The following is a 142,471-nucleotide window of genomic DNA, read 5'->3' on the forward strand; positions in this document are numbered from 1 at the left end:
ACGGTGCCTGTGATAGCTGTCCTGGCAGCACAGGAGTTCCTGCCAGTCCCGTGCACAAAGTCAAACATTCTGTGACCCTCTATCAATATAAATATGGAGCATGTGATTATACACACACAAAAAGCTGGCACGGCATTTATTAATCACGGGACTTCAGCTTGTCAAATAGTAATTACAAGGCAATAACACACCTTGTTTTAATAAATGGCTCACTAAGATTTCTCCCACAGTAAACCAGTGAAAAAGGACAATTATTCAGAGGTAGAGGCGGTATTTCGTGTTTCTGGTTGGTAGCTTTGAAATGAACTCGCTGTCTAGAACTCTTAAATCAAGTACTCCCATTTTTTCTGCACATTTCACAAGTTCGGCCCTTTCCAGTAAAGCGTCTTTTCAGCTGCGTGACTGCCTTTTGTTAAGGCAAGAATGAACAGATGACAACTGCAGCACAGAGAAGACATGCCCGAAACGGTTGTACAAAGCAAACCCAATTCTAAGGCTTCTGCCAGGAGAGAGTACTTAGAAATGTGAAGTGGGAAGGCTTTTTGTGCAACGTGAGGGGCCAGTCCGGGAAAGTCAGGACAGAGTCAGGCAAGCTGTCGTTTGGGAGAGTGTTTATCTAAAGCCATCGCAGAGGGTGACACTTCAGTTTCCACACTCAGGCTGATGCTCCTCCGCCTCCCAAGGGTGCCCAGCCTCGGCAGGCACTGAACATGCAGATCTGCAGGGCAGCCCCGCTCCCAGGAGCTGCAGGAGGAAGTTCAAAGGCAACTCTTAATTACTGAACATTAAGAAAATCGAAGGTGTGTTTTAGTATCCTTTCAACCTGGAGCTGCCACTGCCTGACGAAGAATGGGATTGCTGTGCTTGCAGTTCCTTTTACTAAGGCACCTTTGCAGAAGATGCAAAAATAAAAGTAGGCTGAAGGAAGAGAAAGCAGAAGGCCAAGAGACAGGCAACTGAACAGAGCAGATTGATTTCACAGATACATTTTTGCTGTCTGCATTATGTGTGGAAATGTGTATTTCAAGTGCCGAAGTAACAGACTCGATTGTAATCAAACAGCACTGCTGAGGTGTCAGGAGCACAGATGCTGCCTATCGAAAATATTTAAAACAGAAAGTAAAACTTTGAAAAATGTGCAGTGGGGAGCACTCTGCGATGTTTCTAACCCAACGCAACTTCTCTCTGCTTTTCACTGCTCACTCTGGTGCAGGAGGTTAGGCGAGTCACCCCAGCTACGGCTCAGATAAACCTTGATGAAAAGCAAAGGCCAGCAGCAAACTGGCCGGGGCGGCCCGGAGACACGCGGTGCCTATTGTGCGCTAAGACATGGGCCAGGGGGAAGGGCTGCTCCCCACGTTTTGGGAAACTTCAGCCAATGGATTCCTCCCCTGGGTGTTACGGGAGGGCTTGGCCAGCATGTGAGAAAGGGAGGGGAGAGTTTGAAAACAACCCAGCAGGCTCTAAGGAAGGAAGGCGGCTAGAAAGTGACCCGCTCGCCTCCGCGCAAACATTTTGCTCCAGGTGACCGGCGGCGTTAGGGGTGGAAGCGCGGGAGGGCCCCGGTAGCTGCCGGCGGGTGCCCGCTTGGTGCGGGCGGGTGGCACAGCGGAGCTCCCGGCGCAGGTAACCCCGCGACGCGAGAGCCGGGGACGGGGGGTGAGCCGCGCAGACCCACGGGCTGCCTCCAGCTGCAAACTGGCTGAAACGGTCGAAAGAAGTGTTTGGTTTTGTGGTTTTTAGTGGGTTTTTTTGTTCTGTTTTGTTTTGCTTGGCTTTGTTTTTCTACGGGAAGAGGAATTCTGCTCTTTTGTTTTTTATGGGGATTTTGGTGGTATGTTTGCTATTAATAAGGCTGGGGGAGGGAGGCCGGGAAGGAGCATGCAGGTCTGTACAGCTCCGAGATTAGCATATGATCAGCTGGCTTTTAAACACTGCAGGCGGTTTTGAGGTTAGAAAGGCAAAAAAAAAAAAAAGTGATATGTTTTAGCAGACCAGTTGATACAATGGAAAAATACAAATAATCTTTCATGTGCATCAGCCCTTTTTTCAGGTCACAGTGTTTTAGAAAGCAGTACGTGCAGCCAAACCTAGACGAGATTTTCAGTGATTGATAACTAATGTCTCAGTCAGAAGACAGAAAAAAAACACACCATGTTTTTGTCTGGAGGTGTGCTGGATGGTTCAGAGGTTCTCATCTTACTTTTGATTACTGACCCAGCTTTTGGGCCTCTTGGAAGTGACCCAGCCCTACATTTTATTAGAAAATCCTCTAGCAGTTTTCCACGGTGCTTTAAAATGTGGCACTGGCATGATGTACTGATGTGGTATGCTGGGGCATCTTCTCTTACGCAGGCTCTGGTTACCATTTCGGTTCCTCTGCCACCTCTTTCCTCTTCACTGAAGAATCTCTTTAAAGCCCTGTCTTGCAGGGGAAGCTGACTTCCAGGATTAATGTTAAGAGCTAGAATTTCGTTTCCAGATCTCAGTGATGACACTGTAGTGGTTTGCTTGGTATGTGCCAGTCAGTGGAGGTGCAAAGAGCAAACTAGAAATGAATTTTTGATTGATGGAGAATCAACCTCTTTTGAGGCTGCCTCTAGGTTGCCCTTGAAAAAAGTCTTGTGTGAGTGGGCTGAACTGTCCTGACGTGAAAATATCTGCAACTGGGTGTCTTCATGAACAATATTTTCTTTCTGTCACTACTTTTATCATTAAAAATACAGCAGTTGTGCTGCACATTCTTTTAGCAGATCACTGTTGTTTTAATTCTCAAACCTAGTTTTGGTGATTCATGCAGAGCTGGGCCAGTAACTGAATTCAGAGGCTCTTACACAAGGAAAGTTTGGCTCTTATTTCAGCCAAAAGTACACAGATTTGGAGTAGAATGATACTGGAGAAATATGTAAAAATACATAAAATCAAGTAATGATCTAATAACTGAGGAGGATTCTCTTGCTGGCAGATGAAAAATCCTGTAATGCAAAAGTACTACAGCAGAAGAGATCTTTATTTGCTTCCCTCATAGCACTGGACTGGTATTGCTTGGGCTCTCTGGAGTGACAAAGTACAGAGAGAAAACAAAGGGTTAGCTGGGTTTTTAGGAGGGACTGTGATGTGTAGGGAGGCAAAAGACATAACAACAAGACTGGCATCTCAAGTTAGGTGTCAGGAACAGGATAAATGAACAGGATATGAACAGGATAAATGTAAACTAAGGGAGAAAGTTTGAAAGGTGGATATGCATGGCTTAGCAGTCAGTCCTAAACCTGCACAGTGTTAAGATATTTCAGTAGTGGAGAAAGTGACTGAAGTGCCTTTTACGCATCAGATTGCCTGAACAGTAGGAATCCCGTCTGTCAACTCAGAAGCAGTTGTGATTCCCCAGTTCCCCTGCCTACAGCCCTGTCCTCTAACATCCAATGCTGACGAGATGGTACAGGGGTCTTGTGTAAAGAGAGAGCAAAAGGTCTGAAATCCCTGTTAGCTGAGAGCAACTCAAAGAATGGGTAACCTCATATTGCTTCAGAAAAAAGTGTAGATAATTGGAGGAGAACAGGATGTGGAAGAGGAGCCAGGCAAAGCTGTCAAGGTTCTGAGGGCCAGTGCATGTAGGGCTCTGGTGTCCCTGGGCTGCCTGTGCCGTTGAGGCTGCAAACACTCGTGCATCCCTGCGCGTGGTCTCTGGGTGCAGCCGTGCTGCCACAGCCCCGGGACTGGCGTTTCAGATCTCACCTAAACCCTGTCAAAGGCATCACCCGACACCAATATCTGCCTAAACGTGAGCAAGTCGGGAGATGACACCCTGGTGCACGTTTGCGAGCGGACTGCAGTATGGGAGATGGGAGTTGGTTGGTGTGCCAGAGCCCCGAAGAACGGCTCCTCCTGCACCCACCGACAGCTCCACTGTAACCGCCGGGACACACATCCCAAGGGCCCGGCTCGGGCCTGCAGGACAGGGCCGGAGCAGGAGGCAGCCAAGGCGCTGCCGGGCACGGAGGAGTTTCCCCGACCCCCGCACGCACCGCAGCATTCCCGTGAGAGCGGTGCGGTGTCTGTCCACAGCCTGAGGGCCGCGGGCCGTGAGGGGACGGCGTGGCGCGCGGCGGCTGTGGCACACCAACCGCCCGACCCCTGCCCACCCATCAACCGAATGGCTCCTTCCCGCTTCCCCCCGCCGACGCCCCCACGATGGTTTCGCCCCTCCCCCCCGTGTTCCTGAGGGCCGAGCACCCTCCTGTCCCCGCCCACCGGCACTGCCGCCTGCCGATTGGCTGCGGCGGCGGGCGGGAGCCAGCCAATCCGCGGCGCCGGCAGCGCCCGTGTCGCTGGGGGGAAGAAAACACAACCCAGCGGGCGGGGGCGCGCGCGGCTGGTCACGTGCACGCGCGCCGTCGGTAACGGTCCCGCGGGCGGCGCCGTTCGGTTCGGCCCGACTCGGCTCGGCCTGGCCTGGCCTGGCCTCCTCCCCGCGGGCGCGACGGAGCGCGGAGGGGCGGTTGGCGCCGTGAGGAGCCGCTCCCCTGACTGACCGCCGGCCCGCCCCGCTCGCGCTGCGCTGCCGTGTCCCGCCCCCGCGTCGCCGCCTCCGACGGTGGGAGCGTTGCTGAGGGAACGTTCCGTGAGGTGCGGGTGCTCCTCGGCCGCTGGCAGGCCTGTGCCGCCGTGCGGGCCGGGGGCGGCAGGGCCTCGCGCCGGCCGGGCTCCCGCCGGCTTTCAGCCCTCTGTCACACCTTTTCTTAAGGGCCGGAGTCGTTCCGCCGTTGATTCCTTCCAGCGGTGCGGGGTTCGTAGGGGTAGCTACGTCTTACCTGGATGTTCTTGCGTGTGGCTGCATGACAGCAGCTGGTGTTTGCAGGTCTCCAAAGCCTTTGGTGGTGGGGAGCGTTTGCTCCAAGTTAGGGAGAAAAGTCATGTAAGCTGTGTGTTAATCTCCTCAGGGATGTTTTGCATAGACATAAGGTCTTGATAAGTTTTTGGAAGCTTGCTTCGGTTATGTCTGTTTTTCCTAAACATTAATTTTCTGCTATTTACTTGCTGGGGTAGAATTGCCCATTTAGATAAAGCACATGTAGTGATGGTGAGTCCATAGAGCTATTTTATTGGTGATTTTCAGTGACTTGGGAAATATCCTCATGTGCTAAACTCCTTTAAAAGTGCTATTTGTATGACTAATTATCCCTGAGATCTCTCATAGCATTCTTTTCTTGCAGATGCTTAAATTTACTTTTATTCATTTAGTTATTGTATTAGCTCTTCTGACATTAAATTTTGGAGTTATTCTGATGTTTTTCAATGTAGGTTTTCAAGTTTATTTTTGTAGTTGATCGGTAGTGCTTTGTGGCACAACTCTGCAAAATACTCAGTGATTTATTTTTTGATGCAGTGATAACTACCACCATCCTGAAGCTCCAGTAGACCTATTAACCTGAATTAATGAGAGAGTATGTTTTCTAATCAGTATGACAAGCAGCAAACCAGGATGCTCTGTCTCAAAATGACAGCATACGAAAGTTGTTTTGTTATTTATATGTTGCCACAGGTGGAGAATTTAACCTGTGGTTCTATGTGGAAAATGTTATTTCTCTACTTGAAATTTAGGACTTGGTTATAAATGAAAGTCACGCTTGTTCTTTAATACAGGCTTTGTTGTTTGTCTTCTTTTTCAAAGAGGTGGACAACTAATGGAACATTCTACTAGGAAGAATAAAACTGTTCTTACAAGGTAGTTTGCTCAGAGTAGACTGAGATCCATACAATAAAAAGGTCTCTCAACTAACAGTGACCTCGAATGCTTGACAACTCCTGAATGATTGCTTGAGAGGTAACTGAGGGGGGGAAAAAAAACCCAGTTATCTGAAAAAATGGTGTGGGGCAGGGAGGACTTACTACAGAAAGCTGTTAATTGTTTGGGTCGACATTAGGAAAATGCAAGATCATGACAGCTTGGTACTGTGCCCTAAACCAGAGTTTCTTTATTGTCAACGGTCTTTGATGAATCATTTGCAGTTATTCTGTGGTAGGCATGTGGTTATGAGGGGAAAAGAAGGGAAGAGAAGAAAAGGGGAAGGGAGTGCTGGTGTTGGTGTCACAATCTTGCCACTCAACGGTAAGCTCTCCTCAGGACTGCAAAGGATGGGAAAGGGGGAAAAGAGCCACTGACTTGTTGCAGGGCAGACACAAATACCATTAATATTAACAAGACTAAGGAAGTGATTTGTGAAAATCCTGCAGGTGAAGAAGTGTATGGGAGATTCTGGAGCAGCTTAGGTATTTTTTCATGCACAAAGTAAAGGTTGATGATGGCAGCTCTTTCACAGTGAGGTGAGGTGGTTTGTAGAGTAGCAGCTGCTAGAATGAGGGAGAAAGAGAGTAACAGAAAAAGAGAAGTGTTCAACTTTATCCTCTGTTTTAAAACAGTGGTTGCAAGGAGTGTTTGAAGGGTGCAGATGTGAAAGCTTGGCAGCTGTATGTACATACACAGGAAAACACGCAGACTATGTGCTAGAGGAGAGGAATAAAAAATAGCTTGTCTTCTCAGGACTGTTCTGAGCTCGATAAATTGGTCCCATTTTATCAGTCTGGTTCACCTGAAGAACATGCCTCTTGTGGATGCAATTACAGTATTGATATTGTATACTAATATAGATAACCACTTTGCAGAATAGAACAGCCTAAGTTGGTAGAGGTGTCTTTTATCAGCTAAAAAAAGCTGCATATAAAGTGCTTTTACTCCCTAAAATAACGGCTTTTGTGCTGGTGTGTTCTTTATAAGCAGCACAACTGCCAGCTGATGAGACATCAAGGCTTAGATAGACGTGTTTGAGGGTGGTGCCGTCTCCTGTTACACCATTTACCTTCCCAGGAACTTTCCAGTGGTTACTGATAGTTAATTATAACTTAACACTCCCTATTTTTGCATTGTGTTTTGTGAGTGAAGCTTTTGCAGCTTTTTACTTCTTTAAGATTTGTCCTAGTGCTTTGCATCTTCTAAGCTTCTCTGTTTCTGTTTAGGCCTTGGAGAGAAAACGTTAAGACTTTACATTTCACAGTTCTCTTAAGCAACTATGGAAATAGAAAAGGAGCACATTTATATTATCCCTACAGGTAAGCAATATATTCCCTATTATTTTTTTTGCTGAAAGTTGCTTAGCTGACTTGGAGTGTTCTCTGTAGAAAAAAGAATTGTATCAACTGTTGGTTTTTAACAGCACTGGTTTAAAAAAAATCTCCATTGAAAATTTAGAGACTAGTTCTTTCAGTTATGTATCATTATATGCTTCAAGATTTGTTGAAATTACAGTTAACATCAACTTACACAATAATAGTGACTCTGAACTTCTTACCATCTGCCTTCAAGTAGTGCTGGTGTGAAGAAAAGAATAAGCTCAAAAGTAAAATGTAAATTTGAGAGGTACAAATTCTGCTTTTCTGTAGCTGTTTAGCTTAAAAATAGAGGAAACAAATGATGAAAGGCTTGGCTGCAATTGGGCTGGCATGGGAAAAATTTACTGAATATGTGTTAGAGATTGCCCTAAAATGGACTGTTTGTCCAAATCACAAATGTAGTTTCTGATGCTTAGTCAAGTTAAAACAGTTTCATGCTGTTTTCTGTGTATTCCAAAGGTTGTGATGATCTGCACTGACCTTTTTATACCAAAGAGTTTTTGAAGAGTTTAAATGTTTTTGAAAAAAAATCATGCTGGTATGTGATGTGGCCTCTTATTTTAAACCAGAGGTAGTTGAATGTTCAAGATACGTTGATTCTCAGCATTTTAGACTTCCATTCAGATAATAGGTGGGAAACTGCTAGATACCCAAATTCACCTAATTTGATCAAATGAAACTTGTGTGTAGGTAAGTACTTGTTCAATGCTTTGTTAATTAAGGTAGCACCATAAAAGCAAAGATTTTAAGTGTGCCTGCTAGGCTTAATAGCAGGGTAATAAGATAGATTTGGATAACTTTTTAATACATAGTGAGGTCTTAAGCAATAACAGTGTTCTGTAAACTTTATATATTTATATGTATACGTTATGTAAAAATGAGAAGCTGAAAGGAAGATCTGCATGCTTTGCATGTACATTTTCTAAAATGATATTGTTTTAGGAAAAGGATGAAAACTAGTATATCTCTTTACCTATTTTTTTTCAGCCTAATTGGGTAACTAATAGCGGAGGGGCAGTTGGTAATAGTATTAATGGAGGAAGAGGTTGCAGCTGGAAGTCATAGTGTTACATAAAAAAAAAAGTTCAGTAATGCAGTGAGAAATATTAAGTCTTATGACTTGTCTGTTTCCTGTAGAGGATTTCCTTTAGTCTTGAACCTGAGATCAGGATTGTGTGAGGAGGTTGGGCTGTAGCCTCCCCTTTTATCCTTAGTCGTCAGAGTCAGGACTGAGTTGTCTTAACTTTGGCCATTTTCTTTGGAAACTGAGGAATAAGTAAGTGGTCATTGAAAAGCGTCTTTCCTGGACAGTTAGATTTCAAGTCTGAACTGGAGAAATTTATGGGAGAGTGGACATGAAGAGGAACATAAGTTAATTTGCCTGAGATGAGCTGGTTGTGCTGATGGGGTCTCCCTGGGGAATGAGAGGAAGGAAACCAGTTCTGTTTGGGTTTGCTTCTTTCCCCTTTTGCTAGCTTTATGCAAATCTCTCATTGTTTTATTAAAATGTTAGACAAACTGAGCAATCTTGTTGTGGGGAATCATTTCCTGGACATGATGCATGCTTTTCTTTCTTAGCTTGCTGCAAGCATAAAAGGAATGCTTTTGTGGGAGTAATGAGTGGAAAGATGCAGCTTAGACAGGAATGGCCACATTATGTTTCAGCTGTAGCATTCACATCTGTGAACACCAGTATAGGAATGTTATTTCTTTGATCATGGAGGTAGTTGCATCAGACTCTTAATTTTGTAGTGTAGTATCCTCTTTGATATGGGTAAATACTTTGAGGTTGGAAAGGTTTTAATGTTGCTCTTTTCTTTCAAGACAATTTTTCATGAGCCTGTTTTAAATTGAAAAAATATAGTTCTGAGAACTATTGCTAACTCAGTGTTGCTAATTAGAATGTATTGGAAACAAACACACATTTATATACTGTTGCTATTCTGTGTTTGTGGCAGTGAACTCTTCTACAAAGCAGGCTTGGCACAGCTGGAAAAACACTTTCTTCTGTGTGCCTCATCCTTGCCCTTCTCAGGGCTGGTAGGTTGTACCCTTGAGACTGTACTGCATCCTCAAGATGTGTAACAGAGCTCAGGCTGTTCCCTTTGTGTCTGTGTTTTCCAATTTGCAAGGGCACCTGGGGTACTAAATGGAAAGTAAATAGGTCCCCAGGTGATTTTTGGTTTTTTATCTTGATGGGTTAAGAAGGGGAAGAACTTAGGAAAACTTTTACTGGTAATGCTCTTAGTAAGACCCTACAGGTGGGGGACATCCTAACTTTGTGAAAGAAAAGGCTTTAGATCCAAATTTTAGATGTGCATTATCTACCTGAGAGAGTGAAATTATTACACTTTTCAGTGCTCCAAGGTGTTTACAGATCCTAAAGTTGTGAGTTTTCTTGTTGAGTATGAAGCGAAGCTAGTTGCCTATTATATGGGATTGTGCCAGGTAATAAACTGTGGCCATTTAGAAACAGTCTTGACAGAAGCTACAGTGAGAAGCAATCCATAGAGAAGAGAGTTGACATTGTTTCAAAAGACATTGTTTATTCTGTGAGTCTTTGTTACCAGACTCCACAAGCTTTGTGTTAAATACCACTTTTTTTCACCCCCCATAACTTCAAAAGGTAAAACTAGTGATGTTTTTATATTCTTGCAAGTCTAAATGATTGCTTTTCCAGCTGGTGAGCTGCATTTGAAATTCTTTGAATGAGGGGAATGTTGGTTGATGATTTAGGAAATTAGTGTCACTTTGGTGACGTGTTTGTTAAAATTGGTGAGTTCTTACGGAATGTTCTGTACTGGCAGTTTTGTTTGTCTCTATCAAGAGATGAGTGGGCGGAGTGAGAACTAGGCACTTAGATCTTACATGCTGAGAAGTTCTGATAGTTTTTGTTTAACAAGGGTGGGGTTTTCTGTGGTTTACCTGTTTATAAATGGTATATTCTTTGCTTTCCAGCTCTTGTCATATGCTCTGTTTAGATTGTGGATAGTTTGCAGAGGGGAACAAGGAGCTCCTTATTTACTGTGATGTATAGTCAGATTTTAAAAACATCATTTGCCTTAACGTTGAAGAGTTCTATTTAATGTAATCCTTTGTAAATGTTTTTGTATTCTAACACAAAACTGTTAAAAACCATAACAAATGTTTTTTGCTCTGTCTCTGTTTTAAGAACTTGAGAATCTAAGTGATGCTCCATTTTCTGGTGATGAAGAAAATGGTGGGTCTGACGAAAGAAAGACTGAAATCAATGGAAATTCTATTCCTGCAACCTCAATTACCGAAGCCAAAATAAATGCTAAAGCAAAGAGACGGCTGAGAAAAAATTCTTCTAGAGATTCTGGGAGAGGAGACTCTGTTAGTGACAATGGAGAGATACTGAAGACTGGAGTTGTACCAACGAGCCCAAAGGGGAAACTCCTGGACAGGCGATCCCGGTCTGGGAAGGGAAGAGGTCTACCAAAGAAAGGTTGGTGTAGCTTAATGAGAGTTGCATGATAAAGATCTTGTCCAAAACTTTTTACTTTGTTTTTTGTTGGTTTGTTTTTTTTCCACTGAGAATCATTTTCATAAACCAGACTCCATGCAGGCGTTTGGTTCTTCATGTTAGTAGGTGGCAGTAGGAGCTAACGGTAGGTGGCATTCTTACCAGAAAATGTTACATATAAGTACCTTTTCTCAGCAAATTTTAATACACAAATTGATACAGAACCTTCAAGTGTTGGTGGTTCACAGGACTATTATTAATGCAAACTTAAAGCATGGTTATATTTGAAAGTACAGTTTTGACCTTCAGTAATTCTTATGCAGTTTCGTACTGCTTCTAGTATCTTATTGGAAAGTGGTGAAAAAACTGGTTGCTGAAGTAGGAACTCAGCATACAAACACACCCTTTTCAGCACGTACAGGTGGCTACAGGCAGTGATATGCTGCTCTTAAGTGAAATAATGCTGAGCTGAACTCGGAAGTATTCTGTGTAAACTGATCATCCTTGCTTAATGTCCCATATTTTGCCAGGTGGAGCAGGTGGTAAAGGAGTTTGGGGGACACCAGGTCAAGTATATGATGTGGAAGAAGTAGATATTAAAGATCCTAATTATGATGATGACCAGGTAGGCAAATAACTTTTTTTGCAGTGTTAGTTTTTATTTCCCTTATTGATATCAGTTGCTGTGATGCTTATATTAGTGGAAGTTTGACCTTGTGAGTTATGTGAATGTCAGCCTGGCTATACTGCACGCTCATTTTTATGTTCGAGTTACTGGTTAGGTGAAGACAGCTAGTGTAGAATTGTCACAGTGTAATACTTGGGTCTTACGCCAAAAGCCCTCTCTGTGTGTCTGTCTAGGCAGCACTCTTTTCTCAGGTGTGTTCTTCACTGCTGGTTCCCATGGAGGTGAATGTGACAGTGCTGCTCTACGTTGCAAACAGGCACCACAGTAAAAATGCAACACAGACTTTTCTCAAGGCAGTTTAATAGGGGACAACATCCTTTATGTTTTATCATCTCTGTATTCCCAACCCTCCTGATGTCTTGTATCTGTGTGGTATAAAGACTTCAAACTAGTTCAAAGTTGCTAGCCTGGATATTTTTTTGTTTGTTTGTTTATTTATTTATTTGTAATATGTTGTGGAAGATTGTACCTTACAGCTGTATGGGGGAGAAGTAATGCACCTTGGGCCACGGGTGCTCTATAACACTAAGTCATTGAGGAAACACTGCTTACGAACACAGATTACTGAGTGTCTGGGAACAAAACTATTGTGAGACTGTAAGAAAATTCTGTAGCACGTAAGCAGAGTGATGGTGGTGTCTTTTGAGAGGAGGCTGCTGTAGCCATAGCTGCTGAGAGGATGGTATGTGGGAATATCAAAACCTTTCAGTATCATTTTTTTTTCCCTGCAATTCAACAGTTTACATTAACGGGGATAGCTATTAAAAATGAAGCTAATGAGTGCATAAAAGAAAGCTTAATGAAGAATTAATTTTCTGTATAACTTCTGTATGCTTAGCTTTTCTAAGGTTGTAAATGAAGATTGTAAGTGAGATGGAAGGATAGGCTTTTGGATTTCTGCTGTACTTCTTGATCATGGAAAGAGTTTCCAATAAGCATTAGTTGAAAAACTTACTTGTTCAGGTTTCTGTAGTCTGTAGTATTGCTCTGAATGTTACTTCTGCAGTCTGTGAGGTATAGGGCTAGGTTATACAGGAGGCAGTTGCTGTGTTATTCTTTTTTTCCTGTAAGGGAATGTCTTTACTCACAAATATTCTGAAAATGCCTTTTCTCTGATCTGTACATGTTGTCACTTGTCTGATTGTGCAGTCACTAAAGAGGAGGGGAAAGCAAGCAGGCTTGCTGCCAAGGTCTGGAGCCTGGAGTGCCACTTGCAGGGAAAGGTTTGGAAGCTTAATCTTGTGCTGTGGCACAGCAAGCTGCTGGGCTGGGACAGTGGCTTCTGTCACTCTCCCTTTAGTACAGAGGCAGTTGATCTTGGTTACTTGAGTAGTGTCAGTAGAATCCTAGCAGCAGAGTTGGGAGTGTATTTAACAGTAAATACAGCCTTTTGGTGGAATTCAGCTAACAGTATATTCAAAATAGAAGCACTGTGACATTTAGCCAGCATTGTCCACATTTCAACGGCAGAGACATAATCTGATGTTTTCTGGCAGAATATCGAGTACCAGGACTAAAGCATTAAGGATTTAGAAGATGTATTTCGATGCTGTTAACACTGCGTAAGATGTAAGAAGATACAGTACTGTTCATAAAATGGTATTTGCTTTTGTTGTGTTTTACAATAGGAGAACTGTGTCTACGAAACAGTAGTTTTACCTCTGGATGAAAGAGCATTTGAAAAAACTCTAACACCAATCATACAGGAGTATTTTGAACATGGAGATACTAACGAAGTTTCGGTATGTCACCGTGTCTTTACTACTTCATGAGGCAAGCCTGTAGCATACAAGGGAATCCATCTACTAACCATGAATGAGTGTGTAGAGATGTTGGCAAGAAATGTGCAATAAGAATACTTAAGCAGATATATTCATTACATCAGCAGAAGCCTATATGTAAATATATAAACACAAGCATATAACTGTTTATATATTAGTAATAGATTTATACCATGCAAATGAATATATATATATTTTACAAAATAAGCTGTTTTATATTTCAAATCTTATTTAGGAGATGCTGAAGGGTTTAAACCTTGGTGAAATGAAATACAGTGTGCCAGTGCTGGCAGTTTCCTTGGCGTTGGAGGGAAAGGCTAGTCACAGGGAAATGACATCTAAGCTTATCTCCGACCTTTGCGGGACAGTCGTGAGCAAAACTGACGTGGAGAAGTCCTTTGATAGGCTGCTTAAAGAACTACCTGACTTGGTGTTGGATTCTCCCAGGGCACCACAGGTATATTTTTCAAATCTTATGCTAGTAGTCAAAAGCTTTTTCTCTTAAGTTGTGGCTAAAATTGATCAAGTAAACTGAAATAGATTACTTTGAAACACACCTGTGGGGTTGTCTTGTTTCCTGTGATCCCCTCCCAGTTTCCCAGGCTGTGTTTTACTTTGAGATGGCTCATTTAAATAAAATCTGAAACCCAAGCACATTATAATTGGCTACTTAGAAGTACTTTGAAATTCAGCATTTAATTAAAATTGCTTATGTTTTGTTGCAGTTGGTGGGCCAGTTTATTGCTCGAGCTGTTGGAGATGGGATTCTAAGCAGTACCTACATAGATGGCTACAAAGGCACTGTGGATTGTGTCCAAGCTCGGTAACTTTCTTGTTTTCTCTACATAGCTAAGTTCTCTACTCTAAATGCCAGAGATGATGGTCAGGAATGTAGGACTTGAGGATAAATTGTATGATTCTCTGTAACTTCTTATTTTTTAGTTTAAAATGATGAAACCCACAGAGTCTGCAACAACAAAAATGCAGAATGACACAGAGGAGAAGTGCCTCAAAAAAGTATTAATCCATTGGAGTTTAGTTGTCAGGTTTGTTGTCCAGCTTATGTTTGAGGGTGAAAAATAAAAACAAAACCTGAGCTGAAACAAGAAGTGATTACAGAAGGTTTTGTCTTTAGAAAAAGCTTTAATGTGATTAGTGAGTAAATATAGCATCAGGGCAGATGCTGTAAATATGCTTTGAAATACACAAGGGATTAACTGTTTTGCCTTCTGAAGGTTTGAAGCTTGTGCAGTTCTTTCCCAGACTTTCTCTGTAGTGCTTTATTCATCAAGAAGTAGAATTGTTTTCCCTGGGAGAGTGGGTGAACAGTCTCTGACAAAGAGGGACACTTTAATAACTAGCCATATTTTGTTACTGTTCCTGCCTAAGTGTGTTTCAGGCAGTATGGAGGTGCTGAAGTCTTGAGGCTTCTAAAAGCATTTGTAACCATTCTAGTTGGGTACCCTTTAGAAGGAAGGGAAATGCTTAGCTGCCGAGCTGAGGGTTGTGAAAATTGTCTGTCAGTTATGTAAATGTCTCCTGTGGTTTGAAGGATCGTAGCCTGCATACTGCACGTTTGGGATACTCTACTGCCTTTGCTGTTTCTTGGCCAGCCTCTTCTGCTTGTTATATCCTGGTACAGTTATTGTTACTGGCTAGCCCCTAGCGTGAGGCTTGGGCAAACTGTTGTTTCTTTAGCTGGATAGTGCTTAATTGGATCTGAAGTGTCTTTTTTCATCATATGTCCTTTTTCATTCTTTTCACGGTGAACTGGGAAGCTTTCCTAGGTCATAGCATGTTTTAACTATGTATTTGCCTCCTGAAGTGCTGTTTTGGCTTAAATTCTCGAGGTTTCATGATTCTTTAGACCCAAACAGAAAATAACATTTCAGTAGAAAAGTTGTTCTTCCTTGTGGAAGCAACACAAGCCTGTCATTTGAGACAGACATGCCAAGCTCCATTCTTGGAGGAACCAGAATACAATCAGTCTCTGCATAGAAAATAGTAAAGCTCTCATTAGGATGTTTCAAGTTCTTCTACATTGACAACTTGTGTCTACCACCAGCACAGAAGGGTTACTTGACCTTACCATGGTACAGTCAAAAGAGAATGTTGGGGAGGTCGCTTGTGGGTTTCTTGATCCAGGTGCCCCCATGGAGCTGCTAACCCTGACCTCTTCCTGGGGGTCTGGTCACCTTGTCCAAAGAGGAGTGGCAGTGGAGGAAGTTACACATGACTTGCTGTAATAACTTTTTAAACACCAACTTTGCTTCCTAGAGCTGCACTGGACCGAGCTACTGTGTTGCTGAGTATGACAAAGGGTGGAAAGCGAATAGACAACGTGTGGGGGTCCGGAGGTGGCCAGCAGTCTGTGAAACACCTTGTGAAAGAGGTAACTGACTACTACAAAACTCTTCTCTCTAGAGTTTACTGTTTGTCTAAGCTTATCTTGTTCAGTGTGGAGCAGAGAGATACAGATATCCTGGAGCAAAGTGATGAATTGAGTGTGAAATGGATTTATACAGAGTAGTTTTTAAAAAGCAATGCAGATCACTTTGGTGTTTTTTTAGTATTTGTCACTGGGGGGGACATGCTGGTACATATTCTGTATTGCAAGCATACATTTAGTTTTGCTTTAAGCAAAATTTGGAACACTTAGCTTTTTAAGAGCTTACAGTATTAATTGGTGAAGTAATTAAAAAACCAAGATGAGACTGGCTAAAATTGGTAAATTATTATTTTTTGCTCTGACTGATTAAAAGCACAGTAATAATTCAAATAAAGAGAGGAAGAAAGAGGAACAATTAGAGATCAGGGCTATGAAGTAGGGAGCTTTAAAGGAAAAGGTCATCTTGTGAGTGTAACAGATGTTAGGAGGAGTTCAGGGGAGAAGATAAACTTAATCATACCCACGTTAGCCTTTTACGGTGCTACACATCTTATGAAGCAATGGATTTGGTGCACATGTCCGTGTTAACACTGCAGACAGGTAGTGGGATTACACTGTGTTTCAGGTTGCTGATAATGTCTCAATTTGATTACATGTATAAAAACACCAGCAGCACATTTGAGGAACTAACTTGCTGCTGAGTTGGTGGCAGATTATCAAACAGTTGACAGCTTTTGAATTGTGTATCTAATTAGTGTTGGGCCTTTTGTTTGTTTTAAAATTCAATAGATCGATATGTTGCTGAAGGAGTATTTGCTTTCTGGAGATGTACTGGAAGCTGAACGTTGCCTTCAGGAACTGGAAGTACCCCATTTTCACCATGAACTTGTATATGAAGTAAGGAGAAATCAGAGTCCCCTTAGTTGTGGGTAATACCAATAGGTTGGGTTTGGTTTTGGTGTGGGCATGCATGATACAACTGGAATCTGAAGGTCAGGTTGTGAGTTATGATGTTAGTTGACTAGCTAAGTTGTTTTGGGTAAAGGTAGTGGTTTGTGTACTTGTTTCTGTGCACGTTCTGCAACAGGTAAGGTGCTGCACATTCTGGGATTATCCAGAGTTAATTTTTTGTTTCTTGGGTTGAATTCAGATTATTACAGATTCCTGAAAGAGAAGAGCTTGGTTTGTTTCCTGCTGAGGGATAGCAGCAAACCACTATGCTTTGTTTTGGTGTTTGTTTCCTTTCAGTTTCAGACATCTGGCTATTTTAATGGGTGTTACTTGTTTTAGCTAAGTGTCCTAGAGCTTCCCTTTTAGGGTGGAATTGTTCCATCTAGCACATTTGTGAGAGCTCTGAGATTTTAGAACGAGGCTACATCAGAGAAGGGTTGTCTTTGCTGTATCTGGGACTGTATTTGTATCCTCTTCTCTGCCAAACGGGGAAATGGTTGTTTACCAATAAAGCTGAACACCTACCATCTGCAAAATTATCTTTTCAGTAAATAGGCTCTTGAGAATTCCTTCATGATAGAAAACCAGAATCCTTTTAGTTTATGGAAGTTGTGGACATCTGTGTAATTTAAACTTGAGTTCTTCTAAAATTACAGATATAAAAAAATCATAGATGCAAAATTAATTTCACAAAATTGCCATCTGTACTGCAGCAACCATATGGACATAGCCACATAGTCCTACACACCTGGAATCTGAAACTCAGGTTGTGAGTTCTGATGTTAATAATTAAAGAATAATTTTCCAAGACAGAGAGGCAGTGCTTTTTACTCTGCCTGGTCTTTTCTTTTCATACCTTTTATCTTTAACCTAATAACTTTTCATCAGTTTTTCTTTTCAAATGGTAACAGTATACTGAAACGTTGAGTGCATGTTAGCATGTACCTCATGCTTGTGCAACATGTATTTGAACTACTTGTATGGTTTGTTTTAGGCTATTGTGATGGTTTTGGAGTCAACTGGAGAAAAGACCTTTAAAATGATACTGGATTTGTTGAAATCTCTTTGGAAGTCTTCTGTCATTACTGTGGACCAAATGAAAAGAGTAAGTGTATTTAGAGAATCTGGGGTAAGGTCTTCAAATCTGTGCAGCTTTTAAGTACTATTTATAGTGTATTGCTGACTGCTACTCTTTTTTTCAATTCTCCATGGTGGTTCTGTATCCTATAATCTGTCACTGATGTGTGCACAACACTGGGCACCTACTGGCAGGAGTACAAATGAATGCTGAGCAGTAGCTCTCTGCAGAACTGTGAGGTACAGAGTATTTCAGTCTTCAGCAATTTCCAATTGCTTTTACAAAAATAAGTGATTAAAACAAATAATTTAAAATGGTGCAATACAGCTTCATTGTTCTTGGATTATTTTTTATTCTAGCCAGTAGTTCTTCATAATTGAAGTAGTACCCTAAGAACCTACTTAATTACAAATGTCAGTTAAAACAGTATATATGCTGGAATCATCCATGGCATTGCTTCTAGGTATGAATATAGGACAGCTTTTCTGTCCCAGGGCAAGCTAGGTACCACAGTCAGATTTGTGATAAAAGTTAACCAGCCACATTGCTGGTGGGAAGTGACAAAGTCACCTCTGTCTGCCACCAGTGTTTCCCTTATTGCAAAAACCAGTGCAGTGGAGATTAGTGACCACAGTTTGTTCATTTACATGGAGGAATTCTTGTGCTCCTACCCATGCAATAGCAGCCAACCTGACATGCATTTTCTGTGCTGTCTGGATTTCTGGATTATAAAGAAGCTTAAGAATTCAGCTGGTGTTTTTATGTAGGTAGGTGATTGTGTAATACCATGGTATGGCTGGTATTGTACCTTGGTTCTCTACTAACTACCACCTGCTCTGCTTTGGGTTTGCTGAAACTGTCCCTAGTGTACATGGAGCTACGTGGAAAAATAAATCTGAGTGCAAAAGGGCATTTTAGAAGCTTGTAGTATAATCATAGACTGACCAGATGTTAATTTGGATTCTTACATTGCAGGGCTATGAACGAGTGTACTCTGAAATCCCAGACATTAACCTGGATGTGCCACGTTCCTATTCTGTGCTGGAGCGGTTTGTAGAGGAATGCTTTCAGGCAGGAATCATCTCCAAGCCACTGAGAGATCTCTGCCCTTCAAGGTATTTGCTTTGTTGCAGATAAGAACAGCATCTGTCCCCACTGTAGCTAACAGGACATGGGATCTTATGACCCAAGTATTACAGATTGGAACTGACAGCTATGGAGGATGGAGAAACAGGGTTGGACTGGTAAAAAGTTTATTAAGATGCTGCAGTGATGTCAAACCTGTTCTGGGGAGGCTGAGAGAAATACTTGAGGAGAGTAAAGCCTGCGGTGAGTGGCGGGCAGCACAGCAAGCCTACGTGCTGCCCTGAGGGTGAGACTTGCCTCTGTCTGTCCTGCTGGATTGATGGATGGAGATTGCTGCTGTGCTGAGGGGAGAGTCAGCTGTGTCAGCCACACATGCAGGTCACAGCAGGGAGAAAAGGAACCTGGAAAAAAAATCCTTTAAGAAGGGTCTGAACACACCAAATGCTATGAACAGATAATAAAGATGAGACAACCACTTCTAATGTTTATGTCAGAAGGAGCTGAACACTTATGTGGAATAAGCTCTGCACAGCCAGTCCCTTCATATGTCTTGTGCTTTGTATGGTGCTTTTGGGTTCATTATTTTTTACTGATTCATAGCATAAATAATACCATTGGAACTGTAGCTGATCGCTGTTGTGTTCTCTCCTTACTGGCCACAATGCAATTGATGTGGTTCATTTCCTATGAGGAGTACATGTAAACTTAAAAATAGGATGTTAAAACTATGGTTTGCAATGGTATGCATCAGGAACACTACTTATAGGACAGATCTTTTCCTGTTTGGGTGTTTGGTTAGGCTGCCTAAGCCATCCTGAAAGCTTGTGACAAATTCAGAAATATTAGTGTCTTTATCAAAATCAGTTTTCATTTGTGGACTTCAGACTTAAAATAGTGTGTATCTTGGCATCGGTAGTTTTGCAGGTGTGTGGGGTGTGGGAGGAGTGAAGGTTATCCCTGCAACAAAAGCTTGATTATACTTCAGTTAACACTAGCATGTTGAGAGGCATTTTTGGCTTAAGTACTTCAGCTTTGGGTAGAAAACCACCATTCCTAGGTTTTCAAACTAGGAGTCTTTTGCAAGTGTGAGTGTTAAAATGTGAGCAAAGTAAGGAAGCACATGACAACACATTTTGAAAATCTTCTTTTGAATAAACCTAGCTGTAAGATTCAGAGGGATTTTAAGTGATTTATCATTGATGGTCAGCTAAGCTTGCTGCCCTTACACATCTTCGTGTGACTCCCAAGACTGAGAGAAGATTCTTGGTGACAGATAAGAAAACAAACAAACAAATGGTGCTGCTTTGGTATTACTGAAAAGATACTTTCTACTTTGTTACAGGGGCAGAAAGCGTTTTGTGAGTGAAGGAGATGGAGGCCGTCTTAAACTGGAAAGCTACTGAATGTGAGAACCAGCTCCTGAAGCCTTAAAGTCTAAAGGGAAAAGAGATCTCTCTATATACAGCCACACGTGCTTTTTGGGTGTGTGGATGCATATATGTATACACATATACCAAAATTTTAAAGAGTTGCTTAGCACAGTTCATATTTTTTTAAAAGCACATGTTTTGGGTACAAATTGTTTTGTTTTTTAAAAATAGTTTTATAAGTTTCAGAACGAAAACTTGTTTTGTTGGGCATGTAGTAGAACAACTGGCCACTCTGCTGCAGTGGTGCCTTCAAATAAGCTATCTTTGAGTGCCATGTGTTTGTGACCTAATCATTCCACCTTTGCATCAATGTCTGACTGCTGCTCGCTCTTTCAAGGACAGTGTTGCTGTCACAGTCACTGGTTTATGCAGAGCTTTATAGAAGGGTCAAGTTCAGCTGCTGTGATCCCATTTCCATTGCTGCTGAAGATATACTGTGCTTCGGGAGGAAAAATAGCTCACTTTCTTTTAAAGAGCCCAAGAAAATGGAGTTGGGTCATAAGATTAATCAGTTCCAGGGGAGAACACAGGTTGGTTTTAGTCCCCCCTGTACCAAACTTGTCTTTTTTTCTATGTAACTGGAAAAGTTCTGGTCAAATATATTAAAAATATTTTTTGTGAAGCTCTCTTCTCTTTTGTTTTTTTAAAGAACAACTTAAACTGTGTTCAGTTCAGCTCTACACCTGCTGGGGCTTGTGTATTACAGGCTGCACAAGAGCAGCGACTAAGCTGCTCATAAGTATTTAGCCAAGGTGGTTACGAGAATGATGTGTATGTAGAAGTGCCTGGGCTGCTACAGAGGCTGCTTCGACCCATCCAGGGAAGCCTTTCCCAGTAGCACAGAGGAGCCCTTCCTGCTACCTCCAGTTTTGTGGCTTGTTTCAAGATTTGAGGTGTTGAGAGGCTGGGTCTAGCCGTGACGGGAGCCCGCTCTGTGTGTCTCCACCCCCAGCGCCCCGGCAGCCGGCCGGGCTGGGTCACCCGGCCCTCCTCAGCCCCAGCGCAGCGCCTAGGGGGCTGCTGCCTGTCGGGACCTTGCACGCCTGAAGCCGCATTCAGAACGTCGCCCCAAAGCGACAAGTGGAACTTGCACAGAACAAGGCCGGGAACGCAGCCTCCCGCCTCCCCGCTCCAGCGGCCCCTCCCGCGCTCGCGGCCAGCCTTTAAGGCGCGGGCCCCGTCCCACAGCGGGTACCTGTGGTCGCGGGTGCGGCCGCCGCAAGGGCCGGGGCCGGCATTAGGGCCGGGACGGCGGTGCCCCCTCGGGCGGCCGCGCCGCCTCCAGCGCCGCCCGCTGCAGCTTTTCCAGCTTCTCCAGAGACACGGACTTGAGCGGCAGGATCTTGGGCTTGCACAGCACCATAGTGGGAGCGTCTTCCACCGCTAGTTGCCCTGCCAAGGGAGAGAAGCGCCGTGCGTGAGCGCCGGAGCCGGGCCGCACGGGCGGCCGGGCCGCTCCCGCCGCCGGTACCTTGTTTGGGCAGCACCTCCCGGAGCGCGGCCTTCCCCTCCGGCATGGCGGCTCCGCGCTGAAGGGAAAACTACAGCTCCCAGGCTGCACACGCAGCGCTCGGGCTGGCTCCGGCGCCCCGGGGCCCGCCGGGAACAGTAGGCCTGGGGGCGGAGACCGGCCTCGGCGACTGCCGCGGCGCCTGCTGGGAACGGCAGCCGGCGGGGCGCACCGGGAACTGTAGTCACCGCGCGCCCGGGGCGGGAGCGGCTGCCCCGGAGCCGGGATGGGCTCCCCGCCGGCCGCCGCGCCCTGGCTCGCACCGGGGGTTGTTCCCGGCTGCTCCCTGCATCGCGCTGCGGCTCCTCGGCGGGGCGGCGCCGCCGGACCTGCGCGGGCCTGCCCGGCCCCGCCGCCTGCCGTCCCGCCCGCCGGGCCTCTGCCCGGCCCCGCCGCCTGCCGTCCCGCCCGCCGCGCCTCTGCCCATCCTCGCCCCCAAACCCGGCATTCGTTTTGTTTGGTTTTTAAATAGCCCTCCCAGCAGACACCGTCCGGCAGACGGGCCTGGCCAGGGCGTCCGCGTTCCGGCTTTCATTTTCAGGCTGCGCCGCGGGACTGGCGATGTGAGTCACGCTCCTGTTTAACATGTTAAACGGTAGTAAAAGACGGTGTCTTTCTAAGCGCTGAGGGCTTAAACGTCGTCAAACTTGATCGGCCGGTGCGCCCGAGATCCTTCCGTACGCCAGCAGCCTGGCGGGTTGCAGGATCTCTGCACGTAGCAGCTCTTCTCTCGGCAGTGCTAACTACTGCAGGGTCGGCTCACCCGCCCGCCCCTCTGTGCGACACCTCAGCACCACCCCCGTTCCGGGCTGTCATTGTAGATGTCACTAATGAGCTTGTCTGCGTGCCCTGCGCTCGTTTTCCGCCGTGGCCTTTGCTTGTGGATTGGCGGTTAAAGCCCATCGTCCAGCTCACCTGGCCGCGGCAGGCGGGGACAGCTCCTTTAATTGCTCTGACCTTGGAGCTGGCCTCTGACTCCTGCACAGGGACTGGCAGTGAGTGAATAAAATAAAAGGGAAGATGTTTTTTGCTCATCATTCTTTTCCATTCTGCCTTGATGTAGCTGGCTGTGTGTGTCCCTCTGCTAGCTCAAGTGCAGGCTGGGCCCCTCAACTACAGGATCCAGCACATGGGTGTGCTGCGAGACCTGGAGCAGAACTTCCAGTAAATGACACCTCTCTGGTAGTTATTTAAAGCCTCTGTCTGCATTGTTTCAGAACTATTTCCTTTTTCCTCTAAGGCAACCTAGAGTAAGAAACTGACGGTCCCTCAGGTAGCTCGTCTCCATCTCACTTGAAGCATCGCCTGCTTGTTGGGTTGGAAGCCAGCAGAGAACCTGTGAGAAGGTGAGAGTGAGTCTCTTGCTTCCTGCCTTTTGTGGAGTCAGCCAAAGATAACATTTCTGGTTTGGTCTGGGGCAGGACAGAAGTGGATCTGTTTTGTTGTGATTCACATCTTCCAGTTTCAGGTCAAGTGACTGGCATTGAGGAGGCTATAAAATGGCCTAGCTTGCTTGGCCTATCCTTCTCTACCCTTTGAAGTGCACAGAACCATTCCTGCTGATTTCAGTGGGAAAAGCTCTTTTGTCTGGTGTGCCAGTCTGTGTGCCAACTAGTATTTTGGACTGATTGGGAGGGAAAGGACTAGGGTCTGATTTGTGAAGGCTATGACTGTTTGTAGACCACGGCATTTTAAACAGTGTATGCAATTTGCAGATTGGTACTTGAGTAGTTGTTTGTTTGTTTGTTTGTTTTTAAAAACTGATCCAGCATCTTGGCTCTGGCTAAAAAAATGAATGTAAAAGCCAGTTGTGACTGAAAATGTTGCACTGTGAAACCAACAGTTATTCCTGTGGTAATAAATATGGCCTGCAGAGCAACAGAAGATGAACTGAAAGCAAAACACTGAAATCAAATTGCAGGCTAAGTTTTTTAACAGTGTCCTTTGCCATGTCAATGGCCACCTGGAGATCAGCATTATGTGAAGACTGGCATTTCTAGCAACCAGAGATCATCTCAGTCATGTAGGGAATCACTTTCCAAAGGCAGTTTTCCTGCCAACGGGGTTTGTTTGCTTGGTGATAAGAAACAATGGTCAACGCAGTTTGTTACTTGAGCGTTTTAGTGACTGAGAAGTGGAATCTGGCATCGTGTGCTAAATCCATTTTCTCAGCTAGTCAAATGCCAACTTGGCAGCCTGTCTAGAAAGCTGATAGCTCTGGGACAGGCGTGATTGTGGAGGTTGTTTTCAACAGTCTCTAGTAAGTCTGCTTTTAAGACACCTCTTTCCATTGGGGAAAAAAACAGTTACCACCTTCAGGAGTGGAAGGACCAGATGAGAGAGAGCAGAGAGGCATGGACATTGTCTGCAGCTTAATATTGTATTTTTCAAAGTGCTATAAAAACAGGGATGGGTTGAGCTTTGAGTAAGGCTAGTATTTACTCACTGGAGTGGTGTTAGCCATAGTTGAGAGGAAAGTGTGGTGTAGAAGACTTAATTCCCTTTGTTGGAAGAGGAACAAGAGAAGATGTGACTCTCAATTACAAATGAGGGACCCAATGTTTTCTTTTACTAAAGAAAGCTTAGTTATACTGTGGTTTTTTGCCATTTTCTATCTCTGAGGTCGACTTGTGCTTGAACATAGACTCCTTTCTCTCACAGGCCTTCCTAGTTGCCAGAAATAGCTAGAAAGCTGAAATACTTTGCCCGAGCCCTTCAGTGTGGGAAAAGCACAGCGTGCTTGTAGTGGGGACCATGCCAAGTCAGTGCATTGTCTCAGTGACACCTCCTGTGGCTGGAGAGGTCAGAAAAGACCATCCTTGTGCACAGCATTACGATGCCCAGGTATCAAGTTATATCCTCATGGGGTGCAGCTTCCTCAAGTGCTGAGACTTGACCTTCAGGTAAAACCCAATGTTGTTTCCCAAAGCTTGAGAGTGGCACCCGTGGAGAAGACAACGCGCCTGCTCTTCCTTGCATATCCCTGTTTTACTGATGTGACAAACAAGTTATTCTTGTATGCTGCAGAAAGCCTCACAACCACAAAACCAGCAATAATTTTATAAATGATAAGCTTGTTTTCCTCTTCCCAGATACTCTGAGTGCAGCTGACAGCAGAGATGTTCATTGCTGGAATCCAGAGAGTTTCATAAGTGGCAGCCGCTTGCTGAAAGCCCCGCAGATACAAAACAACACTTACTTAAAGTCTTGAGAAACATCTCCTACTAAGTAGAAGAAAAAAGCATTTAGGTGAAGCAATATTGCCAGTCTCATTTGTTTACAAGGTGTGTTTTCTTGTCTTTATACATTTTAAATGCTTTTTATTTTCATGCTGCTTTTTAAGCCTTTCAAGTTCATGTTTTCCATTTTTTTCCATCTGACAAGAAAGTCTGGAATCAAGTCCTTACCTTAAAAACAAAAATCTGATTCGAGTCCTGTACAATCATGTAGCTCCAGATGTGGAGTGTTTAAAAATAAAGCCCCTTTCATGAGAATTACCCATCTTGAAAGTGATTTTCTGTTCTGAGTTTAAGTAAATAACTTTGTTGACAGTTTAAGAAGCTTTTGACAACACCTCAATTGTGTTTGCTTTTCAGGCAGATCTCTCTCTCTTTTCTTCTTCTTCTTTTCTAAAAATCTAGAACTTATTTCACCTCTCTGTGTGCTGACAAGGTCAGAAATGGAGCACACCGGGATGGCTGTGCTGTGTGGTGAGTTACTCCTACTGATGCTTTCCAAAATAATCGTGCAGATTTCATGCAGTTGGCCCCATAGGCTGCAGAGTGGTACCATGGGCTACAGAGCCCATCCTCGATGCATTCAGGAGGAGGAAAGTGGTTTGGATTTACTGGGTGGGGGTAAGGCAGAGAACAGAAAGCCTGGTGTGACTCCCTGAGGGAATCACAAATGCCTTCAGGGCCTGAAGCTTGGTGTTTAACCCAGTCCTTGTGTTTGGAAGGGAGTTGACAGATGGGTGATTTCTTTTAATTGAGCTTTCTGAATATACTTATTTCAAATCTGTTGTTGCTTGATGCAGTGGTATCATTAAGCTGTATGCACAAGGCAAGAAGGAAACATCCTTCAGTGTGAAGATTTGTCTTTCACTATTACATTGTAAAATGACTGGAAATGTATTATCTGAGGGACACAGAAACAGCTCCATCACAAGCCGTGCTTCCTGCTCTATGTCTAACTGTAGTGTCTGGTAAGTGCAGAGACTTATTGCTACATACAAGTCCCATTCTGGACTCTCAAGCCAGGTGCTCTAAACTGGCATTTCTAGGAGGTTACTGCTCTACTTGTGTGGTTTGAATCACTTAAGTTTTTGGCCTTGTGCCTTCAAGTGCCAGCAGAGGCATGCTGTAATTGCCCGTAAATGCACCGTCTGTCATATTAGTGTTTAATTATTCCAGTTTCTCACCACCATGCACTGCTCAGTGTCTCTCTTGCTATCTTTATTTAATTGAGTGGAAAAAAATCTAAGACTTGCTCTTCATTTACGTCACTTTGTATTTACCCAGCATGGCTGGATCCTTCTATGAAGTCCCAGCCTTTGTATGCAGAAGTCAGTCTTCTCTGTAGAAAAAATAACATCTATGTCTAAAGCATATGTTAGAAAGAGAAGCAATATTTTAACACATATGGTAAAGTCAGACCATAAATCTCTTAACACAGTCAAATGATTGTATTATTCTCCCTTGAAACACTGCTCCTCCCCCTGAGAAACAAGAGGGAGAAAGAAAACTCTTGAATAACTAAGCCCTTGTCCTCACAATGCAGGACTATTCTTAGCCCAATGCTCTGTGTCGCCTCTTTCTTTTCTGTCTGCTAACTCTCTCTTTTCTTGTATGTCAAACATCAGCCTCTTCAAGACTTGTCTTTCCCCAACCCATCCCTGTTCATCTGTTTCAGAGTATTACCAGGATGTCAGCCCTTTCCCCGAGACCAGCTTGTGATGACCAGTTCCACTACCTACTTGTTACCCTTTCAAACATCTCTTCACTTCCTCCCAGCCCTGCAACCAACCCCTTATTAACATGTGTTGAAAAAAAATCATCTTTCAGAGCTCTCTCCAATGCTCTTCTTGTCTGTATGGCCTATAAAAAAACTTGGCAGCGTGCTGACTGCTTTTCTTTCCTCATGCTCTCTGTGTCTGTGATGAATGTGTGTCATTTTTATGGTCTTACATTTAGCTTTCAGTCTCTGGATCAGAACAATCTTTTTGTACAGCACCCTGCACACAAGATCAAGATCAAGGCTGCTGTACACTACCACATAATACTAAATACTAGGTTGCTCGCACCCATTCTGCTCTAGTTTTCATGGCTCTGGGCAGAAGGAGTTCCATGATGTCCTTTTGGAAGATCATTCTGCACCAAATGATGCAGTTTTCAGGGCTGGGTTTCTATTTCAGAAATCCTCAACTGAAATTTTCCTTTAGAGGTGTACTCCCTGTAATGCCTGGCTCCCAGACAAAGCCAGCATCATTGTTAGGATTGTTCTTTTCACTTCCCATAACAATCATAGTTATTCATTTCATATTATTTTCTTATTTGTTTTATTTTTCATTCACCTCTTTCCTGTAGGAAGGAGCAATTTATATAATGATTTCACCATGGAATTGACTTTAGGCTTTACTGCTATTTGTCACCATTCAGGAAATCCATCCTTGGCTCCCAGAGAACACTCAATCCCTGCTGACAGACTGGCAAAGGGAGAGAAGATAGATAGCAGAGCTGCAGTGATTAAGGCCAATGGGCAAATATTTAATTCCAACTCAATTTTCCCTTCTCAAAGTAATTTTAAAGATTTTTTTTTTCTCTTTGTGAGAACGAGAATGAAGGTTGGTTGTTTGGTTTGGTTTGGTTTGTTTTCATAGGAACTCTTCTATTCAGCTGATCTTCATCTTCTTCTATGTTTCAGACAGTGAATCTTGCAGCAGTGACAAGATGTAATCCTGAGTAAAACTACTTCTGCCTGTGGCCTTGGTTAACCTGCTGGCAATGATACTTGCCTGGGCATGGGGCAGCTGGCTTTTTCACACAGCTCAGCATGGATGTGCTGCCACTCCCAGTCACTTTTAGGACACAGTTAAGTTGTTTACAGTAATCTTAACAAACCCGGTAATAAAATTGTTCTGTCTTCCTAGGGCCACCACTCCCAGAGACCTTTCCTCTTTCTTGGCTGCTAAGGCAGTCTCCTTCCTTCAGCTTCACACCTTTATCAGCCAAAACTGGTAACAGCACAGAACCGGTTGTCTTTGGACTTGCTGAGGCACAGGTTACACTGTTACCTTGTTGTGGCTGTTGAGGCCTGGAAGACAGGACAATAAGGAAGTGGGAGCCTGCTTTCTCTTTTATATAGAACAGAGACAGGGTATGCCCTTGTATGAAGTTCAGCAGAGAAAAAGCTCAGGCTTCACGTACGTACTGTGTCATACCAGTCAGCCTGGTACTAATCTTCACAGACCTTTGAAGGCATGAAACAACATGCAGTGTAAATGAAATCTAAGTCACACAGTCCCAGTTTATTGGTGCCAGCGAGTTTTAGAAGGCTGGCATGAGAGCCAAGTGAAACAGGTACAGTGATAGGAGATGCATTGTACCACCTGCAGGCATATGGAGAGGAGACACAGTGCTCATGCAGCATTGCAGTCCAACAGCAGCGTGTGGCACGGAAAAAGCTGGTGAACCAGGCTTGAATGCACTTTCCTGGGAAGGAAGTGGCTTTTCCCTTGGAAAGCTCAACTCCCTAGGGGTCTGCATGAGGTCAATGGAAAAAGTGATTTCTTCAGAATATGACTCAGAGAGACTAAGTACAGACTTATCTTCCTTAAGCTCTGGAGATTTAAAACAGCTTTTCTGAGTACCCATCCCCTCTTGCCCCTTAGCTATGGGAGTTATGCTACTCCTGGACACCGTTAGTCCTTGGCGGGCACATTGCCTACTGAAATTCAGGTGCTGCTGACCCAAGCTGAGAGCAGCTTGTCCACCGCAGCACAGAATGTCCTGTTGAATCCTGCTTTGTCCTTTTGAGTTACCCTGGGATGTCAGAAACGAATTTGCGGGTACCAGAAGAAAGAAATGAAGTCAAGGTTGGTTTCTTTAGGGTTGGCCTGACTGGAGCTGGAATAATCAGCATCTGTTTCAGTTTAACTGAGTTTTCATTCCAGCCTTGCTCTCTTCTCAAAGTACAGACAACTGAAGCCTTTAATTTGCTCTGTCTTTCACTGCAGAGAAAAGTAGGAGTTTCTAACAGCTGATACTATCCTGTCTAGGATATCTTCACAAAAAATACAGTTTATTGTCAGTTGTGAATGAAAAACTTCTTGCTTCTTTCTGTTGTTTGTAGTGTTGACTTTGAAAGAGAAATTGTTAGAACAGGTTTTCCTCTGCGTTTGTATAACTGAAGATTTGCTTGCTTGATAGCCTGCTGGATTTGCAGTTTTCCCTCACTAAATAAACTGAAGAACTGCTGGCCCTGGGGCAGTTAGGACACAGTGTATACTTGGAAAAGTTTGTGTGCATGCAAGTAAATGAGATAAAATTGTTTTATGTATTGGCATTCTGGATGTGGCGTTTCAGCATCGATATGTCCTGTCTTTCCACCTGGAAGAGCTCCTGGAAGACCTAGGAAGTCTGTTTAAAAAAATTGCTGACAGCCTGACAAATGTAGATAGGTGGCTAAGGAGTTGAAAGTTGAAACTGTCAGGACCAGAAGTGTTTTTTACATAGTGTTTTACAACCGTAAGATAGGTGACTGAATCAAACTGTGTCCTTTTCTCATATAGCTGCTTTGTAGAATCAGCTGGAGGAAAAAGCAAAAATGATTTGTTGTCACTGAATTAAGCAGCCCCGACTGAGCACATACCAGGAACAGACGGTAAAAATAGCAACATCTTATTGTACTGTAGTCCTTCAACAAAGAACCACATTCTGAGGTTCCCCTTCTGTGCATCCTTCTCTGTGTTGCAACAGCACCTCGCATCAAGCAGAAGCTTTTGCTCTGGTGAGACAGTCCCTGTGTTCAGTCTTGTCAGCTGCTCTGTTGGAGTTTGAGCTTCTGGACGTGGAGCAGAGCTCTGAATGTCCGTGCACATCCTCCAGCTACAGTTTCTGTGCTTAGCACCCTTCCTCTCTCCTCCCTTCAACTCCTGAGTTGTGCCAACTATTCCATCTTTCCCAGTTTTTGTGTACTCATAATAAAGGCAGTGGAGCCAAGGTGACATTCAAGGGGAAGCTAGAAAGGCAATGTCAAAGGCATGCACTATTTTTGTGATTGGTATGGTACTCCCAAAATGAAATGGGGTTTGTTGTGCCATCAGCCTTCAAAGTGTGCATCTCTCCTCCAAAACAACTAAACCCATTGCAACCCTTGGCTAGGAGACTGAAGCAAAACTTCTGGTAAACCAATGGTTCAAGAGAAGGAATAGGCTAGAGCAGGAAGGTCTGGATAGATTGAGGTGTAGGTGAGAGGAAGGTAAAACCTAGGAGTGGGAATTTTGAGGTTTGAGTTTTGGTAGAGGAAGATTGAGATTCACAAAGAATGTGAATCTGGGAAGTAGAGGAGTTTTATGCTAAGACTGGCTGGTGAGGAACTGGCAGCAGACAGCAGAATGTTTGTAAGTACAAGGACACAAGAAGGAAGAGAAAGGAAAGTCCAGGGGATAGGCAGTGAGATGAGAAACCATACAAGAGCTAGTACTTGGCAAGGGGAAACAAAGTTGGATGCCCTGCTGGAGGTTAAGAAAGGAGAGACAGCCTGTGGAAGGAACAGGCAATCAAAGTATGATAGTGGAGGTCAGGCACAGGCAGGGGGGCAGGGAATGGAGCAAAAGGGAGAGGTTGGCAGGCAGCCCCACACCGGGTACGTAGGTGGAAAGGGGCACAGGGGCTGTGCTTGCTGGGACATCCTGACTTCCAGAGCTTCCCCAAGGCTAGCCTTTGCATTGGCTCATGGCAAAGAATCTGCCCCTTGTGCTGTCTGCCCCAGCCCGTCGTACACAAGCGACTGGAATCGCGTGTCCTTGGGCGAGGCGGCGGCAGCTGCCTGCCTGCTGGAGAACAGGCTTTCTTGTCATTAGATGACAAAACATGACCAAGAGAGAAAGGGTCAATTCATTAGTCTGGCAGCCACTAAATTAAGAAAAAGCAAGTGAGGCTTATTATATCAGAGGTATCTGAATTCAGTCAAAGATGATTCTGAAGTTGCTAGACTGATCTTGTGGTCAGCTTAAGCAAGCTTAACTAATTAATTGCTTTCTTTTAGTTCATTGTGTAAGAGCTAGCTCGCAGTAAATCACATGGCTTTGTAGAAACATGCTCAAAACAACTGTGTAAATACCAAATAGCCTTAGGAATTGTCTTACAAATCCACTGAATAATCCAGATTCCAATAGTCCTCCTCTCCACTGCTGACGGAGGATAGCAGTCTGCTGTTGCTATCTGTTTCTCTGAGTAAGAGAGAGAAGTCTGTGTTGGATAAAGGTACCAGCATGGCTCTGACCCATGGAGGAGCTGTGATTCTGTATGCTCTTGCATCCTCTTCAGAACATGCTGCTGTTGTCCTCCTCAGGACCACAGGAAATGCTGCACGTGTTAAAGAAGCATTATGAAGGTTGCACAGCTGAGTGTTTAAAAGTTAGGTAATGTCTAAATGAAATTGCCAGTGACACCTTAATTCAGAACCTGTACACATGGGGGTTTTGAAATACTCATTAATTACAGTTCCCCTCCTGTTCTTTTCAGTACGAACAGCAGTAATTCAAGATCCTTGCAGAGTTCTGTGGATTCTCTGGAGCAATGGAGGCCGAGAAACCTCAGACTTACTATCTGTAGCTCTGTCTTGAGGAGAGATGCAGGTACTCAGTTGCAACACCACAAGGTTCAAAATATGGGCCTATCTGCACAGCCTCCTGAGCCTGAGAGACTCGTAACTAATACTTCTGAGGCTCATGACTCTTTTACCCCCCTTCTACACTGGGCCAGGTCTGTGATGATGAAGATTTGGGGGCAAACAGTACCGATGGAGGCTGGGGGTAGGTTGGAGCTGAACTCTCCAGCACCCAGTAGGAGGGTATAAAAATAACTACTCCATTTGTACACATTAAAACCAAATCTTGTGTGGATGAATTCTGCCTTGGCAAAAATGTCTGTTAGTTCTGATTGTTGGCACAAGTATTACTGTACTATCAGTCTAATCTCATGTGACATATTTAAGGAATTGCAGCAGAAGGGAGGAGATACCAGTGTAAATTTCTTGGCTGAGTCCTTGTCAGTGACAATTGTCCTGCTCTGCTTTATATCAGCTTTTAATGTTTTGTCACAAAAAGAGCAAACCTTTTTTTTTTGGAGTATGTAGTAACATTATTTAGATTTCTAGTCATATTTTTGAAAGCAAAGTGAATAAAAGCAGAAGTAAAATCTCTGACTGAACCAGAGCAAGGACATGTAGCATCCTTTTGTACACATAGCTTCAATGCTAAAGCAGCTGAGCAGGGGCACTTTGCATGCAAAGAGCTTGAGAAATGTATAGTACATGGTCAACAAAACATTCAGGTCTTCCCTATGCTTGGTGAATACTTGCTATGGTAGGAGAAATACTGTCGCTAGGGGGTTACACCTGATTTCTGCCCTGTGACCCGTTTTGCTGAAAAGCCAATTCTGCTTTTAATGCTGTCCAGCATTTATTAGTAAAAAAAGCATGTAAGCACATTGAAGTGCCTGGTTTCCCAAGGAATCACACAAAGGAAACTAGCAGAACCCAGACAATCAATGTGAAGGGCCTTGCTTCGCTGAAACTAGCCTTGATGGTTGACAGAAGTTGTACAAAACCAATGGAAATAGCAGACACTTTCTATCTGATGTAGGAAACTGCTCCTAGATTTGCTTATGGTTTTGATTCTGCTGAGGCAGCTGCTGTTCCTTTCAAACATGAGCCAGTGGGACCAGTCTAGACCAGCAAGTACTGAGATGAATTAGTAGACTCCCGCTAGCTTTAATATGTTTTAGAAACTAGAACGTTGAGTTACTGCCTCAGTGCAAAATCCATCTAGGCTTGAAAGGAGAACTAATTGCAAGCACCTGAGAATTTAGCATTAAAAAGCTAAACCTTTCTCAGCAAAGTACCAAAAGATCTGTTATAATAAGTCGTCAAAGAACTTGCTTTGAAATCCCACCCAAAACCAAAAGACGACTGATTGCAGATGCTCTGTCACACTGGAGTGTATCTATCTATGGTGGCTACCTTCTGAATGGCTACTGCCATTTCTTTCGGCTCCTATGTATTCTTTGCAAGGGCAAGTTGGTTGCACTTAGCGTGTGCTATCTCCTACAGAGCAAACAGTCAGCATGTAGGTGTGAGCTTATGATAGGTACTGACTGGGGATCATCCTGATGTTGTAGCAAAAGGAAACACGGGAACGTGGCAGTCCCCTGGTCCATCTCTTTCGCGATGTCTCAGTAGCTAAAGGTGACCTGCAGCGAGAGCGGGAGGCAGCCGCGCGATGCAGCACCGAGGTGAGCGACTTCTTACGGCCTCGCGTGAGAACTGCTGATCCTGTCCCTCCCGGGGGAAAAGCCCTAATTCGTAAATTAATCCTAATGGGAGGAAAACAGTTCCTGCTTCTTGGAATACTTCAGCGAGCAGCAGTCCGTAACCACGGGGCTCTGGGCTGTCCTCACTCAGGGAAATCCCGACAGAAGTTTCTCGCCGGTGTCGCGACGGAAGGTTTCGCCAGGATGTGCCACAGAGGCTCCGGCGCTGGGCCCGTGACCCATTCAGGCTGGCGGTGAGGAGGGGCGGCCCGGGCCGCGGCCAGGTCCCGCGGGGCTCGCGGGACCCCGGCACATGCGGGATGGCCTCTCCAGAGCGCGTCCGGCCGCCGGAGCCCGGCGTGCAGCTCGCGGGACCCCGGCACAGGCGGGGTGGCCTCTCCAGAGCGCGTCCGGCCGCCGGAGCCCGGCGTGCAGCCCCGCTCCCCTCCACGCCGCCTCGCCGTCGCCAGGGGCAACCGGGCCGCTTCCGCCCGCCGCCAAGATGGCGACGGCGCCGTAACCTGGAAGCAGTCGGTGTCCCCGCGCCTCAGCGGGCCCGCCCCCGTGGTGCCGCGGGAGGTCTGTGGGCGGGGAGTCCCGTGACGGCTCGGTGCGCAGAGACGGTGGCCGGCAGGGGCGGGCGAAGAGGGGAGGGGGCCGAGCGCGCCGCGGGAGGATGGCGGAGCCGCACGGTACGGGGCGGCGGGGAGAGGGGCCGCGGCGGGCCGGGCGCGGGGGGCGGCGGCGGGGTTCGCCGGCGCCGGTAGCGTCGGGGCGCGCCGAGGCGGCGGCTGACAGCGGGCGGGGTGGGCCTGGCGGCGGCCGGGGGCGGCGGCGGGGGCGGCGGGAGGCCGCGGGCACAAAGGCGGGGAGGGCCTGGGCGGCAGGTAACTGCGCGGGGGGCGGGCGGTGGGGCAGCCCCGGCGGGCTCCGCGCACCGGCACCCGGCGAGCGTACGTGTGTGCGTCTGTGTGTATGTGAGCGAGCGAGGGTGTCCCGGCGGGGTGCAGCCCCGCCCGGCGGCCGCGGGGCCCGGGGCAGGTGGGGCGGGCCGGGCTGGGGGGCCGCCCGCTGCGTGCGGCGGGGCGGGGGCGGCCGCTCGCTCCGCTGGGCTGGGCGGTGGGGCTGTCCCGCTCCGCCGTGCCGGCGGGCGATGGCATCGGCCGGCCACCGCCACAACAACAACAACAGAAAAGAAAGGAGGAAGCTCCGTTTTACAGCCTCACCTCTCCTCCACCTCCCGATACGGAGCACAGGCAAAGAGAAATTTAAGAGTCTTGGCGTGTGTGTAGTGGCACTGACGCTCAGGGTAATGATTACCGGCGCTCAGGGTAATGATTACATCTGCTGCTGTGGCTGTGAGTGCTGTCCCCCACCCTCGCATAGGCGTGAGGCTCTTTTCCTGTTTCACCCCGTGTATTTGTTGTAGCAGTTCGGTTGGAGCTAGAGAGGCAGAATCTCGTTTCAAAAGTCGTCTCCTTCCTGTCTGGCCAGGTGATTTTCGCGGTATTTAAAACAGAGGGATGTCACAGAGAAAGCGATGTGACAGCTTCTCTCATGTGTCTGTGGCTGGAGAAGGTGTTTTCACCAAGTTATACCTACCTTTCCCTAGGAAACAGTTGAAAAGCTGTAGTAATCTTAATTAAGAAGAACGGCCATGTCTGTTGACTAAATCTGCAACTGGGTGTGAGCTACACAGAAATTCAGCAGCACGGAAGTTTGGCAAAACTGTGTGGCTGCCTGGCTTGACCAGCTGATAAAGGAGCAGGTATGGACATTGAGTAAAAAGTCACAATGTGTGAGGAAACAGTTGCAAAGTAGTGAAATAGTACTGGCAATTTTTAGCTCATGTATTTGAGCTGGGACTATGGAAGCATAGGTTTTGTTAGGTTCTGCACATGTGCAGACACTTTTGAGGCAGAATATTCATGATCGAGGAGTTGTAATTGTGTATATTGTCATTGCTGCATTACTTGGTTAGGATTTTCTTCTTTTACCAAATAGAAATTTTAGAGTTTTAGTAATTACCTTCAAGGTCTTAATTTTCTACTGTTTCTTGTTTGTGTGTTTGACTGTACTTATTGTGTCTTTTTGCCTTCAAAACTGTGGGTTTTTTTAATCGCTAGTCATTATTGGATGCTTCTATTTATAAAATCAAGGGCTTAAAGTAGGTGGTGGTCAAAATAAGTCACCCTTATTTACAGCCATATTTCAGGCATATGTTGTGTGGTGATCTTGATATAATTCTAGTCTTGTTTGGGGAAAGATTTACTGTATCCTATGAATTTGTTATTACACTGTTGCACATACATTTTAATTTTAGTAACTCTTTTATCCTCTTAATTCCTGTTGAATGATTGGGGTCTGACTATTCTAGCCTTCTGTGTAATTATTCTTTACTCTGGCTGTGTAAAATGGGAGAATTATTTTACTAGTTTGAAGCTGGACTCCTTTTAATTTAGGCTAATGTTTGTCAGCCGTCAGGATTTATGTACATGTGGCAAGGCATAACATGTACATCGGACAAAACTAATTTTATATGTAATCTTGTAATACAGAAAGGTGATTCCAGACAAAGCTCTCCTTGTGTCCACAGCCATCCTTTGAGGAATACCGAGGAATCCTCAAAGAAGATGCTGTCATCTGCCTCATCCCTCTGTTCTGCTCTTTCTAGAAACGTTAAACAATCCCCAGCGTTTTTCTTGGTGGTGATGGCAAGGTCGACAAACAGTGCTGATGGCAAATAGCTGCTGTTCCCTGTCTAGCTTTTCCTTTCCAGTGACATATCTGTAAGGCAGGAGGTGCTGGGAGGGGCGTTCCTTTGTTATGTTGACGCTTAAATCTCACTGACTGGTATATTCTCCTCCAGGAATTTTGTGCAATTGAAGGGATTCCTTCAGAGGACCAGCGATTTCTCCAGCTGTCTTCTGCACTCTTAGCCTATGCGCAGAAATTAATTGCTCAGAAGATCGCTGTGTGTGTGCCTTTTAGGAAACCCTTGGATTGATTGTTACTTGGCTGTGGCTTTCTAGAAAAGAATGTTTCTGCTGAAGCGGGGTGTGTGTGGCGGTCCTGGCGTGCCGCCATGTGAGCTGCCGCTGGCCTGAGTATGGCACCCATGAAATAGGTGGATGTGTGTGTTTGCATGTGTGCTTGGTGTTCATGCATATTAATTGAATTAAGGCTGTCAAAGTGTCTTCTGCTTGTTGCGAATAAGAAGGGTCACATTTTGTGATTCCCCTGTTGACAAGGCTGAGGAAGCCCTGAAAAGAACTGAGCTCTTTTTTTGGGAAGGTTTGGTTTTAAGATCTCTCAGATGTTTCCAAAATACTGTTGTGGGGAATCTGGGTGGGTGCTAAAAAAGGAGCAGTTTGTCTCTAGCAGCAGGTTCTCTTTCATGTCTGAAGAAAGATGAAAACTTGTGCACATGAAGGGAAGTTAGCCCCTGGGATGGCTCACCCCACCATGCCCCCCATGCCCACCCTGCCCCTGCCCTCCACAGTGGGTGGATTTCAGCTGGCTCCCTGCTTTGCTGGGACACGGGAAAGCTCCCAGCCTGCAGCCGGTAACGCGGCCCCTTGCCCAGCCTCGCTGGTCTTTCCCACCCAAAATACTTCGAGGCTCGTTGCTTTCTATTTTGTTTGTTTGTTTTTGTGCGGCGGCTTTGTGGATGCACTTCTAACTGAAGTGAGGCTTGCTTTCCTCTCTGTTATTGTCATACCTTGTGTTTATTTTTACTGCGTGCAACTGCATCTCGGAGAAGATATTTCTGTCTTGCTCGTTCTGGTGGGTTTATGCGTGTGTGAGAGGGCTGGGGAGGACACCGTAGTGAAGGTGAAGCAGCCAGTTGTAGCTAGGTTGTACAGATAAGAGAATTCTTGTTTATGTTAAAATTGTACCGACTGACATAGTCTAGTCTGTTTGATACAGTAGTCTTGCTATGTTACAAAATGTACCAGGATAAAATGTAACAGGTTGTATAATAAGCAGGTAATGTTTGCGGTATTAGCCATTGACCTTAATTTGCTTGTTTTTTACTGCGTTGTGAAACACACATAAGGTACTATTAAATCTGGGCATTCTCTGACACCAAATTGCGTTCAATAAAGGCATTTGCAAAATAGTGAAACAATGATCTCTGGATAAAAAGAGAATTTAAACTACTAAGAATTTTTCCACCGTTAACCTCTAGGTTACAGAAATTATGCAGTGTTTAGAATTGCTTAAAAAAAAGTAGTTTTATACCACGTAGTTAATTTCAGACTGTTTTTAGATCATTGCAGTTTAAGAAGTACTTTGTATTTCTCTACAAGAGATACATGAGGGAACAGAGCCTGTCATATAATTGTGACCATGCTGAATAGCCTGAGAATATGTTAAGGAACTATGAATCAGTGTGGGTAAATCCTAGGATTCATGGTCAAAGAACTTCTTAAAACAATCTCGCGTGCCTTTATACTTGGTTGGGTTAGTGTTGTTTAACTGTTGTGTACATGTCAAAAAAGGGAAGATTTGAATGTATTTTCGTTTCTCCACAAGAGTGCCATCAGCATGCTCAGAATGCATGTACATTAGGTCCTAATTTGCATGCCTGCCACCCTTTTTGTTATAAAAAGTGATAATATTTTTTTTTTCTCAGAAAGACATGTAGCTGTTTTTAAATGATTCTTTCTTAGTGAAGTTGAAAGTTTGTTGCCTGTCTGTCAGCAGTGTGGGGTTTCCCAGAGAGGAGCAGAGCCATGCCCCAGCCCAGTGGGCCACACGGAGAAACACGCTACTAGTGCTTGCAGCGAGTTCTTACCTTTGCTAATCCTCTGTGTGCTTTTGTGTCTTAAAGTACTTGATCTTCTATGGATGAGCAAGATGCATGGAGAGATCTAGCAGACAGTATTTCCATGGAGCCCTGTTGATTCCGTAGATAGTGTATCCCATTCCCGCAGACCTGCCTACCCTGTGGTTGGAGGCTTTTTGTTATGCATCCATCCTAATTGTTCCTTCTGTTGGCATTGTACATAGACTGAAGGGGCTGTGCACCAATGCAAATGGCTTTTCTAGTACCTTACGCATTTGCATTATAATGGCTGCATAAATATTGCAGCACATCTCGGTTCACTCCTTCCCTGCTTTGACTGCTAGGCTTTGAAATAGATTCTTGCTGTAGCACAGATCTTGTTCGTGATTGGTATTGCTTTGGAAAGGGGTTCTGAAGCGCATCTTTATAAAATAGTGAAGCCTGTTTGCGATGAAGTGCATTTTTAACTTACCCATGTTCTAGTCTCCCACTCCTTTCAGCCCACAGGTTGATACAGGTGCTCAGAGTGAAAAAAAAAATTAAAACTTGAGCAGTTTTCCCCCAACTATTTCTAAACTCACTATATTTGGGGTTGCAAAACGTGTTTGCTTGAGATTTGGTTATGCATTTATTTCCAGAAATCCTTCAGATGTCTGTGGGAATATTTTTTGCATAGGAATGAGAAATATTGTGCCCTCATTGTTTTGGTGCCGAAACATTTGGTGACTTGCAACTAACTTTACCAGAGGCACCCTGAATTTCCTTCCAAAGTGTCGATACAGTGATGTGACTGAAAGCAAACACTCTTTTCGGGAACTAGTGGCAGGTTGCCATCACCTATCTGTCAGAAGTTTGCTTTACAAAGTTGATAAACAGAACAAGAATGACTATCACTTACTTGACTTAGAGATTAGAGGATGTATAGAGGCTTAAAAAAATTATCATAGAATGCCATCTGTTAAAGGTTTGAATTACTTTCTCTAGTTCCAGCTTTGTTATTAACGTATGTTGTCAAATTTTTTGTGGGGTAACGTATTAAGCTATTAATTTATATTTTTTGGCTCTTTGGTTGTAATCCTAGGGTTTGCTCTGCCTTACATGGCTTAGTTTGTGAAAATTGCAGCAAGCAAGGACTGTTTAAATCAAATGTTCCTTTTTACATATATATATATATATATATATATCTGATGCTAGTAGCTTGTCACTCTTTCACTTGCTTGCACATGCTAAAGCAGTAGTAGTTGTTCAGGTTAAGGATATGATGACACAGTTTTTGGAACTAAAGTTGTGAACACAGTTTTCTGAAGCAGTAAGTGATAGATAGCAAGAAACCATACATTTACTTAGAACTTTTATATGACGATTGATAATCTACTTCTTATATCAAGCATTCTGCATAGTGCTGCAAACACATACATATGACAATAATAGAGTATTTTTAACCCTGACAAAAGTGGTGTTGTGACTACTAGAAGTTTAGAATAATTATAGTGATGGGGATGAAAATATAAGGAAAATACTCTGGAAACACTGACACCTGAGAATCTGAAGCTGTAGTATATATGTCACGTGTACTTGGATTTTAATTTTCTGTTAGATATTACAGATAATGTTAGTTTAGTACCTCAAAAATTGTGACAAAACCACTTAGGATTTGCTGTTGTATTTAGAACTGGTTTTGATGTTTCCATCCTAATAAGAATTAGTATTAAATGATAAGGTGGAAGAGGTGTTTCATGACAGTTTGAATGATCAGAATGATCCATTGGTTTGGCATGTTGTGCTGACTGGGGAAAAAAACCTGAACATATTTATTTCTTTTATGAAGAAATACCTGACTAGCAGCCAAAAATCCCAAGGCCCGATATTTACTTGCAGCCCAGTAAATGGCTTTTCCTTTTCTTTTCTCTTGCTTGTGTCCGAGTCATATAAATCTTGGCAAGTAGTGGATTTTGCTCCCTCTTCAGTGTGAGGCTTCTCTCCTGTGACTGGCAGTAGTGGTAACCTGTGTAACTGAAGCATGTTAGTTGTGTAGTCTGCTGTATAATAAGATTTATCGTTGTATTTTTTTTTGATCCTGAAAGTTAGCTTATAATCTGTTTTATAATACACATAGTTAATCATGGTTAGTGATAATTGTCTTAGGAGAAAATACTCATGTTGTCACCATACTTAAAGCAAAAAACCAACTTCTTTTTTTTTCTATGTTAACTGTGGTGTAGATTTTTTTTAACAAAAGAAAGCAATTCTGTATGTCACTTAAAGCTTGTATAGCACAGCAATGAAGATCCTAGTAAGTTTGTCGATAATTGGCTAAAGCTATACATACAGTGCAACTGCAGGTGCTGAACAAAATGCTTACTGCTGTGGAAGGGCTCAGGTTCTTGGCTTTAGTCTTGTTTTTCCGTCATGTTATACCTAATCCAGTGAAATATGGGAGTTTATGCCATCTTCAGTAAAAAAAGTAAGATTCCTATAAACTGTCTCAGTGCCTGCTCCCAAGCTTAACACAAAAAGCCCAAATCAACCCTCATTTGTCTAGGGCAAGGAAATAATCGAGTCATTGTTATTCTCTTCATTAGATGAACTATTGCATTTCTGAAATTGTGATGGTAGATTTTTGTGTTTTTTATATTGCTCTTACCCCTCCTCCTCGAGTCAGCCACTGCAGAAAAGCAGAACTGTGCGTTTCTTTTCATTCTCAGGGATGACCGTGCAAAGAGGAGTCTTCAGATTGCCGTAAATGCCAAGTCTTGTTGAGAAGCATTTAGTTATCGAGTGCCTTAATACGTAAACAGAAGTCCACAACAGTCAAAAATAAATCTTTATAAAAAGAAATAGTACAAAAAACCAAGTTACCTGCTAAACAGGGAAGTGAGGGACTAGGAGACAATTCATCTGTGGGGTCCTACAAAGTGCTGATCATAGCCGAATATGAAGGACTTGCCATGAAAACTCAATTTTGCTGTTGCTTCTGACATAGCAATTAGAGTATGTGACTTTTAAAAATGTTTCTTGTGGAGAAATTATTATGTAATTAAAGTGTTTAAAGCCAAGAAAAATCCTATAAAATATGCATCATTTGGAATGATTTGCACAATTTTCTTATTGAAGGGATGGATGGGTTAAATTAAAAATCAGTTCAAATGTTTTTTTACATACTAAATCTGTGACAATGACTTTGCTAATAGATTTTAAAAATCTTAATGATTCTTACACAGTACTTGCAAAACCTAAGATATTTCTTATTGAAGAAAATTTTATAATACTGACAATTAAGTGAGCTATATTGAGTTAAAGATTCTAGATGATCCCTTTTCATGAAAAGGGAAATGTCTGTTACTAAATAATGTGAATTGAAATACCTGGGAACTTGGCTTTGTGCAGCAAATTTTGTTCTGTTAGAGTTCTTCTAAGTCTTTCAGATTCTTAGACAGGGTGCAGATGACGGCAGATTTCAGGTTATCATATTTGTCTTTCATGGTAGGGCACATATTTGCTTTTTGGAACATTCAAACAATCGTTTGGCAGCTTTTTTGATAGCATATTGTGTGTGGCAGGCCTAGTTAGGAAGGAAACAGAAGTTTAAATGTTATAGCCATGAGTTGTAATTCACATAATAAATACAACAACCTGGAGGGTTTTTTTTGTTTGTTTGTTTGTTTTCCATGACTTCATCCCTAAATTTACTTTCTGTGGTTTAGGTCATCGTTAAGCAGGTTTTTACCGTCATCATTTCTCTTCTCTCTTCCCTGTAAGAAGTCTTCAGATAAATGTTTCTAGTTATTTTTTGCATTTAAACTGTATCTTGTCTTGTCTTTTAAAACTTTCTCTTTGCAGTCCAGCTCTCTCAAGAAGCCCTAAGTCATACCCAAGCAGATATCGAGGCTTCAGTTACACGGTCTCACTGTAGTATCATGTTTTCTTCTTCTTCTAAACTGGGATGCTGTTTATTGAACCAATTAGCTGTTGGATGCAAGCCAGAACTTTCTCCTGAAATCAGAATTAATGAATAAACAAATTACACTGGAAAGATTTCTGTTCTCAACAGGCAGTGACAGTTAATGTGTGAGAAGGGCACAGTTCGTATCCTGCAACATCCGTGCCCGTGTGTGTCTGTCTCTGCTCAGATCTGCCGAAATCAGTGGGGTAAACTTTCCAGGATGGATCACACGTTCATATCATGTATTTGATGGTGTGTCTGTCTTGGAATGTTTTTGAAACCATTCCAACTCTTCTGTAGCCAGCAGATGGGATGCATACGCCTTCATTAACAGGCAGTTAACTCCGCTGGTATGACTGAATTTTCATCATACTCTGGGTCTCGACTTGGCTCTTTCTGTGTTCCAGCTCCTACTGTTTGTTCTGCTCTCTCTAAGAAGAAATCAGCACTAGCATTACATGCTCCTGCCCTCCTGTGGTAACAAAAACCTAAATGTTTTCCTCAAAATCAGGTTGTGTGAAAATAAAAGAGAAAGGGAGGAGAATGAGAAACTAGTTTTTCTCTTCTGGAGCAACTATGTGTATCTCTTAGATACACAGAGAGCTTCAGAAGTACTAAGAAAGTCATAGTAATTTCAAAACTTGCTGTTGCAGTGTCAAAAAGACCTTGTAGCTTTTTATAGCTTTGAATTAACCTTCTGATCTTTTTACATGAGATACACTATCCCTTTTGCATTAAAGAAAGGAAGGCGCAGAAATTGCAGGAAAGGTTTTGAACAGCAGCAATGGGATTGCTCTGCCTTCCCTGATGAGAGTTGGTGGGATCTGAAACCCAGTTCCAGTACGTGCCTTGGAGAGCCTGCCCAGCCAGGTGATCCACAGCAAGCTCACTACAAGTAAGCAGAGGTGGATCCCAACCCCAAACTTCTCACTCCTTCCAGACAAGCGAAAGGCAAAGCAAGGCCTGTCTTGCTGTGAAGTTTTTGTTGGTAACGAAAGCCAGGGAGAGTAGTGTGTTATATCTTTGAACATGAGGTATGATAACAAATTGTCATGTTGCCTGAAAGGATGCTGAAATAGCTGTAGTCTGCATGTGACTTCACATTTCTTTAATTATACTCTGTATTAATAATGCCAAAATAAAGTAGCTCTCATCTTAATTTCAGAGCTAATGGTGTATATAAACTATGGGCATACAACTTCAGTCTCTTTAGGCAAATATTTATGCGTTAGTCTCAACATGTAAAGTCTTGAAATGAGAAATCTGTGTTTGTCACAGCTTTCGCTCCTGTGATTTCCAGTGTCTGCTGAAACTGAGAGTTTTTTCTCACTTAAACCTGCTTTTATGCTAGCAGAGAGACTTTCACAGTTTCCACACCGTTGCTTCTTTGGACCATCTTGTTGGCTGTCATTCAAAAATATTTAATATAAACCGATCAGTTGTATACCATGGTAGTCTAGAAGTATGCTTTAGAGCTGCTTCTACTGGTTTTTCCCATTGATTTTTACTTTTACAATGTGATTTTTTGTCCCTGTTAATCTTTGAAGCAAAAATGCATCACTCTCAGTTCCAACAAAAAGAAAAGCTCCAGAGTAAGTTTCTATAATCTTTGCTGTAAATTTCTTATTTTATGACACAGAAACCAGTTAGTGTAAGGCAAAAGGTCATATGGAGCATGAAGGCTACTCATTGCTGCTGCTTGTCTGTGTTCCCCTATCTCAGATTAATGCGAGGTACACTGTGTCCATTTATCTCAACCAAAGGTGTCTGTGCACACCAGAACTTTCTGCAAAGAACTAGTGTACTTTGACCACTGAGTTATTCTGTTTGCAAGTCTATATGGAGACGTAAAGTTTTCAAGTAGAGGTGAGGGAGTGCCAATTTTGAAATATCGCTGATTACTTTCTAATGCTTTTTCTAAATAGAAATTAATAGTTATTTCAACTTTTCTCATGCATTTTTTCCATGACAAAGTAGTGACTTGTTTGTTGTGTTTAGAGATAAGCAAAGGATGATAAGCTACAGAGTTCTACGTGGGTTGTGTGTGGCTGTAAAAGCTCATGGACTGAATTTCAAGTGGAGTGCAGAGTGTAAAATGCTCAGACCCTTTTCTCTCTATCAAGAGTAAGCGTGATTTTTTCATCTCTAAGCAACTTTCTCAAGCAGAGGAGGGTGAGATGGGCAACAGCCTTGGATATTTATTTTAATTATGATTTTTATATGAAGTTAGTGTTGTATAACCTGGTTTATGAACTGAGATACTAAGGAACTACTTAATTTTTCATTGGTGAGGTTGTACTTTGATGGATCTTCCACACGTACTGCAGCTGTGTGTATATTCATACAGTACAAATAGGTGCTGCTTTCCAGGTACCAAAAGTAAATGGGCATAACTCAATTAATGCTGGAAATGTTTTCACCCACTTTTAAGGTGGCTGCTCTATTTTACTGTTAGGGATTGATTTGGTTTCTGATTTTCCTAACTGCCAAAACTCTTTAATTCCCAGGTAGTGAGCACTTAGGTCTGATTGTATGGGCCTTTTTCTTCATCTAATGTGACCATGAGCACTTCATAGCTGAGTGTACTGTTTGGTTTTGATTATTATTAATATGCAGCTTTTAGCACTGCCTAGTGCTTGCAGCCTAATATAAATAAAATATACTATCTTGAAAAGCAATGACATAGTTAAATGAGTTTTCCTGATATGAAAGCTTAAACATGTGACTAATTAGCCAGTGCAAAGAATTATTTTAAATCAAGCCTCTGAGGTCCACTTTACAGTAAAAGCTGTTCTGATATGCAGATACTGTTGTAATCGTGCCATTAGAACTGAGATAGATACAAAAATACGTGTCTTTATACATAAAAAAGCTGGGGGCAAGGAATTACTTTGCACTGTTTGTGAAATTCATGAAATTGTATCGGTTGTTGGAGTAACATGGCTTTTGTTAAAATCTTTTAAAACCTGAAACAATATCTAGAATAATAAATAAGAAATTGAGCAGCCCTGGAGGGAAATTTTAGCTGGAACAGGTGGCATTGTTTTTCAGCTCAATTTTGATTTGGTGTTTTATATATCTTTTATTTTTCATTTATTTTAAGTAAGATGTCAAGATTTAAGTATGGTTATTGTAGTGGATTTGCTTTCTAGAAATACTTGATTTGGTTGGTTGGTCCTGTGTCCCCCCACCCCGGCCATGTTTAGGGAAGTTATATTCTTTTGGCTCAATGTATCTCTTTAAGCTAAACAGTATTCTGCCTATTCTGTGTTTGAAAAAGTATATAAAGGAAAAATCCAAGAAATGCTGGGTTTGTGTTGGGACATAACTGTTGCGACTACTTCTTGTTAAAGTGATTTTGTTGATTTTCTTAAGAAGATAATTTATTTGCTAGGTTCCTAACAGTTAAATGTGAATGAAAGCACAGATTTTAACAGTTAAAAAACCCCACACATAATGGTATGTTTTTTGCAGTAGTCTCAAATGCTGATATTTTCCTTGAGACACCTATGGTGAACAGCTGGTCTTTCTACTGTAGTTTATGTAGTAGAAAGATTCAGCAGTCCTCTCTTGGCTTCATGCTTGCTTTTTCAGTGTAAGGACATGTGCAAGTATTTTAATCTTGTCATAAAAGATAAAAGCAGTGTCACTTACCTGAAAGAGTGAAATCTCTCTAAATCTAAAGTTTTACTTTAGAGTTATTTTCTACTTCAGCACTACATTAATAATGGTTTGGTTAAAAAATAATCTGTTTTCACTGATGATTGAGTTGCTGGGGTTTTTATTTGCTTGGTAGGGTTTTTTTTGAGAGTTGTTCCCTAGATCTGTGCCTGTGTTTGGAAAGTGTTTATTGGTATGTGAATACAGATCTCCAAACCAGTGATCAAATGAAATTTATATTTATTTCTGATATCGGGGGTTAAACCAAATAGGTGCAGCCTGTAGGGTTCTTGCTTTGCCTTAACGAGTCTGTAACAGTATATGGGATTTGTAGTAGTATTTAAATTGGTTGCTGATAGTTGATAACCCAATCCCAAAAATTCAGAGAAAGAGCAAACTCTAATTAACTAATGCTTTTTGTTTTCATGGATGTTAGGTTTTCTTTTTGTTGATTTAATGTAGTGTGGAGAGTGAAATGGTCATTTCTTCCTTGCTTTTTCTAGTCTCTGCTAGACATTGAAAATGCTGCATTTGTGGTGCCATGTGCAGATATCTGAAGCCTGATTTATGTCCACGTGAACTCTGTAAGAATTGTTCTTAGAGAACCCAAAACCTTTTAAGCTTATTTTAAAAACTGATAGCTTTTAAGTTTCAATTCTGATGAAGTAATTTTTATGGTTATCTTGCTCTCATTCACATAGAAAAATGTCATCTACTAAGTGCTGCGTGTTAATTCTGTTGCATTATAGAGATTTGTGTTTCTACTTAATGTTCAAGATTTTGTACCACTATTACCAGTTTCATATATTGTGTATGCAAGCAGAAATATTATGTTGGAGCATGCAGGGCAACATAGCTTGCTAGCAGTCCAGAATTACCTGGCAAGACAATGGTTTACTTGCTTTTTCTGAAGGAGGAGTGGAAGGGCTATTTGGACAACAAATATTTTGAGCAATGAACTTTTTCTTAGATAACATTTTGGAGCCTCATCTAAGCATACCAGTACCATGGCCAAAGGATGGAGGAGATAGGAGTCTGCTAGAAAATTGCCTACAGAATTATGGTGTGATTGTAAATATGAGAGATGAAGTAGATTCACAAAAAGATCCCTTGGATATATCACATTCTTCTGGGGAGAGATGAAGAGCTCTTGAATTAAAATGATAGTTTATTAGTAAGTGCTGGAAGGAGGAAAGAAATGGTGCTGCATAAGATCAACTATACTGAATGCATATTCAGCAATGAGCCTGACTATGGCAGAGGTTGTCTGGCCTGGGTTTAGTGGCAATGTTATTTGCTCTGTAAAATGAGCTAGAGATTGATTGTGAGAGAAGTGAGCAGTGAAATAGTATCAGTTGCACAGATCTGACATGAAGAATTTAGAAGTTAGAGGACCGTGCACAGTGTGTCAAACAGAAGCCGTGATTAAAACCTCTGTTTCAGACATGTTTCAAATTTAGCCTTATCAAGCAAGAATCAGTGAAAATTAAAATGTCCTTGTTTGCTTCATATCTGAATTTGATCTCCATAGGATGCTGATTTAATATAAAGAAATTAAATATGTATTTTCATTAAAAAATAAATTGAAACATGTATTTTTTATAGCATTTAATTATACTTTAATACTAAGCCAATACTGACAATTGTCAGATCAGTTATGTTTTTCAGTGTCTAAGAATTACAGAAGCTTTAGGGTTGGTAGGAATTTGTGTGATACAAAGATGTGATATCCAGCTCTTCACATTGCAAATTCTTCTCCACCTTCTGTTTGATAAATTAATGTCAGAGAATGGAAAAGGGGAGGAAGGAGGAATTGTGGGGGAGAGAAGCTACCCCCGTTTGCACAACCGTATGTCCAAGAATCACAGGAGCTGGAGGCTGGTAGGGAAGAGAAGGTTTCATCATACACATGCTAATCCTTCAGTGGTGCATAGGAAAAAAAGACTTGATGTACTTTCTGTTTGTTCCCTTGTGGCAAAGGGAGGGAGGCAGAAGGACTTGGGACAGAATGGGGGAGTACAGCGTTGGCATGTTGTGCCTTGCTGCAAAGGGAGCGTATGCTGAGAAGCTGGCATTGGCCGTGCCTTGTTGGAGGGGACCCACCAGTCCAGATCCTACTTCCCATGTCTTCTCTACTTTTGTTGTCCTGCTTGTATGTCTACTACAGCTCTTCAGTAGATACTCCTATATGTTGTCATAGTTCATGGCAGTCTGGGTACAGTGTGTACCCAGTACTTCTCTCTCACTTCAGATAAATGCTGGTGGTCGTCATCTCTCTTTTACCTGTAGTTGTGTTTGTTCTCTCTTTCTGATCCTGTCTGTTTTCCTTGGAAGTGCCACTCTATTTTTTTTCTTTCTTTCCAACTATTTTGAGTATGATTAGGTAAAAAAGGAATAAATAGGTAGCAAGTAATTGTTAAAATTAATTGGTCAACCTCCTTGTTAAACTAATTTTTATTCATTTCTTTTTAGAGGCTTGGGAACCTCTCCAGTGTTTCAGTTTCTCCTTTTTCCTTCTGTTCTGGAGCTCTTTTGTCTCTTCCTCAGATACTCTCCTTGTATCCGCATACTGTTTGTATATAAATATAGTACCCTGATTTTGAACATATTGTTCTGGAGCATATTGTCATACTAAAATTTGTTCAGTACTCCTAGTCAATTTATGAGTCTGTATACCTTTTCTGTCTGCCTTTCAGAAAGTATCAGACATACGTAGATTATACTTGTTTTGGAAAGGACTTTCTCTTTTAATCTGGATTACTTCAACCTGTTTTACTTGGTGTGAATGTCACTTAAGCAGTTGGAATACCCATCTCCTGCCCTACTTGTCAAAGCAATAATCTAGGCTCCATCACTTTGGTGAGCTGTGCAGCTGAGGCTGAGTGTGGTACAGAGCTGTGCTACAAGGAGCTGAGAGCAGTCCTCACCTGTGCAGTTGAGAGAGGAGAGATGTGAGCAGTCCCAATTCAGCGAGTAATCTGTTCTCAGCTCTCACACCCTATAGCAATCCTCTGGTCCATTGATTTTGATACGTACAGATTTCACAAGGTGGAAATATCTGGAGACCAGTGGGTCAAGTGAAGCACTATGTCATGCCCACGCTAATCTAAAGGTTGCATTTGTCATAGTAATTTGTTTTATAACTTTCATATGTTCATAAATGGATCAGATGATTCTGTTCTGAGTTACTTAGACATTTATAAATGACCTCTTTTGTATAAAACAAAGGGTAATAAGGTGCAAGAATGTCATTAATTATAATTAGGCATATAATACATTTTTTGTTTAGTTTGCCATGATAGTGGTATGAACTTTCCTGTAGCTCTGAGCTAGCCTGATTCTTCATTATTTTTTCAGATTTTTAATTGTCTTAATTTATTGCGGAATCGCAGAATCGTAGGAATTGCAAGGGACCTCTAGAGATCATCCAGTCCAACATCCTTGCTAAAGCAGGTTCACCTCGATCAGGTCACACAGAAACATGTCCAGGCAGATCTTGAAAGCCTCTGGAGATGGAGAGCTCCCAACTTCCCTGAAAGTGGAGAGGCAAAAGGCTTATTATTGCATCATAATTGCACCCTGTTGTTTAATTCAATTTGTGTGTCTAAATTTTTTCTATTACTTTTTTCACATAAACGTTGCTGCTACTTTCTGCTCTTGCAGTACATAAGCCTTTCAAGTGTGCTAAAGAGTACATAATCCAGTTGATTTTTGGCAAGCAGAAATAATGTTTTTCACAAATTCTAGTAAAAATGTCATTGAAGACCTTTTGTTTTTTTAGGGGGTAAAAAAAAAGGATGCCTCATCTGAACAGATTTTGAAGAATCTGCTTGGAAGAGATCATAGTGGTTTTCTTTTTTCTTTTTTTTTTCTTTTGAAGGCAAACATCTTGTTCCTGTGAAGATACTCAATTTGTCATGCATTTTCCAGAATTGTTAGTGTATGTGAAATAATCTTTTAATCAGGCTCCTAGTGATGAGCATAATACTGTTTGTTGCCTTTTGGAGTCTTTTGAGTGTCAGGCTAGGGTGTGGATAAGGGTCCTCAACAGCAGGAGTGAGCATGAAGAGTATTCATGGCTAATCTGGACTTTACATGGTTCTTCATAGAAGGTGAAGGTGAACAGATCTTGCTGTCTATTCTGTGTTTGTTTCTTTTTTATCTTCTGTCTTGGGAAAGAAATCTCTGGGATCGTCACTGGAGTTTGTAAGAATGTGGATGAATTTGCAAGATATTCAAATGTTGTAATTGTTTTTTTTTTTTTTTGTAATGATAATGCATTGGGGAAAGCAACCCCAAATATGTAAAATCTAAATAAAAGTGCTCTAAGAAGTTATGAAAGTTTGCAATACAAGGCAGTCAAAATTAGACAAAAATTAGGTGTGAATGAGATGACTTCTAGTGCTTTGGGTGACCATGCTTGTCAGAATGTGTTTAATACCTCATCAGTTACCTCATGCTTTTGCTGTCTTTAAGATCCATTCTCCATGCAGTGTGTAGGAGCAAGGAGTGGTGTTTTGTTGACTGATTACTGTCTCAGTATTTTTGTATCAGTGATACTCTCTTATGTGGAGTTTCTTACCAGCTGCTTCTTGACTGCCATCCATGCCTGCCAGCCTCCTGTCCCTATTCTTGTTCCAGCTTCTGCCTGTTTGTCCTTCCCTGTATTCTAGGCAGAAGCTTTACCCGTCTGTGTGGCTGCTGAGACTCCATGGAAGATGAGGAGGACAGTAGGAGGGTGTCTCAGCCAGATAGGAAAGGCCTGTTCAGCCACTGTGTGTTCAACTTGCTCTGTAGGAATGCCATATCAAAAGAAAGTGGTGTGTAGGAGTCTAGGAGGTGAAACAGGCTCAGAGTTTATTAAATACTCAGCTCTTTGTAGCCAGAGGAATTCCTCACAGTTTTCTTATTAGAGGTTTCAGAGTGGCCAGGAGTGAACGTGTGGTGAAATTCACTGTGGCACCAGACATTTTAATAGATTTCAAGTCTCTAATCTAAAACAAAACTGCCATAGTTGTTAGGAAGTTGGTGTTAAGATTACCTTTGACATGAACAAAGCAAAGTGCTTTTACAAGCTCTGTCTTATAAAGACAGAACCATATAAATTATCATACCTTTTCCTTCTGTTCCTATATCCCTTCAAGGCCCTTCTCCTCAACCCCAAAACAGCCCCTTGGGCTGGCAGGCAGCTGCAGGTAAATGTCAGTTTTGAGGAGAGAAGTCTTAAACGTCAACGTGGCTGAAGAAGCTTTTGCCACAGAGCATTGGCTGCATGTAGCTGTGTACAATGCTACCTGAGTCACTTATAATATGCATCTACTTGCTTAAAGAGTATCTCACTGCTTTATGTCATTGTGTTTAATTCTGCTTCGCTCATGGGGGAAAGCAGTCAAAAGGTTTGAAAAAGGCTTAGGAGCAATTTCATTCTTCATCACTTTATCAGGGTGTGTAAGCCAACATGTCTGTGGTGCCATTGATTTATAAAGTACTCCAAGGTCTTTCTAAGCTGCTTCAGCTTCTCCAGCCATGGTTGAGCATCATTTCAGGCAGCAGTGCAGGACAGTGGTCTTTCCACTGGAATTGGGAAGCTGTTTGACCATGTGCAGTAGTGCAGCAGCAGAGGGTAAAGACATGGGAGAAATAATGCAAAAATGCAGTTGAAAGTGCAAGGAGAATCCGGATAGATGACATGCAATTAACCTTAGAAATGTAATGGTTAATAGTGAAAATCTTACTGGAGCTGGACACAAATACTACAGGAAAAATATAGTTTTTCTTTATCAGTTCGTAGTTCTTGCATTCAAATAAGAATATTTGGATGGCAGAAGTGGTCCATCACATCATACTTAGGCAAATGTTTGCTGGAAAAAAAGGGTGAGAGTGTTTTAACTTGCATCCAGTTATCTAAAACACAGCAGTTTCTTTGTACACTTGTTGTATCTATATAGAAACTTGGCCTGAATCAGTTTGCTTTTACCAGTTAAAACGAGTTTTCAGACTACAAAAACAAACCTCACTGGGAAAATGTTGGTTAAGCAGTCACAGGGGAAGGGAGAGAGATACATGAGAATATTCTGTATTTCACTGAGAATATTCTGTATTTGTTTTGGAAATATATAATATAAACTCTTTGAAAAACATGCCATCCCGAAGAAAACAACTCTAGCTGATCATTATTCAGTTTGCAAGTAAATCTTCTGATTTAATTCAGGTGTAATGAGGTGGCAATGTACACTTAGATCGGAGAAAACCTGATCCTGATTATGGCTGTTAACAGATCATCATTCTCCAAGAAGAAAAGATAAAGGAGATATTTATTTTCTCAGAGCAGGTCAGATGTAAGATATGTTAATGACTCCTGAAAGTGAGGAGATTATGGAAACTTGTGGGTAAATGTCCACTTTTTTGGGACTAAACCAGCCATTTGTGTATCTTCCAAACTCACGGATGTTAGTTGGAAAGTAAATGTTATTGCATATATCCTTTTCTGTGCATTAGTTATATTTAAACTAGGTGTTCAATAAAACAAACATATCCCAGCATTTCTCATCTTAGCTAAAGATCAAGATCTGCAAATAATCTTAGCTAGAAAAAAGAATTGAATAGGGGCCAGATATTGTGCAGTGCTGAGCTGCCCTATGTAGTTACTGTGGCTTTGTCTGCAAGAGCATAGTCATCACTCCTTTTCATGGTCAGAATTGTGTTAAAAGTGCATTTTAAGATGATATTTAGATAGTGTTTTTTTCTTTCTGGCATAGTAACCTTCTGCAAAGGGATCTTGTGACTTACACAGTCACTAATTATGGTCAGAAAATTCAAGGGACTGAGAGTCATCCAGCACTGAACTTTGCAAAATAGTCATAATTATTACATAAAAGCATGTTGAAGAAAATGAGCAAATTTACTGAATCAAATTCAGAGACAGAGAAACAAAGGGAAATTCTACAATAAACAATATTTTTGCTTTTTTACTAGATAATTCTGTGTTACTGGTAGGAGATAGGATAGGATGCTGCCCTATATAGTAATAGAACAAAGTTTTATTTCGCTGAGGTAGGGCTTAGCATGTGGTTAGTAACAATTTCTGTAGGATCACTGTAACTTATGTTGCTGATAATGTAGATAATTAGTAGATAATATATTACTTTATTGTTTATTTGTGTGTTCGCTTCTCTCCTGCCCATGATTCTTGTTTTGCCTCCTGTTAGGTTGGGTTTGTTTTGATGTGCCATTTTTATTGCTCAGAAGAAAGAACAAATAAAATAAAAATATTTGATGCTGGCTTACAGTTTGCGTCATCACCTTTGGTGGGACCAATGCCATTTTCTATGAAGTTTCTGACAAAGCTGTGTAGTGGGAATAGTGAAGGAGTTTTTCATGGTGGAAGGTAAGTTTTTGCTACAGTGGGGTGATCTTCAAAGAAGGATATTGGGTAGATTGGGAGCAGTTGCTCATGTGGAAGGCTGTATGCTACTATAGATATAGGGTTTGTATAGTATCAAAAATGAGAACTGGATATTCCTAGACTAATATGTCCATGTAAAATAACCTTTATTTAGACATGCCTAGTTATTAGGACCTGTTCTAAGACTGATAAATTTGTTTCATCTGGCAAGTTATGATTTTCAAATGTCATGTATTATGCCGGATTACACAGCCTTCTGATACAATGAGTTGCCTTGGAGACGGAGACATGCAGCCCAAAAGGTATATGCTGAGGGCCACACATGCAGAAAGTACCTTTTTACATACTAAAATAAGCTGCTGCATGGAGTTAGCAGAATTCTTTGTTCTTGCTTTTAGAGTGTCTACAAAAACATAAAACGGTATTTTATAACTTGGCCAAAAAGTAGTACCTTTTTTTTTTCCCTAAAAAGGAGAAAAAGAGAAAACGCTTCACAAAAAATAATGTTGGAGTACCTAGAATGAATCCCAGTATGTATATTTATGTACTTGCTAGATGAGTTCAAAGGCAGGGCACAGAAGATTATTTCTAACCCCTGGGAACTCAAGGCATAGGTGACTCTCTGTCTGCTAGCATGGAGCCTTTTAGTCATGATAAATCTGGACTTTGGTACGTGACCTGGCATTCGGTGCAATGAAGTACTTCCAGAGAGCTGCATATCTGGTGAACAGTGAATGAAAAGATGGATTTGAAAGCTTTGAAACTGGCAGTAACGTCCACGTGTCTGTGTGTTTGCTATGGAAGGGCACAGGGTCAGAAGCCTGGATGGATTGTCCAGGGAGATGCGCCTGGTTCTGCAAGCACAGAAACACACAACTTCAAAACACCTCCAGAAAATGATTTGCTTATTTATACTATGTTCAGCTTTAATTGCATGTAGGTTCGTAATTAGATTCCTACAGTTAGAGATGTGTCTGCAGATTTCAGAAACCACAAGTAAATCGTAAGCAAACCTTCAAAAACTGTGTAGTTGTTGCCCCCTTGATCTGATGTTTGTTCAGTCATTCCCTTGACCTCCAGGTTTTGCTTAAATACAAGAGTGGGTTATGCTCAGCTGTTCTGCAGCCGTGAAAGCGGTGAGCAGGCAGGGAATGATCTTGGCTGCAGTCCTCTGGCAGATGAAGATATCCTAAAGGGCTTAGTGGGCTGTCATGGTCCAGGCCTCCTCAGTTACTCAGCTCCACAGGCTCAGGCTGTATGTGCAGGGAGGCAACAAGCTGCTCTCTCAGCATGACGGGGGATTATTGGGGAAAGTGGGGTTACATCCAGCTATACTGAAATCAGGCCACATTGGCAGTCTGTAAACTACCATCTGCTGGCCATTCATTTACAGGACTGAGATGAATTTAATGATCAGCCTTCTCTGATGAGCAAAGCCAGCCATCTCAACTAGGACTAAGAACCATGGTATTAATCTGGTGCCATCATCCATCGTGTACTCTGAAATAAAGTTGTTTTCTTCCCAAAGAAGGGAAAGCATCTAGCTGACACATTTCAGGAGCACTAGTTTTGTCAGGCTAGATGAAGTGATGTTTTTGATCCACAACGATGCGATGGCGAGTTGTTCCTGTGCTGTCTTCCTACCTCTGAATGAGGTTTTGTGTTCAGAGGAGCTGTGCAGCTGCCTGGTGACTGATTCAGCAGTTTGCTCCCAGCTGGTCTGTGGTGGGTGCAGCGGCAAAAGCTCAAATGTACTTACACAGATGAAAACTGTAGGTCAGATGTTTGAAGCTAATAAATTGTAGGAGAGAATGTGCTTTGTTTGCAACTGGCTCATTGGCTTAAGATGTTTGGGTTTTGAAATGAAAGTAGTGACCGTCTTTTTTTTTAATTTCCTTTTGCATGTATGGCATTGAAAATGGAAAGAAGTTGTAGCCACTTTGGGCTAAACTTCAAATTTCATCCACTGCTTATTGATATGTTCATGTCTGTGCTGTGGTGGAATACAAAACATTTTTGATACATCCCACGCTATTTTAAGTAAAATGCTTGGAAGAAGTTAGATTTGTTTGTTTTTTGCTGTTTGTTTCTGAGCGGGCATCGCTGCAATTACTAGATAGCATTTGAACTCTGCTGCCTTGTTAGAAGCCAGTTATGTCTGACTAATCAGAATGTCCTAGATTAGAGTTCTTATCTCAAAACTTTTTTGTTTTTATTAAGTAGTGGAGTCATTGTCTGCTTACTCTGGAGTGTCAAATGTGATCTGATTCCTTATTTCTTTAATGTGTTTAATGCTTGGAATGATCTGCTTTTGTTATTTGTGTTGAAAAGCACTAGGCATAGTGTGTATGTGTGCTCTTTGGGTTAAATTTAGTATTAACATGGAATGAAGAGAAAAATCATTCCTTTTCCATGATACAAAGTTATACAAGTAGGAAAGAATTTTCCTTTCCAATGCAGGCCTGTTGGTTTCCTGCTATGGTACAGAAGTAGTAAAATTCTGGTTTATTTGAGTGTAATGTATTAGGCTCTAGTGAAAGCGATGCCTTAGATGTCACATGCTCAGAATATTAGAGATGTTTATGATTTAAAGTGCTTGTTTTGTCTCCAGAAACACAGAACAGAAACCAGTAAGTGTTTATGTGGAGCTGTAAAGTGACTGTTTTGTACAGTGATGTGCCACAAGGATGTTCCTTTGGCAGAAAAGACTGCCGTTGGTTTGCCTCATCACTTGAGAGGGATGTATTTCATCAGTGGGAGAATATTTTATATCAATTTCTCTTCAGTCCATCTCTGGAAAGGGAAAGGAAACTTTCATATACTTGAAAGTCACAAGACATGTAACTCATCCCCTGAGAACTGAGGGATTGCTGAGAAACTCAAGCAGGAATGGCCTCTTCTGGAGGGGTCTCAGCTCTGGGGAACAGCAAGACATGCAGTGGGACCTTGGTGCCATCAATGAGGTGCGTTTTGGCTATTCCTACCGACTGACTTCTTCCTGCATCTGGTGTTGGGTCACCCTGCCATCCCAGTACCAGTTCAGTCCTGGTGCCAGTTGGCTGCTTGACAGTTTATTCATTAAAAAAATCAACATTAAAAGATGTGAGGGAAAGTCTTTACAAAGCCATGAAGTTATATTGACAGTGGCTTGGTTTTTTTTTTTAAGGTAGTAAATTTGCTCTACAGGAATGGGTAGGAGGCAGTTAAGTCTTATAGCCTTCTTTGAATAGCAGTTGGGTGAAGTCCTTTATCTCAAGCTTCATATTGTATTAGATAATGACGAGGAAGCATCAGTATTTGTATTATTGAGGTGCCAGTGATTAGTCTTATTTCTAGAATCACAGACATGATCATTCTTACATTGCCACATTTTTATAAAACATTTATTGCATAAATGTTTTGGGTTGTATTGCTCAGAGGAACTGAAATCTTGTTTCAATTACTTGTACATATTCGAAAAATTCAGTAAAATATACATGATCAGTGTGTTATTCTTTTCCAGCCAGCTAGGGAAGGTGATACACTTTAGGCTGAAATAATTTGTTTCTGAAATTTTGCCAGTTATAGTTGACAGAAAAAAATAAATACAACAAGGTTATGTTCACCAGACATCAGGAGGAGTGAATCAAAACCCTGCCGGTTATTTATAGCTATGTACAAATATTTTATTTTAAAAAAAATCAAACAGTATTTGGAACAGTGAAGAGATGATTTTCACCAACTTTCTAAAAGATTTGTTTTCCTTCATGTACTGTGCTGAGTGAGAGTCTTACTAAGTTTTCCAAGTTTTCTCGAGGACATAATAGTTAAATGTTTTAATGTCGATTAATATTGACAGGAAGTGAGTTTGAGCAGCATTGGAAAATGGAAGTAGCTGGCAGAACTGGCTAATTTCACTGAATTTCCTTTTGCTAAAAATATCTCTAAAAGAAGCTCTCCTTTTGAGATACAATGAATGCTTGTTTGACTGTAGTTTAGAATTGATGGCAACTTTGTCCTTTTTACCAAAAGGGCTTCAAAAATATGAATAACCTTTTGAAACATATTTAGCTTCCTCTATAGTATATGTAATTATTCTTATGTCTGCCAAAAGTTTACATACATGCTTAACTTGATGTATGTGAGTAACCCCACCAGCTTGAATGATCTGCAAAAGCAAGAGAAGTTTTGCAGAGCTGCTTATGTGGAATGTTTCATTTGTATACATGTTGGTAGGATTAAGGAGTTCTAAGCACAGTTCCCTGGTTGAGTTTTGTCTCAAAACTTAGTCATTAGTGCATGAAATGGCAAGATTTTAGTCCTCCTAACTGAAAGCATAAAGCATCAAATATGTATTCTCACACTGCATGCAAATACACTAACAGTAATTTGGATTGCAAAAGCAATTATTAAAAGTTACAAAAACTAGATGTAAGATGAATGTCATAGTTTTTCAGGTACTGTGCTGCCTACAAGAACACCATACTGTACTTGCAGGACAGCCTAGAGCAGTTTTTCTGCAGTTGCGAGGTATAAGTCAGCATTATTTAGGTAGGAAGACTTCTTACTTGGATATCATGCACTTGTAGAACCTAGTGATGTATGGCAACTGAGATGATTTTAAGAAGAGGTTATGATTTTGCCGTGGCTCTTGTACTTGCTAGGACTTTTTTCCCCCCAGAAATAAAGCAAAGTGGGGAAGAAAAGTTTCAGGGATGTCAAGAGTAATGGGAGTCACCAGGACACAAACTACTTTGTGGCAGAAGAGTTTACTGTTTCACAGAGGAACTAGATGGAATACCGGCTGGGTGATGCTGTTGGGAATCTGAGTTCTGATGAAACTGCGGAAAGGGAAGATGCTGGTGTCTTAGTGGTCTTTTGGACTCTGGAGAGCTAAGACTGTTCCAGTTGTGGCATTTTCTTTGAAGTGATTCCCTCTAGGTTGACTTTTATTGTGTTTCATCTGGTAAATGTCTCATCATAAGCTTTTTCTTCTTCTAAGTGCTACTCTTAGTAATTCTGGGTATTAGAGAATTGCTTTATTTGGAAAGAAAGAGGCTAAACAGTCTCAAACTATTTTAAATACCTTTTGCAGTCTCAGGCAGTAATTAAAATCCTCAGTAAAGCAGTAAAAATGTCATGGGTGCAGTACATTTAACCGTTAGTCTTTTGTCACTGAACAGGGAGCATATTTTGAAGACTTGCTGCACTGTGAGCGTGGCTTCAGTTTCCCCGAGTTAGACAACCACAGCTGTCTGTGGCTTGCCTGCCAAGTTGACTCCTGACATCTTTAACTGTGAGATGATGTTGAAGTCTCTGGTCATGACTCTTTGTAGTGGTCTGAATTTTCTTTATGTATTTCAGATGTGTTTAATGTCTTTTCAATTTTTGTCCTTCTATATAGGCCAAAGATTTTTTTGTTACTTAGCAGAAAATGAAACTGGCATATTGAAACAGGGACCGTCCCCCACTCCTCACCCCCACCTTTTTGTTTAGGTACAATTAGAGTAACTCCTAACAAAGACAGTGAAATGTGTGCAGATTATTTGGAGCATTTGTACTACCAAGCTGCTTCCAGCAGTATTAATCTTCATCTATCCTCCCTTTCTGAGGCTCTTTCAAAACCTCCTTCAGCTGCAGTGCACATAAGAAATGAAACAAGTCTTGTGGCGAGTCCTAAATTTGATTAAATTGCAAGATCATGAGAGCACCGGTGCTTTGAGTATTTTGCACTTTAGGGGCTTGATGTGGAGCAGCAGTAGCTGTCTAGCAGTGCTACATGGCAGAATCTTCTGTGTATAATCAGAATTTAGAAATATGTATTAGTTCTTGATTCTTTGCGTTATCTTTCATACTGAATACGAGCTGTCAGGCATTTCAGGCTCACAACCTTTAGTCAGCTGAGTTTTTGTATTTGCAGTCTTTACATTTCCTATTGCTGGAGTTTTTACATGCCCATAGATTATACACTACTGAGAAACAAATTTTAAAATACAATGTAGTGAGTTTGGTAATCTTGAGGATAGGTCAGGTTAATGGATGACATAAAAGCTGGATCAAAATCTTAAGGATGCAGCAAAGAATCGGCTTGTGCTGCTTTAGGGAATTCTGTGTTGGAGAAAATTTCCAAGTGAAAAGCTGTTGCTGCTCACTGCTGCTAGCAAATGGCAGTGGTCCTTTACAACAGAGCTGTCCAGAAAACAGTAACTGGAGGCAGTAGGATTTTTTTGATATTATGAGGTTTATATCACACGTTTTGTGATACTGCTGCAGCGAAGGACTGGGAGCCACCTTCTGGGGTAGGTTCTCTTTTGAGCTTTGTTACTAAACAGCTTGCTTTGTAGGAGAGGTAAAGTGGCTTGTCCTTCTTACAGTCCTTAAATTGATTTTCGTTTTGATTTTTTTTTTTTTACTGTGAGTGAATAAATTGAGCAAAGTGTACTCCTTTGTGTTCTCCAAGTGCATGTTTATATAAGCATATGTAACTGTGCAATTAAAAATGGTTTTCTGAGCTTTGCTAAAAATGTTCTTGCTAATGGTTTAAGTGTGCAAAATATTAATTAATTGCCTTTGATTATGAGCTTTATGAACTTGTGCAGAAGCTGTAGTGCCAGGACAGTGACACGACTCCTGTGGAGGTTGTAAGGGTGTCTTATCATAGCTCAGGTGACTGGGGAAATAAGGTACTCTTCTGAGATACTGACGAAGAAAGTTTGTTTTGTGAGTGCTGCATAATAAAGTTGATTGTAAAGCTGAAAGGTGGACTTAAATGGAGACATGAAATTATTTTTGCCATTGATTGAGCATTTATTTTTTTTTTCACAAAGGTACATTCAGAAACCTCTCGAGTATTCAGAACCATAACATTCTCAGGCATGTTGTGTTTTGATTCCAAATATGAAGCAAAACAACTTTCTACGATGATTTTGTAAAAATGTAAATGAGGCTCTAGGTTTCACACATCTGTTCATTTATTAGGCTGCATTGTAGTCACTGAGGGGGGAGAATTCAAGATGCTGTCTGAAGATATGTTATATCCTACTCTCAGGAGAAATTCCTTCATAATTTTGCTTATCTTGAAGCATAAATGGTCAGACTCAATATTAAAGCCTTTTCCAACCTTAATGACTCTCTGATAATACATTATTTGTTCTGAGCTTTTAGTTGACATTTTGATAGGTTTATTTTAACAATCCACATGCTTAGGTCTTCACGTGAACCAGGACAGTTCTGCTCCATGTTAAAAGCAGAAACCTGTGGTTCAGAGCTGATCAGAAGGGAGATCTCAAGGCAAAATGTTCATGTTACAGTAGTGTATTACATTTTACTGTGGATCAAATTGAGACTGTTTTGTGCTGAAAGAATAAGCCTGTACAGGTTGGTTTGAAGAGGCAGGCACTTAGAATTATAGCAGAACTTTATTGACTGATTGCACATGAAGGGGAGAGAGGACATTTATATTGATGACCATGAGCTAGCTAAGACATAAGACAATGACTCAACTGTAGTACAGAAGACTATATTATGTTTAAGAATTAGAATTTTTCTTTCCTTGTGTATACTAATTAGTATTGCTTTTCTACCACAGTGGGTCTCCTGAGCAATACATGTAGTATTTTTGGTTTAGCACTGAGTGTTTCGTTGACATTTGAAGAGAGCAAACTTGCATTAGTGAGCACAGGCTTGATGTAGAAACATCCAATATTTAACTTGAATTCAAGTTTTGTATTTACATTGACTTTGGCTTCTCTCTCTCTACGTTACAGAAGTACTTATACGGAGCATTTGACCTTCTGATCTCTACAGCTGAATTTCCTGACACCAGGATTGGGAAAGAGTGCCTTCAGAACCAACATGTAGCAAATGGGTATTATCATACCTCCGAAGCTCCACCCTTGGTTCAACACTTGCTTGTCGTAAGGATCCTTGTTGCCTCAGCAGTGAATTGTTCTTGGGAACTTCAGAAACGGATTTCATGTGGTGGTTGCTAAAGATTGAGTCACCATGAGTAGTAACCTAGGAAAAGAAAAGGACTGTAAAGAGAAGGATCCAAAAGTCCCATCATCAAAAGAAAGGGAGAAGGAGGCCAAAGCCTCTGGAGGATTTGGGAAAGATAGCAAAGAAAAGGAGCCTAAGACCAAAGGGAAAGATGCCAAAGATGGAAAGAAAGACTCCAGTAGCACGCAGCCTGGAGTAGCTTTTTCAGTGGACAATACGATAAAAAGACCTAATCCGGCCACAGGTACCCGCAAAAAATCCAGCAATGCTGAGGTGATCAAAGAGCTAAATAAATGCCGGGAAGAGAATTCAATGCGCTTGGACTTATCCAAGAGGTCTATACACATGCTTCCATCAGCTGTCAAAGAGCTAACGCAGTTAACAGAACTTTATTTATACAGTAACAAACTGCAGTCCCTCCCAGCAGAGGTGGGCTGTCTTGTGAACCTGATGACACTGGCTCTGAGTGAAAACTCACTTACCAGTTTGCCTGACTCGCTTGATAACTTGAAGAAGCTGCGCATGCTTGACCTGCGGCATAACAAGCTTCGAGAGATCCCTTCCGTGGTGTACAGGCTGAGCTCTCTCGCCACTCTTTACCTACGCTTTAATCGTATAACTACTGTGGAGAAGGATATCAAAAACTTGTCAAAACTCACCATGCTTAGCATACGAGAGAACAAAATCAAGCAACTACCTGCTGAAATTGGTAAGCAACCACGCCAATTGAAAGTTTAATTCCATGCCTATGTTCTTTGTGTAGTTCAGTATAAACTGCTGCTTCTCCAGCTGTCCTTCTTCACTTAAGGCTTCAGAAAATTATGCTCTTGATCATGTTGCAATGTTAGCTTATATGGAGAGTAATCAGTGCCTTTGGTAGATAGATATATTTTTAAAAACAACAAAAGCCCCTTTTCTTCACCCATCATCTTAAAATCAGATGTATCTTGTTTTCATCTTGTGCTTTCACATATTGTGTCTTCAGAGCCCAGATGGTTTAAAAAAAAATACAGGGGCATATTTAATTTTTAAGTTTCTTTTATAAATCATTTATGAACTGTTGAAAGTTATAAACACAGTATGGGTATGTTACAGAGCGGTGTGACCATGGTAATACAAGATAGGATAGGTAGCTACATGCTATTACCCTCAGCAAGCTGTTCACTGCCATAACAGTTAATAATATGGGTTAATGATTTGTGAAAGCCTCTCTACCTTTTATAAGTCATGAATATTTTAATACCTGGATTAATACAGTGACCAAATGTTGTATACATAGCTAGAGATTCTTAACAACATTTACAATTGTTACAAAAGGTTGAAAGATAGTGAAATAGAATGAAAGTGGCTAATTAAAGTAGTTTATTAAAGCAAAAACGTGCTGGAATATCAAGAACTCCTTAGTTGTTCCTAATTGTTGTTCTGATTCATGGAAAACGTCTTTATCACACTGTTCTCAAGCAATATTTGAACAATGTATGTGCCTCATAAAAGAGATTCTCTCATCAGTGATGGTTTTTTCTTTCTATGTATCGCTGGTTTTTACAATGCAAGCATAGCTTAGTTCCTTTTAAGGGAAGAGGGAATATTATGCAGTTAAGAAACTTCTTTGACTTCAAGCGTGGAAAAAAACTTGTGAAAGTCTTAATAAGACTGTGAGTAATAATTCCTGTGCCATGTTTTTAAAAGCTGATGTAGGACTTTTTCCTGTTAACCAAGCCAGTGCACAAGTATATCAATTGTTAGTCAAGTTTGCCCCTGTGCTCACTAATTTGCCAAAGCTTGGTAAGTGCTCTTGTTGGAATTGCTAATAAATATTTTTCAAACCAGCACCGTTTGCCTCTTTCTCCTGCATCTTGATATGAAAGATACAGAAGATAACATGGTAAGATAATGGCAGGAACTCCTGGAAACGTCTGAAACTGTCATGTCATGTTACCAGCAATATCCAGTACAGACAGCTTCTGTAGGTAGTGACAGGAGTGAAGAAATGTAGTGAGGCTGTCAGTTGTGGGTCTGAGTCTTTGGCTCCCTGTAACAGCTATTGGACTGAATCGTGCTATAGTCACAGAAACTTCTTATTGATAGGCAAAAATTAAATGGTTAATGTGGTATGTTTTCTGATCAGAGTGATTTTTGAGTTGGCACAAGCATCTCTGAGATCTTGGGACTCTCCTCCATGAGAGCAGCTAAGGAATTACAGTTTTCACCTATTTTGACACTTAAGTTTGAGTCCAGCAGCCACTTTCAATCTTTTACTGATCAAAGGACCATCCTGGAAGCCATGAGACTGATATTTGCAACACCCCAACATGTTTCTATGTTCATCAAAGAAGTTGTGGTGGAATTTAGCTGGTTGAGCTATGTTACACAATTGTCGGTACTTTACCTGGGTCTAGTTGTGGTTCAGTTATTATAAATATGATGCAGCAAAGTGCCAGCTTCTGAGGTTCAGCTGGGGACAGCACTGCATGCGTTTAAATTAATACTAGTGTGTAAAGAAAAAACTGTTGTGCAATGTTGCATTCTGATGTTTGATGTTGTCCTTAGGAAACTTTTTGTAGAAACGTTTCATGCTGCAGACATTAATGTTGTTGCTGGAACCTCTTTCTTTCTTAACTGGTTTTGTTTGTCAAATTCTCATGGTTAAGCTTACATTAAAGTATGGAAATTCTGTAGGTATTTGTTCACAATGTTATTACAGGAGATCGTATGTAACAGTTTCGTGGAGAAATTTAGCAGATGTGTGTCATGAAGGAATATATGACTTGCTTATTTCTTTGTGTGGGTTGTTTTTATTCTTGTCTTGATAGGCATATGGGCAGCATTCTCAGTCCTTTATCAAACCCCAGCTTGAGAACATTAACTACTTCACTTCTGTCTTTGTATCTAGCAGTTAGTCATGCCTTTATTTATATTGTGATAATGCCCATGTTCCTTGTATGGGTCAGCACCCCATTGTGGAAGGCATTTTGGAAGCACAAATGCAAGATGACTGACACCCTTAGGAAGAATTTCAAAGGGGAATCACTATGTTCAACAGAATCCTTTTTTATTTGAACTAATTTTCTCTAGGTTGCCTGCAATTGTATCAGTTGAAAAATAAATGAATTAAAGGATTTCTAAGTTTAAGTAACAAATAATTTTAACTGGCATACAGAACAGGTGTTTGAAAACCTTTTTCCTCAAACAGAAAAATCAGACAAGATAGTTTCACTTCATGTAATTGATTTATACTCTCTCGCTTTCATGTATCTTTGTTCTAGTACAAAGATGAAATGTTTGAGTAGGAGACACAGCTGTAAAATGACATTGCCGAGAAATGTTTCTTACTTTCCATTAGAATTTGTCTATTTCTTTAAATAATTGTTATTTATCTGTATTTTATGTGTACATTCTAAAAACCCTTGCCTTATGTCCCCATAACTTTAATCTCTTGTATGTTTATAATGCAATTCCTAAATACTATATACAAGCAAACACATTATCAGCTTGTAAATCTCACAGAAATTTTTTGTTGCTGCAAAGCGAGAAGTAAAATGAAGCTATTATGTTTTATAAAGCAACATCATGTGGAGCATTTCAAATGCTTTTTGAAAATACCCCATTGTTCCAAGGCTTAAGACTCACATGTCTGATGGTAAGCTAGTGTGCTTGTTTATGTTTTGAAAAATTCAAAGCTTATGTAATGCAGAGATTTGTCCAGCAAGGAGGAATCTTGCAGCAGTTACTCAATGTGTTCATGTTGCTCATCTGGTACACTACCATGTGAAAAGTCCTGGGTTTGCTTTCCTTTGTCTTTTGGAGGTAGATGTGCTACAAAAGGTTGCTGGGACAAAAAATAAACCAAACCAAAACAAACCCACAAGAAGAAACAACAATCCCAGACATCAGCTTGGAAGATGGAATGTTACTACTGTTCCCTTACAGAGTCAGTGTTGAGTGCAATGGCATTGAAGTCTTACCCTAGTGCTAGAGACTTGTGATGGCTTTCACTACCACTGAACACAAAATATCAGTTCTGTATAATTATAAAAGGCTTTCCAGCTTTAGGATCTCTCTGCTTTAAAATAAAGAATTGCCTGATTTGTAAGCAATCATCCCACTTAATTACTTTTCTAGACATCTTTAGTCTCCAGCCTTATAAAATAAAGTTTGTTTTCCTTCTACTGTCATTGAAAGGGATTGAAAGTAGGTCTTGGAGACCTGAGTGCTCTCATATTTAAGACCTTTCTTCCACCCATTATGTCTATGATGAGTTGGTTTTTGTGCCAGTAATTTTTCACTGTTCTTAGATCCAGCAGTTTCCCTCTGCTGCATACGTTTGCTCTCCCCACTGTATGTCAGCAGTAGTCGTATCTTCTAGCCATTACTCAGACCACAATTCTTAGTCCTGCATAAAATCTCCATTCCTTCTGTCACTGCTATCTATTTTTTTTTATTTTCTTGTGTTTTGAATGCTGAGCATGCTTGATTAGTTTGCATGTACTGTTCCAGATGAGTCTCTTTGTGCTGAAGGTAACTGCACCTGGATCATGTTGCAACTGTATTAGGCTTACCATACAGATTCTCTTGAGATCACTTAAGACACCTGCACTCTTTTCCCCTCTTCTCCCTCTCTGTCAGAGGTCAATCCTGATCCTAGTAGAAACAGACTCTTTTCACAATACTAAATTTCATACAGTTTCTATTATGTTTAGTTAATCTGTTTCTTCCAATGCCTCTAGCTTGCTAGAAGAAGACTCTTCCTTTCTGGCCAAGTCATTGCTAAAGACACTGTAAGATTGTTCTTGAGGTGGATTTTTGAGTCCTGGAGAGGTAATCTCCATCCTACTGATATTTTACTGATCTTTATTTCAATCCTGTTACATCCATAGCAAGTTGTAGTCAATTCCTTGGGTATCTACACATCTTCTACTGGTCATCTGAGTCTCCTAGTTATTTTATGCATGCCACCTCATCATACGTTTTTCTGGGATCTAGGTTGAGTAGACTAAGATAGACCTTCAGTATTTTTGTAGAAAACTGTTAACTCTTTATGCCAAACTAATATTGTACTGATTTTCTTTTTCCAAATCATTTATTGTCTTTTACTTTCATGCTTTTTGTTAATGTTTTCTTTAAATTCTGTGTTGAGTGTTTAGATAACTGTGAGGTCATCAGAATTTCTCCTTGTTATTTCTGCTATCTTAAGTGTTGAATTGATAGTCTTCAATCCTATGGTAGTGTTCCTTGTTTGATCGATGACATGTAGAAACTATACTACTGGTCATGTGATTTGAGAATAAGTTTCTAGAAATGCTTATGTAGAACATATACTGCTTGCTGTGCAAGCATACAATATTAAGACTTGTTAGAAATAGACTTGTTTCCTTTTAGGGAAACCTGAAACTAACTCTAAATCATTACTGAAAAGCCTGAGTGAAAGTTTAACAAAATATTGTTTGCAAAACCCATAGTTGACCAGATTTTAAGTGGTCCTGAAAACTGCTTTAAAACAACTGACCTGCTACTGTGTGTATTGTCTTGAGAAAAAATTAGAAGTGAACCTGCCAGCACTGGGCTGCAGAGAACTAACCTGAAGTTTGGTTCTACTTTGGAGTTCAAACTCTCTTCAGTAGTTAACACAAACTTAAATGCGATGACTACACGGGGAAAAGTCCCTTGCATTTAAAACAAACGTTTTAATGAGAAAGAGGAAGTGTTGTTATCTATAGTTAGTAAACAGATGTGTGAGTCTCTGGCCTTATTTTCCCCCCCAGAATGCAGTACATCTCATTCATTTGCATCCAGTTGCTTTATTATAGGTAGGATGGAGGACAATAAAGTTTCCAGTCTCTTTAGTATTTGGATTGCTTCTCAATCTTTGATATTAGTCAACTGAACTCACTTCAGAAGAATGTATTCTTTTAGTAAGTCTGCAGATTCAGGCTCAAGGTACCTAGCTAGTCCCAATTACTTGCTAGTCATTCATGGGACTTCTCTGAACATTTTTCCAGCAACATGTATTTTGCTTCTATATTTTTAATGTGATTGAGATTATTTTCATGGACTACATAGTAAGCTGAGGCTTTGATGAGCATTATTGTATTTTCAAATATAACTAGATTTGTTTTAATAAACTAAAAATGCTTTAAAATGCATTTAACTGAGAACATGTTCAGAGGTTTGCTTTTTTAAATAAAAAAAATTGTTTGCATGTTTGTCTAAACTCTAGTCAAGAGTAGCTGAACAGGGAGTTTGCATTAAATGACTGCTGATGTTTAACAGCTTCACGATGCTGAAAGGGGCAGTAACCACTCCCCTCCTCACAGCTTCTCAGCTGCTCACTCCTCCTGCCTCCTTCATCTGAGCTTTTCCTTAGTAAGATGATTTTTCTCACCAAACAAACAGGAAAATATTTGTGGTTTTGCTACTTTTGTTTTCTATTACTTTAGTTAGTTGAAATCAGTAAAGTTTCAGATAAGACTGAAACTGGTGTAGGAGGAGGAGTGGGACAACGTGAACTAGAACAGGGAGAGCAGGACCACTACTTTTGCCTGCATTAGCTGTTAAATCAGCTCACTTGTGAAACCTCACAGGTAGGATTGCTCATGTTGAAAAGCATGTGAAGTGTACTGCAAGGGATTTGAAGAAGGATGGATTACTGTCTGCAGAAAGCCATTGAAAATGCATCCATTTTATTTTCAGAATCTCTCTTTCTTTCCCCCCTGCTTTCCATCTTTGATTCCACAAAACCCCATGTAGTTTATTGACATCCTGGTACTATCAGCTCAACCTCACCTTCCTGAAGCAATTTTTTGTTATATTTTCATGTACAGTACTGAAAATTCATTGATGCTAGTTTCTTGATGTTAAAGCTACTCTATTGCTCTTTGTGAACCTGGTCTTTCTTATAAATTGCATCCTACCTAAGAGTGACGATAAATTTTCATGGTGCATCTTGCCCAGTATGCTGCTTCTGGCTGTAGCCCTAAGGAAACATCTGCATAAAACCAGGGTATGTGTATAGATGAGGCTTAACCGGACTCCTTTCCCAGATCCTGCTATTTTCCAATTGGGAATTTCCTGAGCCTGGTGCAGTTTATCTCTTTAGTAATTCTCAATAGACTCCTCTTCAACAGATTTGACCATTATTTTTCCTTTAAACTTCTATAAACGCTTTGCATCCCTAGAGAGGTCCAAAGGTTTGCTTTGAACAGTGTTCTTGACTGAAAGGTCACTGTTATGCAGATGTTGCATACATATACATACCAAATACAAAAGCAGTACTTACCTGTTCACTTGGCTGTTGAATCTCTGGTGGCATCTGTGAAATAAAACCTTAACAGAAAGATTTCCATGTGGAAGCTTTGCCAAAACACAGTTTGGAGGGATAATTGTGGAAATGAGTTCACAAGGTGGGCTCCAGCTTCATCACCATATCTGGTAAATTGTCCATTCCACTGAGATCAAAAAGTTGAAGATTACAATGGAAGAATGTGAATGGTTTGGTGAGTCAGACAATGAGCATGAGAAGGATGAAAACCAGAGGACCTGTCTTGGGATAAGGCCAAACAAATGCTTCAATTTGCAGGCTGTTACTGAAGCCTTTTGCATTTCTTGTATCAAGAGTTTTGATGCATTCCTCCGTGTTGTGTTGAAGGAATTGTTTTGCACAGTCAAGTTGATATTATTTTTGTTTCAGACAAGGATGCAACTTATATCAGTTTAAGATTTTTTCTCTTAGCGCACAGAGCTCAAATAGAAATATTACTGTCAACACAGTTCAAATTACATTTGCATAGTTTCTGCAAGTTTCTTAAAACTCCAAATATTGTGTTTTCTGTCAGTGAATGCAACTTTTATTCTATGGAGAATCTGGTCAGGGCTGTTCTGCAAGGGAAATATTTTTAGATTGTAATTCAGGGAATCTGCCTACACCAGACTTGGAATGTCTCTGAGACTCTCTTCTGTTCTTCCCTTCCCCCATCTACCCAATATTTAGATCATTTGTGGTTTCTTCACTGCTTTGAAACTTTTTCATAACACTTGCACCTGTTTGGTTTTCAGTAGCCTAAACAGCAAACCAGATGTGTGCAGCTGCATTAGTTCATGTCTACTTGCTCCATGCTGAATATAGTACCTCCTTATGAAGTGACTTGCTAGTTGCAAAGCTTTTCAATGATGCTCTAAATTTCACTTCCCTTTTTTTTTGAGCAGACCTGACAATATAGAGAAATAGATCTTTACATTGTTTCTATCTAAGAAACCCATCTTCTGTTTCAGTGTTTTGGAGGAAACCAAGTCATGTCCCTGGGCTTAGTTGGCATGTTAATGTCTGCAAACACAGTGATGGAGATTTTTATATTTTTGTATTCTAATGTGATAAAAGCATGAATTTGTAAATAGAAGGGGTATAAATACAGGCATTGACACGGTGTTTGCTGCTCTCTAGAAGTCAGGGAAAATAACTGCTTATGTGATCGAGTTCAGGTTCCTTTCTTGAGCTGCGGGAAGGGTGAAGAACTTGATTTTGGTTGGCATCAGCTTTAGTGTCTGGGTTCTGATTCCTGTGAAAGCTCTTGTGAGGACACACTTTTGTCTTGTCAGCTAGTCAAATTCCTCCTGATTACATTTTCTTCAGACTGGCTTTAGGATAATGATTAAGTAGTCCTGCCCTTTTGATCTACTTGCAGAGCTTATTGGGATGATGCCCCAAGTGTAATTCCAGTAAATACTGACAGCTTGTTAGCAGTCCAGATTTGGTTGGCTTTTTTTTAAAATCAATGCTGCAATTATTTTAACTGTTTGAGTACCTTCATAAGTGCTGAACAGAGGGAAATGATCACTTCCCTCAGACTGCACTTCGTAATGCAGAGTGCTAGGTGGTTAGCCTTTATCATGTGGGAGTGACAACACTTATTCCACACTCAAAATGGACAGAATCCAAGGTGCGACCCCAGGTTCAGCTTCACCGGCCCCCCCCCCCCCCCCCCCCCCCCCGGTCCTTCCCTGCAGAGCTGTTTCCTCACTGGCTGGTGTGAGACTCCACTGCTGCTTCACTGGGGGCATTGTACCTCATGCAATAGTTTGCCTTTTGTCTTGGCACTCAGGAAGTTCCTCTTGAGCCCATCTCAAATCCTGCCTTGAGCCTTTGTTAAGACTGTTTCTTCTATGATTAAAATGTTGTTTGAACATGTTTTACATTTTACTTGCATTTGTTATTTATTTTCAGTTATAAACAATAAATGGAAAGTGTTTTGCTGTTGTGTCTTGTTGAAGCTTGTTTTAGACCTGTTTTTGACTCTTTTCAGTTGAGGTTAGCTCCTGGGGTTTTGAGTGGTTCCCATAACTAGATCCTGTTGCACATTCTGCAAATTCTAAATATTTTGCTGTGCTTATTTCATACTTAAATGAAAATTTTAAGTTTAGTACCCAAGTCATTTGTGACCATATTAAAACTGCATTCTTTTTACTCAGTAACTCTTCTGTCTAAGTTACAGTTGTGTGGTAATAATTCAAAACAGTTCTGACTGCTTAACTTTGGGCAGTTGGTAATGCAGAGCGAAAAAGTTCAGGCTGTCTGTTGGACCGATGCACTCAAATCACATATACAGAGAGAAAAGGTTCTGAAACTGTAAAATCATTTTAAATGATGTTCTAAAATCAGGACGCTTATCCAAAAGAGTTTTCTACACAGACTAAAATATTTTATCTTTTTTTCCTTCTTTTTTTTTCATCAGAGAACCTAGTGAGAGACAAATAACTATCAAAGTTACAGGAACTATTTGTGACTTTTTCCCAGCACTGCTAATTTCAGATAATTATTCTGTACAAGTTACCTTACAACCAGTGTTCTGACACACCAGCCTCAAGTCCCACTAATATTTGCATGCTGCTCTTCCTTGTACTTTCCACAAATGTCTTTATCCTCTTGCTGTGTCATCTGGCACAGGATTTATCATGTTGTGAAGGATTTCATAATTTTCAATCTACTTAAGCATGGGCAGGCACAGAGTTAATCCAGTGGAAAACAGGCTATATAACAAACTGTGTTTGCCATCCAAGAGTCTAGCCTACTGAGAGAATTAGTGGTAGGAGACATTGAAGCTTCTTTGTTACTGACCTATACTGTCTCCCTACACAACTGTAAATTCCTATATGCTTTTATATATTTTTTTAAATGAAGCTGTATTTTGAAAATTCTTCATGGCCATTTAGAAACAGAGTTACGTAGTCAGGGCATGTAACTTCGTCCTCTTGTCGTAACAGGCTTTCAAGGCTAGTCCTGTAATAGGACTATAATTCTGCCTCATTATGCAGAAAATATTAGTCATTTCATCATGCTGGGGTTTTTCAGCAGGTATATTTAGCTTTGTCATACTATAACATTTAATCCCTGTTCATACAAGAAAAACCGTGAAGTTATTGCTCACCCCACCTTTTTAAAGCATTGTTGAGATGTATACTTAGCTGTATTTTTAACAATGTTTTTAAATGGAAGGTGGTTGGGAGCCTGTTTTATCCAAAAAATGTATGTGAATCACTTCAAATTTTGATCTTGTAGAACCTTTGAAAAGATACGTTTCTAAAACCTACATAATAGGATGTAACTAACTGTTTTGTGAAGATTATTTATACAGAAACTGCTTCATGTCTTTCATATGGACATGATTTCTTAAAAATCTTTTATTGTCAAGCTAGCTACTACATGCAATTTCTGTCTGCTTTCTTGGCAAATTTTGAGCTTCAATTCTTTTTTTCCCCTTGCAAAAGAAAAAGAAAAACCCAACCACAAACACCAGTACCTTTCTAGTTTATTTTTTAATTGTCCTGAGAACGCTTGTTCCTTCAGTGCAATTGCAAGCACTCCATAGAGAGTACTTTATTTGCTACTGTGAGCTTCATATTTGTCTATTTTGGCCATTACTTATGGCAAGAAGTTAATTTTACCTGTGATTAGATTTCCCTAAAGTAGTGATTTGGGGTGTCTGAACAGTCCTTTGGTGAAGCCATGCTGGAGTTGTCCACATGGTGAACGGGAATGGGTTTTTCCTTAGTAAACTGCTTTCTCGATAAGGCTGATTTTGAGCTGCAGCACATTTCTAGCTGGCATATTCCCATTAAGTTAAGATACAAACTTCTTTCAGGAAAGTTTATGTAGCACATCAGAAAAGAGCAACTGTTGATTGTTTAAGATGAATATGTTCATGAGCTCCTCGCTTATTAGCCATTTTTGTACCTGTGCAAATCTTTCTTTTAGGAAAACTTTCTTTTTTATTTTGACATATGCTTCTTACCATAGCAAAGCAAAAATACCAGATTTCAGTTGTATCTTGGTGAAGCTTATTTGCACCTTTTTTTTTAAAGAAGAGTGTTTTTCCTTCATTAGAGTTGCCACCACAGACAGTAAGGAGGACACTTTCAGTCACTGAAACAAGCTGGCTTTACATCAACTCCTAGGAAAAGCATTGTGCAGATGGCCTTAAGTGTAGCCTCTTTGTTCTTGCAGATCATTATTTGTTGTATCAATTGTTTGTGCCATGTGTTTATCCTGGCATAACTTTTGAAAGAGCTGCTGTTGTGCAGCAGCGCAGTGCACAGTGTGTCCATTCAGGGGGTAAATCACTGCTGTCAGTCAGGCGGGGAAAGAGCTGCCCCTGTTCTCGGCTGCTGGCCTGACTGCAACACGCTCTCCCTGCCCAGCGCCATTCTGGTCCTACGGACTGGGATGGTTTCAGTGGTGTTGATTACATTAACTGCTGTGTTGCTGGTACACAGACCTCCATGTGCACAGAACACGGAGGTTTTCACCCAGGAGAGTAGGCAGAGTTTAGGAGAAGATGGGGTCGATGGTGCTGAGGCCACAGAGTGTGAGCAGCATTGGTTTGTCAGGGACTGGACCCTTTTATTTCTTTATCCCTGTATTTTTCCACACTTGTTCTTCCTAAACCACCGGTTCTTACCCCTTTCCTAAAGATACTATAGCAACTCGCACCATCCCAAGTTGCTCTTCTTTGCACCTTGTAGGAGGTATTCAAACCCCAGATGTAGTAACAACCCTCAATCTGCAAGGCTCTGGAGAGTCTTTCCATATATGCACTGTGATGCACACATAGCTCACATAGGCCATGGGACTGATAGCTGTTCTGGAACAGCCAGTATTTGGGTTTCTCACCCACTACTGATCCTCTGTGTGCCTATGCATATGAACAAGAGGCTCTCCTACATCACCTAAACATTTTGCACCTTGTTAAACATATTGGGTGTAAGATTTTTTCCATACTTAATGGAGAACAACAGGAGAAATGAACCTTGAGTGCTTTTAGTTGACTTGCACACTCTGTCTCTCAGCAGTCCAAAGTACTCAAAGAATTTTGGTGCCGACAGCACTTCACCTCCATTCCCCTCCTGCCCATAAGGGAAAAAGAACATTTTGGTGAGATGTTGTCAAGCCAGAAGTATTTTGATGTCCAAGAGCAAGATTCCTTGCTGAGCAGCATGAACTAAAAGCTTGATATTGTAGTATCTCTGAAATTGCTTTCCTTAAATCACTGTATTTCATGATAGGGCTTTAACTTCTGCTTGATTTCTGCTCTAAAGTCTAAAATTTGTTGGGCAATCCTTAATCTATTTTACTATTCAAAATTTTTATTAAAAGTTTACCAGTGTGGCTTTAAAAACATGATGCTGTCATCTTTAATAATAAACATCCAAATTCAAGTGTTAATTGGCTAAACAAACATGGGCACTCTCCTTTTTTTTCACTCCCTCCCCAGGATTAGCAAGTGAGATGTTTGTTTCAAACATGTTAGCTTGCTGTTGTCAAAGTTTTCAGCAGGTGCAAAAATGAAGTGAAGCAAATGTTGCTGGAAAAACCCAAGTCTTTCTTCGACTTCAGCAGATGTAGAGTGGGAAGAGTCAAGTAAATGAGAAATCAGTGTGGTGAAGTGGAATTTATGCCACATTTCAAATTTGACATCGTTGGTTTAGGTCTGAAGTGAAAACAAATGAAAACAGCAATCATGAAGTGAGAACTACTGCCCCAAAGTGTGTGAAGGTTTTTGAGTTATCTTAGTAAAGATTTGTGGGGTTCTTTTTGTTTTGTTATTTTATTTAAAGGAAGGGATTTTTATATCTCCCTCAAACTTTTTTTCCTCCTCCTATTGCCTTCTACACTTTGCCCACTTGTTTTTGTGAATAACATAAAGATGCTCCTACCGCAGAACATTAACTCTTGATATTTTTTTTCTTAAATTTACTTTTTTTTCTGTGTATTAATGGCATTGAAACGTGGTTTATGCTGTGCTGGATACAGCAAGTTTGACTGTTGACTTGGATTGCCTGGAGTACACTTGAATGCTGACTTGAGAGAGGGCACAGAGTGATGAGGGAGCTTAACATTTCTGTGTGCCTAGTTTCTAGAAGAACATCTCAATTTGGGTTAATAAATGCAGGAAATAAGATCGGTTTTGTGTTAACAACTGAAGAAAATGAAGCTGTTGGAGTTAGCTTTTGTTTTTGCTAGCTTTTAACAGTTGTCAGTACAGAGTCTGAATACATAAATATCTTAATATTTATTAAATCACCATTTGTGAATATCTGCTGATCTAACAGGTAGACACTCTACACGTCAGAACTTGCCCAAGCTCATCCCGCAAGCCTGTGGGAAAATCCTTAAAGGACTGTGTAAAAGATACAATACCAAAGCTTAAAAATAGACATTTGTGCTGCTCTTCCAAATTTTGTTACTCCCTTAGTCATGCTCTTATACACAGATACAATGACCTCATCTTTACTCGATAGAGTTGAAGCTGTTCCAATCATTTGCATTAATGTCACCTCCATTAGATGTAAAAAATGTGAATGCACATACCTGTATTCATCCATACACTGTTATTTTTTTTAAACCAAATAAAATATTGCTCCAAACACTGTGTTTGTCACTGAAATAGGTGGAACTACTGTAAGTAGAGAGTTGTGCCTAGCTGCACTTTTAGATTAATTTGTAAATGTCAGGAGTGAAGCAGTTCAGTGTAAAGTAGCTCTAAAGTCTAAGAAAGCCATTCTGTTTATAGCTTAATAGATAAACCCTTTCTCTCAAAATTTTATTTGCTCTGCTTGCATATTTAAAATATAATGATGTGTAAATGGATTTTCAGTTAACTTACGTATTGTCTTTCTGTGATGACTAAAAGTTATTGAAAATAGAACTTAGGACTTATGGGTGGATTATCTTGATTGTCAGCTATGTAATTTTCATGTCTCTTATTTGCTGATTTTGGGCCTGAAAATAATGGATAGTATAAAAGCAGATCTCAGTTTCTCAAATATGAATACAATCTATCTTATTTTGTAAAGTTTTAAACTTCTAGTTAGCCTGAAACAAGTGTGAGGTATAGATTTGTTATTTTTATTGTACAGCTTGATCACAGAAGAAAATCAATAAGTAAGATTTCTTCAGAGAATCTATGAAAGCTTTATCTGACGTTTTAAAAGTTGTTGATTGGATTTTAGATCTGACTGATGACATTATGATCCTGTAATGCCTTATATTTTATATACGTAACTTTATGGCAGCAACAGCTTTCTTAAAATGTCCCCAAATCTGTCTGATTCTGTTAATCTGTGTGGAAGTCTAGAGCTGTATGTTAAAGCATTTGATGTTTTGGTTTTCTTGTATGCTTTTAGGTGAGTTGTGTAACCTCATAACGCTGGATGTAGCGCACAATCAGCTTGAACATCTTCCAGAAGAGATTGGAAGCTGCACGCAGATCACCAACCTTGACTTGCAGCACAATGAGCTGTTGGACCTGCCAGAAACTATAGGTATGTGAAGAGGCTGGAGAAGAGAAAATAATCCACAATTTCAAAATGTTCAGTAAGAGGAACAAATTTAAGAATGAGAGTTTGCTTGATGTCTGTAGAATGACTGATGTTTTAGCTCAAAGCAGTTTCAAAAGCAGGAGATGCTTACTTACCTTAAATGTAGTTTCTGTCTCTCTGAATGATATTATTAGCACTACCTGTGCTGCAGAGTTCTGCATTGTCTAAGAATGAGAGTTATAAAGAAAAGATCCATCACTTCTAACTCCAATTTAAGATGTTCTGTGGTTATGGATATGTAGCTACAGCTTATCTGTCCGTTCTGTAGCGAAATTGAGCATATAAAGCAATAAAAGACTAAGACTAAAAGACTCTTAGTTGAAGTGTAATACTTTGTCAGATAGTTATAACTACTGTCTTTGACTAAAGAAAACAAAACAAAAAAATATATGTCTTAAATGAGTTCTTTATATTTTAAAAGAAGTCACCAAAGTCTGTGTTCTAATGCAATAAGCTAAGGAGCATTTGCAACTTAGATTGAGAATAAGACTGAAATAAACACTCTCCGGTCCGTTTCAGAATCTCATTTAGAATGAAACAACAAAACATGACTTTTCCTAGTTAATTAAATCAATTTCAAACAGATGGCAGAGAAAGATGCGTGCTGTGATTTTTAAAAAGACAAACCCCACCATGATTTTTAAGCTCTTATTTGTCACCAGAACTTACTCGAAAGAACAAATATTATTGCTTAATAATTATATTGAACATTTTGTTAATGTACATAACACGTAGTAAAGAGAATGAGCCGAAGAGTGAGGAACTGCTTAACAACACTTTGGCTTTTCTTCTACCAGTAAGTTGTTGAGTCTGGAGCTACTGTGGCTTTTTGTTTAGTATGTTTGACCTGAACAGAGTTTACATTGATGAAGTATCCACTGGAGCTAAACTTCCTTCCTGGATTGATGGTATTTTTAAACTCTTGAGATCTTGTTCCATCTGGAATTTGCATCTAACACACAATTCATAAGCACAGCCTTTATTTTTAAAACTATTTTGTGAACCTCACTGCAAGTTGTTTTTAAAAAAATTATTGTAGCATACATGTCATTGAAGAAATGAGTTCTCTGAATAAACTGCTAATTAAGGGAAAAATTCTCTAAGAAAAAGTGAGATTTTCATTGTCAGGGCTTATAGACCACTATTGTTGATCCTTGTGCAGTTTACTGAGTTGTTTAGTGACTGGCAGCCACTGAACTTCTCGGAGCACCACAAAAATCTTACTTAAAATGTGTTGCAAGGCAGTGCTTCAAGGGAGAGGTCTTTGGGTAGGAGAGGCACAAAGTTACTTAGGCAGGTAAGTAATTTCCGATAGATAGGAAATTGCTGACTGTGCAATCAAGATAGTTTGGACTCATCTATTTCTTCAGAAAGTTGCTGTAAGCTTAGGTGGCTTGTGTTGAGTCAGGTTCATACTTCATTAGACTAGGTTTCTGCCTGTTTTCTTTGTCTTGTTTTTCCATTGCATTATCTTTATAGTTTTTTTGTAGTTAACTTGTTTTAAAATGTATGTAGCTGTCTTTTTACATGCTTATCTGAGCTGAATATCAATGCTAAGCAGCTCAGCAAACCACCAAAGACAGATGAATAATGGTAAGAGACAACAGCGTGCATTGTGCCTTTAACCTTACACTGGTTCAGTTTTTGCTCCTCTGGAAAATACCTGTTGTTTGTATTGCCCAATGTGTAGTAGCTGAGCATTTCAGTTTAGACTAAAAACTTAAAATCAGAAATCAGTATTTGTGCCACATAATTCACAAATAGCCAGAACTGAAGGGAAAAGTTTTAAACTCCAGCTTCAATGATAATGATCAACCTACATTTATGTGTGTTACAGAAAAGGCCGCCATAGCCAGTTCAGCAACATCGGCTGTATTTCTTAGTCATCACAGTTTTGGTTCAACATGAAAGCAAGTTGCGGCTTGATTTTTAGATTACAGCTTGCTTTGTGGTTAGGATTGTTCAGCGAGAGATGGAGTACAGAGAAAAACCCAGCGAGTAAATGGTGCGTGTCGGCCTGGCGCGCCACGCTCCGTGCTGCTGCCGGACACCCTTTCCAGCCTCTCCGCCTCTCGCTCCCTTTTCTGTCTCTTCTCTACTTGTGGAGAGAGCTGGTGTTTGGTACAACTGGCTTTTCTTGCAACATTTACACACTGCCAGGTTTCAGTGTGCTCAATGTGTAAGTGTGATGTTTCCCTGCTTTAGTCAACCTGGGGAGGTGTTCACAGACTGGGTACAAAAAAGACCAAGCACATTGCTCATTATAAATGTTTGATGTACTATAGGCCTATGAACCTCTTGTTATGGAACAGACTTTCTATTACTGCTAGATCTGTCTTTTCCTCACCCACTGACACCCTTTTGATGGAGGCCTGTTGTTTTTCTTGAGAGGGATGTTTTTGTCAAGCTGCTTTGAAAAACAACAGCCCCCTTCCTTTTGAGTTTCTCCCTCCCCTCAAAAAAGACTTATTCCCTCTTACTACCCTAAAAAAGCTCCTTGCAAAATGTTTCTTCAATTCACTCCTGGACTATCAAACCAGGTTTTAATTTTACCACAGAAAGATTTCTGAATCTGCTGAATTTAAAATAAGGAAAAAAAAAAATCTTGTTTTCCGACTAACAGCACTGTACTGAAATATGCTGGAGCTGTAAGGGAAGGGACGTTGTAGGGTGACATGGAGGGGAGTGGCAGGGAGGGGATTATGCATCAGCAATGATTACAGAGTTAGCAGAGCCAATATACCCACTCTGTAAAAATACAAAGTTCTTGTTTCAACTAACGCTTTATAAGCACACTTTCATGCAGCAACTAATGTCGATTTTAGATATTAGTTGTCAGGAAGTGACCTAATGTCTTGCTTTATAGATATTGGCTTAATACATTCATATCTGTATTTCTTTTTGATTGAAAATTGTAAAGTACTTTGTATATTAGATCACTTCCTGTAAGAAAAATGAGCTTTGTGGAACAGCTTAGCACATTCCAAGAGTCTCGAGTCTAGAATCAAAATCATAGTGAGATCTTAGCTGCTTAGTGTTTTAATTGCAGATTTTCCCTTCACCCTCATGTTTTGGTTCTTTTTTTTCTTTGGTGAGGTAATGATGAATGACTTTTTACACAATGTCTTATCTCAGTATACCTAGCTGGCACATTAATGTATCCAAAGTATATATAAAAGAAGGTGAATGTTTATACAGAAAGTAATAAATGGACTTTTGTGACAGTGAGAAAGCAAATTTTGGGTGGATGAAATTGTTTCTTTAGATTACAAGCTAGGTTAGCAAATTTTGTGCTGCAAATACCACTTTGTGAGTATTCTCTCTTTGAACTTTTAATTTTAGCACTCTGTGCGAATGTGTTCACAATTTGTTATTTAAGAGCACAGAAACGCTTATTTGAGAAAGCAATTCAACAGAAACAGAATGGCAGCTTTTAAAAAAAAATCAAGTTCTTCATCTGTTTTGTAACTTTATAGTTTTATGTGTTTACATGTGTGGTTTGATTACAGTCAAATGTGCCATATTCATGGACATTTAAGGCAACAGGCATTTTAATAAGTAAAAGAATAGTCAGTTGTAAGTGTTCCAAAATATTGCTTTAAAAGCACAAAAAATCCTCTTACTGGACTCACTTTGCAGTGTCTGACACGACACTGTTCCTAAGAGATGGCTGGGAAAATGGGAGACATAGTCAAGGCCCTCCTGCCCTTGGCTGTGACACATTAGCTCAGAAGCTAAAATCACCATTCAGTGAAAGCAAACATTGTGTGGAGTAGCTTTGCCATGTTTTCCTGGTTGAAACTGTGTTGCAACCTAGGCTTCTAACCCATTTAGCCCCAGTATACCTCTGAGAGCACTGCTGTGCTTTTAAAACATACAGTTAATAAACTGTGATGCATTGTGACTAGAACTGAACCTGTGTTAATTGGTACAGTATAGATGATACAAATGGTAGTTGAGAGCTTTTAAATCCCTAGAAGTCCCAGTGAAGGTGTATCTGTAAATGTATAAAATGGTATTTTAAGGTATTTAGCAGGCTTGGCAAAAACTGGAAAAGTCTTATTCTGAAGTGTTTGACGTGCTGGCCCCTCAGTGCTCAGCGGTAATGTCCACATGGGACTGATGGATTTGATGGTACTAATTGCTCACCATTCTGATGGAACAAAGAACATAAGCTCCTGCTCCAGCTTTGATGGCAATATTCAAGTTCTTAAACTTGACCTGTGCTAGGTCTGTGAGCATTCAGTACTTTGCCTGTTTCCATAAGTTCACGTTGGGAGATCTGATCAGTGTCCTGTGCTTTGTTGTCTAAGGTTTTGTTCTTGGACTCTACTGCTAATGAAATATATGAAATGATGTTTTGCTAGTATTGGCCAATCACATTAAGCTCAGCCTTTTATATGGTGGCTCCCACTCTTTTATTCTCATTTTTAGGTGATTATGAGCCTTTGCTAGTTCTCATGGTGGTCTCATATAGGGAATGAAGCTTGTGGTTGTTGTTGTTGGCTTCAACTCTACACTTAATAGATGTAGAGCAGTGAAAGTAGCTAGAAAATAGTGAGCAGCAGGAGAAGATAAGTGGGAAGTGACGGCTTACTGCCTCCTCCAACGGCAGAGCAGGGGGGATGAAGCAAAGCTGTGAGATGTCGATCTCAAACTAGTAAAAAGCAGACTGTACTGTGTGATGGGTAAGGAACACTTGGGGCTCAGTGTTCGCACAGGTTGCTGTAGATTCTAAAAGCTCACAGGGCAACATGAGAATTATGCAGAAGAAAAATGTATCAGTTGCTTCTAAATTCAGAAGTCGTTGTGCCACACGCTGTTGAATCTTCCCCCGGCTCTTGGTGAAATTTCAGAGTATGCTTTACCATTTTCTTAGATTCTTCTATTGGTATCTGCTATTGGGCACTTTTTTTTTAGAGTAATTCTTGCATTTTGTAATCAGCTAAAAATGTAAATGTATATGCATGTGTTATACATTGTGCATGTTTATACAGTAGGGCAGAGTTAAAAAATTAAAAACACCCATCACTTAGGAAAGATTAAGATTTTTTTCTACATTGCCAGTTAGGTATAAAAGTATAAACTGTTCTTACAGTGTGATTTTCATTTATAGAAATGTTTAATTGCACAGAAAGCTTGTAAATAGTCAATTGAGAAGGAAAATAAGAGTACCAATGAAAAGTTAAATTAAATGCATGGAAGTTACTATGTGTTATTGTCTGAAGTACGAATTGAGTAAAATGCAATACTTCTGAATGTAACACACATTGCACTGAGTAAAATGCAACTTTTACTAGCCCCAAATAAGACTCAAATGTTGCTTTTTGACTCTGTTGCAATGTGGTTTTGTATTTTTGTACCATTTTCAACTAATCATAACTTTTCTTTTTTGTTTTAATAAATAAATCTCCAATGCAAACCCAATGTAGTTAAATACATACATACTGTTTTTCTTTAAAAGTGGAGATACCTTCTATGAGCTAATTCTGAGTTTATTGATTTGATGAGTGTTTATGAAAATGTTTATGCTGAATTTTGGTTGGATACTTTTCCTGGTAAGACTAGAATAGAGACAGCGTCACACAGTAATTAGATGCAGAGATCAATATGTACAGATAAAACTGCAGCTCACCAGTTTCTGAATTATATGTATACTGCAGAAAGAAAAAGCCCATAATCTTGTTTTCTTTAGGTAGGAAGCAGGCAAAAGGGAAGAGTGATTCAAATGAACACATCAGAACCGAGACTGAGGAGATCTGTTAGTTAGATGTGCTTTACTGAACATGTATTAAGTGGAATTGAATTTTCATAGCTTAGACTGTTTCAGAAACATGTCAGTAAGAGTCTTTGCTCCCTAGCCTTTTGCAGGTGCTGTGTGTGGTGCATGTCAGATACTTGAGCCTCTGTCACTGAAGTTTTGCCAGCATCTTGCGTGTATCTTTCACACATATGCAGCTGGCAATGATTATGGTCTTGAATCATAGTTGGAAAAGAAATAACTGCTGACATGGTCATGCTTTAGCCTTAGTCTTGAAATAATGAGGTTAAAAATCCTCCATCTTTGGTTGATACTGTTACATTGAAAATAGAGAAAAAATTCTGTGTTCTCTTCAGATAGCATTTAAACCAGTAAGGGTGGTAGAGATTTGTTTTAAATTCAGGTTAAACAGCTTTCTAATAGATAAGATCTTTATGAGAATTCCTAAACTTTTTGTAAGGAAGATAATACACTTTGGTTTCAGCAGGACAACAAATGATGGGCCCCACTGACCCTTGTAATTCATCAGTCTGAATCTATCTCTGGCTTGGTGTATCAGGAGGTATTTGTGGCTGAAAAGAAAAATTAAAATAAACAAAAAAATCAGTTTACTGATAAAGCAGTAAAATCTGGAGTTTGTACATCAAGTTTTGTGTTGTATTCAACTATACCTTTGTATTTGGAAAAGTATCATTACATTCCATGCTTTGGCTTTGGTAGTTGGTTGCAATGAGCATGAGGGATTCTGTTCTCTTCTGCAGTTTGCTGAGTGTTTGCTCTCCCACGTCCATCACCCTTCTGTCCCCATTCTCAATTTTCCTAAAATATCAGCCATTAGCCAGCCAGTTAAACATTAGGGATTTTCCTGTACTGCAGGTTGTAGAAAGGATTTTGCCTCAGGGTGATGGGATGGTGACACGAGTTTACATTTATACAAATCTATAGGCCTTAGTTTAGGAAGGAGTCACCCTGAGATCAGAGGAGTAGTGACTATGAGATTGTGTTCTGCTTTCTTCTGCATGTTGCAGAGGAGAAATCACCTTCAGGATGTTTCACCAGACCACTCACTTCGTAGTGTTGCAGTGTTGGGCATGGACAGACTCTGTCTTTGCTCATGAAGTGCACGTGAAGGTTTGTTTTACTCTACAGCTATCAGAAAAAATTGTTTGCTTTCTGACAAGAGAATGGATTAGTCAGATCAATAATTCTTTTCATCTAAAAATCTGTAAAATTGTTCACCAATTGTCATGGAAGATGGCTGACATTTGGAGAAACTAATAAAGTTCAAAGTCCGATAGAGGCATCTTCTGATTCAGGGCTCTTTTAGACATTGCTGAAATATTTGAATGCAGCATTTGATCAATATCCGTAGCTGGCCATCTCTAGCTTGTCTAGTCTCTCCTATATAGTTTTCATCTCTGTGAAGACCCTTAGGTCCTACCTGCTTCGTAGCATACTCATTGAAGTTCTATTGGCTTTTTCACCTGTATTGTTGTCTTTGCTATTCTTGCTAGAAGATTGATGTATAAAGCTTAAACCATGTACATGTGTTTTAATTAAAGATGACATCAAGGTGGTTTTTTACAAAAAAACCTTTACAATTAATTTTGAATGTACCTCTTGATTTCTGTTTGTTAAAAATGACTTCTAGTACCTTTTGTATGCAAAACAGCTATTTATCTTTCTTAGTGAATTAAGTGAACAGCTCTCTAGGAAATAATGTGTGGTCATGTAAAACATGTTCTTTAATAGGTGGCTACTCATTGCTTCTAAAGTTTAGTCAAATCAAAAATCTAAGAATAGTTGTAGAAGTTAGAGTATCAGAAATACTTCATAGTGCTGTGTTATTTGTAGCAAGTTCTTGCAATTATTTGTTGGGTACTGAGGTTCATATATACTTTGTTTGCAATCATATGGGGTTTTGATGTGCACAGCTCTTATAAATCCAGTTGTTTTTTTAACGTTATCTGCAGAAGAGTTCTCTCTAGCAAACACATTTTAAATTGGTCAGATGCTTCTGGTTTATTTAGGAGAAAGAAACTGATCCTGATAGCAAACTAACTTGATGAACTAATTTATATAAACCAGACTATTATTCCGTCTAGTAATGATGCAGTAACATTTCATACTAAGTAGTGACCCTTGGTCTAAGGACAGGGAATTTGAAGGATTATTTTAGCTAAGGGAGGGAAAGGAAGAGGTGTGGTAAATCTCAGAAGACAGCATTTGGCACTCCCTTTAGAGAGCACTGGTAGGACATTGAATTAGGAATTTGGTTTTCTTTATATTATTCAACATACCAGTTCCTTTTTCTCTTGATTTTGAAACATTCAAGAAAGAAGTGTATTGTTCCTGCTTGGAGAGAACGACTTCAGATGGTCTTTCTGAAAATTGTGATTTTGTGAGCATGTTTTCCTGCTTTATTTCCAGTCTGCCCTTTCTTTTGGCATTGGCAAACACCTGTTTTTTCTTTGACTAGTATTTTTGAGGTACCTTTAATAAACAATTAAATTTAAACCATCTATCTAGAGTCCTGTTTATAGTAACAGAATTTAATTTAATGTTTCTGGATTTGCATACTTCCAAGTATTTTTAATTAATTTCTGTGTAAATTAAACAGCTAACCCCGAGAGAGACATGCAGTCACTCCGGAGAAGTGATCACCAATTCCACACTTAAGTTGCTTCAAACCTGAGATCTGGGCAAAGTGGAGCCCACTGAAGGACATTAGTATATTTTGCTGGTGAAAAAATGGACTTGAAGCCAGCTGATTGTATGTAACTTGATTCCCAAGAGTGGCTGTTCACCATGAAACTTGAACTGAATAATTTTTGGTTACTTTATTAAGCCTGGCATAAATTTAGGGCTTAGTCTGGCTATAGTGTTGGATTTTCAGAAGTACTAATGGGTGGGGCAGTTGAGTTTACAGGGTTTTCTTGTAATGGGCTCCCTAAGAGAACAAGTTGGAAGGGATTTTGCCTGTTGCTTTTCCTGCTAGTGGCTGCTTTTCAGTCGTGGTTATCAAACTGTCATGTTCATGAACATCTAGTGCTGCATTTTCTGAGTCACTCTGACTGCAAGGGATTGTTTTAGATGAACCACTGAGGTAGAGTTTCAGTGACAAAAGTACAACTGCAAATGATCCTGATGACTGAGTTGATTGTGATCAGTTGTTATCTTCCTCGCCTTATTTCTTAGACATAACCTGACAGCATGTCAGCAGAGCACCTCATATGATGCCACCTTGGAAACCAGTAGCTGAACTGGAGAAGATGGAGATGAGTGCAGACACTGTAAAGCAGCTCCAAATATCAGTATCAGCTAGGTGATTCAGAGCTCAGGGAGCTGTGAACAGGATCACTCTTGATTATGCAGTGCACAAAGTGTGCTTCTTAGGAAATTGCAACACTTTTTATTACAAACTGGAGACTGTAATTCTGTGGTTAGAGCCAACAAGGAGACCTGAGTGTGTTAATCAGGTGCCCGACTGCTGGCCCATGGCCCATGTAGGCAAATATTTGCATCACTGTACTGAGCATTCTTCTAAAAAAACTGAAAGCTGAGTTTTAACACACCAAGAAGAGCTTAAGGGATCATTTTTTGTGAAGAGGAGACGCCTTGTCCAGCATGAGAAGATAAAAGCTAGTAAGGGTTTCTTACTGTGATGTGTTCACAATGAGGTCTGAATGTGATCTATAAGGATGAAAAGATATCTGAGTCTTGTTGACAGAAGACTAAATGGCCATAAATTGGTTAGAAATAAATGCTGTCATGAAATGAGAAGGCAGCCCATATTGCCTGCGTCAACTGAGTGGACAGTCCTTCCAGGAGCAGTGGGAGAGATGCTACTGATGAAGCTCCAGCTGAACTATTGCTGGTTTTGTTCTCAGGAATAACTGTATTTAGTGCTGTGAAACAGTTACAAGGCATATGGTACATACAGGATGTGTCTTCTGTTATGCCTTTATATGCCTTTCCCATGGAGGAGACAGATAACTAATAGAAACAGTGTTAAAGCTCTAGTGAGAAATGCTACTTATGAGAAGGGAAAAAAAATCCCTGGGAGCTGCTATTTATGCCTCTTTTTCTGGTCATACCATGAAGAGAACCAGCATGTGTCATTCTCTCCTGGAAAATTAGGGTACAGTTTGACACTCTCTAATAGCTGCCTTGTTTCATTTTTCTGAAATGCCATGTTGCTGGTAAGAAGAGAGCCACACACATGCAACCTGTGCTCACAATCTGGGAACTGGCATAGCGACGTTATATTGCTAAGCAACAGTTGGCATCATGCTGTCTGCTAGAGTTGTTTCCTCTTCGTTCTCTTTGCCAGCAAAATCCCGATCAGCATCTAGCTCAAAGTTTAAGTAGCAAAAGAGAGTAGTAGATTTGTGTAAAGTTTGTAATTGGTTTTGTTGGTAAAGCATTAAATAGTAATTTGAAGAAACGTAGTCATAATGTGCTTTGTTCACCCCTAGAATGGCAAATCCCCATAAGCTTGGTGCCTTGCAATAGGATGCTTGTCATGTGAAGTGAGCCCACTTTCCTATACAGCAATGTCACATCTCACCAAATACAGCATGAAATAACTACATTACATTCAAAGGTGCATCTTTATACTAGTGGATTACAGGATCAAAACAGGTCTTAATTATTCTTTTTAGTGTGTATGTGCACTGTAGCATTTAACCTCAAAAGATAAAAGATTTGTGCACTCCAGAGCAATATTGACAGCTCTGGATTTTAAATGCTTTCTTTTTTGGTTACAGGAGACTTTGTTTACTGCTTCTCAAAAGCTTATTGTGTGCTTGCTCAGAAAGAAAGCATTTTAACAATATAAATAAAAACCCTAGTGGGAGATACTACTAGTTAGGCAACACTGGATGGCTACCTACTGTTTTAAATTATGTTTAGTTATTGACAATACAAAGTGAAATTTGTTGCTAAGCTTATTAGCTAAATATCAGATATGCACTGAAAATTCATCCCCCTTTATTTCTTGATTTGCAAGACCTAGGTAATTTTTGTTCTATTTAAGGCTTGCTTTGTTTGTTTCTTGTGGGTTGTTTTGGTGCTTGGACTTTTGTTTGTTTTTCTTTACTTTCACTGCTTTTGTGAATCTCGATTTTTAGCAACTACAGTGACTCATACAACATTCCTAGTTTCCAGTTTTTATTCCTTACATTCCCAGCTACTCAGTGATGTAGGATCGTTTTTACAGTACGTTTTGACCAAGTTCAGGGCAGAGGTATTTTGCCACTTCATTTGTGGCAAAATACCTCTTTTCTTCAGTCTAGAAGATCTAGTTGTAGGATTTGTATTATTTTTCATTCTTCACTTCTTTTTCTTTTGTTTAATCCTTTGCTTCCCAATGTATTTGGTACATTACATTGACATCTTCCTTTGCTATGTTCCAATAACCTTTGTATGAGTATGTATGCATAGACATAGACACAGCTTTCATTTAATGAGTAGTTAGACTGTATATGTTATACTTTCTTCATCTTTTAAATTGATTTCTGGTTATTCTTGCTGCCGTTTGTTAAATCTTATGTTACTTTTCTAATGTGTCTTTCTGGTACTCCAATTTGCAGACCAAATGTGTTGTGCCATGAGTGGTTGTGAAAATGAGTGTAAAATAGCAACTGTTTTGCAAGGAAGTGATTGATTGCATGAGTCTCGTCACAAGCTCCACTGGTGTGATGTACGCACGTGCACACACACGTTTTCTGATAGTAGGGATGAGGCAGAAGACCAAGCACTGCTCTTTGTACTGCTTGTCAGTTGACTTTTCAGGGAATTTTGAGGAGTTGAAGGTCTTACTACCTTCAGCAGTCTGAATGCCCCAGAACCATATAGTTCAGACATTTTTAAGCAATTGATTTTGGTCTTGAGTACTTGTTAGATGGTAAAGATTGGACCTAAAAGGAGATTCAGATGGGAAATGTTCAAGTTGCAAGTTTCTGAAGGTTCTCTTTCCTGACAGAAATACATATTAACTGGAACTGTCACCCTGGCAATAGTCAGAAATATTTTTACAAGCACTGTTGTCCAGATTTTTGCAGGCATCCTCCAGACTTTTCCTTCATTATCATTCAAAAAACTTGGAAAGTGTGGGGGTTTTTTTGTTGGTTTATTTTCTTTTCCTGTCACTTTTTAAAGATACTCTTGCTTTTTGAGGATGGTAAAGGCTTTTTTTTTACCCTGTAGAGGAAATTGTTTTGCCATGGACCTGAGCTGTGTGATGTTTGCCCAGGTTCTGGAAATATGAATCAAGGCATTGAATGATGCTATCTGTAATTTTAAAAAGGCATTTTGGGGACAACTGGAAAATGATAAGAGTTTTTTGTGGGTAGAAAGACCAGGATAGAAGGACTTCTACAATAGGACATGAGCCTTGCTTTCTTACCATTTAGTGAACAATTTCAGAAGAATATTTAGTCTGCACAGTCTACTTCTGTGTGATTGGCTTCAGCTTTGGAAAGCACTGTAATCTCTGTCTCCTGTTTTGGGCTGATAGCTCCATTACACCATATGAAAGGTTTAAAGTGTGGAGTGTGAGATAACAGAAAAATCAGAAGTCAAACCTTTGTGCCTTTGTGTCAATCTGAAGGTATATTAATTCTTGTTTCCTACCTATAGGAAATCTTTCAAGTCTAAGTCGTCTTGGCCTGAGGTACAATAGGCTGTCAGCAATTCCGAAGTCTTTAGCAAAATGCAGTGAACTTGATGAACTGAACCTGGAGAACAACAACATTTCTACTTTACCAGAGGTGAGAATTAGAGGGAGTGGAATGGGGAGGGAATGTTGTTTTAAGACATCGGTGTCTTGTAGAGAGATTAGAACATGTGACATTATTTCATCTTGCATTGTAACTCTGAGGAATACCCTTTTTTTTAATCTACATGTTCAATGTAAAATATCCCAATTCTGTATGTATTAGGTGTATCTAACAAGTATAGAAGTGAGAGCAATACATGTGATTATATTTTTCTATCCTGTTTCTTTTAAAAAAACATTAAATAAGGAGTCCAAGTTATCACCATTTAAGCTGGCTAAGTATTTTTCAGTGTTTCTGTTTCATGGAGATGAGGAAGATATAGACAAATTAGGTGTCTCTTTCCCCATCTAATTGAGGCAAGAATGTCCTTTCAGAGAGTGGGTAAAGCTTGTCACAACTACTTGGCCTCAGCATTCGCATTTTAATATTGAAAAGTACTGTTGACACCAATGTAATCTCACATGGCAACTCATTGCCACAGCTACCATTGCCTATGAAAAATAAACATTATCAGCATTTTTCAGCTTCCAAAGTCTCTGTGAGGATCATAAGAGAAAGGGGAAGAGGAATCTTTTTTTTTTTTCTTGCATTTCTTTTCATAGCTGCTGCATTTATCTTACCTTGGTCACTCTTGCTTCAGTCTGAGTGTGGGAAGAGGGAAAATGTTCACAGTTAGAAGTTCTGGAGCCACCTTGTCAGTCTCTTCACTTAACACATTCCCTGAACAGAGTGCTTTGCTAGCTCTGAGGTGAAGAAGCAGAAGGCCCTAGTCCCCAATGCATCTGTATGTTTTTGTTGTTATCTAAAGTAGTATAGAAGGAACTATACATAGAAGGAACAAACCCAACAAAATGCATTTGGAGTTAGGCAAAGTACTCCTAAGAAACAAAGTGCAATAACTACTTTCCTTCAGATAAATTTCTGAATTCAGCAGTGATAGACTGAAAACAGAGAATTTCATAAATGTTTTGGTAAAACTATAATTTAAGAAAATGCCACTGAGTGAAAGCCACCAAGCTGCTTTTAAGATGAGATCTAAGCTATCCCACCCCACCCAGACATATTATAAAAGCAACTACTGTACAATTACAGAAAGCTAACATGAGGCATGATTACTTGCTTTAAAATATGTTCAGTCATGATACAAAACTGTTTGTGACCACGCTGCCTTCTTTATGTATATTTGCCAACAATATGTTAACACTTAAGCTGCTACCTTGCAGAAGTGTATTGTTTATGCTGTACTCTGTTTAAAGTAAAACATTCTGTGCTATAACACAAAGAACTGTGTTTGTAGAAGAAACTTCTGCATTTCAAAACATAGCTTAAGCTTCTGACACAATGCCTAATAAATATTTTATCTTAAAAGGATGGGGCTGGGAGAAGGCAGTACTGACACAGCTTTCATAGATATGAAAGCATTGTTCTCTTTGTACTGCCAGAGCTCTCTTGCCTCCCTTCAAATGTGTTTAATTGCTCTAGGCTGTTAGAGTGTATTGGCTAACATATTTTTAATTTTTTTTTTTTTGTATGGAAGCAGACTTCAAAAATGGCTTTTTGAAATGCCAAGATCCATTTGAAGCAATAAAGTGTGTTTGTAACAGAGCTCAGGGACTGCCTTAACCCTAGGACAAAAAGTATCTATTCATGAAAGTGTAGCTAGAAGCAGTATTTCCTAATCAAAGATTATACCAAATAATTATTGGGTTAGATTAATACTGATTTTTGCAGGTCCATTATTTTATCTTTAGGGGCGAAATTGCTTCACTGATATTTGCTGACATGCCCCCAGAATTGTATTTCAGTGCTTACAATCTTAGCCGTGACATGTATTTAATCTTGTTAATTAACATTATTATAAATAAAACCATTTAAAACAGTAGCCAAAGATTTCCTGGTGAAACAGCAAAGCCACGTTCTTAAAGCTTTTGCAATGAACGTAGCACTGAAATCACAATCTAGAAATACTGACATTAGGTGTATGGTTGAAATCATTATCTTGTTACTGCTCATTCCTGATTGCAGATGTTGCATTATTTATGGTATGTAATGCCATGCATAAATCTCCAATTTCTGTAATACTTAAGCAAATAAGGCTGAATTCAAGTTGGCATAGTAATAAGCAAAGGTGACACTTCAGCAGTAATTTAGATCTCATTATTCATCCCCACAGTTCCAGCAACGTGCTTGGCACGTAACTAACAGATAAACTTTGAGATCTGCACTGCTGAGATTTTAGAATCTAATTAGAAGACAAAGTGAAATGAGACTATCCAGTTTAACTCCAGGCTTCTCGCTTTTCATTCCTTAAAGGGGGCCGGGAGCAAAACTGGAGTAGTAACTATTTAGGAATATTTTGAAAACAGGAAAAGAACCTGGCATTCCCAAACCCTTCCCTTCCTATCCTTTTTCTCTGTCTTGAAACTGTTAACAACCTAAAAAGAAAATTCTACCAGGTGTGATCACAATATGGGTTTTTATTAAATTAACAAAGATTTGTACTGGAAGTATCAAACACCTGTTTGAAAAACAGTGCAGTCAGTTGCTACATCTTTGGGCCCCACTCTCTCACCTGTGAGCAGGCATTAAAAAGAGTGGGTTGCACTTAGGTGGCACTGACTGGAGCCAGGACTGCTGCTCGGGACAGACACACTGCTGACTCTGCCCTTCAGGGCTGCCCAAGATGCACCAATGTGCTATCAAAAAATCCCTCTCGGAGGGGCAGAGTCACAAAACCTCCTCAACTTGTGCTTTTAAATGTGATTTGGTTGGTTTTGGTGGGTTTTTTTGTATCTGGTAGTAGGTAAGGGGAAAGAGGGAAAGAAGCTGAAGACTGATGATGTGAGCAGAGGTTGTTGCTGCGGGAAATTATATCAAGTTTCACACTGGTTTATGTGTTGTGTTACTTACTTAGGGATTGGATTTGAGGGGGGAAAAACATTTCTAATTAGACCCATGAAGGAAGAGAGATGAATTCAAATAAATCTGTCCTAAGTTGCTGGGTGGTTTTCTTCTCTCTACAGGGTCTTTTATCCAGCCTTGTCAAACTGACTAGTTTAACACTGGCCAGGAACTGCTTCCAGTCCTATCCCGTGGGTGGCCCGTCCCAGTTCTCCACAATCTACTCTCTCAATATGGAGCACAACCGCATCAATAAAATCCCCTTTGGAATTTTCTCTAGAGCTAAAGTATTAAGTAAGCTGAACATGAAGGTGAGGCACATAAACATGCTACTGTGTATAAAATCAATGAGGAGCACTGTTTGCTGCTCCATGAATTCTGTCGAACTTAATGATACAAGGAATGAATTGATCATGGTGAAGCAGACGCTGCTGCTGTCACATATAGCAACAATTCTGTAGTGGTTTAAAAATGGTACTCTGGAGATGTTATTCATTTGTATTTATTTCTTGTTAGTTAAGCTTTTGCCATGTTTTCTCGACTTCGAACAATGGGAGTAAAAAAGTCGGTTGTGAAACTCTTGAATATTCACATGGGACACAAGCATGTAGAGTAGCTTATTTCTTTCCTCTACTGTTACAGTTTAGATTATAAATATAATTATGTAAAATATCTTTTTATTAATATATTCTTGCAAAACCTAAGTTTGGAGACATTTGGCAGTAGTCTTAGAGCACAGAAAAAGAACTTTTTAAGTCTGTGCTGCGCACACTTAGAGTGAAGAGAACTAGGGAAAAGAAATGTTTTTCTATGAGTGGGTTTGTTTCAAGTTCTTTTCTGATTATTTTGTTTTTAATAACTTCTGTTTGAGCAGTAGCTAAGCTCAGCTACTGTTTTATAACATCTTTTGGCACAAGTGGATTCTCCATTTGCATGGAGACCGTGTTTTATCACACACCCGTTTGTAACCTTGCATGTTTACCAGGGCTTTGTATGACCTGGGTTTGTTTTTTGTGGTTTTTGTTTGCTTTTGATTTTTTGGGTTTTTTTTTTTTAGATTTTGTTTTGTCTGATCTAGATAAAATTTTGTAGCTACAGTTTGAGCAGTAAAATGTTCAGATGCATTTCAGGTGCTTTTACTCTGAGTCATTAAGGTGTGTTTGGGTTTTTTTTCCTTGCTGCTTTTTTAGTGGTGTTTTTTGTCTGGGTTTTTGTTTGTTTGTTCATTTTTTAGAAAACTCCATGTATTTTTAAGGTTACTAATAGCACCTATTTAAGTTATAGTGGGCTTTCTGTTCTTTTGGTTTTTTCCACTCTCTATTTTATTCAGCAAAGAAAGACCTAAAGCTTTACCTCTTGGGACACTTGAAATCTTGAGAATTATGTACTTTAATTTTTTCCATTTCCGTTAATATTAGTAACACAGAGTGAATTCTGTAACTCTACGTTGGGACCATGTGTTTGGAGGAATTGTGAAAAATATTTGACTGATTATCAGCTTTTTATTCTTCTGATTTAATTATCAACTGTTTTGTTGTAAAATATTTTGTAAGCAGTTTGTTTAATCTCTCAGTGCCTTGCCAGTTTCTTGCAAGCACAGACCTTAAATGTTTGATATGTTAAATCACAGGACAATCAGCTGACCTCTCTCCCCTTGGACTTCGGGACTTGGACTAGTATGGTAGAACTGAACTTAGCAACTAATCAGCTCACAAAAATCCCTGAGGATGTATCTGGGCTTGTTTCTCTTGAGGTGAGAAGACTATAAATGAACACTTAAGTGGATCCCTGCAAACAGATCAAATAAAGCCAAATGAATTTGTATAGTATTTAATTAGATGTGTTACATCTGTTTATGATTGTTGTCCGCAGCTTTTTGAATGTTTTTCTTTAGGCTCTAGGTGAGGGTCTGTGCACAAAGGGCTAAGTACATACAGATTGTTAACTATGTAGGAAGAAAGTTTTTCCTCAGCAGAATATTACTGTTCTAAATATAATGGTACTGAACTCAATTTGATTCCTGGAGAGTCCAGCATAGAAACAGCGGGGATCAGAAAAATGTAATGAAGTGGTCTACAGCCAGAAGTGGCTCCAGTGAACCTTGTAGGCAGCCAGGTGGGAATTCTCAGCTTTTGAGGGGGAAGAACTTGTAGATTGAAACCATGAACTAAACCTGTTGTATCCCATAGTCTTGTTTCCCAAGTTACCATCAGCAGAGACAAACTTAATTGCCTTAAAGAGGCTTAAAGGCAGAGGGGCTTGTTTGGGCCGTTGAGTGCATGGCCTCTGTGAGTTGCTGGGAAAGATCTGTTAAAGTACAATTGTAAATGACACGTTTGAAATTGCAGATTTCCAGTGTGACTGCTGCACTGAATAATTAATGACTCCTGTAGTTTGGGGCAAAAATTATATTGCAGAGTAACAGCTATTTAGTGGTCCAATTCCCTTTAAGTTAAAGCTGTGACTGATGTGCTTGGGAAGTTAGTGCCCTCCAACAGCTGGATTTGCCATGATCTGCTGGCTTCCAAAGCCAGAGGGCTGCACAGTCTGCAGACCCCCCAGCACTATTTTTCTCTCTAATTAAAGAATCAAATACAAAGAGCCTTTTGGGCAGTGTTTACACAAAAGTGAAGGTTCCCACAGCAGTGCTAGGTCAGCTGCGTTGCATGTAGGTAGTATTTTCTGTTCCTGCCTTTGTTTTTTGATACGTGCTTAAAACATTACTATTCTTATCATTCTGTGTGTATCGTAGGAAGGCCACTGAAATACTGCCTGTGCTAATGCTAAGACTTTGTCTTTTATTCATTTAGATTTTTCACTTTGATTTTAGCCTTGTTTTCTATTTCTGTTCCTGCTTTTGCTGTTTCCGCGTTAGAAGAAGCCATTGAGAGCTGGGATTGGTAAAAGCCAGGTATTTGCAGCCTTGGCTGGCTTAGCAGGGAGTTGTATCTGGCTAGGGTGAGGGTCCACACTGGGTGCTCTCTCACATCCTTATCTTTCAATGTGCCTTGTTAAATAACTAGATAATAACATTGTTTAATGATTAATTAATTACCTTATTACTCACTGTGTTGTAATGAAGCTTGATTACTTCTAAGGACTGCAAGACTTCTATGGAGGAAAAATGGCACACTAGTGTAACCCCTGTTCACTTGTTGTGGTGTAATGAATTACTCTGTTAATTAACGTTGAAAATAAGGATACATTTCTTAAACTTAGGATATTTATAATTAGAGTTATAAAGGAGGAGAAAAACAAGAGGATAACACTGTAATAGAGGTAGGTGTGTGATAGGAGCTCATTTTGGAAAGCCAGTGAATACCTGTGCAGTGTTCTGCTTGGGTGCTCTGATCTGTATGTTTACTTGCAGCTGCTCCTAACCAAAGGGACACAGGGAGAAGAGGAAGTATTAAGCTTTTTAGGGAGGAGTTGAACAAGCACAGCAAATAATGTAAAACATGATTGTGAGATAACTATAGGGAAGCACAGCAAAATGATAAGGAAGTCCAGGAAGAAACTGGCTTTACTTAGGTCATTTAAAGAAATAAGATATTCTTTGGTTTTGCCTTGCATTTATGATGTAAAATGGTGTTGGCTAGAATTCTGTCATAAGTCTATGTATTTACATTATTAATGACTTAAAAAAAAATGTTAATCACATATCAATTTACTTCCATAATTGAAATGTAGGCTAATCTTGGACTTCATAGCTGGAAAATATAAAAAGATCTTGTCTTGATTTGTTATTTACTTACTTGTGTGTGTTTGGTTGGGCTTTTTTTTAGGTTCTTATCTTGTCAAACAATCTACTAAAGAAACTTCCCCATGGAATTGGAAATCTACGGAAACTCCGAGAGTTAGATCTAGAGGAAAACAAACTGGAATCCTTGCCAAATGAAATAGCTTACCTCAAGGATCTGCAGGTGAAACAATAATTGGCTGAGATAAACATCTTACGTCTTTTATTTACACCATGCTCATTTAATTACAGCTGTTTTCAAGAGGGAAACTATTTAGGACTGGATGTAGAACCAAAAGTTAAGAATCTTGTGCAAGATTCACAATCTATCCCCACTAATTCTTCCCCAGATTTCAGTTAATATTGAATAAACAGTTTTTGTACATGAGTACAATACTGCCACAGGAGTAGCCTCTGATTTCAGTCATGCTCATGAAAGCTTTTGTATTTAGGCACGTGTTTTGCTATGCACTATTTTATTCTTAGATTTAGTGGTGCTTAATAGAGGTCTGAAATGTTGTTGAAGGGTAAAAATACTATTATTCAAATACTACAGAATAGATCCTATCAAGTTATCAGCTATATGACTTGTTACTTGCTGTCCTTCAAAGAGAAAGTCATAAAGTTAATTTTTATAAATGTGTTTTTCCGTTAGAAATTGGTTCTGACTAATAATCAGCTGACCACCCTTCCTAGAGGTATCGGTCACCTTACCAATCTGACGCACCTTGGGCTCGGAGAGAACCTTCTCACACACCTTCCTGAGGAAATTGGTAAGATCCGTTTTTCTAGTTCTATGAGGTGTGCCAAAGCACTTACTGACACATCAGATAAGCACCTACTGTGCTTGTAAGCAGAGGCCATAGAATTCATTTGAAACTTTGCACAATGTGATGTGAAGCATGTGCCACAGGAACGGCGCTATGGTGTATGATCTTTATCTTGCCGAACTGTCTTCAGTTTGCAGAAAGCTGCTGAACACACATTAACTGGGAAGGGGGAGGTTCTTTTTCTCTCCAAAGTCTCTCACAGTTTGTGTATCATCAGTTGCTCAACTTCATAAACCTGTTTGTGGAGAGAGGAAATGCACCGGTCCTGCTCCAGTTCCATGGTGTAAAAATCCCTTGTGTAGGCAGCTGAAGCAAATCTTTCCACTGATAATCCCTCTGCACACAATTCTGTTTATAGACCATCATATTGTTTTTCACCTTGATGACATAAGAAAAGGAAGTGGAGAAAATCCACAGAAAGGTAGAGAGGAATGGGATTCTTTTTATCTACTTGAGACATTGAGAGTAAGTGGGATTCAGAACATCTGGGGGCCCAGATTGCTTTTAGAGTTGGTTGCAAGCATATAGGTCCAGAGTATTAAGTTCATCCAGAGCATAATTCTGAGCACTTAAGTGAAAATCTTAGAGCTAATTATGGAAGGAAAAAATGATGAGATAAGCTACACAAAACAAAATGTGCTCAGAAACAGTGATGTTCATCTGGGGAAAGGCATGGTCTGCTTCTCCCAGCATCTTCAATGAGGAGCCATTAGAGCATCTGCTCAGCTTTTACGTGCCTCAGTGTGAGAAGAACCTAAACCAGTCTAAATCTGGAGCTTTGTCATTTAGTTCATAAGACAGTGGATAGAGTTTGGATGCTGTGGAAATGATCTGTGGTATTAAAATCAGTAAGGACACCTGAAATACTATTGGTAGGAGTACAAATTAGTTATTAAAACTGATTGTCTTAACAGATTAGAGAACAGTTAACTGTTTTCAGATGTGACTGCTTCATCTACCATGCTGTCAACTATTTCTCACTATTTCTTCTATAGTCTTTCCTTTTTGTTGGTTTTCTGTGCCTTGAGTCCTGGCTTCTGCTTTCTCTTGGGAAGGATTAAATAGTCTTTTAGGTTGTAGGAGATGTTTACTGTATATGAAATTGGAAAATGGAGAATGTTTTGAGGAGGACTTGTATTTTGGGAGTATATTTCTAAGATATGGATTAATTTTCCTATTCTATTGCTGTGGAGTTTCTGGTTCATCTGTATTGCAGTATCTGTAGTGGAGACAAGTTGCAAAATTTGAAATCAGGGAAACATAAATCACATAGGTTTGTTCCATTTAATAATTTCACTGCTGTGCAGAGATCTCCTACTCTCTTCCATGGCATGTTACAGCTTCAGGTCTTGAATATATGGGTTCTAATTACATGAAAGGTATCATATAGTTATTTTAAAAGAAATAATAGATACTGTATATTGTAAATATTTCCTAGACCCTTCTAACTAGATGCTATTCATTGTTGCCTGTAATTGCAAAGCACTTGGCTGAACAGTTACAGTGAAGTCCCTCTCAGGTGTCTTATTCCATGTTTTCTCAGTTCAATTGTTATTTAAAGTAGATGCAGTAATGGATATTTTTACAGGGAAACTAAAGCAAATGTATTCTTGCATAAGATACCAGTAGACAGAAAACTTGCTGTGCTGGAAAATAGAAGTTTGGATGAGTTGCTGACTCGAGATTCCATATAGTGAAGAATCTTCAAGTGGATGTAGAGCTTCTGTCTTCTAAAAGTTATATACTACATGAATAATAAAAAAAAAACATCCCAAACCACTTTGTATTATTTTCTTTTAACCAGGTACACTGGAGAATCTGGAAGAACTGTATTTGAATGACAACCCCAATCTGCACAGCCTTCCCTTTGAGCTGGCTCTTTGCAGCAAACTGTCAATAATGAGTATTGAGAACTGCCCACTCAGCCACCTTCCACCTCAGATTGTTGCAGGAGGACCCTCCTTCATCATTCAGTTCCTAAAAATGCAGGGACCATATCGTGCCATGGTCTGATGCCGATCGGATTGTCCAATACACTGTACAAAATACAAACTGCATTAATGTTGTAATTGTCTGTATATGTATATATAATATAATATAATATATGTGGTTTATATTATATTATATATATATAAATATATAAATAATATAAAAAGGCAAATTTAAGACTGCATTATGTGTTTCTGCTAATAGAGGAATCATAGCCATTTAGATTTTTTTTATTCTGTAAAAATGCTTGTCTAAGTTTTCTTTGCTGAATTTGATGGAAGTTGTCTGAATAATCTGGAAATGCCAGTTCATTTGAAGCAATTGCCAATGAACTCAAAGTTTAAATTTAAGGGACAAAAATAGTTTTGCTTAGATTTACTTCCAGTTAAGAGACATGTATACCCTTTATATAATGAACTTTTCTGTTTTCCTCCCTTTTTTTTGTGTCAAAACCTGAAAGGGTTATGTGTCCTGAGGTTGGGATTTTCTCTTAACTTATTTTGAGATTTGAAGAAAATGGTGTTTTTATATTGTTTACAGTCAGAGTAAATCACTGGATTCTGTTTTATTCTGATTTGCTCTGTTTTAATCAATCATATCTAGAATTTATATGCCTCTGCTGATGAATTTTTATCAACTGGTTTGTATGTTAAAAACATGTGCTCATCAGAACAACTGGCAGGTGGAAAGGATGCAGTCAAAATGAAAGTAAAAGAAAAGAAAAAAAAAAGCTTGAATTCTTTTTAAGTCTTGCTTCCCTGAGTTATCAGTTGCAGGCATAACATATCTGAACTGAGCCTTTTGTGGGTGGTCTTTTCTAGCACAAGTGAACCTTCTCAGATTGGTAAGAACGATGAGTATACTCAGAGTGGTTTTCATTTTGTGAAGTAACGAGTCCATGAGGTCTAACAGTACAGTTAAGTGGCAAGGAAATAATATATTATGTACATTTTTATTACAATGTTGAGTCATAAACTACAACAGGCAATTTTAAGGATTCCTTATAGTCCTTGTACAATAAATGAATGTGTCTTACTTTTAAACACTGCAATATATGTAAGTTTTAAGGTTGGTTAACAATGTACTATGGTTTTATATCTTGACTTGCCTTGTACCTCCTTCCATGATGGAACTTCTGTGTCCAAGCACAATATCTTCACACTGTGCTGTTTTGCTGCTGAACTAAATGCACTTTTCCCCACAGCTGGGGCACTTGCTTCAAAATATTCAGTTCAGTATCTTGATTATTCTTTTTTAACTTCATCCTATCTGTTTCAGTATTAAACCAATCTGTTAAAAAAGAGGCACCTTTTTCCTTTGTGCATACGTGTTGGTAGCTCAAGAGAAACACTGTAAGTGGTGGACATTCAGTTTTATCATGACTTTCTTGGTTGTTTGAAAGGCAGAAGATGCTTCAGGGAGATTTACACTATCGCTGCACTTGTAGGACCAGTTGTCCTTTTTCAGGAGGGTAGGAACTTGAGACGGTTGCATTCCATGGGTACTCAAGAACTGTCCTGTTGATATTCAATGGAATTGCTGCTGGGGTAGTGTGACTTAGAGGACTGTACCTTTTGAACAAAATCAAATCAACCAATACCATGGCAAATGTATTTCACATGCAGAAGTTTGAGGGATATTACTTCTTGCTTTCAGGCATACTTACTTACACGCATTGCCTTGATTTATCTGCATCCTGTTTTGTTGTATATCTTTTCATTAACAAGGAATAAGTTTAAATGGAAGGCAGGTGGAGATATAAAACCTTAGAGGGCTTAAACATGCTGTAAAACTATTGTAGATGTCACTGGATTTTACTAAGTAATGTTCTGTTCTTTCTCACTCTGTCTCTCCGTGTCCCTCCCCCCCCTTTTGTTTTTACATCTACTGTAGCTTTTCAGTTTAGACTTTAGTTTATAAAAGGCTAGTTCCTTACAGTTCTACCTGAAGTTAATCTTTCTCAGCGTTAAGGTTTTAAAGTATGAAGATGCTGAAATGCTTACTCTGAAGACTGTATTCTAACTTCTGAATATACTGCTAAATCCGTTTTTGTGCCCTCAGGTCACTAGGGGAAACTGGTTTGAGTAATACGGTTCCTTCAAACAAAAGTAGCGACCCCTTGTGTTTTCAGGCATCGTGGTCTCGTTTCCTGTCTGCTCCTCGATCCCAATTTTATAAGAGTTGATGGGATTTAATTTGTTTAGTTTGTAAATATGTTGATTATTCACCTTGTTAAGGTACACGGTTAATGACTGTATGATTGGAGCTGACCCCCTCCCACATAAATTCTTGTGGAGAACTCAGCTACCAAAATAGTGCTCGTTACACTCTCTTTAAAACAAACTATTCTTTTCGTTACACTTATAGGAATAAATAAAGCTATGTTTTAATTCATTACTATATTAAAAACAGGATATTTTTTCAAACTACCTTTGTATGGTTGTTCCAATGCCAGATAATCCTGAGCCCTGTTTTAAGAGTTTCATTTTATACGTTCTGAGGTGAATGCTTATTTTTTCAGTGTCTCAAGAGAGACTTAAATAACAGCAGTGTGAGAGAAGTTCTGGTACAGGAAAAATCAAGTCAGAGGATTTCAAAACGTTCCTTAAAATTACCTGAAGGTTTAAGTCTTAAACGTGTGGCATGGATTGGGAATAGATGCATAGAAATCCATGCAAGTACATACATGGATTTCTATCCAAATGTCTACACTGATCCAAATCCAGCTGGTTTGATCATTCAAACAGTCCTACATCCTGAAACAATGGAAGTTTTTGCCTTTGCCAGGAGGCTGGATTGTTAACTAGCGCAGTTTCTAAACTGTGTTGAGTGCCTGACGACGTTCAGCTGGACACGCATGCTGGCTTAGACATGTATTCAGAGTTTTGTTTGGCCCAGTCAATTAAAGTATGAATGGTAAGAATTTCATCCTGACATGTGTATGTATGTGTGCATACATACATGTGTATGTGTATCTAAGTGTGGAAGTATAGACAAGGTAAGGAAATGAATTCGCTACGTCATCTTTGAAAATAAGATGGAGCAACAGGAGGTTTCCAGGTACTGGTATTAAATAATTATCCCCATTGCCATACTAGAGGAAGTAATTTAGGAGGATTATTGGAAAGTGGGACAATCTTTACTTTGAGTGAAAATCATGACTTCGATTAGTCTCCCATAGACAAAATATCAATTTGGAACGTGTCTGTGCCTGTGCACCTGTACACACGCCCCATAAAGACACTGTCTTGAATCATGCCTTGATTTAACAAGCTAAATGACTGTAGATTATATAGTATTATGAAAGTCTGCTAAGGATTAGGGATTTGAAAAATAATGAAAAGAGGGAATAATTGCTGTTGTGACTCACGTTTGTCACACATCACATTTAATAAATAGAAAGGTATTTGGTAATTCTTTGCAAAAAATGGTTTTCTTTAGTATAAATCCGTTAAAGTCCAGTCTCTAGCTGTCTTGTACTTTAAGTTTGTCACCACAGTTGTCTAGTGGAAATGCTGCTTGTAAAGTGGGGTCACACAGTTGTGTAATTGGAACTCTTCTGTTTGTTAGATGCTATTGGAAACTTCAAAAATCATTCGCCCCTTTTAGAAAGAAATTTGAGTTGTAGAATATTTGCTTCAGTGCCTCTCATGGGTTTAGGTTTTCTCTGCAGTTTTGTCTATCTTTTGCTAATGTTTTGTGAGAAAGTGCATGTTCAGAATTCTTGAAGGTCGTGTGTTGCTCATGGACATGATTTATTAAATTAGTAGTCAAACTGCCTAGCTGGTTAGTGCTTAAACCCATTGCATCACTAGGAACTCAGTACCATCTTTAATCCTGGGAGTTTTAAAAATACCTTTTATTTAAACCCCCAAATAAATTACATTTCTGAATCAGCACAAATCCATATCAGGAGAATCTTCATATCTGGGTGCAACTGAGAATTATCATGTAGTCAGTATGACACCTCGGTTATATCAAATCAGCATGCCAGAATTGCTTCTAATTAGAAATTAGACATGTGCAGTTGGCAGTAATTTGCACAACACAAACTTCAAGGCACAGTAAGGAAAATTACAAACAAATGATAGTATCTACAAATGTTTTCTGGTTTTACTTTGGCAAAGATCAGAAAAATATGTTTATTATTCTGATGTTTAGGTCTTAACCGGGACTGCACAGGACTTTTGCTGTGGAAAAATACCAGACCACACTAATTTTGTGGTTAAAAGCTAAACAAGAGTGTAAACAGTCTACAAAAATGTACTTTTAATCTGAATTATTGTAATGTTGATTGTTATGTCTATATAAAAGATTGCCTTGCTTTTTTATAAGAGTCATTCTGTATCAATGCATTCATTATAAATAGTATATTTGTAAATAAGCTGCCAATGAGTCTTTTGAAAGTTTTCTAGTATTTATAGTGTGACATTAACTTGGAGGTAAGTCATACTTTTGCAGTGCCCCAAATGATCAAGAACTGCTTTCTTGTTATGTACTCATCACTCTTCAAAAGAGCTCAAGTGAATTATAGAATTTCATATAGAGCAATTGCAGGAACCTCTGAAAGTCGCAGGATAGTAACAGCTTTTAGTCATGTAAATCGGGACACTGTTTAGACAGCAAATATTGCTAAAATCTGTTGCTTTCATTTTGTAATAGCAGGACATATAGTAAAAAAAAACCCTAACCTTTTCTCTCTGAAAGGGAAAAAATGAGCCTTAGGTTTTAGTGCAAGGTGCGTTTCAACAACAACAAAATAAAAGTAGGTGGTGTAGAATTCTGGTGCCTAAAAGACATGTACTGGCATTGAAAGTTGTGCTTTAATGAAAGGCAATATCGCCAAGCTGCCGTGACACTGCCCTGAACTGATGTGTTTGAACTCTGTAAAGCTCATTATGACAGATACTGTTTCAAGAAGGCCATGCTCACATCATGTCCTACAAACAAAAAATGCTTGTATGGTCTGAGGTCAGAACAGAAAGATCTCAGCAGTTTGGGTACGTTGAGGAGGAGGAGGGCACTGGTGTACTTGCTGTAGCTGGTAGTTTAAAAACACTGCACTGGGCTCTGTGGGTGTGCAGCAGTCACTCCTGCAGTGATCCAAGTGCCCTTGTCCTTACATCACATCTCTGCTGAGGAAAATCAGTAGAGGGTCTGATGAAACTGCCTAAAGGTCTGTCTTTGACCTGGGTCGATTCAGGTTACTGTAAGTGATCCACCAAACTGAAAACAAGCTAAGGAATCGGCTGGTCTCATCACAAGAGGGACTGTCCTGTGCTGTGCTGTTGAGCCACGTACTGTCCCTCCCCTGTCCCACAGGGCTGAGTGGCAGAAGGGCAGGGAACAGAACGGGGCCGTGCAGTTCCTCTGGCACACTGCTCCAGAGCTGAGTTGGAAGGCTTTGCCAAAAGGAAATGGCATCCACATCACTGCATTTAGTAGCCCTTGATAGATCAGGCAAATTCACAGGGGGAAAAACAAGTGCTGGCTTTTTCTTTTTTTTAAAATTCTAAATCTGTTTGTATTTCTGGCCCCTGCAACATCCTGTGTCTAATAATTCTACAATATAATTATGTACTGGGTGAAAAAATACTTCCTTTTGTTTGTTTTGAACCACACCACCTTATTTCATTTGGTGACCCCTAGTTCTTAGATTTTTTTTTCCTGTTCATCTGCTTTTTACTACTCTTGAGGACTTTTTTTCCTAAATGACAGCATTTTTTCCCCCAAGTAATAGGATTGTTGTTTTTTAGCTTCTCTTCAAACAAAACCTCTTCCATTCTATGGTAATTCTTGCTGCCTCCATAGTTTTTCTAGTCTCAACTCTTTTTTTTTTTCCTGATTCATGGCCTTTAGCAAGCTCTTTTTGTTCTTTGTGTGCTTCTAATTTGTGAAATAAAAGTACAGCTCTGGTATGAAAACTAAAGCTGAGTGGGTGATCAAATTTGGAGCTAAACTCCAGTGGAGAATAACCCCACCAGGCAAGGATCAGGTTGGGGTTTAGGCTTGAGATGGAAGCCACCCACTGCAATAACGAATTGTTTCCTTTGATTAGCTGTGACTGATTTTCATCACCTCTTGCAACTAGGTATGAGAAACAAAATTAGTATTAATTCCTCCATAGAATGCTGATTTAAGCAATGCCAGGGTTTAAAATACTCTGTTCATGCTAGTAAGAGTGCACAGTTTCAGGAGATGGGGCTTTTGAATATTTCAGCTGGTCTTTGTACATTGTCAAAGCTCAGCTTTTTCTGAGAGCACTGGGAAATTTCTAGTGGTGCTGTGTCTTTGGAAGAGAAGATAGAGACTGACAGTGCACTGACTGGGTTTTATTTTCCTCCTTGAAGCCTTTGCAGGAAGCTATGTAAGAAACTCCCAAATTTTAAGAAATAAACCCCAGGCTGTTTCCCCCAGCCCCAGCAGCATTCTGCCAGGAGAATCTGGTGTCAGCCAGGCAGCGCTCCGGGACTTGCTGGTCGTCACTGCTTTCTGTTCCAGTGGCTGAAGTGCGCAGCCACACATGAGCTTGGCCTCACAAGAACCATGCAGAGTGGCTCTGAGTGAGAAGTGAAGAAAATGCCTTGTTTCTGGCACCCTGTGTCCTAAAGGCTCCATTAAAGACCTCAAAAATGTGCAGACAGCGTCTTGCATGACTGTGGCGAGACAGAGATTACATGTTTGTGTAATTAATCCAGCCCAAGAGCTTCAGGATACCAAGTCTCCCCATGCTGTCCAGTGACAGGACCTGCTTTCCAGTGGTGGGAAGCTGTGGATTTAGATACCTACTGTATGTTGAAGGGTTTAGTGTGCACTACTGTATAAAATCTGGATGCTGGGCAGCTTTATAGAGTGTAGCTGGTGCTTTTGAACTCTATGATGGTGTCAGCAGTAGAAAAAAAGGCGTTAAAGGGCTGAGGATTGTTTAGCTTTGATACAACTAGAAGAGGCGGAGTGCCTTGAAAGCTAATTTGTTTTATTTTCCCAATCCATCTCAAAGTACATCATCTCTTGTACAAGTCTTGCCTCACTTAGGATTGTAAGAGTAGGAGATAATTTGATTACCAAGATCAAATGATGATGTTTTAGAGGAGGAGCCATCTGGAGTATTTGAGTGAGCAGCTGGCAGCCTGGGCTGCACAGTTAATGATCTGACTCTATGCCTTGCAACTATTGGTTGTTTTCTCCACTGCAAAACCTTTTAAGAATCTTTAGAGATCAGTCTACCCCACTGCTCTGAGTAAGATGCTATCTGCAAAATTGCACACAAGTGTTGTCTTTTAAAAGCTCTTTCCACAACACCCTCTTTTTTTCCCTTCTATTAGTAAACTATTTATTTGTTAAGACTCATAATGAATCCTTAATTTGCTCTAGCTTGGTAGTTGCTTTGCCTGATGTAGTAGCTGGTTTGCTTTTTGTCCTGCATTATTACAGCTACCCTGCCTGAAGTGATTTCCAAAATTCACGTGGACAGTTTTAATGGAAATCTGTTTTTCCATGAAAATCTTAAAACACAGTTTGAAAACAGCCACGCAGTAAAACTTCTCTCTCTAGGACCCAGGGTTTGGGGATGCTCTTCAGCTTTTTTTGGTCCTTGCCAAGTATGTTAACTGAGTGGGAAGTTCAAAGTAAGATGTTGGAATCATCTATTCTTGCCAGCCTTGTAAAGGGTAAGAAATTGAGCTAGGTGAGGGGCTGCTGATCAGTGAGGCAGCTCTGATATCTGTAGTATTAGTCTTTTCCAAGTAAAGTACTTTTTAGGCCTGTGAAGGCACATCAGACAGTGCCATACGATCTGGTGTGGGGGAGCACGAGAGATTCCCCACAGCACCAGGGAGTCAGAGGTTTGCCTGGAAAGGGTGAAAGGCACTGGAAGAAATTCCCTGAAAGTGAGCTGAGCGAAATGGTGAGCAGATGCCCTGCAGCCAGCATCTCCTGGTCGATGCCCAAGGGGCAGCCTGCCAGGCAGAGCCCAGGCAGGACTCTGTGCTCTCACCAAATGAGTGGCCCCAGAATCAGGCTGCTGCCTCTTGAGAAGTTTTGAATTGGGAGGGGGATGATATCACATTAAAACAGAACTATATTTGGAAGTTGCAGAGTCCTCCCCGAGAAGGAGGGACTTTTCCAGCAGCACCTTGTTATTTTGCTGTGATCTCTTGCAGTGTCATGTCTGATCTCATCCTCTCCACTTGTGCTCTCACCTCCCATCTCTCCTACTTCAGATTTCTCTCTTTTTGCAAACAGACTGTTATCTCACCCTGGTTCTTCCCACACTGTGCTGAGCTCAAGTGAGTGGAGAAGGGCAGGGAGAGCAAAAAGATGATGTGACTTCCAATCCATTACTTGTTGATGCATCCAGTTCTTCTGAACTCACTTCATGTCAGTTACAACCCCTTTTCATGTTGCAGAATGTAGACTCTGAGAGAAAAACAAGATCTAGGAGCAGATGGCTGGGAGAGGGAAGTATAAATGATGGATCTGCTGCACATGGCACAGCTGTGTGTTGCTCTACAGCTTCTCTGCTGGTTCCTTGGCCACTTGTTTTATAGACCCCAGCCAGGTTTTCACATGGTGTCTCAGAGTCCCTGTGAAAGGTTTTGATGTCTGAGTACTTACTGGAAAAATGACTTGCTTGGGATGCATGTCAAAACTTGGATAGGAATGAATTTTGATGAAATGACAATTCTATGGCTGTTTTTTGCTCCCAACCATTTAGGAATAAGGATGGATGTCTTCACTTTTAAAGTGATGTGGAGTGCTCAGCAGTCCATGAAGAGTTCTGAAATGTGTAATGCTTAATAACACTCATCACTTTTGCTTTAGGAAAACCCACATGCTCCCACAATTGCATCGTTAGTGAAATATTAATGAGAAATGACATTCTCATTTCATACAGACATTTAATTCCCCAGAAATGTTAAAAATGTAGATTTTCTTAAGACATCTGTTAAAGTTGCCACAATTGCTTTTTACCACTCTTGTCTCTAGCTCTGCTTAAGGAAAATGGAGATTGGATCATCGTGAGAAATCAATGGTGATCTTCACAGACAGTTATGTCTTTCTGGTTGTGACCAGCAAAAATGGCTTCACCTCAACGAGTGGAAAGAAGAATTCAGGATTAGTTCAAAGTTTGCTTCTGCCCTTGTTTCTAACCAGTGCTGACAAGCTGAATAGCAGAATTGTCCATGAATTGTAGTAGGGATTTCTCCTTTCCCTCCTTGGAGTGGCAGCGGGTATTAAAGACACCAAGCCTTGTGAGGATGGGGATGGCATCCTGTGCTGATGAGAGCACTGCCCTGCATCCTTCATCTGAGAGCAACAACCAAACCGTGGCAGAAGCATTTGCTGGTGTTGCTCTGTGCAGGGCTGAAAGTGACTTCTTGGGAGAGTGTGGGGAAAGAAGATTCTTTGTAGCACCAGAGATTAATGCTTGTTGGTACGTGTTCAAGGGTTTTGTGACAATTCAGGACAAGATGTAGCTGATTTTGCTCTTGAACTTTCTGCAGGAGGAATTTCTCTTGCTACCTATGATGATTCCAGGGAAAAGGAACTGACTTGAAAAAGCACAAGTGGAGATGTATCATACCCCTTCTCTTAGCATCTAGTATATCAGCCTGCCTTCTCCAAGTGCTCTGTCCTGCTTACACATTACCACTGACGTTATAGTATTCCCAGATAGGATAAATATTTCCTGGGGAGAGCTGGTTTGTATTGCTGAAAAGCAACTGACAGTGCTGAATAAGCAAATAAATCAAAAGCTGGTGTTTAAACTTAATTTGAGCCTCTTGAGAGGGGGAAAAATGTTGTACCTTGCAATGTGCATAGGGATAATTGTATTGTAGGCAACCAGGGAATGAGAGTGGTAATGATGATGGATTTCCCTCCGTGGCATGTTACACACAGGACCTGCAGCCATGGCGAAGATGGAAACCCAGGCTCTGGAGAGGAGAGGAGGGCCCTCCCTGCTCTGCCCACCCGATGATGAATGTTCCTGTCTGCCTTCTGCCCGCCTGGCTATCATCACACGGGCCGGGAAGGTGCTGGACCAGCTGCCAGCTGGAGTTCAAGTGTGGGGCAGGGCCCCTCTCCTTCCGTCCCACGGAGCACATCCATGTGCCAGCCTTCCTGCCAGGCCCAGGGACAGACAGATGGTGGCTGGGCTGAGGGAAGGGGCCTGACCTTGAGTGAAATCTCCCCTTCTGCATGGCTTGATGCAAAGGGGCAGCACAGGGAGAAAGCACCTCTAAAGAGACGATGAAGGCAAGCTCTCCCCAGCGCTCCTAACACCCAGCCGAGTCTGCAGTGAAGGCTTTTCTTTGAAGGTATTTGAGTCCCTTTCCCATGCCCCCCCTCCTCTACCCGTGATATCACTGGTGAACAGTTCAGCTGAGCTGGGGAAGGAACAAACTCTGCTCACCCTGACATTTTTTGCTGGGTACTGAGCTCAGCCCGTGCCTTTAACTAAGCTGGATTTGATCACTAGCAGACCTGGCTTTGTGCTGCCCAGTGCTGCTCTCTTGCAGCTGTGTCTGGTTCCTGTCCCCAGGGAGCTAGGGCTTCCCCAGGGAGAGACGGGCAGTTCTGGGGAGAGGCTGGGGGCAGGAGGGTGGGAGGTGGCTGCTGGTGCCTGGGGAGCTGGTGAGTTATGGCTGAGGACACAGTGTGAGGGGATGGGCAGAGGGCCCCGGGTGGATCGCTCTGTGCAGCAGAGCCTTTGTGCAGAGCTGTGATTTGGGACTGCAGGGGCACTTGCAGGGCTCTGGGTGCTGCCCCGAGGCCTCCTTGGTGTCCCCAGCTGTGGGGGTTACTGAGAGAGGCTGGTGCAGAGAGAGGTCTCTTCAGGAGTCGGCTGCAGCTCCTGGATGGAGGGATGGATGGATAGATGGCTTCTCGGTGTTGTTTCCTTTTTACCACTAGATGGTGAAATAAGTAATAAGGGAAAACAGTTTTTCTGTGTTCCTTGTGGCCTCCCTCCCTGTGAAACCATGCTGGCATGCTCTGCTGCCTGGGAACACAGCAATTATAAGCAATTGTCCCCTGGACCTTTTATGTGGCTCAGCCTTCAAGAACTGCTGCTGCCAGCCTGGCTCTTCAGGTGGTTTAACTCTAGTGCTGCTACCCTGGATTCATATAGTTGCAGCAAGCCTGCCTGATGCAAGTGTGTGTGGAAAGCTGTCTGCTGCTATAGCTGCTGGAAAGCTGTCTGCTGCTATAGCTGCTTGCTGTGGTCTGGTTTTTGAAGGGGTTATATGATCTGCATCTCCTTTCCTTGAACCTGTTGTGACCCACACCTTGCCCAGTGGGAACTGCAAGCTTCAGTCCCTGCTTCGCTGCTTTCTGTTGTACCATCTCTTTTCAGAGCTGCTTGCTTTGCTGGAAGCTTGGCTCCAGCTCTGCCAGAGGAGCTTGCTGGGGATGCACCACAAACCAGAGAGTTACAGCTCACCTGGGGCACTTCTGCCTTTGCAAGAGGGATTGAATGGAGAGTGCTGACTGCAGGCCCAGGCCCTGAGGTAGTGTCACTGTGTCAGTCTCAGCTGGGGAGGATGAGGAACAGGGAGGGAAAGGGCAGAAACATGTGCTCAGGCCCTAGGGAGTGGAACCTGAATGGACAAGTTATTGCTCAGCTGAGTAATTGGATGTTAGCATCTCCTGGTTGGGAAATTAAATGCTTTAAAGTGAGGCATCCTTGGTTCAGCCTTAAACCTGGACTGGCTCTGCTGCTGAAAGGTGACTTGTTGAGCTGCAGAAACTTGATTGGTTCCATTTAGAGAGGGCTACAAGGGAAGTTAGTGGTGCCCAACCTTTCTTCTCTCTGAAGTCTGGCATAGGTACCTCTCCACACTGCCAGGGCGACCTGCTTTCCTTCTGAAAAGCTGGTTAGAAAGCACCTTCTGGCCATTTCTGTGCTCTTCCCTCTGTTGTGGGCCAGAGTGGCTGATGGCAGAGCCTCTGGGAGCCCAGCAGTGCTCTGGCTGGAGGCAGGCTGCATCAGGACAGGCTTTGGAGTGTGCAGACTGTGGCCTTCCCTTGCTCTGGCCAAGGCTGGAAGGACTTGGCAGGGTTTTCACTGTATGTTCCCATATGTATGGCAAAGCTCACCATAGTCTGGTAAAGGGTTTTATGGGAAACTAAGTCAGGCCCCTGAGCAAGGGAGGGACTGATGGTGAACAGTATGGAAGATCCTTGTAATATATTAGGAATGGTCCATAGACTGTTTGATTTATTTGTTGTCATGTTTCTGCTGTTACTGGCTAACTTCAGTGGGATCCATGTTGTGAGCAGGTGGGATGGGGAGCCTGGGGACAGGGATGGAGCTGCTCCCCAGCACTGAGAGATGGCCCTCAAGGTGTTTAGTTCTGGCCACATAGCAGGATGCAGCAAGGATGGAAGATTACAGAATCACAGATTCTACAGATCATCCAGCCCAATCCCCTGCTAAAGCAGGTTCCCTTCGATCAGGGGGCACAGGAACACATCCAGGAAGGTTTGGAAGCTTCCAGAGAAGGAGACTCCCTGGGCAGCCTGTGCCAGAGCTCTCTCACCTCAACAAGAGAGAATTTTCTCCTCCTGTTCAAGTGAAACTTCCTGTGTTCCAGCTTGTGCCTGTTACCCCTTGTCCTGTCACTGGGCACTATGGAAAAAAGACTCACCCCGTCCTCTCAGTACCCATCATTTAGGTATTTATCAGCATTGATGAGGTCCCCTCTCTGTCTTCCCTTCTCCAGGCTAAACAGCCCCAGGTCCTGCAGCTTTTCCTCATCAGAGATGTTCCATCGTCCTCATCATCTTTGTAGTCCTCCACTGGGCTCTCTCCAGAAGTTCCTTGACTGTATTGAGCTGGGGAGCCCAGAACTAGACAAAGTACTCTAGATGTGACCTTGCTAGGGCAAAGTAAGAACCTCCCTTGACCTGCTGCTGGCCACACTCATCTTGATGCACTCCGTTTCCAGATTCCTAGATAGGAAACTGGATAAAGAAAACTGGGCTGTATAAGAACACACTTGTCTGCACTCAGCACAGAGGAACACGTGTGTGTGTGCACTTGGAGGTGCTACAGAGAGAAAATGCACATTTCTCTCTCCCTTTCTCCCTTAGGCACCAAGTGCCTGAGAGGCACAAGGCCAGTGAGTGACATGCAGACAGCTGGGGAGATTTCTTGTTGTGCATCACTCCTGCAGAGCTGAAATGAGCCTTTAATGTCACAGAGGCCACTGTGACACCAGGCAGAAGCAAGAGAGGGGAAATAATGAATAAATGAACCAGAGGCTCACATGAGTGCAGTCCCTGTGTCTCAGCCCTGAGTCTGCCACGCTGTAAGCTGTAGCACGGAAATGTTTCTCTTGGCTGTTGGTTTAGGGCTGTGCAATCAAACCTGGTAGTTAAAATCCTGCTGAACAGGGCAGGCAACCTGAGTGGCAGCTGATGAGGAAAGGTAAGCAGAGCTTTCAAGCTGTTAGCAAAAAAAAAAACAACTCCAGAGGAGCAGGTGGTCACACAGGATCCCTCTTGTACTGGCTGGAGCCAGTTCGCTGCAGATGGGGGCTAGTGAAGAGCTGCTGCTGTAGGTAATATTCAATGTGTCTCCTTTCTTTCCTCTTTCAACATCTGATACTATGGCAGCATCCCTGCTCGCAAGGGGATTAGGTGCTAGCACAGACCACTGTCACAGCTATTCATTTCCTGCTGGTTTATTCAAATAACTCAGAGTACATCCAGCAGCTGAGGCCAGACAAACTCTGTTGAAAAACATGGCTCTGCAGAAGCCATTGCTGTGAGACCTATGAAAAGGGCAAAACCTGAACTTGCACATGCAGCAGAGGATGAGGGAAGGAAGGGCTGTGGGTTTGGATGTGTGTGCAGAAGGAAAAGGGCCTGAAGTCCCAGAGCAGCTGGAGTGGGGGCTGACCAGCCACACTTCTGATGACTTCTTAAAATGAAAAGGAATTTTAAAAAGATATGAATTGCAAGCATTTGAAACACCCCCCTGGAGATGGATCGTGTGCTTACTACATTACTCTGTATTACTTTGTAGTGGCACCAATATACACCTAGCAGTGCCAGGTTTGCCTGCAGATGCTCAGTGCCCATTCCCTGGTAACTCCTATGGTGTTTTTCCTTCTGGGATTAGCACAGTAGAGGGTAAAAAAGCACTATTTTTGTGTGACTCAGGAGCATCTCTGCCAGCTTTCCCTAGGCCTGGAGGAAAACTAGCCAACTGGAAGCTGCTGGGAAGGGCTGTTCAGTCCTCGCAGGGTGTCACAAGCCATGGGATTTCATTGCGTTTTCCCCAAGGGAGCCCTGTTACTAGAGCAAATCTTCCTGAAGGACACTCCACTTTGGTTTATTCAAATATAGCCAGACACCATTAAAAATCCACAGCTATGAGGAGGGCTGCCTGACATGGATATGCAAATATTGAGACCAGTGCAAACAAGCAAACCATGGATCTGCTAACGTAAAGAAAACTGTGAGTGCTGTTTGCCTCTGGTTGCAGAGGACCCAAAGCTCCCAACCAAGGCTTCTGCTTTGATGGCTTGTGTCAAGTTGGCACAGAGCTGCTCTGGAAAGCTTCTGCTGAGAAATAATTTCTGCACCTTGTTCTAATGGCTGCCTCTTTCATGTGGGTCCCCCCAGGAGTCTGTGCTGCCATGCCTTCAGCTAGCTTTAGGTTTGGCCAGCTTCTCAAACCCTGAACCAGGCTGTTGAAAAAGCCAAGTCTCAGTCCTTCAGCAGCTCTTGCAACTTTTTTCCCTGCCAGAATCTCACTGCTCTTCTGGAAATAAACAATTCCTGGGGCTGCTTGTTCATAAACACACATTTTGCAGCCTTATTACCATAGCGGTTCCTGCCAGATATCATCTCCCTGTATGTGATTTGCTCCGTGCTGTGAGCAGCTCTGAGACCTCACGAATGTTTCTCAGCTCCTTTTCCCGCAGAGCCAAGAGGAGAGGGTGGTCCCAGCTCCCCGCCCGCAGTGATGCCGGAGCCGACGGCCGGAAGGGCTGTATGAAGATGCCTGACTGCTGGCCTGGAACCAGCCGTAAAGGGCAGGTTGTTTGCGAGGGATGTGCCCCAGGTACGCGTGCCCGGCGCGAACGCGGCCGCCGCTGTGCCTCGGAAAGGGCACGGCCGCCCGGGCCGGCGGCTGGCGGACCGCGAGCTGTCAGAGCAGGATCGATAGCCTCCAGCATCGTTCCGTAGCGCACGCCCGGGGGGCTCTGCCGAGGAAGCAGGCTGCTTTGCGGGGAAAGGGCAGGCTCCCGCGGCTCTCCGGAGCGCGGTGCCGCCGCAGAACAGGCTGTTTGGTTCCTGGGCTGGCTCGTCAGCTCTTGGCTGAGCTCATACTGCACGGTCTTTATAACTCCCATCAACGCCAGCAGCAGCACACATTCAAACACCGAGCATCTGCATGGAAATGCCAGGGGATTGACATAAAAAATTGATTTACTGGCTGTTCCACCCCCCCTCCCCCCCGAAGCTTTTCTCTACAGTCTTCCCTGGTCTACAAATTCAGGTTTCTCACCTAATTGCAGGACTGGGGGAGCTGAGGCTTTATGAATGTTACAGATTATTACCCAGCGTGGTACAGAGCTGTAAAGATGACTGTCTTGTAGGACAGGGTATGCTACTGGTGGTTGTGTGAGATCTTAAAGGCCAGTCCCAGCAGTTTCTCACCACTGTTCCTCTCAAGAATTGAGTAAAGGCATGAGATGATGTGCAGAGAAAAGGAAGGGGGACACTTGGCAGTAGAGTCGCTTTGCAGACAGCGCTGAGCGCTTCTGCTGTCAGTGAAATCCATGGGATGTCACACGCACAACGGTGGCAATATGAGGAACGTGTCTTTGATGAGGCACTCCAAGATGAATACAGTGCCATCCCCCTCTTGCAGAGAGCTCTTTCCAGCAGTGTTTCTGGAACAAATCCTTTTCTTCAGGCTGTTGGCCTCTCGTGTTCCCCTCATGCTCTTTGTCCCAGCAAAGAGCCCTGATCAAAGCTCTGCTTTTGTACTGTGGTGGCTCAGGAGCAATGTTGTTGGCTGGGTTTAGCTTCAGACAGGCTGAGAGTGTCCAGCCACAAAAAAATCAAGGCAGCTGGTCATGTTTTGTTATTTAAATCTTCTCTTTGTGTCAGAATGCAGCTCAGCTTTGCAGAGAGTGTGGGAAAATGCAGGGTGTTTCCAGAAAGGCATCAGCCCTTGTCTGGAGCAAAGCCTCTCACCCAGTCTGTGGTGGCCCTGGTGCAGGGGCACTGTGCCAGCTGAGATCAGACTGGTCAGGGAAGGGGTTACCCACATCAGGCAGGACATTGTCTGCACCTTTTCCTTCTCTGGGTCCTTTTGTCCTAGCAGTGACCAAGGAGGCTTCTGCCAGGGCTGGTCTCAGGTCCCTGCATCTAGGGAAGACCCGCTGCTGGGCAGAGCTACATGTGCTTCTGCAGATAACACAGGTTCCCTGCAATGAGCAGAAGGCGTTTAGGATGAGAGTGATGTTGATAACATGCTGATGTGTTCAGTTGTTGCTGAGCAGTGTTTACAGTAAGTCAAGGATGTTTCAGCTTCTCATGCCCTGCCAGCAAGAAGGCTGGAGGAGTACAAGAGGTTGGGAGGAGACACAGCCAGGACAGATGACCTGAAGTGGTCAAAGGGCTATTCCATACATATGACGCATACCCAGCATATAAACTGGGAGGAGCTGAGTGCGAGGGCCAGTGTCTCCTCGACCTCCCACCTTGGCCTTGCCATAGGCTTAGGTGAGTCCTTTCATCCTTTATGTCTCCACTTGCTCCTTGCTCTGAAGCCTGTGGTTGTAAGTCACATTTATTCTGAGATCTTCTGTGTGTGCATGTCAGTCCTCTTGGGTTCAAGTTACAGGTTTTAAGGCACTCCCTACAGATTGCCCTTTTCCCAGGCAAACAGGTGCAGTGGGTCCTGCACTCCCTTGCTCAAACAGTGGGATTCCCCTTCACTTTCCCTTGCTTGGCCCCATGCCAGCTCCAGGAGCTGTTTTCTCTGGCTCCAAGACCCCGTCTCTCCCATTCCTGCTTTCTGTCCTGTGGGCATCATCGCTCCTGGGCCTGGCTTATAACACAGTGTGTGACACAGGGACAAAGATGACAGGGCCTCCTCCATCTCGCAGAGGAAACATGTTCATTGGCCCAAGTGTTCAGCATGGCGTGTGAGAGCTGTCTGCAGCTGGAGCACCAAGCGAGCATCGTTAGAGCCCTCTGAAAATGAGGGGGAAGAGACTGAGCAAGAGGGTGAGGGCTGGAGTCCGTGAGCTGTATGTACAGGTGAGTAATCTGTACAGGCGGAGCATTGACAGCCTGGGGGACTGGGCGGGCTACCAGGAGCATCACCATTGCTCTTTTGCTCTTAAAAAGTCCCTGTGCTGCTGTGGCAGCCGTGCAGGTGCAGGATGCTCACCCCTGTGCTGTGGGGGGAGCGCCTGGAGATGTTCGCCAGGACGGCGGCAGCCTGACGGCCCGCCTCTCCCCCTCTTACCCTGAGCAAAGGTGGGGGCCTGGCGCTACGGGGCGGGGGATGGCGGCGGGGGAGCCCCATCCTTCCCTCCGTTAGCGGGGACGGCCAGGCCGGCTGCTGTCCCGCCGCGGGGCCCCGGCGCGGGCCGGCGGCTGCAGTGCGGGGCCGCCGCCAGCAGGTGCCGCTGCCCCCCGCGCCGCGCCGCACAGGGCGGCAGCGCCGAGCCGAGCGGGTCCCTGGCCGCGGGGCCCCGAGCCCGCCGTGGCGCGGTCACACGCGGGACGTGGGGGAAGCGCTGGCCGCGGGGCTCCCAGCGAGCATGGCCTCAGCGCGGCCCGTCGGGACCCCCACGCACCTGCGGGACGGGGCGGCAGCTTTCGGCCTGGCGCGGCGCGGAGGGTGCCCCGAGCCCCGCGGGCTGCGCGGAGCCGGCACGGTGGTGGTCCCGCTCCCATCCGCGCACGCCCACCCCGCCAACACGCACCCTGCCCCCGCTGCTCTGCCCCAGCCCTTCCGTGCGCATCCCCCCGCGGGGTTCTGCTCCGCGGGGCCGCTCTTGCCTCCGGGCGGGATGAAGCCGCTCCCGCCGCGGCGAGCGAGACCGCGCGTATGTGTGCTGGGGAGGGAAGCGGGCTGGGGGGTGCGCGCGTAGCTGAGGTGCCGGGGGGTGTGAGCGGCCCAGCAAAACACAGAAAGCCCGGAGCAGTGAGGCGAACGTGAGCCCTGAACGAGGCGAGTGTGCGTGCGGTGAAGCGGGCAGAGGCGAGCGCCGCGGAAGCCGCGTGTCGGAGCGGGGAGGGGGCCGGGCTGGGCGCGGGGTGTGCGGTGCGTGTCCGCGTGTGTGTGTGCGCGCACCGGGGGCAGCTCCCCACGTGGGGCTGACGCGGCAGCCCCGGCCTGATCCGGGGCTATAAAGCGTCTCGGCGGCGAGGGAGGCAGAGCAGCAGCCGCCGCCGGCTGCAGCCCCGGCTCCGCTCCGCTCCCCTCCCCGCCGAACCGGCTCCCGGCTGGCAGCGGCCCAGCATGAGCCGCGGCATCTCGCAGCCCCCCGGCCGCCCCCGCCCCGCCCCTTCCCGGCCGGCGGAGCAGTAGAGCCCCGCGGAGGGGGCGCGGAGCCCCGCGGAGGGGGCGCGGAGCAGGGCGCGGCACGGGTGGGGCAAGGGGCGAAGGGCGGGGGGTGCGCTCGCAGCCGGGGTTGATGTTTAACTTGGAGCGCCCGTTCACGGAGAGGGGCCACTTCTTCTCCTCCATGGAGTACCAGCGGCAGCTGGAGGAGGAGGAGGGCTTCCCCCCTCCCGGCACCAACGGGACCTTCAACGACAGCGGGGCCGGGCCGGGCTGGGGCATGCCGTACCCGCTGCACACCACCGTCACCCTCATCAGCCTCGTGGGCTTGCTCATGCTCTTCACTGTCTTCGGCAACGTCCTGGTCATTATCGCCGTCTTCACCAGCAGGGCGCTTAAGGCTCCCCAGAACCTCTTCCTGGTCTCATTAGCCTCGGCCGACATCCTGGTGGCCACGCTGGTCATCCCCTTCTCCCTTGCAAATGAAGTGATGGGGTACTGGTACTTCGGCAAAGTCTGGTGCGAGATCTACCTGGCCTTGGATGTGCTGTTCTGTACCTCCTCCATCGTGCACTTGTGTGCCATCAGCCTGGACCGTTACTGGTCCATCACGCAAGCCATTGAGTACAACCTGAAGCGTACCCCGCGCCGCATCAAGTGCATCATCTTCATCGTCTGGGTCATCTCAGCTGTCATCTCCTTCCCACCTCTCATCTCCATCGAGAAGAAGAGTGGGCAGCAGGCTGACCAGGGTGTGGCAGGGTGCAAGATCAACGATGAGAAGTGGTACATCATCTCTTCTAGCATCGGCTCCTTCTTTGCCCCCTGCCTCATCATGATCCTGGTCTACGTGCGCATCTACCAGATAGCCAAGAGGCGAACCAGGGTGCCACCGAACAAGCGGGCAGAGCGCCCTGAGAAGAAGCAGAATGGCTTGACTGACAAGGAGGACCTGCCGGCCACAGCCCAGCTCAATGGGGAGAAGGCGGGAGGAGGTGGCGGTGAGCAGGAGGGAGAGGTCAACGGCATAGACATGGAAGAGACCTCTTCTTCTGAGCACCAGGAGAACAACCAGTGTAAGAAGTCAGAGAGACCATCAAGGGGAAAGACCAAGACTAAGCTGAGCCAAATTAAGCCTGGGGACAGTTTGCCCAGGAAGGTGGAGGAGGAGAGGAACACCAAAGGGTCCCGGTGGAAGGGCAGGCAGAACCGGGAGAAGCGTTTCACCTTTGTGCTGGCAGTGGTGATCGGGGTCTTTGTCATTTGCTGGTTCCCCTTCTTCTTCACCTATACACTGATGGCCGTCTGCAAAAGCTGCTCTGTGCCTGACACCCTCTTCAAGTTCTTCTTCTGGTTCGGTTACTGCAATAGCTCCTTGAACCCCGTTATCTATACCATTTTCAACCACGACTTCAGACGGGCCTTCAAAAGGATCCTCTGCAGAATAGAGAGGAAAAGGATTGTTTGAAGGACCCTTTGCTATGGGCAGGACTAACTCAAGACTTTGTGAGCAAGTAAGGCATAGCTCACTTGGGCTGTACTTGCATAGGATGGTTTTCTTCAGCTCCTGAGCAGGAAGCTTTTAAAGTCCAAGGTGAGCCTGTGGAAACGCCGGGCAGCAGCAGGAAGGAGCAGCAGGCAAGTGGAAGTCTGAGCCCCGTGGCATTTGGCTTTCCAGGGGAGGATGGCCTTTGACTTGCTTGGTTTGTTTTGCTAGTTGGTGGTTGGTTTGTTTGGGTTTTTTTTTCTCTTGCCGGAATCTCTCGGTGGATATTTTCATGACTGCTCGGTTTGACTCTTTAAAAGACAAGCAGCATGCAGTCCCGTGAGATGAACAACAAAACGAGGGAGTGTGCCACCCCAGAGGTGCTGGCTTTTTTCTCTTCTTGCATCTTTTTTCCCCTCCTGTGGTATATGTAATTAATTTTATCCCCCTTGTAAAATACAGTATTGTATCCTTGAATTTGAATGTCTTAATTTTTGTAAGGCAAGCAGCTTTGAAACTGTGAATGCTTTAATTATATTTGACACCTTAAAAAGTCCCTCTCTTCCCACTCCCTGAGAACCCCCTCACCCAAACCCACCAAACAACCAGAGCCGTTCTCCCTACTTGACAGTTTTGATAACGTTACCAAAATTTGCCATGTCTTGGCATTTCCTTTTTATGGCCATGAAGCTTAAGATCACAGACCTCACCAGACTGGCTGTTTCAGTCATTATTTGGTTTACGTTGTACCTGATTCTGTTTAATTTCTGTGTTGCCTGTGGTGTAATACAGCTGAGACAGTGTCTGCCCTCTCGTTACTCACTGGAGCAGAGGCTGGCAGAGCGGTGGCTTCTCTGTGCAGGTGGGGACATCCCGGGCAATGGAGGGATGGGCTGTTTCCTGTGCAACGTGAGGCTTGGGACCCAGCCAGGCTCCCCACCAGCTCATCTCAGTTGGTATTATACCACACTGCAGCACCGAAATGTGTTTTGATGCTGACTTGCGTCTTCCCCCACCTCCAATGGCAAACGGATAACATTTCACAGCAAACAGCAGAGCTACATGTATCACGTTATTCCGTTTGGATTGATTTGTGATGGTTTAACTCCTGCAGGATTTCCTGCAGGGGAGAAGGGGGCTTGTGTGCAGCGGCTGTTCCATCTTTCTGAATTAAGGGAGAAGAGTTCAGTTTTTAATCTGCCAGTCTCATCTTTCCTAGGAAATACAAAAGCATCCCTCTTTCAGTCTTATACAGGGCAAAACTCTGAAATAAGAAACTTAACTGACAGTTTCTCCAGTATTTTATAGTGTAATTAAGCTTTTCTTTTTCTAAAGAAATATGTAAATATTGTGAGATTGGAGCAGGAGAGCAAGTTCATACTTTTACACTCCTTTCTTGAAATGTCTTTTAGCTCTTTCTGCTAAAAAAAAAAAACATGCACAGAACAAACCTGACATCCTTGTGCCATGAAGAAATTTCTAGAGAACATTAAAAGGGAAAAAACTTTTGATTCATCACAGTAAATGCATCTGCAAGCCTTTTAATGTTATGAAAACAGCTTTATCAAATACTGACAAGTCATAGAAATCGTTTGGAGAAAGCAAAGCTTGTATGTCTGGTGTATAAGATGCACTTGCCTTCTCTGGAGTCACACAGTGCACAGGAAGAGCCTTTTAAAAGAAAATACCTTTATACTTTGGGGAAGTGTTTTGTTGGTTTTGCTCTCTCTTTTGACTTTGTAATTAACTCCAAGGGTCCCCGGATGCAGATCCTGGGATCTGGAGAGCAATGTTTACATTCACTTGCGTTTTCAGAATTGAATCCTCAAGAGGTGAGGAAAGCAAATAAACTGTGCTTTAATGTAAAAAGACACAAAACAAAACCACAAGCAGAAGTTGCTATAATGGATGATTATTTTTAATAAATAAAAGAGTGTTTACAGATCAAGTGTGAGAACTCTCTGGATAATCTGTTAGCTGTGTTTATTTTTCCTTTCCAGCTGTTCACAGATCCTCTGGCAGCTTCGGTCTTGATATTTTGTTAAAGAAGCCACTGGGAAAAGCACTTCTGTTTTCAGAAAGGCATTGTTACCCCAGGTAGGGAACAATGACTCAGTTCATTGTGCTGGGGCATAATAACAAATGAGTCCTTGATGTTTCTTGCTGTTTGTTTAGTTTTTTCTTTCCCCCTTTCACACCACAGTGAGAGCATTCACGTGTGAGAAAAGAGCTTAGAGTTTCAGGGTGTGATCTGCTCCCTGGAAATGCAGCCTGGCACTATTGCTGTGGCGGCCTGCCTGGTGCAGCGTTTACAGCTATTGAGTTGAGAAGGTTCCTAATAATTAGGTTGCAGATGGGATTAGAAACGATTAGAGTGGAAGGCAATGTTTCTTGATATAGGCATGAGTGTCCATTTGAGCGAGGCTTTGTTGCCAGCCAGCCAGGCTCTCTTGCTCATACACCAGTGCTGCTGAGACCCTCCCTACAGGAGAGTGATGAGGCTTTGTTCTCCCACTGAGCCAAGTGCTGCTTCTGTGTGGCTACCTGCTTCCCCGAGGACACTGGAGTCCACTTGCCATCAGCTTCAGCTGGGCTTCTTCTTTGCCATGAGTACCATGTAGTTCCAAAGGTGGTGAGACATGAGATGCTCATCCTGTGTGTGCTTGAAGGTGTGCCTCGCTTTGCTGAGAAGCACGTGGAACCGTGTGGGAGCTCTGGCTCCTGGTCTTCCCACTGTTGGCCAGTGCCTGGAATCGCCCTGCTTCCCAGCTCTGCTTCTTGTTTGGTGAGAAAATAAGTGACTAGAGCTCAGTGCTGGAGCTGCTGGTTTCACAGCTCCACCCTGCCAGCACCACCAAGGTCACAGTTGGAGGTGCTTGGCAAGCTGGGAGGTGGACCAGGGCTGGCAAGCAGTGGTGCTGCTGGGCATAGGGCATCTGGTGATGGCCCAGAGGTGAACCTCTTGGTCACCTTGAGCCCAGGAGGCTTTGATCTGAGCAGAGTGTCGTGCTGTCTGTCCTCTGGTCTCAGCTTGGAGGGTTTTACAAAGCATACCCTGTGGGGCAGGAGGTAATCCAGTAGCCATGGGACAGGCTTGCTCCATCCCTCTCTCTGGCTGTCTGATATTCTTGTGGCCAAATCTGTGGTTCAGACAGTAGAGTGTTTTGGTAGATTTGGGGCTGAGGGACTGGGGCTTTAGTGGGCTTTCAGTTAGTGAAGCTTTGCCCAGCTGAAACACCTGATTGCTCCCAACTTTCCATCAAAAGTAAAAGTAAGGTGCAAAATACTGAAATTATGCCTCCAGGGTTGTGCCCCTCTTAAAACCTCCTGCCCCCACGGTTCAATCCAGTCAAATAAAATACCAAGGGGCCCTTTATGCATGGGCAGCAGCTCAGTCTGACATGGCAGAGCTGCCTGCATGTCCTTGTGACCAATGCCTGAACTCCCTCCATCTGCTGCCTATGTTACCTTTTAACTCAGGCTTTTATTTCATTTTCCCTGTTGGCCATTTTGGATTGAGCTGTGTCCTGGACCCTCCCTGCCTACTGGGGATGGGCATGGCCAAGCTGCAGCAACCTCTGGGCACTATAGGCTGTGTGGTGGAGGTGCTGGGATGAAACCACCATCACTTTCCTCTTGGTAGGTGAGGAGCAACGCCAGTGCCTCTGAGCCAGAGGCTGTGTTGCTGTGGGCTTTGCTGGGACACTCCCTCCAGCCTTGCCATCCCATGTCCAGCTCTGCTATGTCACTCAGCTCTGTGCCTGCCCCTTCTCACTGTGGGGCTCAGTCCCACTGCCCTTGCCTGGTCCCAATGCCCAACTCTTCCCTCTCCCAATCTCTCACATCAGGAGAAAGCTGCCTCATGCTTCCAGCTCATTCCCATGCAAATGACACATTAGCAAATGTAATGAACTTTGGTTCTTTTTTATAACCTTTTCCTTTGGGGCTGAAAGGTTAATGGTGTAGGAGGGGAGCCTGTCTGTGGAGGGGAGCCATCTGGCTGGCACAGGGAGCAGTGGGCAGAGGTGGTGCTGACGTCTTTGCCCTGGGAAGGGTTTCTCCACAGCTTTCCTGTGTGAGATGACCCTGCACTCCACCCCTTTTCTGGGGACCCCCTAGGACAGCCCAAAGGTGTCAGCTCAGGGCATGCAGATGGGACTCAGGTGAGATGTAGCAAGCATCCCAAAATGTGCCCTGGGGCCAACTGCTTGAGTGGCAGAATTGTCATTTTAGAGATGGATGACTGCCTGCCCAGGGCTTGGCCCTGACTCCCTCAGCATGCTGACACATGCCTTTGCTTCCATGGGGTTTTGACCTCTGTTCTCTGGGGACAAGGAGCTGGTGACACAGAGGAGTCTCTCCAAGATGGACTTGGCCCCAATCACTCTGCTCATACAAAATGAGTTTCCTACACCTGGGGGAGCCTCAGTGTGTTTCAGCCCATGCCCAACCCCTGTCCTGTGCTGTAAGTACCCCCATCCCAGCCAGCATCCCCTTGCCCAGGGGTCAGCGTCCCTCTGCGATGGGTTGCTGGCCCAGCTGCTTTTACAACTCTCATCAGGTGAAGTTCTTTGTTTTATTTTATTTCTTAACATTCCCTGTTCTTTCACTGCTGGAAAAGTTCAAAGTCTGATTGCTCCTTTATCACAGCCAGTGCCCTGGCACACAGCTACACTCAGAGCTATCTCACTGTTTCTGCCACGAGCCACACTCTGCAGCTGGTTTATAGTAATGTCTCTATGACTTGCTAAATATTTGTTGCTGCAGTTGCTGCACCTTATTGTGAGCTGTAGAAATGGAGTGAAGAGAGAGGACAGGGTTAAGGGGGAGTTCACAAATGCTGCAGGATCAAATCCTGATCCCTCTGTGAACAGAAAGGATTGTAGTCTGAGCCCTGGGAAGTCTGTGTGGAATTCCAGCTAGCAGTAATGCTGTGTGAGGCTACAGAGTGCTCCCAAATGTCCCCAAGGCTGGGTGGAAGGGATGGTGAACAGAGCTGCAGGGGCACCACCAAACATACCTTCCTTGGATCAGACCACAGCGGGTCCCTGGAGGGAAGCTCATAGCAAACACAGGAGAAGGAGACCTGCTGTTATGGGGGAGAGGTGATAGGAGGTGTTAAATGGTGATGCTGATGCTTGAGCTAATCATTCAGCATTTCTTCCTTCTCAAGGGATCTTCTTGACTGTTTGAGCTGTCCCTTAGGAGTGCTCATTTCCCTGAGAGGACCAGCACTGTGTGCAAGAACAACATCTCATGTCTATAGGGACGAGGAATGGGTCCCAGCACCCAAATCCAACAGAGGTGTGAGGACAGACCATAAAAGGTAGCAGGAAGGCATCTCCCTCACTTGAACATACATGTCTATCTGTAAAGGTGTGAACCCACTGGCTTACACTGGCTTAAAACTGCTTCAGCTGCCTCAGGGTTAGTCTGTTAGCATGATGGTCAACTCCATATTGGCCAAGTTAGCAGTGGCTATCCATGCTGGCTTGGATCTGAGGTCCCACTCTCCCTTTGTGGCTCTGAGAATGGCCTGTAGCAGATTTTAGGGAATAGGGAGGAACAAGGACCCTTCCCAGGAGGGGAGGGAGTCATTAGGCACTCAGGGATTTCCTGGGGCCACCAGTGCCTTTTGCACTAATGGAGAAATTCCACTGCCATGTGTTTCCCTTCAGCAATGCTCTGCATTAGGAGGTCTGGATGGCTTCCAAAACCGTGGTTTGAGTCAGAAGCCAGCAACTGAGTGGGGTTTGTCAGGAGGTGAGACGAGCTTATCCAAACATTCCTGCTTCCCTGTGTGCAACGCTGGCAGCGTTTGGCCCATATTGGTTTGGGTGCAGCCCAGGGCACTGTATTTGCAGTCTTGCATTCCTCCCCAGCTGTGTGACCTGGTGGAGGGTTCACTCCCAGAGATAAGAAACATTTGGTTTAAATCAGCTGCTACATGAAAGAATTGATTTCTCCTTTGCTGATTGAAACAGTTAGTTGTGTTTTGCTGGACCATGACTTTATGGCCTTTTTCCTGTTTGTTTTTCAATTGCTCTCCACGGAGAATAAGAAAAAGCTTCCCACCACTGGACATCTCTGATAAAATAATTCCTGCCGAAAGCTGCTTTGCTTTCTTCTGCATGTGTGGAGGTGCTGCAAAGCATTCATCTGAAGTTTGAAACCTTAAGGTGTTATTGAAAAATTCCCCAAGTTAAAAAATGAAACAGACGTATAGATAAATATTTAAAGCACTGCATCCAACCTTCTGCTTTTCTAGGTTGACTGAATGTTTTTGGTTTTGTTGTTTTTTTTTTTCAAGGCTGAATTACTGAATTTCTGGCCTTTTATTACCAGGATAACTCTTGCCACCAGGAAAATCTGGACAGACTATTCCTAATGCAGACCGAAACCTGCAGGGTTAGACCCTGAGCGGGGCAGAATTGCACATCTTGGCTGCTGTGATGTTGATTTACACCCTGGCTGAGCTTCCCCCTCTCCAAGCAATTATCCCTGCAATTATGATTCCTGGGTAATCGAGTGATAAGGCATCTCTGTGTAAAACTGAGTTTGTTCTTGGTTTCGTGATGCAGATACTTGACCTGAAATGGCTCCTTGAACAAGGTTTGCCAGAATGAGCTTCCTGTTAATTTGAGCATGGCTGTTAATTTGGGCTGTGCTTTGCAGCCTCGCTGCAGCACAAACGCAGCTCTCTGCGTTCATTGGCTCTGCCCAGGCAGGGTACATTTCTACACGGGACTCCAAATGCATTGCTAAGTTCTCCTGTTCCCCAGGGGGAGTTCCCAAAATTCAGAGTAGAGCTGTGACCCAAGTCAATCAAATGAAAGCCAACATGAAAGTGGAGTCCTCCTGTTTCACAGGTTCAACCTGTAACCTTAGTGCAACGCAAAGATTCAAGCTTCAAGGGTGGGAGTTACAAATAATCCTACATTTGTTATTTTCAGAACATCTCACCAGCCTCAAAATTTGGTGGGGCCAGTTTAAATGGAATGATCTGACTTGCTTGCATTGAAGGACTTATCGTCATAGGGCCTTTGGCATTGCTGCCTCAGGATAATGAAGATGCATCCAATCCATTGTCAACAGCAGCGTAGTTACTTTCATCAACACCGCTCAGCATTTGGATGAGATGGCTTTAAATGGTGCAGCAGAGAGGAAAGAAAAGCCCAGTGCTGCTCTGCTAAATTGAGCATGTACTGAAGAAAGCAAGGTAGGTAGTGGTGTATGTAGGGCAATCTTTCATCACTGTTGGCTCTGCTGGGGCTAATTAGGAAATGTGTTCTGGCTGATATGGCTGGTAAAAATGGGGTTTGCTCCAAATAGGGTTTCCTTGTAGTAAAATAAGACAGCTATAGTGGCAGCTGCAATGGTGACAGCTGCCTTTATGCCCATTGTTAATTGGCTTAAATCCTTTGCAATGGAAATGATCTGCTCCTATTGTAGCTGTTGCTCATGGTCCTCAGAAATGCCTGTTGTTGGCTGTGTTGCTGGGTGATGTCTGAGAGGTGCAGCTCTGTCAGGTAGAGAAACAATCCACACCAACGACATCCACCTGTAAGGGGCCTGGGTTTATTTTCCCCTTAGCCAAGTTGCTTTTCCTGACACTTTAGCCTCATGGATTCCTGCTTTTGAAGATGCATCAGTGTCTGGGAGCAGGATGAGGGCATGCAGTTGTGGGGATATAAATGAAGTCCATGGGAAATGAGAGACTGAAGCAGGATGTGGAAAGGATTGATGTAAAAGATTCGGCCAACAACCCACCACATTAATTCCAGCAACTGGGAATATAAAGATAGGATCCCTCCCTTATTAATTACCATCTCAATTGGGAGGGCATAAACTGGCATGTTCAAGTTATCAGATGTTTGGAGGAAGAGATGAATTTTTAGCTGTTGTTTATTCAGACCAAGATTTAATTAATATTAAATAGATTAAATATTTGATGAAATAGACTGAAATTAAATATTTAGCTCCCTCTTCCCCCAGATAGCCCCCTCAGTGGATGTTTATGTGGGCAGTAAAGCTAGAACATCTCCTGAGTGCCAGAAAGTGTTCAAAGACCAGAACTGCAAGGGAGCATCATCATCTGCACATAGGAATTAAATTACCCTGGGCCCCTTGTCTTTGCTAGCCCACTTAGGAATGTGGTTGTCCTTCCTCTAGGCTTATTCAGCCATGACCCACTGAGACTTTTGTTACCCCTGCTCTCCTGCCACACTCATCTTCAACTGGGGAAGAGGCTTCATGGGGAAGGGTTTTTTCCTACACTTCTAATTTCTTAGGGCAGTGGGCAGGCAAACACAGAACGGGATGCAAACAGCATTGCTTTATGCAAAGTAATTACATCTCACCTCCTGAAGAGGAAGAAAACTTGCAGAAAAATGGCATCTTGCCTGAAGCAGGACAGCTAATTTCCCCCCTCCTCATGCAGTCTGGAGCCCCTGCATGTCCCTCACTAGAGCTGGGGTGGGATCATTCCCCGAGTCACTGCTGGGACATGAGTCTGGTTTGTGGGATGCCCACTGGTGCTTTGGGCATCATCACGCTATGTGAGCTGCATGCTGGACAAGGGCACAGGGCTTCTCCTGTGCTCAGGAATTCAGTGTTTGCCCTGCTCATTAAAACCCTATCATTTTGAGGATTTAGGATGTAAATCATAGAATCATAGAATGGTAGGGCTTGGAAGAGACCTCTACAGATCATCCAGCCCAAGCCCCTGCTAAAGCAGGTTCCCCTCGATCAGGGGGCACAGGAACCTGTCCAGGTGAGTTTGGAAACCTCCAGAGAAGGAAACTCCTGGGCAGCCTGTGCCAGGGCTCCCTCATCCTTACAGTAAGGAAGTTTTTCCTTGTGTTTAAGCGGAATATTTTGTGTTCCAGCTTATGTCCATTGCCCCAAGTCCTGTTATTGAATGCTACAGAAAAAAAGTGTTCCCCCATCCTCCTGATATCCAACATTTAGGTACTGATAAGCGTTGATGAGATCTCCCCTCAGTCTGCTCTTCCCTAGGCCAAACAGCCCCAGGTCTCGCAGCCTTTCCTCATAAGGAGGATGCTTCAGTCCCCTGATCATCTTGGTGGCCCTACGCTGGACTCTCTCCAGCAGTTCTCCATCCTTCTTGAGCTGGGGAGCCCAGAGCTGGACACAGGACCCCAGATGAGGCCTCACCAGGCAGCATACAGTGGGGAGAGAGTCCTTTTATGTTAGTATCTGTGCCCGGGTCTTTCCACCCGTGCCTCTGTCATGAAGCGTTTGCGGGGCAGAAGGGAGTCTGTGCCTCTGTGGTGTGCCTGTGGCCATGGCCTAGCTTCAGGGCAGCCGCCAGGCACGGAGCACACTGTGCACAGCGTGAGGTGGTTCTCCAGCCAACAAGAGCAGCTGTGAACTGGAGCCCATGGGAGGCAACCTGCGCTTCCCCGGGGAATGCAGTCAGTGGCAACGTGTGGGACAGAGCAATAGAGCCACAGGCATCGAAAGGCATAGGAAAATGAGATCTCTCTGTGTGGCAGGTGTACAATACATATGTGCTGAGTCAGATTTTCTCTGGCATTAGCAATGCCAAGGGGCAATGGCTCCTGCCTGGCTGGGCCAGGGCTGCTGGGGAAGTGGGGCTAGGGTGCTTGGGGGACCCTACAGCCCAGCGATGCTGCTGGCTGGAGTGCAGGCAGAGGCTGCTGCAGTAAGCAGCTGGGATCTTGTCCTGGCTTTGGCAGGGAGGGCGCAACCTGCCTACAGGAGATGCAGGTGCTCAGCCCGCTGATGCCTTTGCTGGGCTTGTGCCCTGGACAGGTTGTGGTGTGTTAATTGGGAAAGAAAACAGACAGTGAAACTACATGAAGCTGGCATTGCCTTGTTTTTCAGAACTGAGGAAGAAAGCTACAGCAAAACCAAGCTCTCAGCCCTCAGCTGTTTGCTTGCACCACAGTTTGAGAAGGCCAGAGATAAACCAGAATATCTGCAATTTCTTTATGATCTTAAAGTATGGTCTTGTAAATTAGACACTGGCCATTTGGAGCCCTGTTGCTTACCATGCTGGTCAGATTATTGTCTATTCTTTCTCTAGAAAATGAGCTTTGCTTCTGCCTCTGTGATTCTCCTTTGGGCAGGGCTTGAGTTATTTTGTAGGCAGTTTATCACCTTTGGAAATATTAAGACCTCGGTCTCTGACTTTGTCCCCCCTTCCTCCCTCTCAAGTGTCTGTATGTAGCTGTCAGAAAGCAGCTGCTTGGCTTTAGAGGTAGGTACTTAACTAGAATTAGTCTCATTTGGCAAAATCCACCTGACAGTGAGTGGAAACTGTAAAAAGGGCCCTTGGTTTGCTCAAACCAAAAATCTGCTTGGAGCTGAAGGCCCTGCCTGCCTGCATGCTGGTAGGGTTGGATCTAATTCCCTATAGAAGAGAGAGGGATTCCTGTTGCATTTAGAAACCAAATCCAGATATCTTATCAATATTGCAGTATCTTGCTTTATCTAGAAGTGCCTGACATTGCTTTATAAGCTAGAGTGACAAATAAATCTGCTGTGTTCCTGCAGGAGTAGATGTGTTTTCATTAGCACAAGGATGGTTGCTTTGGAATTTTTCATGTTAAAGCATGTTGGCTGCACGGGCACAGCCAGCTATGGGCTCTCTCCAGCCCCTTAAAACATGAATGGAATCTACAAGTTTGCTCTCCCAAGGGCACCTTTGCCAGCTCTGCTCCTCCTTCTGCTGGTTGGTACCACGCTCAGGGCCACGCCACCTCCATGTGACTGGCACTGGGGAGTACCAGATCTGTGAGGTCTCACACGTCATTGTGTATCAGACAAGAAGTGTCCCTGCTCTGAAGATCTTGCAAGCCACAGCAAGTGATCAACACAGATGGGTGTTCAAAAGGTGAGTGAGGAATAAAATACAATAAGATGTGCATACCTTGTGAAAGTTGTGTGAGCTCTTAAAGGGAATTCAAATGGCTGCGGTCAGTTCCCATTGGTGAAAGCCTGTTCAAGTCTCTAGTCTTTAACCTCAGCATCCATGTTGGACCACTTTTTGATGATGGTGAGGTAGGAAAGATTTAGGGCTGGTCCACTGGGGCAAGAAACTGGATTAGATTATTTCCCACACTTCTTCCCAGCCTGTGTTTTTTGTTCCTGTATGTGTGTGCAAGGAATTTTAATGGCATAAATCTCATTTAGGTGCTTAAATGCAGATCCTCAAAACTCAGTCACAGAGCTGCCTGAGCCCCAAGGCTGTTCTCCTGGCACCTCTCCTTCTGGCTGAGTGCAATATTGTGGGCAACCCCAGAGGGCTATTGATGGGTGATGGTGGACACTGGAAGGGTCTGGGCTGGGGATATGTTGCCTTCAGTGCCCAATTTTTAGTGCTGGTGTTTGGCCCCTGTGCTGGCACTGACAGTATTTTAGCCAGTGATTTCTTGGTTTTGGGTACACTAAGCTTGTTTTAAAAGTACATACAACATCCTATCAGGGGTTCTCTGAATAAAAGTATCATCATAAGCCAGCAATATGATCTATATGTTTAGACAAGACCTTCCATTAAGCATGAGGGTAAATCCAATGCTCTGGTTATCCAGCAGACCACTTTGGTCTACTGGCATCTGAGACATTTCAGAAGCAGCAGCAGAGTAGTGGCACGTCCCTTTCATCACCTGCAGCATCGTTGTGTGGGCATGATGAATCTAGAGCAATCCATTCAGAGTGGTTAAGTGACTTGCTAGAGGTCGAGTGAAAATGGTAGATTAATAAAAGATGCACTTAAATAATTCAGCATAGGCCAGTTGATGAAGCTTAATAGGACCAGAAAGGTGATCTCATTCAGCTTGGTATAAAGTGGTGCCTGGCCAGCCTTTTGGCAGAGGGTAAGCCAGGCCTGTGTTAAGGACCTCCTGGGGAGTCTCATGCTGCGTGGAGATGTTTTCCAACCTCCTTGCTAATCCTGCTGTGGTTCTCATGGACTGATGGGAGATGGGGGTTCAGTGCCTGCCTATGGGTTAGGTGTGGTGGCAGTTGATCTCCATGCCCTCTGGTGTCTTCAGGGTCAGGAATGGTTTCCCTTTTGGTTTTCTGCCTTTCTCTTTGTTTCCTCTCAGCAGGAACACAGCCCTAGTTCTGTGGAAGTGCATCTCAGGTCTACGTAAGCTCGTCCAGCCCAACCCCCCTGCTACAGCAGGTTCCTCTTGATCAGGGGGCACAGAAATGTGTCTAGGCAGGTTTGGAAACTTTCAGAGAAGGGGACTCCACACCCTTCCTGGGCAGCCTGTGCCAGGGCTCCCTCATCCTCACAGCAAAGTTTTTCCTTGTGTTTAAGTGAAACTTTTTGTGTTCCAACTTCATCCCTTTACCCCTTGTCTTGTCACTGAGCATTACAGAAAAAAGTACTGTCCCATCCTTCTGCCATCCACCCTTTAGGTACTGGTAAGTGTTGATGAGGTCTCTCCTCAGTCTTCTCCAGGCTAAACAGCCCCAGATCCCCCATCCTTTCCTTATAAGAAAGATGTTCATGAGGCCACGCTGTTACAACTGCCCAGGAAAGGCAGGTCTGCACCTGATGGGGAAAGGAACCCCGACTTGAGACTCACAGGGGCCCATGGTTCTTGCTTGGGGTAGGTGCATCCCCAGTGCTTGCACTATTACCAGAGGTGCAGGAGCCAGACCCTGAGGCTCCTGCCTTACTCTGCTCTCCTGTTTCTGGGGCTGTGAGTTGCCTACAGCTCAGCACCAGCCCACCTGCAGACACATCCACCCCACACTTGCCAACACCTCATTAAACCCAGGTCCTTTTTCTAGGAATCTGCTAAAAAAAAAACCCAGACAAACTTGTCTTTGTTTCCTGTGGCTCACCTCTTCGCTGCTGAATTGCATCGAGCCTGACTGCCAGCAGGCAGCAGAGCTCCCACAGCCACTCGAGATGTATTTTCCCTCACCCTGCCAGGCTTTCAGCAGAGCTGAAAGTGTAACCAAGCAGAGAATGCTGTTCCCAAAGCAGATTTCTGAGAGCCTCTCACAGTTACACAGGCAGGCAGGCAGGCAGGTCAGCACCTGGCAAAGCCAGCCCGTGCTGGCAGCTATCCTTTCTGTTTGATGGATTGCACAAAGCTCTTTTTAACGTTAAAACATTTATTTAACCATGAGGGTGGACAGGTCTTGGGAAGCTGCTCCTGTCAGTGCACCGACATCTATGGCACCATGCAAACGAGAATGAACCTGCTGCCACCCATATATGGCCCTGAGATTGGGGCTTCCTCTGCTGGGGAAGAGAATTAGGTTATGGCTGAGCTGATTGTATTTTTACCTTGTGACACAGAGAAAAGCACATGCAATTGGAGCGCAAAGAGAGTCTGATTAATGCACTTCTAGAGTCAGATCCTTTAATGCAAACAGCTTTAGAGATATGACTAAAGTAGGAAAAGAAACTTGGAAAAGACCCCATTTGGGATAAAAGCAAAGAAGGCTATTTTTTGCAAATACCAGCATAGCTTCTTCTAAAAATATTATCTTGGATGTCTGTTAGAAAATGAGAACCAAATGTGATTCTGAACGGTCTAATGTGGCCTGTCATTTCAGAGGACGAGGGATGGGGACCTCTCATTGGAGGCAGGAGATGTGCTTAGAGGCTCTCAGAGGCACAGCAGAAATCAGGCTGTGCACAGTCCAAAGCTGACAGCTTTGGAGGGAAACGTGGATGCAAGCGAGCAGCGTTTGCCCATAGGCTGCTGAATTGCCATGTTGGCAACTGTCTTCAGTCATAGTCCTGGGAAGGTTTGTGAGAGGGTGTAAGGGTCTCTAAGAATGAGGAGAAAGGCGTGGGAATGGCTGTGGTTTCCCAGCAGCAATGGTATTCACATACCCTAGAAAACGAGTCACACAACTTCTGTTGGTTTAATTTCGTGTTTGAAGCAGAAGCAGGAACAATATCAAAGGATGGAAGGGAAGAAGGGATGGTCTTTGCAAGAGAGGCTGTGTCAGAGCTGGTTTTCTGCTCAGCTTTTTAAGGCCCTTTTTTCGCTGTCCTTGCCTCTCCTGTATGCTCTTCCTGGGAATCTCACAGAAGCAGCAAGGAAGGTTTCTCTCCTTTTCACATGTATCTTTTCCCCAGCCTCTCAAGCAGTGTCTTAAGCCGATAGCCGCAACAGCTGCTGAGAATAGTGTTCAAAGTGAGTTCAGGTTGCAAACATCAATGCTGGTGCCAAAGCCCTGCAAATGATTGAAAACCTTCAGGGTACCCTTTGGTACTAACTCAGACAGCAGACAAGTGTTTTTGGAGTGTTTTCCATTTAAATTTCTCACTAATCTAATATTGAGCTCTGCTCCAACTTTGCCTTTTCCAAGCAGTGATCCAGCAGTCCTCTGGCCCTCCTCCTAAAAGCTTACAGGAGGATTCCTTTTTTCCTTTGGAGGTGATGAACATGAGCATGTTTTGTTAGAAATGTACTGATCAGAGCCTTCCATCTCAGGCAGTGGTACAGGAACATGCAGTTTACAGAGTGCACGCTTCTTCAGCCCTGCCTGATGATTTCACCTCATCTTTGCACTATGTGTCAGGAAGAGGTCTGCTTACTGTCTTTATTACCAGAGTCTGTGGAGATGAGTCTGCAGTGGTGAGAAGGTATTGAAGGCACCAGCCCTCAGAGTGTTTACATTGCTCTAGCACTGGAGGTTTTTCTAAGTATGAAACAGAGTATGTCTCTGAAGGGAAAGTTTTCTCTTGGATCTGCTTAATGGGATTCAGTTCATCTGCTTCTGCCTGTGTGAGAATGTAAAGATCTCATGATGGAACCATGAAGGCCTAGATCACATCAGGAGTCAGCAATGCATGATCTGATGGAGAAGGTCAGTAGCTATCAGCTGTATTTCCCTGCAGTGTTTCTAGGGGCCTCAGCCTTTATCACCTTTGTAACCTATGACACAAATCCTTTGGTATGATGCCTGAGAACAAGAGAGCTGCTAGGTGGCACAGGGAGGATGAGGCAGTCAAGTCTACCAAGTCCCTTGTGTTGAGGATGGTGAGCAAAATCTACCTTGCAAGCTCAGAGCACCCTCTTTGCCATTGCCTGGTAGGCTTGTCTCTAAGACAACTTGCCCAGGAACACATTAACCATCATGAGACTTAAATAGACCCTCTAAGTTGGAACACCGCATGTCCTGCAAGCTAGATGGCTTCAAGAGAAGTCTTTGTTACTGAAAAGAAGAGCTATCTCAGCCAAAACCAGGCTTGCTCACTGTCATAGAGAGAAAGCTGCAGTATTTCTTTGAGCTGTTTTAAACTGATCAAATAACTGATGGGAGTGCTGGGAGGCTTTCAGAACCCAACTGGGATGCCCCCCACAAAAACAACAAAACAACACCAGAAGGCGTTTTCCTTGTGACATGTTTTGTTTCTGTCACTGTGTGTAATTTTTGTGATCACTTTGTTTTGCTCGGCTGTGTTGCTCTGGGCATGACAGGGAGGAAAATCCATCTTTCAGTAAATGCTTCTCAAGCTACCTGCTGTCACAGCAGATTGCTGTGTGTCTCTGTTTCCAGAGAACAAAACCATTGCAAATCTGAGATTTCAGGCCGTGGTGCTTACCTGCTGTTGGCCTGATCCACCTCACAGGGAAAAATTTTCCACAGGTTTTGGATACAGCCCATACAGAATTAAACAGCTGTAATACAGAATGGGACCCTCCCAATGCAAAGACTTAGAATCATAGAGTCATTTCAGCTGGAAGAAACCTTTAAGCCTTTGTCCCTGCCCTATCAGCCACTAGACCATTTCCCCAAGTGCAACATCCACCCATCTCTTAAACTCCTCCAGGGATGGTGACTCCAGTGCCTCTCTGAGCAGCCCATTCCAATGCCTGACAACCCTTGCAGGAAAGAAATTCCTCCTCATATCCAGCCTGAACCTCCCCTGGCACAACTTGAGGCCATTTCCTCTTGTTCTATTGCTTGTTACTAGGGAGAACAGACTGACCCCCACCTCTCTACAGCTTCCTTTCAGATAGTTGTAGAGACTGAGGATCTGGATTTCTGGGAACATCCTTCAGCAAAAACACTTCTATAAGGCCTTGCTTTTGATTCTGTCTCAGATACTGCCAGCAGAAGGAGAGACTTTTGAGCTTGCTCAGGAAGAACTGGAGCATTGTGTGCTAAGTTCTCCAACGTGCACTGACATCTTAACCCTTTTGCCATGGTACACGAAATGTATGGAAGTCTCTCCATGCTCAGCTGCATTAAGAGCTTTTGAAGGCTTTTGATTTGAACTCTATGTTTCCCCTGTTCTGTATACCTACTGTCTTTGTTCTGCAAAGAGAGACTGGAAGCATGCTCCTGAGCTTCTCAGTGACTGTATCTATGTACAAAGCAGATGGCTTGGTAGGCAAACGCTTGCCCATCTTTATGCCTGTCGCAGCTTATTAATGTGTGACATGACCGCAATGCCTCTGGAAATAAGCCAGCCCTAACTGCTTGCTTCCTGGCCTTGTCACCCACTCCATTTGCCAGGTTGTCTCCGCTCCATGTCTGCTTTCTTTTGGATGCAATTTTTGTTTTAAAGTGACAGTGCCCTCAAGGATTTGGGCAAAAGAAAAGGAAAATGGAAAAAATCTTCCTGGCAGAACCTATTCTTCTGACACAGCAGCAGCTGCTGTGGAGGAGAGCCAACAGCAGGGATCCTCTTTGGAGGAGTTTACAAGCTGAAGGAGCAGAGCTTGTGCTTCTCTCCTTGCTTGGCAGCATAAGCTGCCTCCCTGCAGAGAACAGTAATGGCCAAATCAAGCCTGAAATGTGCCATTCACATCTCTCAATTAGACATACGCAGTTTCACTTTGTCTCTGAGATTGAGGCCAAGGAGGTGATGATCTTCCAAGACTTCCCAAAAGGTGGTCTAGGAATCTCCTTGATTCTGTTATCAGCTGATCTAGAACGCCAAGGATTCAGCCTGGTTTAGACACTTGCATTAAGGCAAGTTGAATCACCCTGAGCACCCAGAGCACTTCTGACTGATGGCAAAGGGAACCTGCTGGCCACCTCCATAAAGCTGCAAAGGTGGGAGTGAGAAGACTGGTCAAGGAGGGAATAACATACTTTCCTCTTACCTCCATCTAACTCTACTGCAACAGGCTGACCATTTGCAGCTCTTCATGATTTATTAAGTCTCTAATGAATATTTCAATAAACTCATCCACAACAGAAAAGGATAAAACCTTGGCAGGCATTTCTCATGTTTGAATATGTAAGTTTGGAGTGGAGTTCTGGACAGGCACTGGACTAAAACCACAGTACATGACAGAAACTGATCATGCGCTTGTTTGGATTTCATGAGCTGAGGAAGCTCACAGTTGCAAGTGCAGGGTGCTCTCAAGGTTTGCTGTCTTGCTCTGGTAAGCCACAAGCTACGTCTAAGTTTTAAGGAGAGGTCTTTTTCCTTCATCTTTCTATCTTCTTCCCTTCCCCATTTCACACTGTTAATCACACTGGCAGGATGCCCTCCAGGCTGAGGCTATTCTGAGAGCCGGCTGAGAGGAGGGTGCGGAGAGGGAACAGCAGGCTGTGCATTTTCCTTCTCTAGCATCATTTGGCCTCGATGAACACACATGTAAAATAATCAGCACATTTAGACTAATTCTGCAAAATTATTAAAGAGAAGATAGCGAGGGGAGGGAAGATATTTTGCTACTTTTATTCCATTTTTAGGAAGGAGGTCAGGTGTTGTATGAACATGGTCAGGTGACATCAGGCATTTCCTATCAAAGGCAGGAGCAAAAGTTGCCATTTTCTCCCCTTTTATTTTTTCCTGGAAAAGGCAGAGTTAGTCTGAACTTTGGAGGTCTCCTATTTCTTCCTTAAATGGAATTCGAAGAACCTTGTTCATCCTTAAACCAACACAGTTTGTATTAAAGGGAAGGGGGATTGTAAACGGAGAACCTTTGGAAAATGGGATTATTATGCCCTATGCTGTACTGGTGATCACCTCTCAGCCCTTCACTCCTCCTTCTCACATGCTGTTCAGCCACTAATAACAACGGGGTTGAGCACAGCAAATTACTGCTGGTTCCTGGGGAAACACATCTTGCAGGAGCTGGGTCAGGCAGGCAGTCTGGAGCTGAGTGCCTTGCAACAGCGTGGTGCTCCTCTTCCTTACACACATCACCAAAGCTATTTTGTTTAAATTAAGCTCGGAGCGAGCTACTTATAGTCTGTTCACATGCTCTTGCTGACCATTCCTGATGCTGGCAAGTTCATCACTTACTGCCATGATCTTTCTTTACCCCATTAAAAAGGAAAACCTCATCTAGTTTTATTAACTGGAGGCTTTGTCAATGTTTCTTCCCCTCATGTCCTTAAAATTAAATAATAAGACATTGGTTAACTGGAGAGATTGTAATAGTTCACTAGATTTTCTAATGCACTAAATAAAATGCAAAAATGACTTATATGAGAAACATGAGAAAATCTTATTTTGTGATTATAATTGTATTCCTTTCTGATACAAGAAAGTATGTCAGCTACTTCTTTTAATTGTGCTTTTGTTATGACTTTGAATTTGCATTTTCACATTTTTATTCATTTTCCATTTTCTCCTAATTCCCATTTACCAACACAAAATTAACACTTCTCATCCCCACTGAGATTACTACTCTTGATTTTTTCTTTGACTGCCTAATTTTGCAAGCATTGACTAGTTTTTTTTGCTCAGTAGGTTTCTACAGGTGTCTGTGTTTGATCAGAGAAATTATTGCCCAGAAGTGCTTAATTGGCCTCAAGTGAAATGGCCTCAAGTTAGCCCAGAGGAGGTTTAGATTTAAGATTAGGAAGAAGTTTGTCACTGAGAGAGTTGTCAGCCTGTGTCCCAGGCTGCCCAGGGAGGTGATGGAGACCTGTCTCTGGAGGTATTGCAAAGCCATGTAGCTGAGGTACTGAAGGACATGGTTTAGTGATGGACTTGGCAGTGTGAGGTTAGTGATTGGGCTTCATGACCTTAAAAGTCTTTTCCAACCAAAATGATTCTCCAATTCTATGAATTCCAGGGTCTACAAATATAATTTAAGACAGAGAAGAGAATCTTTCAATCTCTGAATGAAACTGTGAAGAGTGATCGTGTACTACAGCATGTAACAGTCAGGCTCTTGGATATTGCCCTTTCCCAGCAGAGTGCAAGGCTGAAGATGCCTCCTGCTTTGCTGGAGAGCTGGTGGTTGTCTGGGAGTCCTGTTGCATTTTGGGGCCATGGGAAGCAGTGGATGTGTGAGACTGCAGTGCATAGCAGAGCCTTGGGAATGTCTCCCTGCCTGTTCTGCTGCTGTCAGTGCTCCCTGGGGGGACTCTGAGCATGTGGCTGAGAGCTGGAGGTGGCACTGGGGATGTGGCAGCCTCAGGGGCTGAGGCACAATGCAAACCCTGCTGGGGTTGGATTCTCGGGGGGCAGCCTGACCACGTGAGACCCCCTGTCACATCATAGTTGGGTTTCTCCTTTCAGATGCTCTACATTGATCCTTTTTGACTAGAGGGGGGAAATTTCCCTTCGCTGTTGACCCATCCTTGCCAACTAGGGTGCCCAGGCTTCCTTAAGCTGCTGTCCTTTGGCTTGTTCCCTCACTGCAGGAAGCTAAAGAGAGGGTGGTAGTTGTGTTAGCTCTCTGCTCAGCAGTAGGGGCTGACCTGGGGCTCTCCTAGTTCATTCCCACAGGCCTGTTCTATTTTCAGGGCTCATCTCTGTAAAGGCAATGCTCCACAGCTCAAGCATGATGCACTGGGGAGCCCCTGCCCCTTGGTGAGGGTGGCTGTGCAAAGATGGGCCAAAAATACTCACAGTGGGTGGATGGAGGAAGGTGGAGAGAAGGAGGGATTGAGACAGAAGGATTTACACACCCCTCCATGGCCAGTGGGAAGATGCTATCTTCACTGGCAGTTGTGTAGCTCGGATGAGAGACTCTAGGAGCTGCAGCAGCAGAGGGATCAGTGATGGATGAAGTTTGACTCAGCACCATGTGTGGGCATCATGATCTCTATGATGGGTAGAGAGCACCTTGAGTCCTGCTTCAGTGACAGCAACAGTGGAGGCAGGATCCCCCTGTCTGCTGGAGTTTAGTGTCTGGCCGATGGTGAATGCATTCACATGATCTCTGCAAAGTCTGCATGGAGAGAGATTTGGACTCCTGCTGCAGGCTTAGGGCCTCGACACTTGAGAACAAGCACAGGGATTGCTCGTGCAGCTGTTTTCCAAATGAGCGAAGATCAACTGTCCCTGCAGGGCACGTTAGTCTGCTACTTGCCCAATGCATTCAAAGGGAGGTTTGCTTTTTATTGGTATAACCTGCCCTTGCAGAATAAATCTGCTGACTTTTTCCCTACCTCCCTTTCATGATGAGCACAAGAGCCTGCGGTGGTCACAAGATCACTTCAGCAGCATCCTGAGTCAAGCAGCTTCTTGCATTGTTTGTAAAAGTCCAATTTTCTTTTTGAGGAAAATCAATACAGCTCATTACTTAGTTGAGAAAAGATCCCTGTGTCAAGCAGCTAGTCATTCCACTGGAAGGCAGCCCCTGAGCAGGCCTGGTCACTTTTCCTAAGCTAGACAACAGGCTGATAGCCTTTGTCTTAAATTGTCCCTTCTGAACTAAAACTACCCCACTGAGAAGACCAATCAGCTTCCCGCAGACCACCAAAGAGCTGCTCAACAGTGAACACCAACAGCCTTGGGCAAAATACACACTGGAAAAAATCCCCAAACCTACAGAAAAGACACTTTTTATTACAGCTGGTGTAATGACTGTAAGTTCTCATGCTGCTTCTATGTTATATCCTTTCTTCTAGGCTCTGGCTACATCATTAAGCTTTTTGGTTTACTGGTTTATGTGGGAGTTAGTATTATATGAGGCTGGTTGATAGACAGCTATTCATTGTCTGGCCTGTCTGGAGTGGTGAGATGGAGCTCAAGTGCTGAGTGCAAACAATCAGTTCCTTTCTGCAAAGATCTTACCTATGATCAGACCTTTCTGCAAGTGTACAAGATATTTTAAAGCAGCTCTGGTGTCTGAGAGGGGCTGAAGCGTTAAGGCTGTTGGGTGGACAGTGCCTTTGCCTACTGTGTGTGTATGGCCTTGGGGACAGCACTATTGGTCACCCTTTGTGCAGGATTTGGTCTAGGGACATTCTCACTTGCCAGTAAATACATACTTTGTATATTCAGATGAATATATACTAGTGAAAACTGCTCCTCCTTGCAGCCCAGCTTCAGGATGCCGCACTCCAATCCCTTGTCAGAAGTTCCTAGTTTAGAAAGTTAAGAGGAGAAATTGCTCCTGGATGAAATGGAGGATGGGGGGGAAAACACACATTTTGGCTGCTGGGGAAAAATCACAGAATCTTCATCTTTTTCATTTTCTGGTTTGGGATCTGAATAAAGCTAACAGAAAATTTATCAGAGACATTTCACTGCAGTCAGGTCAGGTCACTGAGGGCCAGTGCATAGAGAATTACTGAGAAAGTTATCTAAGAGTTTGGATACATGCTCAGCTAACTAGGAAGATCTATGAAAGAAGGATGCAAAGCTAGGAGATTCTGTTAAACAAATTCTCTGTCTTGACTGTTCACACACTGCTCCAAAACCCAAGTGGTTAAGCAAATGAATAGCGAGGTGTGTTTTAAAAGAGCCATCATCCAAGAAATCTGTCTTCTCTCTCCAGATCACTGCCTGGCTGTGGCCACTCTCAAGAGCAGGTTTTGGATACACAGAGTGCTGATGAACTTGGCCCTTTCCTCCCTGTCTCTTCTCCATAAGGTGGTAAGGGCCCCCCTCACACCTCGGGGGGCACGTGTCCCTGCAGCAGGGAGTGGGGCAATGCCCACCACAGCATTTTGCAGTGTATTGGCCTGGAGACCAGCTCCTCTCCACACACACGCAGCATGGAGCCAGGAAAACCTCAGCTGAAAGCCATTTACAGCCTTGTCACCACATGCTGTTTGTAAAACTGCTTTTGTTTTGAGGTACATCTTTGGTCTGTTTCCAGATTTCCTCTGTACCAAGACCTTGATCTCATGAGCTGTCTTTAAGAACTTCTTCCAGATTGTAGATAATTTTGGGTTGTGGAGGCTGTGAAGAGACGACATTGCTTGTATTACCAGACTCCTCTGGTGTTTGATGACAGCTGTGATTGTGGTGCATATAACATTATTACTTTACTGCAATTACAATAGCATGGGCGGTGTTATGACTAGCTAGCTGATTAATCATCTGGAACAATGAGTAAATCTCCCCCTCTTTTACAATAATTAATATGTAGAGCTGGGTTGCAGTCGGATGAGTGAATGTGGAAGTGATCAAAGCAAACGGAGAGGTGTTTGGCAGCTTTAGGCTGCAGGAGGGATAAACATGTGGAGCTCTTGGGGAAATTATTCCCTCCTTGATATGAGTTCTGGCTTGAGCAAGCTCTGATCGACCTCAGGGAGCTGCAGTTCAGTGGTAGGTGGCCAAACACTAAAGAAATATTGGTCCAGTCAGAGTAATACAGAGATATTTTGGTGTATAGGGTTGATCAGTAGTGCCTTGTCCTCCCTTTCTTTAAGTTCCTTCTAGGTGCTGCCTCTGGCTTTCTTCCATCACAACAAAATATGACCCATTTTTTGGGGCCACGCCCCAGAAGCAGGAGGCAGTGGAGGCTAGGTTGGTTTACTGGGACTTGGTGTGTTTTTTTGTGTGGGGATTTTTTTTTGCATGAGATGGGCTATCTTGTGTATATATAAGCCCTTAGTACAGTGGGCATCCTTGTTTCTAGTCTGCCTCTTGTTTTTTGTTTGACTTTGGTCCAGAGCCTCTGTTTACTTTCCCATTTTTCCCTTTCAGCATTGCAAACTTTCTTGAGCAGTAACTCTCTTGCTGTGTGTGTGCACATTACTTACACCAGTTGTACCAAAAAGTCTGGCTTTGAGGATGGAGCCATTTAAGATTGTCTTCCTTGCAGTGGTTACCCAGAGCACCCTGTGCCAGTGTGTCTGTAGCTACCCAGGAGCGAAGGGAGGAGAGAAATTCATTAGTACAATTGGATTAAATACCTCCTGTGCTGGGGACCTGCCATGATGGCTTAATGCCACTGTTGTCTTCAAGCAGGTGGAGTGGCTTTCTGGTTCTCCCTGCAATCTGGGCCACATACATTCAGGCAATAGCTGTACAGATTGTCTGAAAGTAACTCGTGGTTTTGGTTGTGGGAATTTACAATTCAAATCAAGAGAAGCTGCAGCCTCTCTCTCCCTCATATGGTGATTTTCTTTACTCTCCTGATACAGCAAAGATCAAGATGAAATATTAAATATTCTCGACAATGTAATTATATCTGGCTGGTTGCAATCAATTCCCTCTACCTCATGTAGTTTGCTATTGCTTCTCCCTTTCCTACCCTTTCTGATTCTCATCTCCCTTGTGAGCTGGAAAGGAGACACTGCCAGCTCCCACATGGACCTACCAGCTTAACAGGAGCAACTTATAGCAATGAATTCTCATCAAAAGCCACAAGCAGTGCATAGCTTGTTGCAAAGAGACTGGACAATAGTGTTCACAAAGCACAAACTGATGTTTTGTCCATTAGTCTGCAGTTAAACAATGGTTTCCAAAGCTCAGTCTATTCCAGGCAAGTGCCTCTTGCCCCTTTAAGAATATGATGTATTTAAAAATAGCCTTTTCTCTTTATCTGAGCATAGATATTGAAAGGCTTTATGAGGCAGAAAGCTTCATATGAACTTCTCCCTTGCCGGGTGAAGAGATCAAGGTTATTAATATACTCATCAGCTTTTTCATTCTCTGCGTCTAAACATATCAAGCAAGATCCAAGTCAAATCCCCTTTATCAGGTGCACAGACTGATATTATCATTAGCAGATGTCTTTGGGAAATCAAGGCCATTATTCAAGACACTAGTGATGAAGCACTGGATTCTGCCAGTCTTGTTTGTTCAAGGGAGCAGTGAGAGGGCTGGTGAACCGGCCCCAGTCTCACTGACGTGGCCAGGGACACGCACACAATCCCCGCGGCTGCCCCTCCACCTCTGTAGCTGTAAGTCAGGCTGGAAAATCTTGAGTATAGACAGGACTGAATAACAGCTTATGGCCAGACACACACCTCCATGTTTTTACTGCATCAGGTCCTCATTGCTGTCCAGCAGTGAAGTCACAGGAAAATTCAGAGGCTGTTTTTTGACTGTTCTTGGTGCATCTTGAGCAATAACATGATCTGGGAGTTAATCCTAAGAGATCTGCGTTTTGCCTACACCCACAGTATTTAAGCTTCATTTTGCAGCTCTTTATTTATAAGTACCTCATTCCTTAAGTGCTATTTAGAGCTCATTTAATGTATATGGAGAGTCAGGCAGCCAGTCTTGGGACCCTCTCCAAGAAGTTGCTCAGGCTATTGTGAGCACGAAGAAGAGTTGATATAGAACTTTCCTGCCTTCTGTAGCTTGGAAACATCTTCATTGGTTTTCAGAGCTTTGAACCTTCTACTGATATAGGTTACTGAACTTTTCTTCCCATGCAACAATCTACAACAACAACATTAATATTTATAAGTATATAAATGATGGGTGTCAGGAGGTTAGGGCATCCGTTTTTTCTATTTTATCTAGCAACAGGACAAAGGGGAATGGGATGAAGCTGGAACACAAAAAGTTCCATTTAAACATAAGAAAAAACTATTTTACTGTTGAGGTGAGTG

At 42.6% G+C, this 142,471-nt stretch overlaps 4 protein-coding genes across 17 annotated transcripts; 3 read left to right on the top strand and 1 right to left on the bottom strand.

Annotated features, from left to right (window-relative positions):
• Positions 1-1,441: 1,441 nt before the first annotated feature.
• PDCD4 (programmed cell death 4) lies at positions 1,442-20,679 on the top strand. Of its 12 annotated transcripts, none has more exons than XM_062000765.1 (13): positions 1,534-1,626; positions 5,672-5,824; positions 7,015-7,107; positions 10,340-10,636; positions 11,185-11,279; positions 12,971-13,084; positions 13,359-13,580; positions 13,849-13,946; positions 15,401-15,515; positions 16,302-16,409; positions 17,458-17,568; positions 18,517-18,656; positions 19,970-20,679. In XM_062000765.1, the coding sequence occupies exons 3-13, from the start codon at positions 7,068-7,070 to the stop codon at positions 20,028-20,030; spliced, it is 1,401 nt and encodes a 466-aa protein (XP_061856749.1). In that variant the 5' UTR covers positions 1,534-1,626; positions 5,672-5,824; positions 7,015-7,067; the 3' UTR covers positions 20,031-20,679. The 12 variants fall into 12 exon arrangements, with proteins under 12 accessions (XP_061856752.1, XP_061856749.1, XP_061856750.1 ...); XM_062000761.1 differs by lacking the exon at positions 1,534-1,626 and adding an exon at positions 4,394-4,915; XM_062000763.1 differs by lacking the exon at positions 1,534-1,626 and adding an exon at positions 4,394-4,786.
• BBIP1 (BBSome interacting protein 1) lies at positions 18,778-21,668 on the bottom strand. Its single transcript, XM_062000773.1, has 3 exons — positions 21,529-21,668; positions 21,253-21,449; positions 18,778-19,028 (listed from the first exon to the last, which is right to left on the bottom strand). The coding sequence occupies exons 1-2, from the start codon at positions 21,572-21,574 to the stop codon at positions 21,295-21,297; spliced, it is 201 nt and encodes a 66-aa protein (XP_061856757.1). The 5' UTR covers positions 21,575-21,668; the 3' UTR covers positions 18,778-19,028; positions 21,253-21,294.
• A 268-nt stretch (positions 21,669-21,936) lies between these two features.
• Positions 21,937-100,142, top strand: SHOC2 (SHOC2 leucine rich repeat scaffold protein). 3 transcript variants are annotated; one of them, XM_062001104.1, is made up of 12 exons: positions 21,937-22,130; positions 22,808-22,913; positions 24,660-24,851; positions 25,164-25,277; positions 60,647-61,587; positions 75,552-75,683; positions 88,144-88,280; positions 91,313-91,501; positions 92,821-92,943; positions 94,976-95,113; positions 95,585-95,702; positions 97,564-100,142. In XM_062001104.1, exons 5-12 carry the CDS (start codon positions 60,885-60,887, stop codon positions 97,770-97,772), a joined length of 1,749 nt encoding a protein of 582 aa, XP_061857088.1. In that variant the 5' UTR covers positions 21,937-22,130; positions 22,808-22,913; positions 24,660-24,851; positions 25,164-25,277; positions 60,647-60,884; the 3' UTR covers positions 97,773-100,142. The 3 variants fall into 3 exon arrangements, with proteins under 3 accessions (XP_061857088.1, XP_061857089.1, XP_061857090.1); XM_062001106.1 differs by lacking the exons at positions 21,937-22,130; positions 22,808-22,913; positions 24,660-24,851; positions 25,164-25,277 and adding exons at positions 33,730-33,793; positions 34,714-34,869; XM_062001105.1 differs by lacking the exons at positions 21,937-22,130; positions 22,808-22,913; positions 24,660-24,851; positions 25,164-25,277 and adding an exon at positions 33,716-33,793.
• Positions 100,143-116,185: 16,043 nt separating this feature from the next.
• Positions 116,186-119,711, top strand: ADRA2A (adrenoceptor alpha 2A). Its single transcript, XM_010202157.2, has one exon. It carries the CDS (start codon positions 116,429-116,431, stop codon positions 117,761-117,763), a length of 1,335 nt encoding a protein of 444 aa, XP_010200459.2. The 5' UTR covers positions 116,186-116,428; the 3' UTR covers positions 117,764-119,711.
• The last annotated feature ends 22,760 nt before the right edge of the window (positions 119,712-142,471 follow it).

Source organism: Colius striatus, chromosome 8 (assembly GCF_028858725.1).
Source record: "Colius striatus isolate bColStr4 chromosome 8, bColStr4.1.hap1, whole genome shotgun sequence".
NCBI lineage: Eukaryota > Metazoa > Chordata > Aves > Coliiformes > Coliidae > Colius > Colius striatus.

Coding starts and splice junctions, on each gene's coding strand:
- PDCD4 (XM_062000768.1), top strand. CDS start 7,068: ATGGAAATAGAAAAGGAGCACATTTATATTATCCCTACAG. Junction 10,637..11,184: donor AAGAGGTCTACCAAAGAAAG/GTTGGTGTAGCT, acceptor ATATTTTGCCAG/GTGGAGCAGGTGGTAAAGGA. Junction 16,410..17,457: donor ACCATGAACTTGTATATGAA/GTAAGGAGAAAT, acceptor GGTTTGTTTTAG/GCTATTGTGATGGTTTTGGA.
- BBIP1 (XM_062000773.1), bottom strand. CDS start 21,574: ATGCCGGAGGGGAAGGCCGCGCTCCGGGAGGTGCTGCCCAAACAAG. Junction 21,450..21,528: donor GGAGGTGCTGCCCAAACAAG/GTACCGGCGGCG, acceptor CTCCCTTGGCAG/GGCAACTAGCGGTGGAAGAC.
- SHOC2 (XM_062001104.1), top strand. CDS start 60,885: ATGAGTAGTAACCTAGGAAAAGAAAAGGACTGTAAAGAGAAGGATCCA. Junction 61,588..75,551: donor GCAACTACCTGCTGAAATTG/GTAAGCAACCAC, acceptor GTATGCTTTTAG/GTGAGTTGTGTAACCTCATA. Junction 95,114..95,584: donor CTTACCTCAAGGATCTGCAG/GTGAAACAATAA, acceptor TTTTTCCGTTAG/AAATTGGTTCTGACTAATAA.
- ADRA2A (XM_010202157.2), top strand. CDS start 116,429: ATGTTTAACTTGGAGCGCCCGTTCACGGAGAGGGGCCACTTCTTCTCC.